We start from the raw sequence: 143,844 nt of genomic DNA, 5'->3' as shown, positions 1-143,844 counted from the left end.
TTAGACTAATTATGTTGGTGTTTTTACCACCTTTATTCTACTAATTGGCCTAAAAGCCAAACAGGGGCATCATTACGTTACACAAACAAGCAATTATTGGGCTATAAACACACCCTGATTTGTGTTCTCTTGGGGAGGAGGGAGCGCTCCCAAAGCGCTCTCTGTGGTGTCTGCCACAATAACACGCGTTACAGATGCACTTGACTTGAGCTCTGTTTACAAAGAGGTCTCAAAGCTCCTAATATGCTAGAGAAACTGGATATTTGTTACCTCCCTACAAATAGATTTTCAGGAAAATGGCATAACTCCAGCTTCAGTCCGCGCATCGCTCTTTCAGTGCCAGGGTAGCTTGGCTTCATTTTTGGTTGCGATTCCTCATGTATTTGCTTTCCTAGAAAGGGACAGCTTGGTAAATGTGGCCAGTATAATTTGTTTATGAAATGTCTATGAGAAAAGTTTTATTTCCAAGCAGTTTGGTCTCCTTGCAGGCTTCTGGGTGAAACATTAGTTATGACTTTCCAAGACTTGTCATTGCCTAGAGTCCTAAGAATATATCTGATTTGTCCAAAAATGCAGTGTCTTCCCAGGTTATACTCCCTGGCAATTCCACACCAGCTATTTCTCTCCCAGCTGGGCTGTTTCAGTAAATGCTTACAAAAAAACACAACTGTACTTTTTTCCTCCTTGCATTCCAGGGAAGGCCATATCTGTTGGCTACAATATCTTGTTCTAAGGCTTGATGCAGTTTATATATTTAAGCACTGCCTGTGTTTGAAATTAGAATTATTGGAGACCAAAAATTTGCAGGGTGAAAATGAGTCAGCATTTGAAAGAAGAGCTTGGGGATGTGTCATCTGGCAGCAGAGGGACTGCCAGATGTGTTAAAGACCTGGACTCCGTTCACAGCAGAGGTTTTCAGTCTAGGTCCTTTAAAAGATCTTGCAGCCTCCACATCTGGGTCTGCCAGGCACAAACCAGCTGATCAAATAGATGTTGCCTTTCCCAACAACCATTGCATCCATGAGAGGTGTCTGCTTCAACAAAACCACATATCTGATTCCTGTGAAAATGTCCAATTCAGTCTATTTAAAAACAGAATGCAACAGAGGCGAACATAGACTCCAGGGAGGATACTTCTGTCTTCACTTGCTGCTGCTCATGGAGTTTGTCTTTGCTTTTTAACCTGAAAAAAAAAAGAGAGAGAAGGCAGCAGAACTGGATTTGTCTATAAATTGGAGAGCATCCAGCTAAAACTATAGATGTAATTCCAGCTCTGAAGCCCCAGAAATATAAGAAATATGTCTTTCTGCTTCAGCTTTCTCTGTGCTAGAACTGGACAACTCCAGAAGTCCTGGACTGCAGCTCCACGCGGAAACTGTATCACACCTGGTGGCAGCAATCATGTGTGGAAGGGGATGGTCAGAGAGTTATGAAAAAACAAATGTAAAATCCCCCCCAGATATCCCCTGGCAATATCAGTAGCACCATGGTCTAATACTTTCATTTTATTTTACCTCTGGGGAATAGCTTCTCCTCAGGTAAGTTTCTTGGACTTATTTTGGATGAGACATAAAGCCCAAACATTCATCAATCATTGCCTTAAAAGAGGCCATAGCAATTTTCCGAAAGCACTGGGATATCAGAGAAAGATTAGGGCATTTTAGAAGGGGTAGGCTTATCTTAGACAAAGCAGGGAATTACATTACACCTCCTAAAATTCCTTTCCCAGTTTCCACTAGTGCAATAGGTCTCATTTCTGACATTAAATTGATATGCAGTGTCTTTGCAAACCATTAAATAATGGGTGTGTTTCGTGCGACAGACAGCTGCATTTTAATACTGGTTGAAATGATCTGTATCATTAGTCTGTTTTCGATGCTGAAAATGCCTGTAAGAGTTTTGTCCAAGTGCTCAGGACTGAGGCCTTTTAGGTTGCTGAGGGGCTCTGAAATCCTTGTGTCCTGACTGTGTCACTGTTTTTTTAAGCCCTTTCCCTGAAGACTTCATCAGGGACTCTCACTTTAAAACCGATGACACAGTATGGTCCATTAGAGTTAAATTACATGTGAAGTAAAAGTCAAATGCTCAGTGTTTAGCAAATGTTTTCTGCAGTGCAACTCTGGCTGCTGTGTTTACTGAACACATCAGATCTTTGACTCTACAGTTTCTTAAGCTAGCCAAGTTTTTGTTTTGTTTTGTTTATATTCCATAAATGCATTTGAACTGAGCTATAATGGTTATTTTTAAGCTATCCCTCAAATGTTTCTAAGTGACTTCTGTAATATCCAACAGAGCTGGCTCATCTCCTTTGGAAATAAGAAACTGCAGCTTCAGTGAGAAATGCTATCTGAACAATGTCTTCTTTAAACCACCCGGAGAAAGCAGTGAATTTCCAGCTCCAAAGGGAATTTACATGTGTTTGAGCATCAAAGGTTGATATGGCTGTATCATCTAGGGACTGTCATGTTATCTAAGGGCCCACATATCAGGACAGCGATAACATTGTGTGGTTCACAGCTGTTGCAGGAACTGCATATTTTCTGAATTAACCGAGGATCAGTTTTATATAAACTGTACCTGATAACATCTGCCCAGGACCCCTCTTTGAAAATGTGCAGAGATCTTGCCCAGCTCCAAGAGGGCTCGCTCCTGCAGCAAGTAGCCTGCAGAACAAAAACCAAATCAGAACCGAAAGAAGAGGCAAAATGCACATCTTGTGGGGCACTGGAAATTCAGTATTTGGTTTCATGATGCCCGTTCCGAGAAATGGTGCAAAAATGTTTCGCAGCGAAGGTAGAACAATGAAGATGTCAAGCGGCTTCTTGGGGGAGAGCTGCTGTGTCTTGTCATGCTTGGACATGAACGGGGAAAAAAATGTCTTTATTACCCAGAATGGTAACCTTGAAGTGCACTGGCTGCTTGATCCTATAACTTTCCCATTAGAAGAGGGTGCCCGCAATCCTAATGAGGCACAATAAGTAGATTATGAGACTCCCTTTGTTTTGCTAAACAGCAGCTTTTCTGCCCAGAGTATCACAAAGGTGTGCGGGGGCCTTGTGAATGGGGCTGCTGTGACTGATACGCCGATTTGTTCTGTAGGGCCGAGGAGAAGAATTGAAGAAGACAGCACTAATGTTCAGTAGAGCCGTAGGGGGTGGGTGCCGGAGCTGCCTAAATTAGACTCATCAGTATAGAGGCTCTGCCCATTGTATCTGGGCTATAAAGCTGTCAGAGAGGAGCCCATTTGAATGTTCCCTCATTCCTACCCTGGCGCTTCCTCCGCTCTCAGCAGAGAGCTAAGCCCCAGGATCTTTTGTTTGCATGAGAAACCACTGGCATCTTACATTTATAAGGACTTTCAAGGCTCTGGTATGAAAAATAACTTTGACTTGAAAAATACAGGGGGTTTTGTTGTTGTTGTTGTTGGGTTTCTTTTAATTGTATGCAAACCAGCCAGCGAATTTGTGTGCTCCTCTGAGAAGTTATTTTTACAGAGAGATCAGTGATCATTTAAGATGCAAACAAGAGCACATCGTTTTACCAGACTGCAATCTTTCCACCTTGCATATTCATTTCAATGCCTAGAGGAGGCAATTGCTCCAGGGGAAAAAATCAGGGACAGATTCCAGCCTCTGTAAAGGAGCTGGATCTGGTGGAAAGATAAGAGGGAATCAGTAGGAATAGCAAGTGGGCCCACCACAAGTGAATTAGTTTTCACAGCAGTGTTTCTGTAACCATTCCTGTGCTGGACAGGTGCTGAGAAAATATTAGCAGTGGTCTAGCCAACAGGTTAAGGCACAGCATTCAAAATTGCATTCTTACTTTCTGCTGTTTTTGATTAGGCTTCACAGCCTTTGAAGATTGAGGTTATGAAGCTCCAGGTCAAATGAGGACCCTATGAAAGTAAAAAGCCCGCACAGCCAGGCAGGAAGTTTCATCACAGTCTGCTCAGATGTTAGATGGCTGCTTGTCATCGCTCTGGTTGAACTGGAGATATATGGAGAACAGTCTGTCCTGTTTTACTTTGGCCTCTCCATGTGAATCTGGCAATACACAGGGAGAAAAATACAAATGTTGGGAAAACAATTAAAAATAGCCATTTGGGGGGATCTCTGGAAAGCTCTGCTTTGTGTTGGAACTGTGCTCCTGGTGCACCTTCAAGAGCAGGCTGCTCAGCCCCATGGGACTTGTCCACCTCTTTTCACCCATGCGTGGTGGCGCATGCTGGCAATTTCACCCTGGTATAAGCCTTACTGCACAATTGCTCATGGCCTCTGGCAAGTTCATCTTTGACTTCTCCAGAGCCTTAGGGCCTGCTCAAAAGGGTCTGTCAATGAAGAAAGTAAAGTCCTGACTGCTCCATGGGGATGGAGCATATTACGCTAGTACTCAGTAAACTGCACTGATTTCCTAGTCTCTGGACCTACCCACCCAGAAAGACAGGCCATGCGCATCTGTGCGAATCCTAATTTCACCTCCAATTCAGCCAAGAACCTGAGTGTCTGGATATCAGGCATATATAAGGATTTTCTCAAACTAGAATGAAACTTTCATGCATTTAATTCTTTCAGAGGATCTGGGATTATTTGCTAGGGAGTTTCACTGCCAGTCCTTGGCCTGGAATTGCATCTGAAATTTTACTTTGCTATTGATTTAATAGATTATGAGTTTTGTAATCCTCAAGAACCAGTGCAAGTGTTTCTATTGATCTGGGTGAGCAATACGGAGAGGAGAATATTCAGTCTGCAGTTTGTCTCTGGGCACTCCTTGTTGAGTGTTATTATCACTTACTATTTTAATGCTGGCATTAAACCATCATGGAGTGCTATCCCACTATGTGAGCTGCTGTATCAGAGCAGATCAGAATCAAAAACTTAACTCCTCTCCCAAAGAGACTAAACTGAGACACTGATGGCCTACACCTGAAGCCAAGTATCTAACTGTGCCATCCCCAAGAAGCAGAGGTTTTCATATCTAGCCATTTCTCACAACCCACAAAAGAAGACTTAATTGCTTGGTCACATCAGTCAACACTTGAATCAGTGGCTGGGGTCATCTCAGTCATTTGAAATAAAATACAGCATAAATTTAATGGAATTTATGAAATTTATACCAAAAATGATGCACACAGGTAAGTATATTAGGTGTCAGGTATCTTGAATCTTCTCTGTATTATCAAAAATAAAACAATCCTTTCATAACAAATCCAAGCAGGCAGTAATGCTTTTTATAACACTGAGATATATCATGGGAGTGTTGCTGGGCTCTGTGGTTCTACATTAATTTGCAACAGTCTTGGTCTGGACCGGAGCTATTTTGAGTGACGAACCTATAATAATGAGCAACTGAGCTCTTTTGGATGTGTCTTCTGAAAATGAACTCCATGTTTTTTCTCAGACTGCAACAATGAAGTTTGGAGGATTTTCCCAGACGATTTTCTCTTTGATCAGCAAAATCCCCCGTTGGTTTTACCTTTTTCCTCCCCAGCTCCCTTGCAGCGTTTCCCCAGGGAGGAGCGCTCTGCTCACCATCACTTTGCCAGCTGCCCCGAGAGCCCACTCGGGACACCTTGAGGAGAGCAAGAGCTACTGGGGATGAGAGCTACCAGCAGCGGCATCTCCTGACACACAAAACCACGGGTGAACCCAAGCAATGTTTCAGCCAGAGCGAGCCCACTGGAGAGAGCCACAACTGCTTGCAGGGGGAACGCAAAGCTTTTCAAGGCAAACAGGGCTGGAGACACATTTTGCCAAAAACTCAACAAGACAAAAACCCCAGCAGTCCAATTTGGGTAGATGCAACTGGCGAGGGGCTCCACAGGTGCTCGCGCCAGACGAAAGGAGTGATCAGCCGGGGTGAGAGCACAGTGAGGTGACCCTCTAGTACTGGGTTTGTTATATTTGTCCAAACACAGCCTCAGGCTGCCCAGTCACACCCTGCGTTTCTCTGTGGAGCATCTAGGGACGTGGACAGATAAAAGATATTGTTGAAAATAAATCTTGCTTTACAACCGTTTTTATTCTTGGCAACGAGTGGGCCGTTGAAAAAGGGACTGTTAGAAAACAAATCTCAGGCTGTATTGTTGGCCAAGGCATAAAATGATTGTCCAAAATAAAGCATAAAACTTGTTAACAAGCAAAGCACACTGTCAAATGCAATGGGAACAGGAGCTTGCAAAAAATTATGAAGACCTGCTCCAAGCACTCTGAATGCAGCCCTTATAAACCAGACCCTTTTAAGAGATGTCGTTTCATTTCTTTCCTTTTTTTAGGACTTTGTTTTATTTTTAGCAGCAATCGTGGGTTTTCTTCCCCTCTCTGATATTTTTCTGTAAATAATAATTGGTTCCTTTGTGGCAGCACTTCCATATTGGCAGTGGCATGTAGTGCTTTCTTGGAGGTGGCAAGAAAAAAGGGAGTGATTTGTTTCAATGGGTCATTGTTGAGTGAATGCAAATATCTGCAGCCACCGGAGCAAATAGGAGCAGGGGATTAGGCGCAGGAAGTTGGCTGAGTGGCATAGGCCATCTGTCCCGGGCCTGAGAAAAGAGGAATCTCGTTTGCAGTGTATGTTAATTAGTTAGTTGATTGGCTCAGCTGTCACCTTTGCAGAGTGAAAGCGCACGGGCACAATTAAATGCATGTCCATATATGTTTATCAAAGCACATGCTTTTAGTCTCGCTGGTTCGAGGTGTAATTTTGTCTTCTCAGGCACTGGGATGATTCTTTGCTATTGTGCCCACAAATGGAGGGGAGGAAAAAAAAAAGAAGAAAGAAAGACAGAATGAAGAAGAAAGAAAATACCTTAATTAAGACATGATCTGAATTGTTTGCTGAAGCGTTCTCTGGCAATTGCAGGCCACATTCTTTAATGCACTTGAAATTACCCATTTGCATCAATAGGCGTTAGCTGAATTTATTTCCATTCAGATGTATTCCCTTGATGTTTCTACAGAAGGTGGTAGGTTTGGAAATATATGTATGGCAAGTTTGGGCTCCTACGGTGCCCCCATTCAAACACAATGTCAATATCCTACACTTAAAAGGGATCCGTTAGTTAAAGTAAAACACTCCCTGGTTTGGGGTGGGTTTTGTTTTTGTTTTCATTACATTGACATCTCCAAGGCAGCATCCCCAGTAACTTTCCTTGGGAAGAAGTTGTCTGCTTGCAAGCCCCAGGGAGTTATTTCCCATGGTGTCATTTCAATTATTTTTGATTTATTTGTTTACTGTCTTCCAGTCCTTGTCAATGCACAATGGGCCCACGTCTCCCCCTCCGTGAGCGCACGGGGCCCTGCCTGCAGGGTTTCGGGGCTTTGCAGCACGCCGGAGGAGGAGGTAGGAACATCTGCCCAGCCGCTCGCGCCTTTTAGGGCTTTACACAGAGAGGGATGGTGGGGGGAGAGGGCAGGTCGGGGTCAAGGGAGACACTCCATGCGGGGACACCGACGTTGACCTTCACGCAGAGGCATGAAAGAGCTGTGATGGCTCCCCAGTCCTGGGGCTGGACGAAGAGCTGGGAAGCCCCTCTCCGGACACTGCTTTGCAGCCTGTGGTGGAAGATTTCTCCTGATTTGCCCTGGAGGAGAAACCTGTCAGCCAGCCCATTTGGCCCAGGCAAGCACTGGGATGAGGAGCTGCCTTCAAACGCTCCAGCCCAGTGCAGCCCGACTGCGTTCATTGCTCCGGCTCCCTGGAAAAGTCCCCGCAGGGGAGATGAGGTGACAAGGCAGAGCAGCCTGGCCTGCCCTTCCCATCCTCTGGCCTCATCTGCCAAAAGGTCCTCCGGATAGAAAACCAACCAAGGGCCGTGTCTGCCTTCTCCAGGGGATATGACCCTGTTGCTGCGCTGTGCCCATTGCCTGTGTGTCTTCAGGGACTCTCCAAAAGCCCCCAAGTTGATTCACAAGTCAGGAGGGAACATAAAATGCCAGGAACTCCCTCTATTGCATGAAAAAGAGCAAATGCATCCAAAGGTCCAACAGCCAGAAGCAGAGCAGGAGATCTTCTCATCCTACAACTGCAGCTCCCAGTTTTTTAGCCAGGTAAAAGGAATTTGCATCCAAGGCCCCTTGTCCTGTGCAGAGCAAATGCAGAGTGTTGGGCCCTGGGAAGTGAGGGAGAGGGGGTTGAGGGGGCTCTGCATGGTGATAGGGCTGTTTCCAACTGATAGACCATCTTAAAACACAGGTAGCTGCCTATGCTTATTTGAATGCTTATCTCTGCAGACTTCCCCATGGGTGCACAAATTGCTAAAACATGTAGTAACCTCCAGGAAAAAGTATATAATATCTTCTCTTCCCATTTCATAGGAACCACACTCTTGACCAGCTGTGGGTTGCCTTCCTCCTTCCCTCCCTCCTTCTTTCCTTCCTTACTTTCCTCCTTTCCTCCTTTCTTCTCTTCTTTATTTTTCTCCAGTTTTAAATCAAGTCAGTAATACTTTCCATCCAGAAATGACTTGTGTAATTCTGTGTTAGAAGCTAGTACAGAGCTAATGAGAGAAACAGCGAGCGTATTCAGGATTAAATGGAGTCAACATGGGGCATAGACCCTCCAGCCATATGGAGCCCTTCTGTCCCATTGAAAAGGTGAAAGCTGGGATGTACAAAACCACTTTCTCTTAGTTAGAAGTGTTGATTCTCCCTGGAGAGAGACCTAGGCAATATCACTGATGTGGTCTTTGATGGATGAGATGGGCTGTCTTGTAAGCACATTCAGTGCCTGGCCGAGTAAATTAAACACACACACATATATATCTAGCTGTACTCTTCCTTTTCTGCATGATTCATGGGTCCTAGCCAACTACGATACTCCCCAATACCTTTCATTGGCATCATACTCTGATCAGTCATGTGTGTATATGTGTGTCTTCTTCCTTTTTAAGACAAAGCACTAAATCAGCTATATTTATAAAGGATCAGCAGATGGCTAGCAGGCTGTGAAAAAGATAATAACTGTCAGACTTATAAATCTGAAAGGGGAGTTTAAGCAAAACTCCACAACACTTGGTGTGATTAATTCCTGGAATTATATTTTATCTCGGCAAAATTATCCATGGCCGTCTGTGCTCAGAGGGTTCAGTGGGTTACATGCGTGCCATAACGGTAGCATCCCAGCACGTCGGGGGTATGCTCGCAGCACCCACGCAAGGCACCGTGCTACCGTCCTCATGAAACACAGGGAGGGGAAGATGGCTGCCCAAGGTTGTGTTCAGGATCCCGCGGCAAAGAGAGGAGTTGAACACGGGCCAGGATTTGGCCAGCAAAGGAAGGGAGGCATAGGGTGTATGCAGTCCTGCCCCACACCCTGTCTCAGAAAAGGTCCTCTGTGGAGGACAACTCTTTTGGCAATCAGTGAAGGTCCCACGCCTCTGTAGGGGCTTTGGGGAAGCCCCATGGGAGCCCCAATGTGCGAATAAATGGAGGAGACCCCGACATCCTCGCAGAAACCCATGAGGCTCAGGTGGAGTGCAGGACAATGCAGGATGGTGCCCACCAGCAAGGGCAGGGGTCCTGGAGGAGCAATCAGGCATGCCCCCAGAGCGGTCCCAGAAATGGCGCAGCTAACGTGAGACCAGATCCCTCTTTTCTTTTACAGCTTTGCACAATATGTCCTGGCACAGGGCTTCATGTCATGGGGCTGTAGCGTGTCCTCTCTGGCCTATAGCCAGCTTTACTCTCCGAGAAACCAGCAACCTCTTCCATTACAGGAAACGTGAGGTCTGACTGAACCAGGCTCCAGCATCTGTCTAACGTGCTAGCAAAGGTCACCAAAAGCTCTGATTAGGACAGGTAGAAGCTGTATTTTAACATCAGCCGGTCACAGCAACCCCTGGGGGTAATGTAGCAGGTGCGAAAATATAACTCGTCCCCTCTTACAGGAGGCTTTAGGACGCGTTAGCTGAAATGTTTTAAAAATGCACTTTTCCTTCTAATTTAAACCAGCTTGCTGCATCAAAATACTTTGCTTTAGCGTCATAGTTTTTACAGGCAGAGAGTCCAAGACACTGTTTTATTAAGGGATTTAACTCACAGCAGAACGTCGAATGACGAATCTGCTCAGCCCTCAGCGCTCCGGGAGCACCGCTGTGCCAAGGAGATGAGCTGTGCTGGGAAGAGCTGAATTCCCAGCCTGGCACAGCCGGTTAACAGCCTCTAACTCCGCCTGGGTGACACCGACTGCCTTGCAGTAATTAGCTTTCCACTGAGCAGGGAGAGGAAGTGTATGTACAAAAAGGCCAGTCGTCATTACTCTTAATTGCACCACTACTTGATTCAGGACTGCCACAAAATTTTCCTGATTTGCCACTGCCTTACGTAGACATTTATATCAGCACAAATTGAGTGCTAAGTGGGTGTAAATCAATACCAACCCCTGAGCAGAGGTTTCTGGCTTTGTAGTGTTTTATATTCATTTTCTCTCACAGTAAAGGATACCGCAGAACAGTGGAAAATCAGCTCCTCCCTGGTTTTACCTGCGACACCTCTAACGTCAGTCCCTGTTTGCCAGCACTGTCCACAGAGACCGTTCCAAGCAGTGAATCCCATATGCCCACACACAACTTTCCTAGCAAATCCTTGTTGCATCATTTTTTAATACTCAGCCTGAGTGTTTCAAACACTGATAGTTCTGCATCTCCCAGGTCTCCCAGGCATCTTTCAGTTGGGATTGGCAAGGGTCTGTGTTTCATTTCAGAGCCCTCTTGCAACAGCCAGAGTTTTTCTCTGAAAAAATAAATAAAGATCCTCTCCCCACCCCTCAGAGAAAAACCCTTCCCAAAACCCAGTGAGAATCAAAGAGCTGAACTATCCGGGAAAGCTTATTTCTTAAAAAGGACCACTGAAGTTATTTTGGAAGACAACTGCCGGAGGTATTGAGAGAACGCTGATATCCAAAACTGTCATAATATTTGACCCTCAAAAAATAGGAACATCTATCCCTTGGGTAAGCTCATTGCAATAATATTAAACAGGGAAAGGAAAAGAAAACAGTTGTTGTCTTTCGGAAGAGGGAAGCGGCGCGCTACAGCAGAGATTCTCAGCAGAGCGTGCAGGCAACGGGGAGATCAAAAGCTGAGCTTCAAGTACTTCCAGTCAGGAGCCTTTCATCTGCAGCTCTGCAAGCATTTACAGATGAAAGTCCTAGAGTTTCACTGGGAGTGACGAAAAACATTCCTTAGGACCTCGCTTGAAAGCATGGCTGTCTGGAGAGCGGATTTATATTTTGATTTTGCTCTCTTTTTCTTCCCCTAGGACTTGAATTCTACACGTTGCGCCAAACACAGAGGTAGGTCAGCTACAGGCAGAGGCTCCATACTCCTCTCTGCAGTGGTGGGATGGTGGGCCCGCTTCCCCAGGTGAAAGCTGCAGTCCCCACTGCCAGCGGGGATAGGCACAGCCTCCGGGCTCCCCTTCCAGCCCCTTCAGCAGCAGGGAGAGGAAGAGCTTCTCTGCATGGTCCCATGAGGTCCTGGTCCACCAAGCAGCTGGGTGCCTGTAGGGCTCGAAGAGTCAAGGATCGCTCCTCAGACAAGAGGCAGCTGAAGAGCTGCCACATGTCATGCCGAAGATATCCCCCCAATGCATTTCAATAAAAAAGGGTCTGGCATTTAATCTTTGCCCTCTATTGCAGGTCTCCAGAGATACATGGTTGTTTCCAGGCGAGCACCCAGGTGAGCACCCAGGAAAGGAGGTGACCAGACTCTACAGCGTCAGCTATTCAACTATTCAGCGAATTCTCGCAAATGATGGCTCTGTTCTCAGAAATCAGGATCACTCAGCATATGCTTCACAAACAGGACAAAAAAAAAAAAAAAAGGAGGGGGGGATAAATTCATGGAATAATTTATTCACAATGAATAATTCAACCAGCAGAAGTGACTACTCCAAAGATCGGGTCAAAAGTTGAGTGCTTGAATAAATGAATTGCCCTTTCACAAATATAAAAAGCAGAAATCTCAATATTTATCATTTGCAGACACACAAATATTCCAGAACAACATTTTCTAATGAAGTGGGGAGGGGTGTTAATAATAAATTCTATTGATAACGGGAGTTAGAAAAGCAAATAATAACTGACTGGAACATGTTTATATATGAAAAGTGACTTTTCAAACAAACTGTCAACAGTGGGCTGCATTATAAGGCTATTAGGAAATAGGAACTCTGTAAATAACTTGCCTACCCCAGCAATTATTGAACCTACTGCCAGTAAATAAGCACTACCTTGGAACACAAACCAAGCTGTTGCAAGTTCAGAGACATATGGCAAAAGCACAAATGAAGAGGTTTGACATCCATAGTTGAGACCAGAAGCGCAGTCAACCAAAACACAAAAATGAAAACTATCAGAGACATCGCTGGGTGTTGCACTCCTCGAGGAGTCATATCAATGCACTGGCTTAATGCGAACTGTGTTTCGAAGCCGCTGCTGGCGAAAGCCGAGGGGCATTCGTGTGCAGCCCGGGTAGCACCCCTGCGCCGCTGCGTGCGTCCACACTGCCCAGAGACACCTCTCCTGGCTCCAGCCCAGCCAGCGCAGCCACCATGGCTCCACATTGCCCTCCTTTAGATCAAAGGAGGTCACGGCTAGACTGCTTCTGGCTGGGCAAACTCAGGTGAAACATTCAGATGTTTCCCTCCAACGTATCGTGTCAGGCCTCATCAGCCAGCCCTGGTAAGCTGCCGCCAGTAAGCTTGGTGCTCTCTCCTGCAAAGACGTTGCCTGCATTTCATTCAGGATTTAATGCCATGGTCTGGACCATGACTGCTGTCCCTAGCTGCCATCAGAACAAGAGTAGATGCTGGTGACCCCTTGCGTGCTATGAGAGGGTCTGTCTTCAGGGTGTTTAGTTTTCAGCCACCCAGCTACGCCATCATGGCCAACCTGCTTGCTCATGGCAATTTTAGGGGCAGATCAATATACAATATGCAGGTAGGAGCTGATCTGGGCTCGCCAGTTCATCTCACCCAGAGCACTGAGTTACTGTAGGTTATTCTGTCATGGCTGATCTAACATAGCTTTCTGCAATTATCAGCCTCCAGCACATGGGGATAGAAAAATGGTTTGAAGACCAAAAATCTCTGAAATACTGCCATTCCTCTACTGCCTTCCTACAATGCCCTTCATCTGCCCAGAAGAGGAGACATATTCTCCAGCCACTCACTGGAAAACATCTTGGTTTTACCAAACTACAAAGAACCCCATAAAACCAGTCCCGAGCGGTTTGACAATGCAGCAAGGGTTTATGGCCTCGAGCAGGACACAGAAATAGCTCTGTTGGGATGGGATGCCTGGGAAGGCAGCGCACTGATCACCACTTCACTCTGCTGTGAAGACCTGCCTTACGTGACAGTCGGCAGGCCATATAGCAGAGGCAGCAGCTTCACCCCGCTGCTTTGGGTCCCCATCCTCTCACTGCAGTCGCAGAGCAGCTGCTCTGTCAGATCGCAAACCCAGATTGCAAGAAAGTTGGCTTGACTGCTTTTTTTTCCCCTTTATTTTATTTTATTTCTTGAGGAGGGGAAAAAAGGTCGTTTCCAACTTGGCAACAGGAATAACATACACATGAGTAAGAAAGCTGACAGCCTTAATTTGTGGTTACATTTCTACTGCTTCATCTCAACAAGGATTCTGGACACAGGGGAGGCAAATAGTGCTCCTACCCCATAAAAGAGGTACAGGGGGGAAGAATGTGGTCCAGTAATTATAGCAATGGTCTGGAGTCAGAAGGACTCCACTACAAGCAATTAAAAAAAAAATACTATAAGAGAAGGTTTTTTTCAATTTTATAGCTGAACCCACAAATAGAAGAAATATTGTACACTTGAACTCCAACAAACAAGCATGCCTGAATTTAATGAGCAAAATTAAGGGCTTCCTTTATAGGATATGTAATATAATAGTCCCATGGTAAAGAAGCCTATTTCTCCTCCGCTCTGCACTGCAGGCAGTTATTCCAAGCTGTGCAAAGTGAGTGTAAAATGCTACCAAAACAGAATTTCTTCCTCATATCTGCCTGTGGTCATATTCTACACCCCTTGCACGCGTGTGTGAATGACTATTCTGGGGGCAAATCAGCAAATTAGGGAAAAAGGACTGGTACTGTAGTTAGGAAAGGAGGGGGAGGGAAGGAGAGAGGTTTCGGACTCAGCTCCTTGCCACGGCCTTCCTGCATGTCTCTAGTTGAGTCACTGAAGTCCCTGAAGGCGAGAAAAGGCCTGGTGTGCCCAGGGCTGCCACCGGCACCAAAAAGGGGTCAGCTGCCCTCTGGCCACACCTCCCCATTGCATGCACCACTGTTGTTTACAGAGCTCACGCTCACACCAAAGTCAAAAATTGTGATTACTGTGACACCCCTCGACACCCCTCACCGCCACCATCCTTTGTCCCACAGCCTAATCTGTTCTTACTTACTCAGACTTGGTGAAATAAAAAAGCAACTTTGGGATTATAAATGCAGAAGAAAAAACAATACTGGCTTGCCAGGGAAAAGGTCTTAGGGCTATACAACAAAATTTATTTCCAGTTGACTCCTTCCATCCCATCAGTTTCAAAGAGCCAATTTGTTGGCTACTTTGTTGCTTTATTCAAAGCAAAAATTTTTCTTTTTTAATTCCTTCTCTTATTTCTCATGTCATTCTTCTTGTGGGCCAGAACAGAGTGGGGCAATACCAGAGCAGAAAGAAAGAAAGGTCTGACTAACAGCTGGTTATGAATGAAAGCAGTAATTTTCAAAGCCAGCTGCCGTCTCTCACAGCCCGTATGATACAAGATGGTGATCTCATCCAGGATCTCATCTCTCCTCTCCTCTCCTCTCCTCTCCTCTCCTCTCCTCTCCTCTCCTCTCCTCTCCTCTCCTCTCCTCTCCTCTCCTCTCCTCTCCTCTCCCTCCCCTTCAATTTTGGGTGATGCCAAGAGAGGCTGCCATGGTTGGAAACACATAACCCACAGGTGGCATCCCTCAAGGTGTAACACACGCATGTCACATCCACGGGCCTTTACCCACAACGATGTATTTGGTCACATGTCACGGCAGCATATTGCCATGTCCCAGACCAGTCCAAGCAACTCGTATCAGTCTGCAGGGCACCACGGGCACCTTCTGCTGAGAAATAGCTGCTCTGCAGGCATGACCCAGAGGCCTGCAAACAGCCAACCAAACACGATAGGTAAATGCATTGCACCTACAAAACTGCTGCCCAGGGAGTTGCTACACCTAGGGAATTGTTCAGTGATACCAATGATCTCACTGACTGCATCACCCTTCTTACCCGCGTGGGAGCTCCTCGCTTTGAGCTACTGAGAGATTCTCCTTCCCCAGTGGGTTTGCTGGAGACTTGGGCTGCTGAGTGGAGGAACAGAAAGGCAACATCGATCTGGCACTCATGGCCAAGACTGGGAAAAAAACAACCTTAATGTAATGGCTGCAATGGAGGTTTTAATGGTAGGGTGTTCCTGCTGCCCATGCCCTGGCCTGGGAGAGAAAAGCCACCCCAGAGCTGCTCTACTTGCTCTTCCCTCCTTTATCCATACCATGGCAGCATGCAGATCTGTTTTACAAGGGTACCACAGGGCATTTCTTGTTTGTTCTTGGTTTTTATTTTCTGACTACCAGCAAGTTTGCCAGAAATTAAATATTTGGGATATGAAATTCTTTGCAAATTCAGCCTGATTGGAGCTAATAGTAGCAGCCAGAAGAAAAAGAAAAAAAAAAAAAAAGGAAAGAAAGAAAGAGAAAAGAGTGGGAGGGGAATTCTGAAAATGTTGAAATGCATTGTTTCAACATCTTTGGAAAAAAATGGGTTGGATTTTTCTGAAATACCAACATATTTCATTTTAACATTTTCACATTTGTGTCTCAGACCAATCTTTTTGTTTTAAAAAATGAATATAAATTAAAAGAAAACAAGGTTAAATGAAAAGATTAATAAATACAATAAAACATTCTGGGTTTGGATTGAAGAAGCTATTTGGGGTTAACCTAACAGGAATCTTTCCCTTTTTTTTTCAGTTTGCCAAAAAGCTCAAATAATTTGTTTTGGTTTGACCCAAAGCAATTTATTTATCATTTTTGGAACCTGAAATACCATTGTTACCTAGATCAGCTGTTGGCTCCCTGGAACCCTTTTCCTGAGGGAGTTAGGAAGATCAAGAGAAGTAAGAGATCACACTGAGTTGGCTAAGGAGAGGTTGCTGTGGGGTCTTTTGATTATAGTCGAGGTGGTTAGGTGCTAGGGTAGCCACAATTCCCTCCCGACATGGACTAGATGTGAGGAGCAGTGAGATATTTTATTAGACCAAAAGAAAAGGCATGATCTGAACCCACAAGATCTACCTTGTCTGGAGGATGAGGAAAGATCACTGTTACAGCACAGCTCTGCCCTAAAGATCACCAACAGATTGGTCACCCTGACCAGTAGATTTTGCACAGCCACAGAAAGGAAAACTGCAGGGCCAGGTTTCATCGCTCGCCCTCTGTCCAGGAGAATATGGAGCAAAATAAGTGCGTGTTGAGCCACGCAGAAGATGTGAGGCAGGAACAGGAACGACATGGGAGCCCCAGAAGCTGGGCCTGGTCCAAGGTTTTACTCCTTGTCAGTGACTCCTGGATGCATGCTATTCATTTCAGTTGCGTAATGCTAAGCTGTAAGACCTCATCAGCTGCTACTCATTACAAAGGCACAACCCTTTCTGAATAGAAACCATAGCAGAAAATAGATCTCGGGATGTAAAAACTGACATCTTGAATTCATAAACGGAGCGACAGCATTCTTGTTTAGAGTCTGAGGGTGGCCTGTTCTGAACTTGCCTTTTTTATACCAGATGAGTCTAACCTCAGAGTCAGGAAGACTCCAGCTAGTATCATTAACCTAAAACGAAGAAAAGAACATGACTCAAGTCTACATACTAGAGTCACAACAAAGTGCCTAAGCAGGGGACACTAAGTCTGATCCTGCCAGTCCATCCCAAACCAATGACTTTGTGAAGATCTCCTCAGACCCATTAGAAAGCAACAACAGCGACAGCAAAGGGTGTGATTCTGTGCTGCAGTTAGACAGCTTTGCTAACACATGGAGATTTTCTAACTAGGGAAGTGCTTATGAGAACCTCAGCCATTAGAGAAAAAGAAAAATAAACCAAGAAAACATCCTCCTCCACCCACTCCATTATCAAACCAGCTTCACAGCCCTGAAAGTAGGAAGGACTTGTTCCAAAGCATGTTCCCCCAGGGCCTCTCTGTTCAGCCAGGCTAAAGAAAGGCACAGCCTGAAAGGGTCTTCATCAGCAGGCCTAGAGACGCAAGACCTTTCGAAGTTCGAGTATCTCTCAGAAGTGCTGTGACAAAACTCCAGCCCCACCACAGAAGCCATATCCCCGTTTCTGCTCTGCTTTAACTCAGCTAAAGGAGATAAATAATTTCTCCTTAGATAGTTGGATGCTCAGCAACCGTTTTCAGAGCATTCCTGGCATACAGAAAGAAAGGTTGCAGGAATCAATACCCATTACCTTCCTCTACGTAGAGCTGTGTAAAGGCAAGAGGCAACCTAGACTATTTTGATTAAGCAATGGGGAGCTTGGGGCAAGAACTCTATGACCTCTGGAGGGCCTTTACAGCTTTACAATTTTATGAGCCTGTTTCGTTAAGACACTGGTTTTGGTGGGTTTGGGGAGATTTGGGATTTATGCCAGCCTTCCTGTATGAGCCCAGGCAAGACATCTAACCTCTCCATGCTTTCGCAGAACCAGTGTAAGGCATATTGACAGAACCATTTGCTGTTAGTGTGATACTTAGATAACAGTGCTGGAGACAATGAAGCATCTGGCTTGAGTGCAGGTATGGGCAATTTGCAGGAGTAACCTGAGGTGGCGTTAATGTGTCTGAGATATGCCTCACCACTGTCCCTAACCTGCCCATATCCAGTCTTCATCAGTGCATTTACTGATAACAGCAGGGTCCTTTTCTGCATCTCTTTTTGAAACCCTTCATGCTGCTCTGCTGAGTGATGGCACCATCCTTTCACAGCCACTTTCGGGGGTGGCTGGCAGTGCAAGTGCCTTTCTCACCTGCACAGTAGGAGGGAAAGGGTAATATACACGAGATAAAAATGCACCCTATGGAGCAGCCTGGCTTAAGTGTGCTGTCCCTGGGATTCTGTCTATTTATTTGTTGAGCCTTTCCACTTACTCCATCTTTCCTCACATACTCTAAATCTGCATTTAATTCGAGTATTAAATCCACTTATTTGCTTAATACTTTTATTCCCCTGAACCGTGTTTTTACGGTGGGTATCTGTTGTTGCAAGCACAGTGCTGAAATAATGCATATATTGGTTGCAGCTCCAGGGATTTTAACCGGATATCTGCCTCTGTTTAAATTAAGTAAATCAGGATGTTTCCCAAACACCATAAGGACAGAAGTTTAGACATCAAATGAAATCCACTTTTTGACCTAAAGCCAGCAATGTTTCAGTCAAGGACATTCCCTGAATGTATCCAAGGAATCTGAAAATCTGAAAATTACCTTCGGCAGGTCTCCATGAGCACTCTGACTCACCCCATCGGAGGCACTCTAGGGAGGAGACTGTCTGCCCCCATCGATGACAAAGTGACTAATTACACTGGAAGACTAACTTGTAGACACTCGTAATTGAGTGAGATACATCCCACCTTTTGTATATATTTTCTGATACAAGACTGTAGTTTATTTACTTAGAGACATACTCCTCCATATCTCCCAGAGGAAAACAAACTTGCAACTGTGATGGGATACGGCTTTAGAAATTGCTATGGACACTGGGTTGGACAGAGCTGTTGGCTGATTGATGTGTTCCTGAATACCATTTTCTACAGAAATGCTTTACCTTCAGTTTTTACTGGGTCAGGAGTTTCTAAAATGCTCAGAGCCAGACATGATAGTGAACTCAAAGTAAAACAGAGATTTCAGCACCATTTCTTATGCTGGCACCTTGCTGGGAGCCTAAAAGTTAGGTATACAACTTCCATAAACAAGGACAAATGGCAGATGGTCCTGAGGCCTCTGGAGACTGGCAAGTCCCAAAAGCCTTTAAATGGATCTGTGCACGCTGGGATATGTAGTTTTATTCTCTTCTGAAGAGGTAAACCGCAATGGCCCACATGTAGTCCATGGTTGCCCAAATGAATAGGAGATGAAGAGTTCCAGTTTACCCAAATGAAGTGGAGGCAGTTTCAAGTATTGATCAGAGAGGGAAGGGGAGGATGAATAATTTCCGCAAGAAATTGGTCAAAATGTAGAAATATTGGAAATACTGGTGAAAGCTAAATGCAAAATAGACTACTGTGGTGCCCAGCACCGACATGCTTTGAGCCAAGGGGGGCTTTGCAGCCCCTCAGCCACAGGCCATGGACAAAGAAAACAGAAACTGCTGATGAAATTGATCATTAATTGCCTTAATTAAATAACTGAGAAAGAGCTTTGCCATCAAATATCCTCCTTCCTCTTGTTAAGAAAGGTTAACACGTTTGCAACGCAGTTTGGAAAAGAACAACCTCTCAAGGTCAGGTTTTGACAGATTGATTAAATTGATTCCCATTTGAGTCTTCGAGGTGCTTAACTCCTGGTGGTTTCCAAGGGAGGGAGCTTTACCCTCAAACTGTTACCTGGGCTTCACTCTGCCAACAGCTTTCCTGCAAGTCAGCTGGTCTATTTAAGGAAAGAGGTGCTTCTGCGTCTGAATGATACTAGTAAAATATGACCACTTACTTTAGAGTACCTACAGAGGTCCCTTTGGCTTTGAAGGCCTTGTTAAATGCACTTTATTTATCTCAGCTAATATCAATGTAGTGATTCACCCTGGAAGATCTGGTAGTACTGCTCTATGCCAGCAAAATGAACGAACATCGTTAATGCTTTATATCAAGGTGCAGTGTGTGCTTAAACACGGACTGGGGTGAATGCTTTCACAGAGACACAGATGTCACATGAAGATGTTTTCCTTCACCTCTCCTCCTTGGCAGTGCCCAGGACTTCAGTATGAGAAAAAGTGTAGATAGATGCAACACAGGCCTCATGTGACTTAGCAGCAGTACCCTATATCACTTAGATTTTACTAGCAATGCATTTTTTTTAGATGAAAGCTGTTCTGATATACAAGCAGAGCTCAAAATGTTGTGCAGATCAGCAAAAAAGGAGTTTAAGTAATCAGCTATTAAAAAGCAAACCTAATGAGAACACAGGTAATGCCTAAGTCAATGTGATATTAGAAAGCAAAAGAATCTAAGCAAGGCAATTTACATATCTTGGCAGAAATGTGCAACTCAGTAGGAATGTCTGGAAGGAAATCACATCCACAGTCAGCACAGCAGTTTTAACCAAGATCTGAGTCTCAAAAATCTACGACTTAAAGTCCCATCACTCAGGCTCCAGTTTGTAAGTTATTTCCATGTTAACAAACAAGCAAACAAACAAACAAAAAACCCTACTGAAGTTCCAGAGAGCTAACCAAATGGCTTTGGATGCAAACATCTTAGGAAGAATGAAGTATCTGACAAAATGAATTTATTGCATAGAGTGCAGAATTTGATCAAAGGCTTGTCTACAGTGAAGGTGACCTGTAGACATACCTGAACCAGCTTTAAACTAACAAATTGTTGTATCAATGGCAATCTAGCCTGGCAACACAGAGGAGCAACTACCCCAAATACTTACCTTGTTCTTTGGGTGGGTTTTGCCACCATTTTGAACACTGCACCTGCTGCTGAAGATACCTGGTTTGAATCAAATGCAAACGTGTCTGCTCTGTGTTACAGCCACAATGGTGATGGTAGAGTAGATCCAGAGAGTTCATCACACCTGAGTCTCCCGTGTCACCCAGTAAGGGTCACATATCTGACAGGTGCTAAAAATGAAACCAAAGCATCTGCAGAGGCAGTTCTGCACCAGGCACCTGGAAGAAAACACAGATGGAGATGGCTACAAGCCACCCATCAAAGAAAGCTTGGAGGGAACATTCATGGGACTTAAGCAACACAAAGGACATGCAAAGCGTAGTTCAGGCTAGACAAGGATGACCAAGAAGTTGCCTTAAGCATCTGACAGTGAGGGAAGAATTCAAATTCAGATTCTTCAAAGTCTTGCAAGTGGGTAGGCATAAGCACTGAAGACAAAAGGAAATAATTCATTTTTCAGCTTGTTTCCACTACTGTTCCTCAGTGCCTCCTGAGCTAAAACTAAGTGACTGAAGCTCAGCTGGGTAAACACAAAGCAAACTAAAACCCAGCCTGCTTTTTGAAAATATCGCCACTAGCTGCTCATTTAGAGCTGCTTTGACGTGAGAGTCTATGCTGTGTGCGTTTATCACCCTTTTAAAACCTGTCGGACCCCGAGGACATGTCTGCATGGATGGAGCCAAGCCCCAGGCTGTCTGAGGCTGGCGCGGCGCTTGTCTGCAACCTGCCCCGTCACGCTCACTGTACACCACTCAGGGCAGGCATGGCTGCTCCGGTGCAGTGCTGTCGCGGGGCTGGGAGCGAGGGGTTTCCCGGACAGGAGCAGGAGCTGGCCCCGCAATCCATCGGAGGAGGATGGGGGCTTCAGTGACAGTGCTACTCTGTGCGGTGGCCCTTGAGCAAATGCGCTTTCAAGGGCAAATGCTGTATCTTTTCTTTCACCTCTTTAATCTTATCAGTACCGCCTAAACCTGGTCTAACAGGCCATCCAAGGGACAGCGATTGCCTCAGGGGTGGACATGTAACTGGAGAGATACTGCCAAGTATGCAGATGGTTGTTATCTGCAACAGCATTGCTGTGCAACAGGCTGAGCCCTCTCCGAAGGCAGAGGAAAGCATACCCCAAGGACGTGGCATGTTCATCCTCCAGCCTGTTGAATTCTGGCCTCTGCAGAGGCCACCTTTGATCAGAGCATCACCAAAGCCTTGCCAGACTCAGCTCCACCGAGCGGATGCTCAGCTGTGCCGAATCAGCACTGCTCCCCTGGGGTCGGCAGAGTTATGGCGTAACCCCCTGCTGAGCATCCAGCCCTGTCTTTCATCTGGCTCAAATATTAGTGATAAATGAAGCTCATTTCAAATGCCTTTGTCCCTTGTGCTGGAAGAATGCTGATTGTGAAATGGGAATTTGCAATGCTAACAAAATCCTGAGGAATAGCTGCAGAGAAAATAAAAAAAAGCTGCAAACAAACAAAGCCAAATCCTCTCCTCACTTGGAAAATTCACAGCATCCCAATGAAGTTAGAGCGTGGAGACAGAGACTGGTAGCATTAGAACCCTCCTCTTCACTTTTATGAGGAAGATCCATAGGCAAAGGGGATCTGGTGTTACAGAGGTGATAGCTGCCTGCTTTGCCCAATTGCTAACCATTGAATATGCAGGAAGAAGACACTGGGCTGTAACAGTTTGCTGTCTGTGCTGTCTTCTCCTCGCAATAGCACTGACTCTGGACACAGTGCTCCTTTCTGCTAAGCTCTGGTGTTCCCTTGACACACTCCACCGCTGGAGTGTTGCATTGCGTTGGTGGGTGGAAATGATCCCTGGTAAGGGATAAATAAGCAGAGATCGGTTTCTGCTGTCCTGTCTCCCTCTGCCCACTCAGCTTCTCACTGTTTTCTTATACCTCCTCTCATTTCTAAGAAACCCATCCAAGGCTCAGTTCCACTGTTTGCAATGGCTTTCAGCTGGAATTAAAAATAAGGTTGATGCAGGCAATTTCTAAACCCATTGTGAACATGAAGAGGCGAAAAGTGAAAACCAGCTTTCCACTGTTTCTGGCCTGGAGTGGATGGATCCCACTTCTTGTATTTTCTCCCTAAGTAAAAGGGCCATTCGCACAGCTTAGGTGAAGGGAAGGGGCTGGCTCTCATCACTTATTTACAGAGATGCAGTCCTCATGCTTTGCCCTTAAGGTTTTAGCCTCTTTGGGAAATAAAAATTATTATACAGACCACAGAGGGAAACAGAGAAAACACCAGACACCCACACCAGGCTATTTTAGCGAGTCAAGGCCTTTTTAGAGGCCACCTCCTCCTTCTGCTGACCTTGGCATGGTTCTCCTGGACCTCTTACGCCAGATCTGCTCCCATAACAGCCACTTCAAGACACCCCTGCCTTCCCAGGTGCCACAGGGCAGGTAACACCCACTGAAGCCCAGCATCTTTTTTCCCCAAACAGCACCATGTCTTTTGACTTGGATTTGCCAGGGGGGGCCCATGGTGTCAGCACACAACCAGCTCCCAAAATGCAGGGCCAGAGAGAGCTGCAGGAGTGAGGCACACCCATTTTTCCCTTTCATGTGGCACATCATTACAAACACCAGGTGAGTTTGAGGCATTTCAAATACAGGCTGAGAAAAAAACTAGCTGCAATAAAATAAAACTGTAGTAAGGATAGATGATTATTGCACACATAACCAACGGAGTAATAACATCAAGCATCAGCACAGCAACAATTAAAGTCCAAACTTTTCTCTTTCCCCCTCTAATAAGCATCACAGTCTCTCAGCAAAAAAAAAAAAAATTTGCTGACCCCATTCAGTTAAATTCACAGATCTTCTAAAGTTTCCCAACATCATTGAACAAAAAATAAACACTCACAATGTTAAAAGGGCTGCGAGAGACTGTTTGATTTGGGGGATTTTCCTTATTCATTCGCAGGGCCGAGCATATGGTTAGCATTTCGGCATTGGCCTGCAGTGGGGAACCAGCTGGAGGTGGAATTCACTGGCATTGCTCAACAGGCCCCAGCGACTGCTGAAGGTCCCCAGCTCCACAAACGAGGCAGCGGTTTCTCAAAGGACATGGAAACCCTTTCGCCTGCAAGGCCGACGTGCACAACCCATGCAACATCGCTAGAGGAAATACACTCTCTTAGCTTCATGCCGATTGGAGGGCGAGCCAGAGAATTGGAAGAAAATTAGCAAAAAAAGGGAAAGATCAAGGAATCCAGAGGGTAAATTATTATCGTTGCCTTTTAGACCACCTTTAGCCTGAGGTCATGGCCCTACATTGTGGTTTCCAATTGGATGAGCCATTGACGACACGGCCATGATATTTGCTTAGCGTTAGGCATTTATTTACAGCATTTACCCACATCCTGTTTCCCTGAGCAAGGTGGGCGCAGAGCAGTGCCCGGGCAGCTTTCATCCCTGGCGCATCTGAGCGGGTACCGTTCACTGAGGGGGACCATCCTCCGTGGATGGAAATTGGGCATCCCCTCATGATACACCATTTCCCTTAGACATAGCCTTTATTTTCACTTGCAGGTAGGCTTTTCTTTTGCTTTCGACTGGGTGGTTCATTATCATAAGCCACAACGTCTTATTTTGGAATGTGTTTATTACCAGTTTGACACTTTACACTAATCTGTGCTTTTCACATCATTCCATGAGCCCTTTACGGATATGGAAACTGGCATTCACTTAACAAGGCCAATATTTAGCAGGTTTCTAAAATCTGTCCAAGACTGTTTACAGAAGGAAAATATATTTTTCAAAGCTGCAGTAAGGAAGGAACAAATATAATATATTTCACACATTGTAAGAGACCAAGAGAAGGAGAATTTAAAGTTAGAACATGAGTCCATTTCCTAATACACAACTCTTGAACACTCTTCTCATTTCTCTGAACACAATATTCCTCCTGCAAATGATCCATAACCAGGCATTTGTCAGACTTCAGGCTTTTCAGTAATGCTTACAATTTCCTGAAAAGTCAACACTTATTTTCAAGTGGCTGAGTCAGGCTACAGGTAATTTATTGACTGAAATCAAAATATAAAGTCAGGTATTTTGAGAGCTACTGTAGAACACTGGATGAAATCCATAATGCCATCACGTGCTTTTAAATAGCAGTCATATTTATGACCAATGACTGTCATCCTTTTTTTGTTGTGCTTATCTCTCAGTTACCGTGTTATATCATATACTTCGGCATCATCAAAATCAGTGTTTTAATTTTAAAACTGCCTCACAGCACACCATGAAATAAATCTAAGAAATGTAAGTAGCATACTTTAGTTACCTAGCATGTCTCTCAGTTGACCTTATCTTTCTTATCTTTAAAGAACTTAAAAACTATAATTGGATAATCTTTACTTAATGTAAACTTCTAAAAGCTGGAACCCATTTCAAGATTGTTCAGATTAAGAGTGGGTACCTGTGGGAACATGCTTCAAAATTTCCATGAATTCAAGGTGGATAAAATCAAGCATCTCCAGTATTTCTGAAACTATTTTGGCAAAGATCTGATTGGAAATCTGTCATACAGCATTCAAGAGCAAATGATAGTCTCTGTAGTGTCCTCATCTTTCTTATCACCATATGAGCTGGTCAGTTAGCTGGAAGCAAATATTCATTGTCTTTTCTGTTGTTTTTTAAACAGTGCTGTCTGTCTCCAAGATTAACTTTAGCATTATCAGCTGCAGAAAAGAATACATTTTCAAAGTTCAGATCATGTGATTTTGGTATGCTTTTTACATTTACAAATATTCCTTGTAGTCTAGTGGCACAGCTGCCTGCAGATAAATCAAGCTGACAGTGGATTGTCCCCTTTCCACAGTGTAGTAAGATACAACTATTAAAAATATTTTCATATTTCTATGGTTTGAGGCATCAACAGCCACAGAGAAAATATGCCCTTTTTAACCAAGTTCTCATTTATATTCTCAACTGAAAGAGGAGCTAATATATTCTTGGCAATTTGCAACCCTTGTGTCTTACTGCGGTGTATTATTAATACTAGATCTGAATTTTGGAAAACAACGCTAATTTGCTGTCACAATCAAGTGACTAGTATAAGCCACAGTGGATACTGCAACTGCCTGTTTGTTGTTGTGTCTAAAGTGCTCAGCTTCTTGCTTTGTACATTTTTCACTTTTCCTCACAGAAAAAAAAAGGGGGGCTTGAAGACATTTGTGCTCCAGAGCTAGACTGGAGAAGTTTGTATGATGTGCACTGTTTGCATGCCGCCATTCATCTAACAGCCCACCACGGGCAATTAAGAAGCAATTTCTGTATAAACTACATTAAGTCTTTTGGCAATGATTGCTAGTTTCCCAATCCATTTAAACTCTTTTCTGCACTTGTTCCATCAAGTCCAGAAACGCTAAAGATTAAGAGAAGTAAGTTGTTTTGTCAATTAATGTTAGTTCCCAGTTAGTTGTAGCTGCAATCCACAGAGGGACATAACTCAATCAACTGAAAATACCTAAATAATATTTAGGTTCAGCCTTAGAGCAAACCTCTGTCCACCCTATACCAGGCCCACAGATTCCAGACACTATAGACACTGAAGTAGACAGTCTGTATAAATATATGGGGGAAAAAGTCATATTTAGTTACAAAAGACCGAGTATATAGTAGTTTTCAATCAGTTTCACTGTAGCCTGTGGGTCCCTTGGGTACCCTGACTTCTTCTGAATGGTCTACAAAAGTTAACAAGAAAAATAAGCCTATTGTCAGTAAGCTTCAATTTAACTATACAAGGGGCTGAACTTCTGCTGGAAAAAATGTGGATGTCTGCAAATGAAAAAGATTGAAAACCACTGATTGAAAACCACTGGTTATTCTGACTGCATTTTTTTAAGGAAGACTAGAGTTATGCTGTAAAAATTGCTTTCAAATGTATCTATTTGCCTCTCAGTGGTACTGAAGACCTATTTGGGTACATTTTGTAAAGAAATTAAGATCTTCTGGATTTAAAGGTGATGCACAAATGTGACATAGCATTGCGTGAAACAGGACGCAGAACCTGGTCTCAGATGAAGCGGTGGTTTGGAGAAACAAAGACTTTAGCAAAGAGTGCTCAGGCTCAGAAGGAACAAAGACGAAATTGCTCCCTGCCATTCCCGGCTCTTCCCCTTGCTCGAGGCCAGATTTTGCAGGGCTCAGGTTAGCAACAGCATGCACAGCTCCACCTGAGCTCTTCTACCTTGCTTGGATCTCCTCTGCTGTTTCCAATCATGCTTGCCAGCTCAGAGGGATCCTATTTCTCTTTCCAGCCCCTTAGTAGCAGTGCCTCGCTTCAGGGTCTGGTATCCCTCCGTAATCAACGCAGAGAGACAGGCACCACCAGAAGCAGGTTAAGTTCAAAACCTGAATCGTGTTTTGGAGGTATCTGGTTCTCTCCATTGACCATACAGACAACCCAGGTCAGTTAGGTTCCTAACTCAGGTGCTTTGCTAACTTCGCTTGTAGTTATATGGGTTTTTCAACCTAAAAAGCCAAGGGTGACAAAGTGTTGCAGAGGAAGGAGATGCTCAAAGAGGGTAGGGCGTTTCCAGCTTCACACAGTTAATGGCAAATCTGGGAGTAAACTTTAGGTCCTCTTCGTAAAAAACCTTTGACCGGTCTGTGAATCTTTTACAAGGTTCTCGAGATTAGCGGTACCTGGCATCCAGTGTTTTCAAATGCTCTTAAATGATTCATCTGATCTATTGACCTAAAGCAAAATTAGCTGTGAAAAGCATGGCAAAGTCATGTAGGCCTTGCAGAGCTGATTCTCAGCAATACATCCATCCCCCAGTGTTTTTCCCATCACTCTTTAAATGACTCAGGGTTTCCTTTCAGAAAAGGTAGAGCTGACCTGTGTCAGCAATTTATGCAAAAGATTGGGGCAAAATCCAGCAGATGAGGGAGACCAGCCACCAGGGCTCTTAGTTCTGGAAAAATGCATCATGCCCCATTTCTTGTTGTAAAAGGATAATCAAGAAGAGACAATTTCTTTCCCTGAAAGAGCTCCCAGCATTGAGTTCACCTCCCTTCTAAGAAGTCTGCAGGATGTTTGTCTGCTTTAGGAAGAAAGCACTCCCATTTTTTTTGAAAATCACAATCTGTCTGTATTCATCAGGGCCGTGAGGACAACCGTCCTTCCCCGCCGCAGCCTTTTATTTCGGCACACACTCGCAAGGCTGTTTACGCATTGCAAACTGTGCTATAACTTGAGCAATCAATTACCTCCCTAGGAAACATGTTGTTAGAGCATCTCAGTGTTCCTGGAATGTTTGGAAATACTTGTCAAAACACGACTCTGGTTTCATTGTTAGTTCTATTAACATTCAAACATTTCCCCTGTTGATTAAAGGCATTGGCTCCACGCAACGTTTTAAAGTCAATACCTACCTGCCTCCTATCCAATTTCTTATGTAACTACTGCTTTCCACACCACAAATGTTTTTCCCTTAATGATGAATGAAATGATTTATGCCACAATTACTATGCAGAGGCCTTGCAGAGCTGGCGGAGGCCAAACCTCCCTGACCACAGATTGCATTCTTCATTATGTTTGATCTGGACATCTAGCACGCTGCGTGAGGGGAATCACATTTCTGCAAAAGCACAAGAGCCCCGAGGTAGTTATCACTTTATTATGACAGTGCTGGATTTGGTCCCGCAATCAAAGCTGCAGACTGGGAGTTGGCATGTGGTAAGTCAGTTCACCTTCCTGGGCTTTGGAGTGACCATGTGTAACAGGGGGATAATAACGCTTAACTATCTCAGAGACCGGCTAGAAGAGTTATCTCTGTTTATAAAGTATTCTGAGACCCTCAATTGTTTTTCCACTGCAAAGCTGCTGGACATGAACATAGGATTTGGAAAGAGCATGCATACTGCTTTTTATTTCAAAGGCCAGAAAAAGCTATAGAGCCACTCAATTCTGTAACACATCCTGTATGTTTAATACACCGATATGCGTCTGATCCACCCACCCTATCTCTGTAGTGGAGCAGAGCTTGTACTGTGCTTTTTGGAAAAATAAAACTACCGCAGGAATTGCAAGGAGATAGACATACAAATCAGCCTCTAGATGTGGCTGGGCTGGAGTCAGATGCGGGACTGTGTCAGCACTGTCTTGTGGGAGCACACAGTCAGTATTAAAGCAGCGTTAAGAATGGCTGATTTGTCCCTGTATTCAAGCCTTCCCCTAAAGTAAGACAAACATGCCACTGAGAAAGAGCTTGACTGAAAACTGTAGTAATAATGCCTTAATATTGACTAAAATTCTGCACTCCCCAACAGACGAAAGACCTCAGCTGAATTATCCTTAACGCATTTTAGTTGGTGGCTCTTTATTCTGAAAGATCTCCTGCTGCTCATTACACATCCCTTTCCTGTGCCGCGGAGAGGGGCAGCTCCCCTGAAACGCCCCTGGAGAAAGAGGGATACGGATGCGAAAGCCAGGCCATACAGCCTGGCTGGGACTCACGAGCCAGGCTGGGCTTTTCCAAAGGGCTGGACACCAGAGAGGTTTTCATCCGGCGCACGCTGCTGCCGGGGCCAGCAGCAGTCATTAGTGAGGCCCGTGGGCTGGAGCTCGCCTCCGGACCGTGGTCAGGCACTGCAGATTCGCCGCTATGCAGTGAGGTCCCCGTTCTCATGGGTGTGTACCCAGAGTAAATCCTGGCTTCAGGACAGTTTCTTAAATATGGCTGTGGGGCTCCCAGAAAATTGCCTTGGCAGCGTGTGGTTTATTCTCATCATCATCAGTCTTCGCAGACCGGTGGGTGAATAAGCAGCGTGTGGTTTCATTTCAAATGCCCCTAAACTCACATGTCTTGCTACACCTGCAAGTGAAGTGCTCCAGCCAAGGTTTGTCTGAAATGCCATATACAGCGACCGTTTGAATGGGCCTGGCAGGTAGAAGTAACGTCTCCGTCTTCTCCCCTGCAGGCTCCAGGGGACTGTCTTGGTTTACTCCAAGGACTAGGACAACCAGACGTGCAGGAGAGGTGAACTGCACCTCCGAGACCCACTCACAGGAGGGCGCAGAGCCAGCCGGCGACCCAGGAACAGCTCCCACACTGCACACACAGTGGCTGTGCTGAATCCAGATTATTTCAAGATCTGGTTTTAAATCTTTGCTTCTCACACCCTCCACAGGCTCTCTCCAGTTTTTTTATACCTACTTCCTCAAACTGTCTAGTTTTCTCTCCAGGCTGCCAAATTATTTCACCTCTGCCAGAACCTCCCCATATGCAGCTCTTGCAGAAGAGACTTTGTGTGTCTCTCTCCAGCTCACTTATTCTTTCTCATTCCTCTTCAAATCAAACTACGTCTCCCTTTATTTCTCACATCCACGCTGTTCTGTGGGAAATAAACCCTACAGGATGAAGTTGTGCTGCAACCACCTTTCAAAGCGATATGCTTCCCATTTGCAAGCACAGAGAAAGCCTTCACATGGTGGCTTAACCTTTCGCAGTGTTTACCCTGACAATCATTTGGGTCCTTAATCTTAGCAACAATGACTATCAGCTTGAAATTCAATAAACCTGCTTGGAATCGCAGCCCTTTGGACTGGCTAGTTAATAAAAACTGGTTTAGCCATTCCAATGTGCCTTATTGATATAAATGGATAGTGACATGAGCTCTGGAAAATTTACTCCCATGTCTACATCCCTGATGCTATTTAACCCTTTGATTCTAAGGGATGGACAACCGGGTTTTCTGCGCATGCAAACAGACAACGATCTGAGGAGCAGTATTTCAGTCCAGTCTCAAATGCGCTTCTAACAGCCCGACAGGCTGAAGGAACAGGCTGGTAAAGCACCAGGGAGCTGCAATGCTCAATCTGGCTCTCGCGTCCCCATCCTGATAAGAAATATTTGGCGATATTTATTCTGTGTACCTAACCTGATATGATTCAGAGACTCATGTGACCACGTCTCCGTGTAAGGCTGCTGAATCTTGTTCAGCGTATTCACACTTGCGCTAAAGTTGCACCTGCTTCGCTGTTCTGCTCCATCTCAGGGTTGCTTCAGGAGCTCTTTGCTGCCCACTAAGGAAGCAAGTTGCACAAGGACCCATTGACGGGGACGTATGGTGTGGTGGGATGGTGTACCAGTCCCCCGGCATCATTTTACAAGATCTGTATTGAGCCCCATAACGTGTCAGCTCACGGCAGTCACCATGCTCTGCTCTCTGCTTGGTTAAATGCAACAACTCAGCTAATGGTTTAATCAATAACAACAAAAAAAAAAAAGAGCAAAGACATTATTTTGCCTCATTCTTTTCTGTGGCCAGATTTATGCTTAAATATATTTCTGCATGGAATAGTTCTAATGTGCAGGCCTACCACGAAAAATGTTGTTTCTAGCTTTCCTGCCCATTGCCTGAAGGGCATCAAGCTCTGGTGGAGAGGGCTGTCAGGAAGGCAGAGAGTGAGCTGTGGGGAAAGGGAAGAGAAGGGAAGCGAAGGGAAGGAGAAGGGGAAAGGGAAGAGAAAGGAAGGGAAGGGAAGGGAAGGAGAAGGGGAAAGGGAAGGGAAGGGAAGGGAAGAGGAAGGGGAAGGGAAGGGGAATTGGAAGGGAAGGGTAAGGGTAAGGGTAAGGGTTAGGGTAGGGAAGGGAAGGGAAGGGAAGGGAGGGGAAGGGAAGGGGAAGGGGAAGGCGCCTTGGTCCAAGGCCACTTGCCTTGGTCCCTGTGCTGGATTACCTGTCGGTGGGAGCAGGTAGGCAGGGAGAGCGGCGGCGCAGGGGAAAGGCACGAGGGGAGCAGGAACAGGGAGGGGGCACAGCCGCTCCGGGCGGCCGAGCACCACAACCAGGTGCAGGGCCAGGAACGTAGCAGCAACCGGCTCCGACACTACGGGCACTGCCGCCACATCGTATTTCAGCCGCTCGCTCAGAAAAAAGGGGCAGCCGCTCGCTGTCCCAGAGCTGCCGAAAGGGGGTTGATTTTCATCACTGATGGCTCTGGACATTAAGGGGCTAAACAAATATAAAGCTCTGGGAAGGGAAAGCGTATAAAGGGTAAGAGGAGGACAAACACTTGGGCGGTGAGTGCACCCCGGCGTAAGGGGGGACGCGCTCTCAGGTCGAGGTGAAAGGAATACTCTGGGGCTAGCATGCGTCTGACAGCATAGTAGTCCTAAAATAAATGCAATTGTGTTGAGCAGGGTTTACTAGCCTACATACACTGATTTTTTTATAGTAAGAATGTGGCTGAGACACAGTTCAGAAACACAGCTTTCGCTGCACAGCACTACCTCTCTGGCTATGTCGCAGTCGCCACCGCGGCGATGAACCAGCACCGAAAAATCTGCGCTTAATCGGGCCGGTGCTCCGCAGCCCCATGTGAATGGGCTGCACCAGAGGTTAATAAACGGGAAACCTAAAAATATCCCACCCTAGGGAAAACTGCCAACCTTGAAGTCCTTCATGCAGGACTATCTCAATACCTCTTTGATTTCCTGTTGCAAAGGGCTTCCAAATGTTATAAGCTTTTAGTTTCTCCCCAGATGAAAACCAGTTCGAAACCATTAAAGGGCTGGGTTTACCTGGTTTGAGACACAGACCTTTGCATCTCTCAGCAGCCTCTGGCAGCAGCTTTAAAACTCGCTCGCTTTGGATGGGACGTTTCTATGCTGTCGCCCTGCTCCGAGAGGGACACAGACGTGCGTGGCTTCGGCCGGCTCTGCAGTTTCACTTACGTTCTTACTTTAGCTGTGGACTTAGGAAAGCTCCCGACCTTCCTTTGCTGCTCTTTTGAAAAACAGGGCTAACAACAATAAAAATAACAGGGAAGATGGTGAGGATTCACTAATTAACTGTGGTGTTGCTCTTACCCTGCTGACTTTACATGAGATCAGAATTTGGCCCTACTTTTCCAAAAAGTCGTCATCAAAATAGTGATGGCAACAACTCCACATGCGGCGTTACTTTCTTCTCGCTATAATTACGTTGTTGTTGTTGTTGTTATTATTTTTATCGATTTTCTGGCACCTCTAACACAGCAGTTGTGAGACAAAACATCTTTCAGTTTGACATACTTCCCAGGCATATTTGTGACAGCGAAATAACTGCGTTTTATTTATATGTCTGCTTTTCCCTGCATTGTTTTCATTTAAACTGCCTGTGTCACTTGCAAGAGTCTCTGCTGACATGTGGGATTTCCTCGCCGCAGCCCCAGCTCAATGCTTGCCCACACAATGCCGTAGTATTGAGATGTCAGACCCTCCGCGCCTGATAAAGGTGTCAAGACGGACGCCGGGCTCCGCGACAACAGCCCCAACGCGGAGCCCCGCCACGGAGGTCGCGAGCAATTGCCGCCTTCCGCCACGCCGCTGAAAGCAAAACCTGCCCTGGCAGCAGGGATTTGGCTTGCAGAGAGCAAACCTCGAGGCCACCCGAGCTTTTTACACGTTCCTCGTGCCTGAACAATCTCAGCTTAGCTGTTAGCAAGTTGGGTTTTTTGGGGCCCCTTGCAGAGCATCTCCGGTTCTGGTAATATTTGCACCTCTCTGATTTCAGTGAGTGAATTGCTGTGTCACGGGGGTTAAAGCAGAGCTGTGACCTCTCCATATGAAGCAGCTCAGATCGCTTCTCAGCAATAAATGATGCACGTCACTTTGGCAAGTCAGCCGTGTCTGGGGGGGACTGAGATGATTGCATTACCCAAAACTGTAACAAGTGACATTTAATCAGATTTTACTGAAAGTAGCCAATGCAGCTAGCAGCAGTGAATGCGCAGAATCCAAGGAAGATACGATCACTCCTGTGCACACAACACTGGCACTGGGCGTCTGGCGGGCCAGAGCAAAGGAGTCCCTGAGGTAGCACAGCAATCCCGCCGCGGGAGCGGGCGCACGGCTCTATTGGCACACAGGCCCTTAGGCCGAGTCCAGGAACGGCTTGCACGCAGTTTCTGCCGTGTCCTGCCTGGATTGCCCACTGACCCAACGGAGCCGGCTGAAGCCGATTCAGAAAACCCGCGCTTGCTGTTGTAAGGCCAGGAAGAAGAAGCAACAACAAAAATCTGTGCGCGTTTCATGAAACACTGTGCCAGGGCACGAGGCCACTTTGCGTGGGCGCAGTCTTAGGGTTAGTACTTAGCACTGTGGGATTTTGGACCGCTTTTAATCTCACGGGTGCAGGGAAAAAAGGCTGTTTGTGACTTGGTGATTCCCGGAGTGAGGCAAACACCCTTTTTTTCCGCGCGCTTGCCGTCGGCGGGGAGGTCCGCGGCGGCCCCGGCGCGGCGCTCGCCCCGCACCGCCCCGCACCGCGCGCCCATCGCCGTCGCGCGGGGCGCGGAGCGGGGAGCGGCCCCCCGCGGCGGCGGCGGCGGCGGCGGCGGCGGCGGCGGCGGCGGCGGCGGCGGCGGCGCGGAGCGGAGCGGGGCGGGGCGGCGCCGCCCGCGGCTCGGCCCCGGCGGGCGGGGACAGCGCGGCCGCCCCGCTCCGCGCCCGCGCCCGCCAACCAGACGCAGAAGCGCCGCGGCGGCGGGCGGCGGCGGCTCCTCGGGCGCGCTCCCTCCATGAGCGGTGCGCGGCCGGCCGCGGGGCTTGCGCAGGTAGGCGGCCGCCGGCGCCGCTTTGTGCGCGCGTCCCCCCCTTTATTTTCTTCTCCCCGATCCCCCCCCCAGACACGCACGCTCCCCCCTCTTTCGGCACGCGGGGCGGCTGAGCGGCTCTCTCCTTCTCTCGGCAGCGCGGCGGCGGAGCGGAGCGCTGAGCGGCGGCAGCATGCGGCCGGAGGACGTCTGAGCCGGGCGGCGGCGGTGCGGCGGCTCCCCCGCGCCCGCGGCGCCGCGCCGGAGGCATGCTGGCGGCGTGGGGCTCCCTGTGGTGCCTGTGCCTGGCGGCGGCGGCCGGCGGGCTCCCGGCGGCCCGGCGGCCCGGCTCCCCCGCGGAGGAGAGGAGCGGCGGGCAGCCCGCAGGTGAGGCTGCCCGGCGGGGGACGCGGCGCGGCGCTGCGCTGCGCTGCGCGCGCGGGGGCGAGCGTGGGAACGCGCCGCGGCCGCGGGGGCTGCACTGCGCTGCGCGGCCCGGCCCGGCCGGCCCCGGCGCGGCTCGGCAGCCGGCGGGGCTTCGCGAGCGCGAGTTACCAGCGCGGCAGCGCGCCGCGCCCGCCGGACCGCGGGGGGTGCTCGCCGGCGCTGCCGGCGCCTCCTCGGGCGGCGCTGGTGGCTGGCGCAGGCGAGAGGGGCGCCCGGGAAAGGAAAATCGCTTTTCGGACAGCCTCTCTCCCTTAGAAGTTTCTTCTCCCCGTATCTTGGAAGCTGCTTCTCCCCGTATCTTGGAAGCTGCTTCCCTCGGTACCTGCAGTTGCAATGCCGATCCAGGGTTTGGCCCGTGGCTGCGCTTTCAGCTGAGCGGGGAAAAGCACAGACACCTCCGTGCGCTCGCATCCGAGCCGCTCCGGCCGTGCGCGCGTGTTTGGGGGGGAGCAGGGGGGAGACGTTTGTGCACGCGTGGTAGCAGCGAAACTGGGGTTGCCACAGCTCCGTTGACGCCGGCGCACGGCTTAGTAGTTGGGATTGTGTTGAGAAGGGAAAAACATTTATGGGAATGCAGTAAATATCTCCCCTCGAGTGGAAACATTGCAGTCGCCAGTGAGAAAAAAGTTAACGCGTTGGGCAAAAGCTGTTTAAAAACTGTACAGCGGTGTTTGAAATGTCGTGTCTCTCTGATACGCCTCAGCTGCTACCTGAGTCCCTGTTTATTTTTCAAAGCGCTTTAATGGAAGGTAGCCCCCTCCCAGCCCCCTGTCTTTAAGATTGCATGTACCCAACAGAAAGTTTCCATTGTTCACGAAAGGGTTTGAAGCATGTTTGCCAAAAAAGTGACAGGGGAATAAATGGGCTTCGTGGAGCCTGGGGGGTGGGGGCATTACTTTCATACCCCTTTTGGTTAAAGCTATAAATCACACTGGGGGTTGGTTTTGTTTTCAAGAAAGTACTAATAAAACACCAGATTCTTAGTGTAACTCGTTTGGCTCATTTTTCACAGCCAAAATAATTGATTTATGGGGCAACATCTCAGCTACTTTGTCAGAGCAGATGAGATTGGTGTTTAGGAGGAAAGAAGAGCAGCCTGTGCTAGTAACACCATTAGGAATCAACCAAAATTAAGTGTCAGAACTTTTCCCCATTTTAGCCTGAAATATGTATTTGCGCTGTCACTTATGGCAAAATTCTTTGGGAAGCCCCAAGGAAAGTGTGGAGCAACCTCAGTGGCTTCCTCGGAGGTCCTCTGGATTTACACTCGTGCAGGCTGAGCTCACAGCCAGGAACTGAGGTCGTGGGAAAAAAACGGTAAAAACCTTTCTGTTCTTTAAGACACCCACATTTGCGCATTAAGATCTTGGGGTGGTGTTTGAAATTTAGCAAGTGATGTGCCCTAAAGTCGTCCGGCGTGTGAAAATGTCCCTACGGTGATGTCTTTGAACTGAGCGACGCCTCGGGACTGCCAGGCGCTCTGGTGGGAATCCTGCGGGCAGCTTCTGGTTTCCCTGTGCCGGCTTCTCCGAGTAACGGCGCAGTTGTGTCCCGCTGTTGTCGCTGTCAGAACTCCCCCGCGCTTCGCGGGGAGCGGGACGGGGCCGCGGCGGAGGGCTCCCGACGGCGCGGACGCCGAGCGCCCTTGGCGAGCGTTCCTCCAGCGACGCGACGGCAGTCGTGCAGGCGGTGGGAGGCGCGGGGGTGGCGTGCGCGGGGCGGGCGGGCAGCGTGCTACGGAGACGGGACCGAGCTTTGTAGTGCCAGGCTCCTTTTTGAGCGACCACGTGCGCGAGGGAAGCGTGAAATATCGCTAGCGATACCCGGGCTGCTTGTCGTGATACCTAATTGACTCGTCAGGCGAGGGCAGAGGAGCCGTTGCCAGCGCGTAGGGCGCTCTTATCTGGGAGAGAAAAGGTTCTGCAAGAGAAACTGTAAAGAATATAAACCTTCAGAGCCAAGTAAAAACACATTTTACTTTTCAATCTTTCAATTGAATGGTAAAAAGCAAATTCTTTCTCCTAGTCAAATGGGCCATGGGGTATTGGCTCATTACTGAGGGTTGTTGTTCGCTAGGTTTTGCATTTACAGTCTAAGGCCTTATTTTCCATAAAGGGGCTTGGAAGGATTTTTCCCTAGTGATCTAATTCTCCACACGGGGCTGTGAAGGCTATAACAGCTACTGCTTTGTGCCTATACTCAGCTACATAAAACACACATTGAAGGGAGGCATTCTCGAGGTATGTGTATGTTTGCTAATATGAATACTAGCTATTAGTGGAGGTGGAGGGGGTGCAGGTTTTAACATCTCCGCAGGGAGGTGTTCGGCTGTTGGCAGGAAGGAGGCAGATGGCGGGGCTGTTGCTGAATAGAAGCTAAACTAAAAACACCAGGGGCCTCATCTGGGCTGAGTTTCTCTTCTCTCCCTTTCTCGGGGCTGCTGCAGGAAGAACAATGTCATTTTTTTTTTTTTTTTATGAATGAAAGTAGAGAGGCAAGGCAGGATTGAATGTGTATGTCATTCAGCGGCTATGACAGAGATGATTAGGGAGGTCAGTGAACTCCTTTGCAGCCTTGAGCATGCGGTCACTCTATTCAGCAGCCACAGAATAGACATCAATATAAAAAAGCCCTACCAATTTGCATTAGTATTCAGATAAAGATATTACTTCGTACGATTTGTGAATGTCAAGTAATGCTGGCTGTTTTCTTAGAGAGCAGACCAATGGAAACAGCAGCATTTCTCTTCTAAAAACTTCTAATAGGCTATCTTCCGTATCTTGCTTGTGCATGTGCATGCATGATATACGGGAAAAGTGAATTTCTGGACTTCTTAGGATTTTTACTATCCTAGTTAGCTGCTAAAGCTGTGTATATGCGTTGAAAATGTTGCATAGAAAGCCGTTAATATTTGAGAAAGTTTGTGTGGGAAGGGGGGAGCTATCCAAATATGTCAGAAGCAATAAGTAAAGTTTACTTACATGGTGCTGTAGTCCAGTTGTCACCCAGAGTTACTGTACTGGTCCCAGCAAGCAAGTCAAAAAAGCAGAAGAGGTGCCAATGTCAGGATTAAACTTAATTTGAATATTGGGCCACATATTCTTGTGACTTTTCTGCTTGGAAACAGTGGTGATGTGCCCGTTGACAAGTTTTTCTTTATACAGCTTACAGCAACTTTATACAGCTTATAGCAATTTTTTTCTAGCCTTTTCAGCTTCTGACTGGCTGAGAGTACAAGGTGTAGGATATTATCATCTGCGTCATTTTGCTTTGTGTATCTAAACGTTCCAAAGTTCATCATGAAATTATAATTGTATTTAAGTGAGTGCTGAATGGCACTGACCATTCCTGGAGTAGGTTTCTGGGTTTATACATTCTCATAAGAAAAGCATTTTAACGCCCTTTAAAAAGAGTCCCTTATTAAGTAATGTTTCTTTCTACTTTACGGCTGAGACCTGAAATCCTTTAGATTCAGTGGGCAGCTATGAGTGAGATAGTTTTGTTGAAGAAAGTTGATTCATTTATTGTCTTAACAGTAGTAGATTTCAGAATGTTAATTAAGTCTTTAATATTGAGACCAGCATATTTTACAGAGAAGTAAAATTAAAGGACACGAATAAAGGATGATGAAATATGGCTTTTTTTTGCTTTTTAGTCTGTTCTTTACCTAGCAAATAGTGACCTGGAAAATCTGTTCCAGTGCAGAGACCAGTTCATTAATATGTTTGATGCTAGATGTACAACATCGGCACCTTTTACACATACTGACAAGGGTCACTCCAATTAAATCCAGGATTTTTTTTCCTTTTAATTAAGACTTTATTAACAACCATTGAGCGGGGAATGGGATGAAAGTAAATCTTAAAATTGCATAGCCAAGTGTTGATCTGCTAATTAAATGATGCAATTAAATTAAGCCACTCTGACCGGCACGTTAACTTTTATGACTGCCTCTAACAAATCCTCACCGCTGTTTGGGGAAGCGTACCCGTTCGGGAGCCTTCCTGAACATCTTTTTTTGCAGTTAGATGAACACTAAAGAAGTCTTGACTGCGGCATCCCTGAACCAGGACCGTTTCCATCTGGAGGGATCCAGTCCGGCTGCCTGGACAGGGCTGAAACTTTTTAAAGCGAGCTGAAGGCTTTTTTCCCCTCTATATAACGCTGGGAAACAAAGTCTTCTCTTTATGTATGGTCTGTAAAAGTGAACTTTGATATCAAACTATATGTTTAAAAGCTGTCCGTCCAGAAAGCTTACTGCATCCATCTGCTGTTTCAGTTAGAGACCCTAAAAAGATACGGAATCACCCCAGTTTCCGGGCGGTTAATGAGATTTCCATTTTACAAAAGCAGCATTTAACCAACATGTTTCTGAGAGCGTTGTGTTAACTGGCCGGCAAAGCTTACGACTGGAGGCGTCCACTGGATCTTAACTTTGGTTAAGGTTAGGGCATGGCCTGCCAGTAAGTTTTTTCTGGCTGATCATTTAAACCTGTAGCCTCCAGCGCAGAAGTGCGATCACGAGCCCTGGGGCTGCAGGACAGGTGGAGGTGCGGCTGTCTTGTCCCCTGTCACAGTTTAGCTCCGGGCGAATTTTGATGTATGTAAAATAGGCCCGGGAGGAATGTTACAAATCCAGAAATTTCTATTAAAAATACAGGTGACATTCCCTCCCCCCCCCCCCCCGGCGTTTCCAGGCGGCTCGAGTCGTGCGTGAGCCGCTCAGGCTCCTGGAGCTGCTCTAAAAGGCACCGGGTTGATAGCAGAAGCTTCCTCTGTATCTCTAGGAATTGGGGTTGATGGGGCTGGTCCTTGGCTCCCCCCGTAGGTCCTGCAGACGCCCCTGATGAGCCTGCACATCCCTGTAAGAGCAAGCCCAGGCTTCCTCCTCTCTTTCTTGGCACACGGTGAATTCCCCGTTTCTTTCTGTGCTTTCTACTGGTCGGGTAATTGATGCTATAAAGTGTGGCGTATTTCAAGCATGGAAAAATATACAGCCATAAAATAGTATGAAAGTAGCCAATATCTGGCAGTTTGACAGCTTTTTCCCAGCTAGGTTGAACTTGATACACGGACAGTTGATTAAACCTGCTTTATTTTTTTTTTTTGCTCAGTTTTCCTGCCTGAACAGACTTACCTGTTGGGCTCTTCTTACAAGAGCGATATGTGCTTGTAACTCTTTCTGTGCCCTGGGAGCCCGTTTGTCTGGCTCGGCATACCTGTTTCTTCATTTCTCTGACTCTTAAAAAAAAAAAAATAATAATAATAATAATTAAAATTGCCTGCCGACTTCACACCCTCCAAGCCATTCAGTAGCCCGCTTAGATGGGACTTTTCCCGTGTTTTGCCTTTTCATCCCTTTTAACGGTGTCGAGTTTATAAACCTCACTCTCCCCTGTGCAGGCCGGATGCCAGAGAGGGGGGCGACTTCATAAAAATTCGGCGTACTCTCCTGCTTGCGGCAAACGGGGCTGCACAGATCTGTTCAGAGCCGGGGCAGGCGGTCGCGCCAGGCTGCCGGAGTGAGTAAATAAACCCCATAGCAGCCCTTGTGACAAGTCTGGCTTAAAACCGCGTCCGCCGGGAATGTACGTGCGGTGCTGAAAGCGCCTTTACCCTGCTGCCCCCGACTCTTCCTCCTGAGCCTCCTACAGCGCTTACCTGCCTGCCCCTCTTTCGGCTGCTTATCCAGCGATCCGGGAGAAATCTTGGCGTGTGTGTGTGTGTGTGTTTGTTTTTAAGCGAAGCTGGGCGAGCTTTCCCGTGCCCCCTCTCCGACAGCGGCCAGCCCGGAGCCGGGAGGTGTGATTTAAAGCTCGCTACGTGCGTGGGAAAAGGAGCTTTCCTTCCCGCCGCGCGCGCGGCCTTCCCGCCGCGCTTTCCCCCCAGGAATCTGCTCCTTGGCTGCGACGACCAGGAAGTTTCTGTAGTATCAAAAGCAAACACGGACCGCGAGATAGGAGCCGAGGAAAACCTTAGGTAAGCGCAGTAGTCAAAAACGCGGAAGGTGAGCAGGTGTAGACCTGCCCTGCTACGCCGGCGGGCTGCCGGAGGGGGCTGCCGCGTCGGAGGGGAGGGGGCGGCCAAGCTAGCGCCTCGGCTGCGGCGCTCAGGTTACGCGATCTAGCAGAGCCTTTTGAAGACGCGCAGCGTGGCAGAGGGGCAAAACGCTTCTCCAGCCACTGCTCTGCTTTCAGGCGTATTCATCTAAAAAAGGTGTGGTATTTATAGCAGAGGGAGAGTTAGCTTTTGTGTGCTGGCCTCGCTTTCTCAGAGCGGGAGAGGAGGGGAAGATAAGCAGGTTGTTAACTAAAAAGGTTATATTAAATCTTGGAACCGCATCGTAGTTTCTTTATCGCGCCGAGCTGTATGCAAAACAATTACCATGCGCTTACACGTTTAGCATCTGTGAGATTTTGGGGCTTTGCCATTTCTGCAGGTTGCTAGGGGTTAAAAGTATTAATGACTCAGAAGCGAAAAGGGTTCCAAGTTTTCGGGTAAAGAAAGGACGCCGTCGAGGATTGCTATCTGTGACTCTGTAAAATCTCACGGGCTGCAGTGTGCACTGGCAGAAATGTGCCCTGCAAACGCTTCAGTGCGTGGATTTGCACCCAGCAGTTGTGCCGTGAGCTATTTAACTGCATTAAAATCTAAAGCTGATTCATGCCAACATTTTTTTTTGTTTTTTTTTGGTTTTTTTTTTTTTGAGGCCAGCTATGCTCCTATAGTTTGAGTATAAGCTTTTTAGGGAAAGGAAATAATTAGCCGTCATGGCACGCCGTTGCGTGATGGAGACCCGCGGGGGAGCAGAGGGTGGATACCAAACTCGTGTTGTTTGATAACCAGGGTGAGAAGAAAGTACTTGTCAGCTTATCTTAATTCAGTGCTTTTGCCCCCCAAAGTGGCTCGCAGCGCGCCTTTATTACACCAAACAAGGCTGTGCAGTTCCAGCCCCGTAATCTCGCTAAATTATTCAGTCGCTGTAGTTAAATCAGTAAAGCTTTGGGGGCTAGGCCTCCGCTTAGGTTATACGGATTGGGCTAATACCCAGCTGTTACAGAGTAAAAGGGAGTTTTAGCATTTTGGACATGAGCTGAGGTGAACTGGGCGTGGGGGAGTCAGCAAAATGGCTGGGTGTTATTTTGGGGCCAAACCTTGTGGTTGTTTGTTATTTCTTTCTGTTTCTCACTTGATCCCTGCGTGGATGAATTCTCACCGATGCCGGAAAAGAGGAGTTACGGGACCGTAACGGAGGGAGAAAATGGAGAAATTGGTTGTCCACCCTGACCGAGGAGCTGCAAGGAGGGTGTTAAAGACGAGAGCGAGAGCGTCCCGGGAGGAGCAGCGCCCCGGTCCCAGGGTCCCTGCGGTGGCCGGGGCGGAGGAGAGCGTGGGCAGGGGGGCACACGGGGATGTTTCGGTGCTGAGCGCCACGGGGGAAAGCAAAATACGCATCCAGGGAGGCTTTTCTTTTGGGGGCAGGGGCATACGGGAGATGTTCCTGGGTCCAGGCGGGAAGACCAGCCCTCACCAACCTCACGCTTTCCCCGTCCAAGAAGCGAGAGCTGGATTTTTAACTTTACTTGGATGCGTGGCAGAGTTCCTGAAGATCCTTTCGGGGCAAGGTCGGCTCCCGGTTCGGAGGGCTGTTGCTTTGTTTGGGGGTTTTGACGTTCTCCACTGCTTGTAGTCCTGCAAAAACAGTAATGAGGGGCCGATCTTGTGCCTATTGAATCCTGCGCAAAAAGCCCCCATTGATTTCCACGGGAGCAGGCTGAGGCCCTCAGCAGATCCCGGTGGGAGCAACTGTTTAGCATAAGCCGGGATTGTCTGGGAAGGTTTCTAATGACCCAAACATTTTAACAAGCAGAGGGGACTCCGTCGGTAATAGGGACTCCCCGGTTTGGGGGGAGAAGTGCCTGGCCTGGTTCACTCGGGTGATCCTTGGCGTTCTCCGTGACCTCCCGTCCGCCTTGAAATGTGCCGTGATGCCCATCTCTACTTTTAACCTTGCGTTCGGCCGGCAGCTGCGTTTGCTCTGAGCGTCACGTGTTTTCATAACCGAGTTCGCTTTGATGCAACCAGCGGCAATACCAGCGGTCCGAATCCGCTAAAAGCGAGCACCGGGGGACGACGACGGACCCCCCCCGGCCCCCCGCGAGCCCGGCGCGGAGGAGCCTTTCCCGCGGCGGCGCCGTCCCGTAATATCGGTGTCGCCCGGTGTTAGCCCCCTCCGCCGCGACCCGCTGCTGGCGCAATGCGACGGGGAAAGTGTTAATGATGCCCGGCGGGGGTCCGCTGAGCGAGGTGGGCTGGGACGTGCCTCTGCGGCGCCAGCGGGAGCCGGAGAAACGCCGCCGCGATTTGCATGGGAAGAGGCGCCCGGGTTATTGCGGTGAACGCGGTGGCGCTCGGTGCCTCCCGCGCGAATCCGCCCGGGACGGCAGAGGAGCCCTGGTACACGGCGTACCCGGGAAGGAGCTTTCCCCGGAGCCTCGCCGACAGACGGAGCAGGGAAGGAAGAGATTTCTCAGAGAGTTTTTTTTTTTTTTTAATATCCCCCACCCCCCACCCAGCTTTCATATACAAGACTCAAGTACAAGCGATTCCCTCCCAGCAAAATATTTCCGCAGCTTATCTGGAGACTGTAGGTCTTGAAGTAGCCAGCGATTTGATTTTTTTTATTATTATTATTATTATTATTATTATCATCATCATTTTTTTAACTTCTCCCTATAGATTCCTAGGGCAAACGTGTTATTTCTAGCTGTTTGCAGTATTGCTGCAAAATGAGCACGCTGATTCCCCGTGCTGTGCCTTGGGGAATCGGGGTGTCGGAGTTAAAAATGAAGGGAGACAACCAGTTGCAACTGGGAGATCCGGGAGCTAAGAGTGTGTACTGACAACTAACATGTGCAGCTAAAGATAAATCCTCCATGAGCCTGTCTTCAATTAAAAGAATGACTGGAATTAAGCATACTGCCATCTCTCCTGATGTGTATCATGCGTATCTGTGCGAATAAAGCATTTTTGGGGAGGGAGAAGGAAAAAAACACCAGATTTTAATAGCCAGTATGTCTGCCTTTTGAAAGGGCATATTTCTCCCTGTCCTAGAGTAGCCAGGTTGTTGACAGTAAACAACTGTCACTTGGCAGTTTATGAAAGAAGAAGAATGTTTAAGAAAACATGTCCAGTTTAAATAGCTATGTTAATGGGCTGGGGATTCATGCAGGAGTTGGGGGGGGCTGGTAAATGGAGGTGCATAAATTAGCTGGTATTTACCATGTAAGAAATGAACTGCAAATGAACGCAGCTGGAGCAGGGGGAACACTCGCAAAATAAAATAAAACATGCATTCATTTTTATGGCTGGTGTGCTATGCATGATCTCGCAGCTTTTCATGAAAGCTTTTTCTTTTTTTTTTCCCAGGGAAAACTCAGAAAGCCTCTTTCTTGCAAAGTGTGGTCAGTCGGTTCCCAGGAGGCCGCGTGTGCCTGGGTGAGATGAGCCGCAGGGCCGGGAGCCCAGATCTCCCGCTAACCCGCCCTCATGGTGCTTCGCGCTCCGCGGGCGGCCCTTCGCCCTGCACAGCCCTCCGGCGCCCTTGCTCTGTGCTGCACAGCGGCGATCGGAAGAGGCGCCGGCAGAGAAACTCTGCCTCCCAATTCGCTAATTGATTAATTAAAAAAAGAAAAAGGGAAGAGAAAAGTAAGGAATGGCAGATGGTGTCCTCTCTGCATCCCTTCCCAAGCTTGCTACAAATCCGTCACCCACCTTCTTCTAAGTTCAGCGTGTGTGAAGTAGTGAGTGATGACTGGAGATGGAGCGCTCGTTCCAGCTCAGCCCAAAGGCATCTGGGTCAGAAACGTTACGGAGTGAGGGCTTCTTGTCAGGCACTCGAAATCAGTAATTAAGCATAAAGATAAGTTGCAGACTTCCCAGGCTCCTGATTTCGCTGGCTTGGGAACAAGGGCTATAAGCCGCTATGGGAAGAGTTATCCTTGAAGATACCTCATCAGACAGATACCTCATCTGTTGTCTCCTCCTCACCCTCCCGCAGCCCCTGTTCCCTGCCCAGCTGGGATACGCTGTAAATACTGTAGAGTTTCGATAAGTACAGTGTAGATGCTGAGCTTTTGTGGGGGCAGTTCCTGAGAGGGGACAAGCTAGACGGCTTTGTTGCGAGTGCGTCCCACTCGGCCTTTCTCTGGTTTAGCCTTGCGTGTCTCGGAGCGGGGCACGTCGGCAGCAGCGCCTTGCCTTGCCCTCACTGCAGGCAGCGAGACGCGGAGGGGAGAGAGCAACAGGAGCAAACGGGAACCCCCTGGGTATGGAAGAAAGGATCACGCTTAAGCTTCTTCTGGCCAGTGGTTCAATTAGTATTTAGACAAGGAGGTAAAGGAAACCCAAAGCTAAAACCTTCTGCCCCAGAAATGTTTTGATATCTGCCTCCTGCTTAACCACCCGCACGCAGCCCAGACAAAAAAGAAAGAAAGTCCTTGAAGGTGTTTATTGAGTTGTACGGTGACTCCAACGTGTATTATTTAGTGAAGAAACAGGATTTCTGCCTCATTTTTATTTATAGTTGTGCCGGCAGTTGTGGGATTTGAGGAGTCTGGATGAGAAGGTGGTGGGCTTCTTGATCGAGAAAGTCGGGCCAGAAAGTCTTCGTGGAGGGAGGTCCAGGCACTGTCGCGGGGCTCGTAATAACCTGGCCTACCAGTGTGATATTGGCTATTACCTCCCTGTGCAGTGGCAAAATGCAAATCCTTCCTGTGAGGGGCCATCTACACACTTTGCATAAGGGAATCTTGTAGCTGGAATGTGTTAGTCTTGGCATAAAGTTCCCGAAACCTTTTCAGGTACTTTCAAAATATGTGTAAATGTTTAAAGTAGAGGTTTTCTTCCCCTCCTGCTCCCCCGCCCCAGTGAATAGCAAATTAGGTTTAGACAAGCTGTGCAGTCTTTGCAGGGATGGCTTTTCCCGGCACGCGAACATGGCCTTTTCTGTGACGAGAAGGAGGTGCAGGGGCCGGGACCACACGGCCCCACCGACTGGCAGGGGGTCGGAGGGGGCAGCAGCGTCCTGCCATCGAGGTCTCCTGCGGCCAGTCGCAGCTGGCGGTGAGACACGTGGCCCTCCTAGAAACCTAGCAGTTGTCCATGCGAGGATCGCTCAGGAGTTGCTGCTTTTCTCATGGGAATAAGAAAGCAGGGATGAAAAGTGTCAACCCTTTTGCCTGGAACAAAATTTCCCCTGCCACCATGTTGGTGCTTCTCTCCGGTGGCCCTGGAGATATAACAGGCTCACGGCGCGGGTTGGAGGGTGATGCTGGGCAGATGCAGGATCTGAGCCAGGGACATGCACCTGGCCTAACATTGTCCTCGGTTGGGTGGGAGCCTCAGACGCCCCTGTCCAGTGGCTCTGTGGGGAGCAGGGTCTGAACTGCTCCATGATCTCACTGCTGTTCAGGGGGCAGCTCTTGCTCTGCTTACGTCTGTGCAAAGAAACAGGTCTGCGGAGAGAAAAATCTGCAGGGAGGTTGCACATCTTCACGGCTTCGCTCGTGGTGGTTCATCCCACCCATCCACCCCTCTCCCCGTCCCGGGAGCCCGACTGCGGTTCAGCCTCGGCACCTGACTTCCAGATGGGTCCAGCCCTTGCGTGGTGGCTCGGCTTGTTTTTCCGCATCTTCCAGCTGTGGAAGAGGAGTGACAAGCTCGTGAAGCAGGGAGCTGGGAGAGGCTCTTCTGCGCTTCATCGGCAGTTTGGGTAGCGGGGGCTGGAGAACAGGAGGTTGGAGAGGTTGGTCTGGCAGGGAAAGGAATGGCCAAGCTGGGACAGCCAGGAGACCGAGGAGGGTGGAGCAGGGGTGGGAAAGTGCATGCTCCACGGCCCCTGGGTTGCACAGGCAGAGCGAGCCCATGTTGGCTGCAGGACACGGGAAATGACCTGCCACAGAAAGTGCATTTCCTCATGGAAGTGCTCAAGTGGTTGGTATGGAGGTGTTCGACTTGATTCTGGCATTTCCATAGCCTGACGCGGTACTGTTGGAAGCATTAAAGCTGCTTTAAGGGAGTGGGAAGAGAGACACGCATGACTTCCTTGAACTCTCTCTTAATTTATTACGTGCAGTTAGAAACCCACTGTAATAGATACGGTTACACGAGACCATTAAAAGATCCGTTCTGTTGAACCTGATGCCCTGCTCTTGCCGCTGGAAATGATAAAATGCCACATTTGGATAGGATGGTATGTGAGTGTGTGTGTGTGTGTGCATGTAAGCCAGTAAGTCCTGCTGATTTAGAGATTGTTTTCCAAGTCTGTTTTCTATAACTCCGTAGACTTAGTACAAATAAAGAACTGACTAAGTTTCCTGTGAGAAGCATAGAACAAACGTTAGCATGGGATTTGCATGCAGAAAGGTGAAAATACGAATGTATACAGAAACAGCAAGTCAAACAAGCTGAAAAAATATTGTAAGGTTGATTTAACAGAGCAGTGAACTCAAAGCTGTGTCTAATCCCTTTAGCAATCCTTTTTTAAAGAAGAGAAATAAAAGAATTTTTGACATCCACTTTTCTTTTGCAGTCTCCCAAAACTCTTTCTATTAACGGTGAAGGATAAGAGAAGAGTTTAGCACGTGGACAAAATGTTGCAGCTTTAGTTAGATCTGCTTTCCAGTCAGTAAAATCTTCGATTGTGATTCGTGACTTCAGATTAAAACGGATCAGGCTTCACTAAAGGAGATTACTGTTAGACTTCGCAAGCTTGGGTACCTGGCGCCGAAATCTCACTTTAGGCATTCAAATAACAGGCCTGGTTTTGAAAGATGCTGAGCCAGTTCAGGCTCTGCATTTAAATCACTTAAGCACTCTTAAAATCTGTGGCCATTCATTTCGATGCCTAGATATGGATTTCTGGGCTTAATCACCGACCTTTGCATTTCAAACGTTTGGCCTTTGTTTGTTTTGCTGAGCAGGCAGACAGAGCGGCCCCCAAACTGTTACTTTTTTTCCTTTCACACTGTTGAAAACAGCTAGCAGAGAAGACTTGAAGCTCTGTACCTTTCTAGCGAGCAGTAAGAATCTGTGAAAAAGACCATTTTATGTAACTCTAGGGAAACTTACAGAAAGGAGAATATTTACTTATTTTTGTTCCCCTAAACATGATCTGTAATATATCTAAAGCCCGCAGTCAGCTGGGGAAAAAAATCCCAAACTACCCTAAACCTTTGCCCTCTCTTAATCCATACGAGAGAGGTTTTTTTAGATGTGCTTTTTTTCCCCCCTGAAATAGAGGCAATTGATAGGCTCATAAACAAATACCAAACATTAAGTCCTAATCTCCGTATAGAAGGGTTTGACCCTTTTTATGGAGAGAGAGGGTGGAGGGAGGAAGCAGGGCCAGGAGTTTGAGGTTTAATGCTTATTAAAGTTTTAGTGGGTGGGAAAATGCAATCAATAAATTTTGTTTAATGCCCTGAAACTGGTGTTGGTTTTCACTAGCGGCACTGGAGAGCAGTTTTCATTTTGAAACTAGGACACTCGTAGTTGGAATGACAATTAATGTTGAGTGAATATGGTCCCAGTTGGAAGCCGATTTTTGAATAGCATGAAAACTCCCCCCCCACCTCCCAACATTGGCTCCGGAGTATGGTAGCTTCCGTTTTTAATTAGCAGGCCAGGCAAAATTTAGCTCATTGTGTCTTTCTGCTCCTTTGGCCCAGTCGATAGCTTGGATTTCTCCATCTTGCTGTCATGAGGCTGTTCTTTTTATTTTTCTCCAGTTTTGGTGCAGGGAGGAAGGGGGCCTTCAGGATACTTAGGATTAAAGTCATTGTTCTGGGGTATTTACAGCCAGCTGCCTGCATTAAATGAAGATTAGAGGAGTGCACATTAAAAGTGCAAGGCAAATTCAGAGGAGCTGGGATTTGGTATCTGCATAGCTGTGAACCGAAGGGGAAAGGCTGGGGCTTGATGGCAAATTTTTTCTGCTGCCATGTGATCTCAAAGCCAACTTCAGAAAAGCATCACAAGTAACTGTGCGGACCAGGTCCGTCGGGGAGTTGTGAAGCAACTGTGAATCTTTGCATGCTTCAAAAAGTTCCTCTGAGGTAAACCTAAACTTCTGGCCTGATGAGCCATGGATTGTTTAAAAAATTCGTCTGCAAGGGTTCATTAAAAGGTGGTGAACATTTTGCTAGTATTCACTAAGTAGCTGAAAACACTCCTCTGTGGCTGAGAACTCCTAATGTAATGAAATTTTCAAGGATTTTAGGAAGGAAATGAGGGTAGAGAGAGGGATCCCAACAAAAATAATTCGAAACAATTATTCAACAACACATGCTTGTTCTTCTAATGATTTTATAACAGAGCTTAAAAACATTTACAAAGATTCAGTTTCTCTCCTTTCTTTAAGCTTTATAGACCACTTATTCCTTTATTGTCTAGGCCTCATTGCAAGCTTTCCTAACTGGTTGGTGCACATCACCTACAAAGCCTGGCCAGGTAGCCTGGCCCAACGAAAGCAGGAGGGACAGCAAGGTGGTCGAAGAGTGTAGGTTCAGTCAGTACTTCCACACTGTGTTTTTTTCGTGTGCGTCAGCATGTTATTACTCCGATAAAGGCTGGGGACAAGCTTTGCCTAGCCCATTGAAAAGCCTCTGGCCCCCAATCTAGCAAAGCTGTGGTGGTGGTTGGCTTGCTAGCTGCAGTGATGAGTTTTTGGAGATCCTTGGACAGGAGGAGCAGAAATGCAAAACCCTCACTGTGCAGTAGGATCTCACAGCTTTCAGTGCCAAGGCAGGATGCCAGCTGCTGCGTTTCATGATCGTTGTGCAGCTCAGCCTGCCAGGCAGTTGCCTTTCTCAAGTGCAGCAAGACGTTTGGCCTCATTTTTCCCTTAGCAGTTTGCAGTGGACCCACTCCTGTCGCTCTGCATATCTAACTGCTGGTGGCAAGTTGGCCACCTCTCTTTGGAGGCGATGGGAAACCGCCACCAACAGGCTGACCATCGGCCCTGTCTGATGTGCTCCTCCTAGGAGGAGCCCAACAGACCTCCTGCCGCTCTCTCTTGAGTAGGAAGTTGTCTGGGTTGGCCACTTCAGGCCAACCCTATTGGGTGAGGACCGTGCACGCAGCAAGCAGCACGTGTGGGCAAACGGTCTGGTTTCCCCGCCTGCCAGGCTCGGACCAGTGTCACTGTCAAGGCAAGTGTGGGCTGCTGAGCTCTCAGATACAGCTCGTTGCTGCCCTCCTCTTGAATAAAGCAGGACCATCATGAACGCTACGACACTCGGGAGAGCACAAGCCATCTCTCTGGGTCTCCTCACGTTGCTTCACGAGGTGCCAGGACTTCCAGGTCCCATGTGACCTGTCAAGCAACGCGGCCTTCCTCTGGGCATCCCAGAGCATCCCAAACATTGCGGTGCAGCTCACCAAGGTGCCTCTGCTCCCTCCTTTCCTGTCTTCCCGGGCTGTTGACAAATAAGTGGAGGGCAGTTTTTTAAAACTTATTTCTGTAAAGCAAATGAGAGAGGAGTACAGAGCTGTAAGATAAATAGATAAGGATGGTAGTCACTTTGTTCTTTTTTATTTTGCTTGGGGAACCATGGAAAGTGTTTGGATTGTGTAGTCTGGCCAGATTTTAAGGAAAACATCCCGTTGGTGTCTGTTCCCTTAAGCAAGCACCCAGCTAACTGCTATCCTTAGGATAGTCATCTCCTCTCTGAACTCCCAGCAGCTACCAAAGCTTTGTGTTTCAGGGGGCTTTACATTCCCTTTTTTCTTAGGTGTAGCCAGGGGACGCATTTGATTTGCTCTCTGTTTTTTTGCTCCTCAGGGCCCAGTGAGGCAGGGAAATCCTTCTGGCCAAAGTGTTTTTGTAACTATTTTAGCTCTGTGTCTATTTATTTCTTATTCTAACTCTCAGCATCTGAATTGGGTTATTTGAGAAAACAGTCCATTAAAAGGAGGATACTGTAGAATCCTGATGAATCCTGTTTTCTACTTGGCCGATGGAACAGAAAGCTAATTGCCAGGAGTAAATCCATTCAAAGGAGGGCTGGAGGGAGGGAAAAAAGCTAATATTCCTCCTTGAATGCCATTTAATCTCTGAAACCTTTCATGCAGATGTAAATTAGGATTTGCACAACAGAGTCAACAGTTGCTCCGTAGATAAGGCAGATTTGTAACATCTGCTTTTCCATTCTAGAAGCCCTTCCAAAGTCATTATTGGGTATAGCCAAGCTAAACACTAGAGATTTTTTTTCTTCTCATAAACTCTTGTTTGTGAAGAAAGAGGTATATGACTGAGAGAAATAAACCTGGTTATCATTCTGATCAGATTATGATATCATATCTATCTATCAGTCATTTCTCTAGGAAAAAACTCTGTTTTCCTCCTGGTGCAAAAATCTAAAAAACACTCCGTGATAGTGCAGTGCAGCATGCTTGTTAATGTCTTCGGAAGAAATGTTGTCTGGTAACAGCTGCATAGGCCACTGCAGTGATAATACAGTATAAACAGTTTACCTTTCGTTATTATGATGAACGCTGTTTTAAGCTTTTCCAAGAGAATTCCCCAACAAGCGCACAATAGGTGAAAGATAAAATGACCTCTTCAAATGGCTACAGCAAACCATTTGCAAACAGGGTTTCCTAAAATCTAGTTCATAAATCACAGTTTCGGCTCCTACAGGAGTGGCCAGATTTCTTTTTTTTTTTTTCCCCTGCAGTCTGAGCGCTCAGGAGCCCTGTTGCGTGGAGGGAGGTAGCCTGGCTGCCTGTCGCTTCTGAAAATGGTGTTGCTTCGGCAAAGCATCCCAGGCTCCAGGGATTGACAGCTCCCCGTCTTCCCGGGAGAGCTCCAGCCAGACCCTGGAAAATGTGGTCCGAGGGGGATCTCGACACCGTGGGGAGAGAAAGGGGGAGGAACAGGGGAGGTGGGACGAGGGATTATATTTTGCTTTGCCCGGGATGGGCTCTCATGTGCGGACAGTGCTGGTGTTGGGAAAGATGTGACCTTGCGCAGAAAGTTGCTGCCCCGCTCGGGGTAGTAAGACTGATTTAAGCCTCACAGTGTGACTTGCTGTGTTACACGGGGAATAAATTAGGCTCCGCATAGGTCACTTCCTCGCCATGACATGAAGACTTTCCAGCCCACACAGTGAGGGAAAGGGAAAGAAATGGTATAGGTTTGCCTTACCTCTTATTTGGTTGGGTTTTTTTTTTCCAATTTGTGCTTTCTGGGGAAAAAGAAAATATTCTTTGCTCTGATTTTACAACTGGGCTAGTGAAATGAAGGCTGAAAGTGCTTTGTGCTATTCCTGTGTGTTTTTCCGGCAGACTGTTGTGGGGAGTGAATGATACTATGTCCTCCTATTAACGCTGGTAGGGGGCTGTTTAGAGAAGGGGGAACTGGGACTGAGCCTGCTTAAAGGATATGGAAGTGGTCTGAGCCTGAAGATAACCTAAGTCCTCTTTCCTGTCGTACCACTTCAGTAATGTAATTTCCATTTCTTCTGCAATGTAGAGCCATTTCCTCGGTGTCTCTGGTTGTGCCCTCTGCTGTTGTGGGATCACAGGGTCAGGGCGAGCGGGTCGGAGATGCTGGCAACTTGTGCTCCGTTCACCTCCATTACTAGCAGGAAGGGTCCTGTTAGGGGGTGCCTGCACATTTTGCTCTGGGTTGTTCTGTGCAGCATCCCAAAGGGGCCTGGCATCGGTCCAAGGAGGTATGGGTTGTGTAGGGGTCTTGACTGCATGGACATGGCCTTGGCCTTGTTCATCTTCCAGGTGTTAGGGGTCAGGGAAGGTTTCCTTTGCTAAGGACCATTAGCTAAGGACTCTGTGTGATCATCTATCCTTGGAAAGAGGGTACCAAACGCAACAGGAGAATGTTCCAGCGTGGTTGTTTCTCCGTGATCCTATAATATATTCTGTCATGGTGGATTTGGTGCAATAAGATACGTAGAACGAGGAATATTTTAGGATTAATCTGAAGTAAGGCCTGAATAGAGTGCTGCTATCTTTCTGCTCATTAACATGCCAAATATATCTTGTCCAGCTTGAAGAGGGTAAAATATGATCTGCTTATAAATAAGCCACCAAAGTCACTTAGTTCATTTCACCAATGAGCTGTGAAGCACTCAAGAAAATACCTGCCTGGGATTTAGAGGGTTCAGTTTGGGGGTGAGGAATATTTCAGTCAAGGTCACGTGCATCAAGTCCTCTGTCATGTGAATCCTGGTGGGGCTAGGGCCATCTGCTTTTCAGATACGTGACAGATGTTCCCCAGTTGTGAGATGCTCCCTTGAGGAGGAGGATGGTGGGAGAGGCAGTCCCTCACCTCTGCTTTATACCTGCGCTGTTGATATGAGGCTCCCAAACACTTAGACTTTGGAAAAACAGAATCTTGTTCAAGGAGAGAAAACACAGGTAAAGAGAAATAACCGGGTGGAATCGCTCTCGTGGAGCCAGGATGATTCCTGGCGCCGTGCGGGGTGGCGTGGGAAGGCTGGGCTTCCCCATCCCGCTCCGCACTGAGTGGTGATGCATGGGGCAGAGGCATTGCCAGCATCACCAGGGCCAAGCAACCGTCCTGGATGATGGGAGGGCTCTAGGTTGGCTCGAAGTGTTCGGGGGACTGGAGGCAGCCCAGGAATCCCCCACTCCCCTTCGCTTCCCCGGCCTTTTGTGCCTGCGAAATAAATCACTAAACATCCTGCTGCAGTCCTTGAGAGCTGCCGACATTAAAAACAAAATAAAACGTTTCCAGGCTCAGCCTGAAGCAAGTATTGATGTCTAAGAGGAGCAGACATCTGATGGAAATGCTGACACACTTAAGCACTTGGAACGACAAACCACACAGAAAGTGAATTATCTCTCGGGATGAGCCAAGCAGCTAAGGAGATGGAGTATCTTATCCTTATAAGTGAATACACACAAAAGTGTTTTAGCATTGCTGGGCCAGCTGCTCCTCGTTGTGGAAGGTGTCTTTCTGGCTAGTTCCTACCACATGCCTTTTTCCTCTGCTAAACTGACTGAAAATTGCCTCTTCCTCTGTTAAATATTTGCTACAAGCAGCAGTGATAATGCTGCAAGAGCTGATCTTCATTAAAAGTGTCTCTTGGTAATTTTCTACCAATTACTGCTTTGGCTAAACTAATAAATGGTTGAATTTTAGTCATATCTTGGGAGCCCACAACCTAAATTACCTCCTCCTGTCTAAGAACCCATTAAAGCTGCAAACTCATTAATTCCAGCACCGCTGGCAAGTGGCAGAGTGGACTCCCATAACCCTTACACTAGTTAATTCCACAGTAATTTGTACCTATGAAAGTATGTGTTTATAACTGTCTAATGTGGATTTTGAAAAGACACTGTTAAGGTCAGTTAGATCCCAGATGGGAGTTTCCTTTGGGAGAGGAGAGGGTGGACTTTGTAACCACACTTGCAATAGAAACGTTTTATGAAAGTTTTCAAGGAAGCGTGGGGAAGCATTGGAGATAGCTGTTTGCCAGCACTGAGGATGGTCTTGTTGGGACGCAGGACTGAGATTCAGGAGATGTGTGTTTGTAGCCCCAGTAAATGCGAACACCAGCTGGGAAGCTGTGCTGTTCTGCCCTGAAATTTTCTGAATGCCTAAATCAGAGGTGTGCATCCAGATGCAAGAAGCAGCCATGCCTGGAGAGCTCAGCGCCTGCTCCCCTGTATTGGTTTCCTTAGGATTTGGCAATGAAAGATCCAAGACGAAGAAGAAGGTCTAGCCCTTACCCAGGTTCCCAGAAGAGCTCAGTCCCCGTGGTCTGTTTTGAACACACCTACCAAGCGTGGGCTGCACTGAGTTACTCACAGAGCTCTTGCAGGCACTTAATTCACAAAATGTGATTTCCAGCCTTTTGCATGACACTGTGATGGCTGGAGAGTTGTCCTCGGGGGGACAACTTCATGTCCCCAGCAGAGGGGACACGTCATTGCTGGCTGCAGAAGACCAGGGGTGGGAGAGGAGCCGTCCTTCTTGTTGGAAACGAGTTGGAAACACAAGGCACCTGCAGCTGGAAAGCAGGCAAGGAGGAGCCGGACTCTGTGCATTGCCGTTTGGGCACCGGTGAGGATACGAGAGGTCTGGATCCCTGCTGAAAATGCCAGTTGTTCTCAGTGCAGAAGTGAGACTGTCTCTGCTTTAGGATTTAGCATTCTATTGGAAAGCTGCATGAGAAATAATAATAGTAAACTCTCATTCTCCAAGGTCCCAGTTAGGCAAAGTGCTTAAACACATGCCTGAACTTAAGCGCACTTTTAAGTACTTTGTTGAGGTCTTTGATTTGGTCGTGTTTATTGTTTAAGCCATTTAAACTGAAATTTGAAAAACTATTTTAAAAGGTCAGATAGATTAAAACCACTAGTAATGTTCTCCTTCTAACTGCCACTACATGTTCCAGGTCCTACTCCCAGTCAGTAGGAATAAAGTCACTAGGAGTAAAGTGTGCATTTAATGGGCATCAGGGTAACTGTCGGAGACCAACTGGGGAGATTGAGGGCAGAGATGTCAAAATAAAGTTGTCAGAAATGAGGTGATAGTCCTTTCCATGGAAGATGCTTCAGACCCCAGTTGTTCTGCTCTGATTCTAAAGAAAATTTGTTCTTTGTTTCACTATTCCCTAATTATGTTTTATAAAAATAGTTTGTTGCTTTTACATTAACACAGGTTCGTTATGGCTTTAAAAAAGAGTGACTTCTTTTTAGATGGTTGATCAGTACAGTTTGGTTTGTGCTTAGTCTGGGGTTGTTCCTGTTTGGTAGGCTTATGATATAAAAGCCAAAATATACAAGTCTTGATCATTTGGCAAACAGCTTGGATAAAACTGCGTGTTTTGTATGGAGGGATTTTGCAGCTGCATGGGGTTTGTTTTCCAGTAGATTAAATTAGCAGGAACTTCCATCAAGTTCAACAAACAAAGAGCAGTACCCAATCCTGCAAGTGTGAAGCTGTATCCAGGGCCTTTTAACTGGAAGCCAGAGTTGGTACCATTGAAAAAATCCTTACAGTCCAAAGGAAGGATGAAAGCCCATTGAAATGAATGGTTAAAACAGAATATTCCTCTTTACCTGGTGCCCCAGGTTTCTTTTTCTCAGCTGTGTTTCACCCAAGGATCTCCCAGTTTGGAAGACTCTGTGAGCAAACACATAGCATCAGAGCAGGGGCTGGTGTGGAAGGAAGGAGATCCTGGAGTTCTGTCTTCCTTTTCTTTTGACTAAAAGTATATACTTTCAGGGAAAATTCTTTCTTCATTAAAAAAAAAAAAAAAAAAAAAGCAAACCCTTGACTGTACACCAGAACATTTGGCCAAAACCTAAAATATTTGAATTGGGATTTCTGCCAGGGTATCTCAGGAAAGGTGCTTTGTGACTCCAATGTGTGTGGGCTTTGCCTACTGCTAGATGATACCTCCCATGGTTTAACACATTTTAAGGTCCCTAGAATGCATCATTTTTACCCTGTAAGATTATTGGCTAAAAATGTTTTTATAGTTTTAAATTTCCACAAGAATAAAAACTTGCATGACAGGATGAAAAAGGAATCATTTTATATTTTAAAACCTGCTGCAAACCTTTCACTTAATTGCAAAAGAGCAATTTAAAGACGGTGCCACATCCTCAGATAATCTAAACTGGTGAAATCCCTTTGATTTCACAGTTAAATTCTAATCTGTGAATATACTTGGCCTGCAAAATTGGGATCTCTATCCACATCTGATAATAATCAAAGATAAAGTTGGGTCTGTTGAGTCTGGGTCATGGGATTAGGTTCAGACTGGTCTGGTTTGAATTATTATTTACTTGTTAATTGTATAATCGTAGGAGCAAATAGTCTTCATCATGGAACAGGATCTGCTTGTGATACATGTTGTACAAAACCAAAGAGATTCTTATGCCCAGAGGAGCCTGCAGTCTAAGAGCTGGTGTAAGCCGGAGGACACGCACAGAGCATTGTCAAATGGAAATGTTGGTCAGCATAAACAAGGCGGGGGACATGGCAGTCTTGCTGTTGATGTAATTGGGTTGACAGCAGAGTCGTCTTTTTCAAACTGGTGTGAAGGAAGAATAATCCATTAGACATCAAAAGTCAGTTTAGGTATCACTATGAAATGAGTCTGAGGACAGTCAGACCCTAGAATCACGCTCTTGGGATGTCCTGCATTCCTGCATGGGGAGACTTCTGAGCTTCAACCTTTCCTTTTGTCAGGATCCTACTGTAAAACAAAACGCTCCAGTTCATGGCAGTATTAACTGTTATCACCAGTGTGGCAAGCTGCCACGGTTGGTAGAAAGACTGAAAAGAGAGATTTCAAAGCTTCATGTTGAGTCTTGGGGTTTGCATTTCTTTGTTGCTTGAAGAGTGAACAACTCCTACTGGCAGAGAGCTATCGGGTAGGTTAATTTATTGCAGCCTGTGACTTCCATCCAGCCTTTTCCTTGGTTTCCTCCACCCTGTAGAGGTTGTCTTTGGGCCATCCAGGGTCTCTGAGACAACCTTCCCAAGACTTAAGTCTGGAATGGGGGAACTTTGGGCACATGGAAGCATCAGTAGGACAAATATGTTTCTTTTTGAAATGCTCTCGTTCTCTGACACCTGCTCTTACTTACTCATTTCTGTTTCTTTTTCCCTTTGCAGAATACTTGAGGAGTGAGACCGCCTTTCTGGAAGAGTTGGTGTTTGGAAGTGGAGATACCATTGAACTTTCCTGTAACACTCAAGGCTCTTCTATGTCTGTTTTCTGGTTTAAAGATGGTATTGGGATTGCACCTACCAACAGAACTCATATTGGACAAAAACTGTTGAAGATAATCAATGTGTCTTATGATGACTCGGGGCTGTACAGTTGCAAGCCGAGGCATTCCAATGAGGTCCTGGGGAACTTTACAGTCAGAGTAACAGGTACGTGCAGGAATACAGCTATTTCTCTCCTTTTTTTTTGTAATTTTGCCCCTTTATATGATCAGCACTGGTGGTGCTTTGCACTCTTCCTCCAGTGAGGTTTCTACCTCATTAGCAATTCCTAGCAGTTGCTAGACTGGCAAAACAAAAAACAATCGATCAAAAAATGGTGCATGTCTGTACCACATGTTAAAGCTTGGATGCTAAGACTGAGAGAGACTTAGAAATGGTGCTAATAAGACTAAACCCCAAATCCCCCTGAAGGCTCAAATAGATGCAATGCTACATTTTCCTTTGAAGTCTTTTATGAGCGAGTGAACTGCGGCTCAGCGAGGTTGAGTGGCTTCTTCCAGTTTGTGGGGCAAATCAGTGGCAAAATTGGATATAGAAGCTGGGGGTTCCTAAAAGCTATTTCTGTTGTAGCTGATAAATGTGGCTTCCTTCTGTCCCAGTTATCACAGATGACTTGTTTGTTTCAGAAGTAGCTCATCTGTAAACTGTGTATATCTGGGATCTGTGCGCAATCAAAGGCACTTGAAGGGAACCACATATTGCAGACAAATGGCGTGTTAGCAAAGCACCTACTGTCGTTTGCCTGACTATTTTCCGTGATTAGGACAGTAGGACAGAACAGCTGCAAGCTAGTCCAAGCATGGATTACTAAACAGAGAGTGCCAGAAAATCTGTTCTTCACAAATAGTTAGCAAAACATGCTAAGATCATCCTCATTATTTCAGACTGCCACATAGGTAGCTGGATAGTCAGCGTAAGCTGATAGAAATCCTCCTGATGACACAGATTAAAGGCCTGAATTTTCAGAAGAACTAACTCCCTGTGGATCTAAGGTTTTGAAATCTTTCCTTTCCCTTGCACTATTGGAGCTTTATCAAGCATCCCCAAATGGTAGGCCCTTGCCTACTGTGCCCTTGAAAAGTTGAGTTCCCTTAAAAAGTAAAGAGCTCCATCTGAAAACTAAACAAGAGATATACGTGATAGCAAGTCTGGGGTGTACTTGAGATATTATATCCATTCCTTAAGGGGCTTTTGCTTGCCAGAAATAGGATTTTGTGCTAGACTCAAACCTTCTTGAGAATAGATGCTCGTTTCAGCAAGCCTTCACCAACATCTGCTTTTCATTGAACATTACTGGAGATTGCTGTGAATGCTTCAAGGTCATATCAATTAAATGGTTAAAGAAGTATTTGGCCCTTGAAAGGCTTTCTTTAACTAGGTACAATTTTGGGGAATATCCAAGGAACTACAGGTTCTTAGAAATGTTACTCTCTTTTTTTTTAAGTGACATTAAAACGCTTTGGAGTTCAAGGGGCAGCAGGGTGGCAGAAGAGGGCAGCCAGCTCCACGTTCAAATGAAACAGCTGCCAGCCCCCAAAGTTTGTAAAGTGAGAAATTGTTTTTAATAGTGGAAAGACTGATAATCCTGTGCTTTTAAAAAGTTTAAGCCCCTGTGTTTTTCCTCTTCACTAATAATAGCTAATAACAGCTTAGGAACAAGCGCGTAACCCGAACCTACGCTCTGACAGCATTATGAGCCTTTGATTCTATTAGCCTGCTGTCATTACCACCAAAGTGCTGGTAATGTGGGAGTCTTGGTTTTAGCTGTCAGCTGCACTTGTTTGAAACTTTGAAGCCCTGCTTTATGTGGCAATAGTGGCGCCTCTTGTATGCTCCGATATTTCTCCATAATTATTATTGATTGCTCAGTATTTCGCTCCAGAGACGAGATTGTTATCTGAGATTCGTGGTGTATGTTCCCACTTCCTAAAGGTAACATCAGTGATTAGCTGTGATTTCTCCTTGAATATTTACATGGATATCTAATGTTAGGGGCCAGAGTTGTGTTAAATTGATTTAAATCGGTGCTAACAAACTGGAGTTGTACTGATCTGTGCTCTAAGTGAGCAAAACTGGACCATATTGAAAAGAGGCATATTCAAAAGAGGTGATATACATGGAAGTGCCATTTAAATCGATGCTTCCAGGTTCTAGCACCGTATCAGGATTCTCCTGCATGGGGCTGTGAGTTTTGAGCTTGCAACATGTGCTGAAGGCAGATCCCGTAAATGCTTTGGTTGGCATTTTGGTGACTTTCCCCATGTGGGCGCATCATGTCACCACACTGGGAGGACTCGCAGACGAGCTGAACATGCTTCCCATCTCACCAAACCCTTTGCGGGGTGTTGAGGCCTCCCCGTTGACTGTTATAAACCAAAATTGGTGTCTATGTTAGGAACCGTCAGATACTTGAGCAGATCGAAGCTGGTCCTCTAAACTGAGAAACAGATTGATTATTAACAGGGGCCGATTGCTTAAAAATGCCACTATTGACACACGTGGGCTTGAGCATTTTATTGGTTTACAAGAAAAAAAAGTACCGTCCGCTTGAAACACAAACACATTACATGAATCACAAATAAAAACTCTATGCCCAAATTGATCTCCAGGGCTGTTTACAGAAGCTCTATTTCTGCAACCATTTCGTGCACAAAACAGCCTTCAGATTTACTGGCCTATGCAGAAAGAGCAAGAGCCCGGACCCCTGTGACTAGCACTGATGGTAGGTTGGTACCAAGCAAAAAGAGCTTTCAAAATACCCAAGACCAAGCTCTTCAAAACAGGTAGCTAATGAAATTAAGCCCCGTCATGGTGCATAATTAAAGCCCTTTCAGAAACAGTGTCTAGCAGTTCTTGTGGATGCCAGTTCTCACTGTCTTCTGGAAACTATTTCAGTAAATAGTTAACAAATAGCTTAGCAAATTTTTAGTCACCTTCTGAAAAAGGTGACTATTTGAGTACCCTTAACAGGAATGTAGTTCCGAATGTGGGATATCTGCTCTTAAAACCTAAGCTGCAGCTTCCCTGGAAAGTTTTCATCTGAAACACAGACAAGGTCGAAAACTCCCCCTTGGTCCTGCGGATTTCTGCTCCTCCCATTATGATTGGTACATTTGAAAACAGAAGGAAACTATAATCACATGCTAATATATGGGTAACCAAGTCTCATGGTGCAGGGCTGAGAATTTGCTCATTTAGCTGTTGATGCTGGTGGGTATTTGGCTAGGTTTCTGCCTTCGCTGGGACTTGAGTAAACCTGCTGGTTCAGCTGAAACACCTAAACATGCCTTTGGCTTTCAGCAAGCCCTGTGGCATTTCCCTGGTTCTGCTGCCAGCAGGACCTTAACCGTGAATTTGCAGTTATATACGTGCTTAACATCTTTCTTGAGACAATGCCAAAGAGAAGGTGCAAAGCACGACGTGCGACTGTAATCTAAGGTAGGGAGATGGTTCCTGTGTTACTTGCTGCTATGTACAGTGAATGTCTCTGTAAATTCTTCCCGGATTCTGCAGAAAAGTAATGCTTGTTATCTTTCCCCTCCCTTTTTTTTTTTTAACCTCCATGCTTTTTATCATTGAGTTGCTTAGAGAACGATAGAAAACTTGAGAGCACATCTTGGAATGAAGGAGGTTCTGCCTGACTCGATCTAAACTGGTGCATTACATTTCTGGCCACATGTTGAACCCTCATAAAGTTTCCTATTTTCTAGTATTTAATGCTGAATTCTTCTACTGCTGTATCAGAACATAAAGGCTGCTGCATTCTTATCATTTTGCCTTTATTTAAAAAAGAAATTCCTGGAGATTATGTAAAGTGAGAGATGGCTGAATCTTCAGGGCACTGAATTGCACAAAATCTTTTAAACAGCCAGCTGCTATTTTATTATGGGCTTTACATTTACGGTAGTCATTTGAGGGGAAAAAAGGACTGAGACTTTATTGTGGACAACTCAGGAAAGGAAAGATGTTAGACCACATTAAGAAAATGGATTCAGGAAGTTTTCGAGCTTTGTGAGATACTGATGGAAACTTCCCACCTGCTAACCTGTATTCAGTTTCAGCCTTGAGGTGCCTCTGTAGATGGAATATAACCAGAGTGAGCTGGTTCGAGGAGTTGCCACGAAAATGTCTATCTAGAGGGAGGTTTGATGATGAAGGGAAGTTTTCAAAGCTTTGGTCTGTGCAGTTTAGCAAGGAATCAACACGGGAAGATATGGCAGAGGTGTTTTGAGTTAAAAGAACAGCACAGAGAAAGCGAATGAGAAATGCTGACTTGTCACTTTGAGACTCGATGAAATGAAAAGTCTACAGAGTGAATGCTAGCAAAACAAAAAGTGGGGGAGAATTTATTCTTTAAAAAGAAATTTCCCTGTTTGGAATTGCCTGTTTGCTTGCAAAGAGAAAAAGCATTTCACACACGGAGAAGCATTTGGCATTGGTCACCAGCTCTCTGATGGCAGAGCACTGGTAAACTCGCTACATTTCTGTCCCAGTTCAGAAAGCTTCTGGCCAATAGTAGCTGCAGATGCAAACGCACTGGGCCCAGCAGCATGGGAGGGATGAGCCGGTGGGTCTGTGCGAACGGGGCATGCGAAGCACGCACGCTTGTCTCCAGGGGATAGCTTGCGCCTGTTGCCCAGGCGCAGGGGTGTCGGGCTGTTTGGGGATTACTCTGTTTATTCTCTGGTCTCCTCTCACGTCACCTGAGGCAATTCACACCTCTGCGGCTTCCGAGGCGGCTTTCTGCCCTGGAAACTTGGCAGTGACGGAGATGAAGTGGAACTGCTGAAAGAGGGCACGTCCTCGGTGGAGGAGGATCAGGTTGGGGAACACTTGCACAAGCTGGACACACACAAGTCCAGGGGTCCTGCCGGGACGCACCCGCATGTGCTGAGGGAGCTGGCCTGTGTCACTGCGAGGCCACTCTCGATTATCTTTGAACGGTCATGGTGATCGGGAGAGGCTTCTGAGGACTGGAAGAAAGCAAATGTCACCCCTGTCCCCTATCTTTAAGAAGGGAACTACAGGCTGTTCATACTCACTGGGACAGTGACATCACCCTGGGAAGGTGATGGAGCAACTAATCCTGAATACCTTTTCAAGGCACATGAAGGACAGAAGGGTGATTGGGAGTAGTCAGCATGGATTTACAAAGGAGAAATTGCGCTTAATGAACCTGATAGCCTTCTATAATGAGATGACTGGCTTGGTGGATGAGAGGAGAGCAGTGGATGTTGTCTACCTTGACTTCAGTAAGGCTTTTGACACTGTCTCCTGTAACATCCCCATAAACAAGCTGATGAAGTATGAGCTAGATAAGAGGACAGTGAGGTGGACTGAAAACTGGCTGAACTGCTGGGCTCAGAGGGTTCACTCTTTAAGCAGCAAAGAAATGCAACTCAACAAGTTGGATATGAGCCAGCAATGTGCCCTTGTGCCAGACAAGGCTGAAAGCATCCCGGGCTGCGTTAGGTGGCTTGTTGCCAGCAGGTAAAGGGAGGTCCTTCCACTCCACTCAGCACTGGTGAGACACACCTGGAGTGCTGGGTCCAGTGCTGGGCTCCCCAGTACAAGACAGACGTGGACATACTGCAGCAAGTCCAGCAAAGGACTACAAAGATGAGTAAGAGACTGGAACATCTCTCATACAAGGAGAGGCTGAGAGAGCTGAGACTGTTCAGCCTGGAGAAGAGAGGGCTCAGGGAGGATCTAGTCAGTGTGGATAAATATCTGATGGGAGGATTTACAGAGCCAGACTCTTTTCAGTGGTGCCAAGGGACAGGACAAGAGGCAGTGGGTACAGACCGAAACACAGAAAATTCCACTTGAACATAAGAAACCACTTCTTCACTGTGAGGGTGGTTGAACACTGGAACAAGTTGCCCGAAGAGGGTGTGAAATCTCCGTCCTTGGAGGTATTTAAAACCCAACTGGACATGGCCCTGGGCAGCCCACTCTAGGTGACACAGCTTGAGCAGGGAGGGTTGGACCAGATGATCTCCAGAGGTCCCTTCCAACCCCAACTATTCTGTGATTCTGTGAAACCTACTGTGGTTTCTTGGTTTAGATGATGCCTTTCGTTCTGCAGAAAACTGCAGGAACTGGAAGTCCAGATGCAGCAAAGGCTGGAGAGTAGCTGTGCCCTCCTTGTTGAATACATCTCCCGGGGGGTGCTCTGACTCTGCACACACACCACAGGGCTGGATATAGAAACACCCATGGCACAGGGCATAACTCCTTGCTTTTCTTTTTCTCCTTCTTGTTCTAGATTCTCCTTCGTCAGGTGATGATGAAGATGATGATGATGAATCAGAAGATACAGGTAATTAATTTTCCTGGGGTACAAAATCTTCTTTAAAAGAGATGTGGCTCCCAAATGGAGTGGCTCCTAAAGCCTTGGTATTAAGGGGAAATATAGCACTTTATTTATTCCGCCTCCCCCCATCCCCTCCCCCAAAAGCAGATTTTCAGAGATCAGGCTGGTTGCACATGAGAAAGTCTGATGTAATGGACTTGGGGGAACAGCGATGTGTTCCTGGCCATGCCATGGATCCGTTCTGAGGCTTGGATAACTGTGTAGCAGCTCTGAAAAAACAGCAGTAACACTTCTACTTGTCTTTTGAAGTCTTCCAAAAATATTATCTGACTGTGAGCCTGGTCAAACTGGAACTCTTAGTCCATGTTAAAATCAGTGGGCCTTGCAACTGGTAATAAAACTCTCAGGACCTGGCAGCATGATGATATTTATCTAGAAATTCAGAAATAGTTGCTAAAGTGGTATGGCTCCTATAATATCTAACAGCAGCAGTAGCTTAATTTTTTTTTGCAGACTTGATTCTGTGAATCCGACTTTATGAGCTGCAGTTATAAATTCTCCCTGTATTTAAAATCCAGAGAAACCCACTCTATCATCGTTTTTTTACTGCAGTGAAGTTATACCAGTTTTACATGCTCCGCATATCTTGGCCTGCTTTATTTTTAGCCATTTTAATTCTGGTCCTTACCAGCATCTTGGCTGGAGGCAGAGGCAGCTTGGAGAATAAAATTCACACTAGCCAAGGGCCAAATTTACTGATGCCATTAGCAGGAGCAACTCCTTTGGCTTTACTGGCGCGCTCAGGTTACTCGTGGGGAAGTGAGCCCCAGCACTGAGCCTCTCAGTGCTTTTACACTGAATCTCTTTCAATCCCAGCGCTTGTTGCTTTAAGTGTGATACCATTAATCAGGACCATTACATGCTTCATAGGCGTTAGTGTTGTGTTTTATTATGCTCTTTATATTTCTGCAAAGCGAGCTGCCTGTGTGTATGTGTTTTTAATAAATAAATGTCTTGCATTTGAACTCCAAATCAGCTATGTACATTGGCAGGAATTCAACATGACTGGAAAATTTCTCCTACCCATAAGCATTGGACATGTAGGACTCTTTAAAACAGGTCTTCCACTGTAATAAATTTGTGCCACTGTGTCTTGCAGTATGTGGACAGTAATTGTGAGTTACGGAGCCAGGCGACCCGTCAGCAGCAGTTAGTGGTTTTCTGATAGCTTCTAATTAAGGGCTGAATCCTGCAAGGTGACAAGCACCTTTGAAAACACTCTCAGCACTCCTACTGCCTGGCAAAGCCCGTCGGAGCCATGGAAAGGGTCGGGTTTGGTCAGGATTTGCTCCCACTGGAGACTGACTTCTGATTTACACAATTAATCATTCTGTAATTTTTTTTATGTGGTTTGTAGTAAACTTCATCTCTTAGCAACAGGTATCACAAAACATGAGCTGTTTTATGGTACAGAAAGGCACGTTTTTCTTCACTGAAAAAGAAAACACACGCTTTGCTGCATGTATTTATAGCCTGTATTCTGGGTCTTCTTGACTTTGAGGCTGTCTCTTTTTTTAGACCCAGAGGTAACCACTGGCTTTGCTTAAAGGTCTTGCTATAAAAAGTTGGATTCTCTTCTGCTTTAAACATGGTTGAGTAGCTCAGCATGCCAGAGCAGCAAACCCTCGTGGCGTGTAGTGCCGTGAGCGTGCTTTAATGTGTTTGGTTGGGTATCAGACCCTCCCGTTAATCCCGACAGTTCTTCTGTTGAAACTCGGGAGCCGCTTTGTTAACCCCGCTGTGGTGGATCACCCTGGGTGGGCAGATGCGCAACGGACAACCCGCGGACCTGCACCCGCCAACACCTCGTGGCACAGAGATACCCTACTAATGAGGTGCAGAAGCCATCACTTGGCCATCAGACATGACCATGGTCAGCAAAGGATTGGAGGCGATAAACACACCTTTCTCATACAAAAAGAAAAATATAACCAAGAGATACCACCCACGATGGGTCACAAACCTGAGGTGGGAAGGAGGTGTATCCACGCAGGTCTGCACCAGGTCTCAAAGGACTGTAAGGAGCTGATGTAGTCTAGGAGTATTTCCTCGAAGAAGTCCTCAACAGGAGTCCTGTGGAGTGCTTTTACCCCTGCCTCAGTCCTGCTTGGCCCAATCTTAGTTGCCTTTCACAGGATGTAACCTTTCCTTCTTGAAGCTCAGCAGGTAGTCTTTTTCCCCCATCCTTAAAACCCTGTCTCCTGCAATGATAGAGGAATTTTCTGTCTTGCTTGTGTTGTTTAAGAGAGTATCTTGTTCTCCTATTTGTCAAGAGAAGCTTGGAGAGATGATTCTAGTGGTGTCATGAGTTTGAAGCCAGTCTCATGAACTTTGGGGATGTGACCCAAGAGTGTTGAATGATGGTGCTGGAAAGAGCAGAGCTAGAGAAGAAGAGGAAATCTCTGATAAAGGAATGAGTATTTGGTGCAAAAACCCTTGGAGAACGTGGAGGCAGGGCCTCTGCATGGCGTTCCCCGCTCTGCTCGTGCTCCTTTGATCAGCTTCTCCTAGCAGCAGCGCAGAAAGGGAGCGTCCCTTAGGGACAGAAGGTGAAGAAGAAGAAAGAAGAGCTTCAGTGACTTCAAATCGTCTGTGCATTTGTTGCAGCCTTGTCACAAACTGCGATCCGCTTTGCAAAGGAAGGCTTCCCAGTACCTATGTTCTCCACAGCTGTTTTTCCTGGCTTGGAAACAAAAACAAAACTCCCTTTTCACACACCGCTCTTCTGCCCCAGTGCTCCCTAACCCTCTGTATCTGTTTGTTTGGAGCCCCTGCTGGGTTGCCGGAGCACCTTCAAAGAGCCCCTGTAATCTCCAATTAAAGCTGGCTGTGTACTCCGAGGCGTCAGCTGGGGAAATTACACAATTAAGAGTTGATTCTGTCTGCTGCAGAATTTTGTGGCAGCTCCTAATTGCTAAATGAGCGCTTGGGCTGTATTAATTATTCCAAGTATCGCTCGAGTTTTTTTAATTGGTCATTCAAGTTGGATGGGTGGCCGGTGTCTCTGATGAACAAAACGGACCGTTGGGCTCAGTGTTTGATGATGGGAAAGGATCAGTGATAGTGTTTGCAGTTCCCATTTTTCACGCCTGTGCATGCAGAATCATTGCTCCTAATTAAGCTAGAGTTGGTCTAAAATTTTTGGCTGTCTCTCATCCCTCCTCATTCCTCTTTCCCAAAACTCTCTGGAGCTTTGCAAACTTCGTTTGGAAAGAAGAGTTAGCCGAATCTTCACCCCTTTAAAAATAAGTAGTGAAAGGGTTCTAGGGACACAGTAAACTACAAACGCTGATGTTTTGTGAGCTGCTCCTGAGAGCCATTTCTGAATGCAAGCTGGGTCACTCATTTGCAGTTTCAATTTTACTTGCACGATGTCCTGGTTGTGCAAAGCTTGGCGCATGAGCCCGGGCGTTCCCAGCATGGGCGAGACCCTTATCGCATGGAGGAGTGCTCCCACAAGGGGAGTGCAGGGAGGCAGGGAAAAGGCAGTGTCTGCCAGGACAAGGGAGCCGATCCTGCAGTTACTCCATATGGAGAAAATCCCACAGCTGGAAACTTTCCTGGGCCCTGTCCTGCTCCTCACTGACAGCCGACAGCAAAATCCTCCTTGCCTTTGGTGCGAAAATTTGCAGGTGATGGGTCTCTGGGGAAATTCAAACTCATCTTTGAGCAAGTTCCTGCTCTGCTGAGAAAACCTGAGCAAGTTGACCAGCAAACAGCAGATTATTCAGCTGCCCTTCTTAGCAGGGGCAAACGGGGACTTTTCCTGAAGGGTCTTTCCCGAACTCTCCCCGGTAGCCCTGCTAACCTCTGCAAAGCCAGTGTGACAATACGCCCATGAAAATGGGATATGTTGCCAAAAGGAAGTGTTCGGACAGAAAATAGCAGGACTCTGCCTCCCGAGGAAGGACTGAGATGGGACTTGGCTGTCCCCAACTGCGTTTGCAGTGAAGCTGTCAGGCTTCCTCCGCGCCGGCCGTGCTCGCCCTGAAGGCAGAGGCGTTTCTCAGCGGCACGGCCATGCAAAACACCAGGAACAGCAAAAGCCTCGCGCAGGGCAGCAGCGAGGTCAGATGGTGAAGCTCGTGGATAACGTGGCTTCGCAGGATGATTTCTAAGTACATCAAAACTGAAAATTCAGGAAGCATGGGCCAGGTGTTGAAATAAAGCAACCTGCCAGCTTTTGGCTGTGTTTTCACCCAATTTGTAGCCTTTTCTTGGGTTCCCTCCTTCCCAATGCGTGCAATAACAGCATCTTCCTTTAACATCAAGAACTGTTCTTCCTTGGAGAGCTGCTTCTGCTGTGCTAACGTTTCGGAGTATTCCCTCTTTTTTGCTGCATAGGCAAAACTTTGCAGTTTTTCTAAGCTCAGATATTCACAGCTGCCTCATGTCCTGCCTTAGCCCATGCCATCTTGTAGCGTTTGAGGCTTTTTCTGGCTGTGCCGTCCTGCGTCCAGGATTTTGCGTCCAGCAGCCTGGCTGCGGAAGAGTTAAAGCAGGTTTTATTTGAGGGCCAGGCGCACCGTGGAGCGGTCCCCAGCCAACGGAGGGACATGCATGCTGTGTGGCGCAGCTTGCATCCGGGTTCCCGGTGGCCAGGCAGGCTTCTCACAGAGTCGTGGGAAACCGTCCTGCGTGTCGGGTGTTAGCAGACGCTAAAATTGCTGGGTGCATGGATTGTCTCACCTGGGCTATATGAGCCTGCAAAATCCTTGGAGCTAAAACGCAGCATGCAGCCTGCAAAGCCATGCCGCGTAGGAGATGCTGGGAAAAACAGTGTGTTAATGAAAGAGCTCTGGAGTCGTTTGACCTAGGGAGGTGTGCTTCGCTTCAGGGAACTTATCCACCGAACTGTGAGAGATTTCATCGCAGCAGAAACAGCCTCCTCTGCATTCCCTCTCCCCAAAGACCATAGGGAAAGAGCCCCTGCTTATGCTCGTGGAGCCAAGCCAGAATTTTACTCCGTGTTTTCAGTATTTGCCCTCGTAATCCTTGCGGCGCTGCAGAGCTGGGGTTTTCAGGAGCTGCTGAGATGGTGAGATGCCCCTGCTCGCCTTCACGCTCTTTTCTAAAAACACCGGGTTCGCATTGCGAGAACTGACTCAAATCCTGGGTGTGTGGGAGCAAGCAGCCGAACGCCCGCTGGTTTCCACCAGTCTGGGTTGTGTCCAGCCAAGCTGAAATTAAAACTAAATATTGAATTAACAGTCGGGAAAGGATGAGGCCACTCCGGGCTGAAGGCAGACACTGTAAAGCTCTCCATCAGGCCTGCTTAAGTAAGTTGGTTGTGCTTGTCAAATACTTCCAAAACTAATCCACACACACAGTCCCCAGAAATAGTGTCAGACTGTGTTGGTCTATCCAAACAGCATTTGTGTTGCACTTCTTCTCAGGTCTGCTTTTTTTAGACCAAGGTGATACCATCACTGATTTAAGTGGAATTGCAACAGAATGGGTCTCAGGAAGCCAAACACGAGGGGGTTAACTAAACTGGGGAGTGCTGGAGAGAGGGGACAGCAGGTTGTAGAGAAGTCAGAGTAGCACCGGGGCAGCTGCGATACCTGGTGGCATTTTGAAGCATCTTTGCTGCTGCGTGAGAGCCCAACGGGGACGTTCTCCCGGCGGTGCTGGTGGCCCTTCTCCAAAGCAGTTCTTGCAGGACCGACCCCTTTGGTTGGTCTCCGCCGGGAGCACTCAGGTCTCTGCAGCCGGTGGGTTCGGATGGTCTTTCCATCCATGGGTACGTCCTTCCTATCCGGAAGAGGTGGCCGGTTAAGCTTCCTGCCTTCCTCTTTGCTGTTTTGCAGGCACAATGCTGTGTGCACACATCTCCCTTTGGTCCTGGTGTCAACCACGAGCTGAATGTGGCCCCCAGAAAAGTACCCCAAGTGCAGCACTACAATGTTCCCTTAAGTAGAAAAGAAAGCTTAGGAGACTTTTTTTTTTTTAACTTTCTTTCTTTGCAGTATAATGAGTTTGCTGCCGCTGCTGCCTTAATTTGGAGTTAATATGTAATGTTCGTAGCAATGCCAAGAAACATTGCTGTACTTGAGGCAGATTATAAAAAGTATCTCGTGCTAACACTGGTATTTTAAAACTTATCCCTGTTCAAAGGTAACATGAATCTTTAAAACTAAAATCACTTGTACTTTAAGAACATAAACATGATAAACCAGTTTGGCATTACCTTTTTTTTCTTTCCTTCCCTTAAGGAGGCTACAGTACATTTCTGCTCACTGAGAAGCAAAACTTTCCAGTACTTTCAGCTCACACTTTTTCTTTGCTCCCTTGCTGGCCTATCAACACTTTTTTACTGTTCCAACATCTTTCTGCTCTTCATGCTTCTTGGCTACTGTTGTCCTGAAGGTACATCTGTATCTTTTTACGCACCAAGGCCAGATTCTCACCCTAATCTGGAATAACTCTCACGCTTGATTTAAAAACAGCTACTCTAGATTTATACTGGCATTACTGAAACAAGAACCTGGTCGTGAACCTTTCATCACAAACCTAAAATGGAAACACCCTGTCTCTGTCTATGAGAATCATTTAGCTGGAAAGTATTTCTGTGTCATTTATCTTAACTGCAGCAGGTAGCAATTTAACTGTCACTCCACGCCTGCCAAAGCCTCATCAGATGCATCTGCTCACCAGCTGATATCCTCCTCTGCAGGATGGGCCTGTGCAACTTGTCTTCTCTTTTGCAGGTGTCCCCTTCTGGACCCGGCCAGATAAGATGGAGAAGAAGCTGCTAGCAGTTCCCGCGGCCAACACAGTTCGCTTCCGTTGCCCGGCGGGCGGAAACCCAACTCCGTCTATATACTGGCTGAAAAATGGCAAAGAGTTCAAGGGAGAGCACAGGATTGGGGGCATAAAAGTAAGGCACTGGTTTTGTTCTCTGTGTAACAGGTTTTGAGATTTTCTACTGACTGTTTTTCTCAGATGAGTAAAAAACTGTGTTTCGTGGTATTTAATTAACATTGTTACATGTAAGAGAAAAGTACAGTGCTGCCTGCTGGATGGGCATGGTTTTGGTAGTCTTAGCAATAGCTTGACACCAAAGTGTTAAAAAGCGCTGCTGCCTGTTGGGATCGAAGGCTGATTCCCTGTGAGTTTGTCTGCATCGGTCATGCAGAAATTAGGTAAAATGAGACTGGGTTAATGGATGCGTTTTGGACGGTGACGGGAAGGCTTCCCTCCCGATGGCCGGAGGCTAGGACGCTGGGGACCGCGCGCTGCTTTGAGACTCGGTGGCAGAGCCATGGCGAGTCCCTGCCAGCCCCTCGTCTTTTGGAGTCTAGGAAGGACCTCGCCAAAGAACAGGTCTGTCATGTTGGTGGTCATGAGCATTCTCGTGGTGTAAATGACCAAGCTTGGTCAAGTGGTGGAGTTCCTTTTACCCACAGTAATAGCATCCACTCCTCTCTTTCTTCCTCCCCCCTTCCCTTTCCACCAGAAGGTGTTTTGGAAAATATCTAGCTCATGTTTATAGATAGAGCTAAGGGACAGCAAAACTCAGTGTGCTCCAATGATTTAATTAGCCAGAAGTTTCTGTACTGGTCTATATAACAAATTATGACAGGAATTTAAGAGGAAAATCAGTTGCTCTGATTCATTATTATTGTTATTATTTTGTCCCTTTGAGCTCATAACCAGGCTCCTTCGTATTTTTATTTGGGGGGAATGAAAATAACAGTAGCAGATTATAACAATATCAGAGTAGCAGAAAAGACTCCAGAACGGTGATTTTCAGCCTGTACTGTGCCAGCTCTGGCATATCCCTGGGCCACTACTGAGGAAAGAAGGTGACTTTTAGAAAGGCATTTCCATCAGTGCCATAAATAGCTCTATGCTAATGCTCACCGCATCTGTAGCACTTTGGAAGAGGGCTATGCATCCAAAGTGTACAGGGCTCCAGAAACCAAAAAAGGATTCAAAAAAGTCTTCTCTCTCCCCCCAGCTTTGGGCTGTTTCTTTCCTGCTAGCTCAGGCCCATTCCTGCAAGAGCCTGATGTGATTGTTTCAATGAAACTTTTGAAGCTCTCTCATCAGCCCTGTTCCCCTTCCAGCCTGTTGACAAGGCTGAGGACACACTCAGTTTTAGATCTTCTGAAAAGTTTAGGAGAGAAAAGGAGTGGGGAAGCAACAGCTGTCTGTGAGCAGTCTTACAGCCAATAACGTTTACAAAGCACAAGCATCTTTTACTAATTGCATGCTGCAAGGATCATCATGAACTGCTTTCAGGCTTGCGTGCGCTGTTTAAACGGCTTTTTTGCAAAACTATGTGACATCAGCTGCACTAAATTATGCTTGCAGAATAAAATCTAAAGCTGAAAGCAATTCCCCTACCCACTTCCCAGTGGTTTTAATCTATCCTTGAGTTTAAATGGACATGTTTCATCCTCTGCAGCATGGTAGCGTGTCTTTGGCATTGCTGTGCTTTGTTTCTCTAGGGGCACCTTCCAGCAACGAGCCAATGCTTAAAGAACTATTGAAGGCAATGTCAGGCCAATTACAGCAAGACTGGTTTAAGCTCTCTATCTGTCTAGTTATAGTTCTTTGTCCCTTTCTTGATATAAAGACATCTTTTGCTCTCTGTAATTCTCTTTCTCTTATTTGCTTGCTTTCACTGTAGAGCCATAGTTAGATATAAATAGTGTAGTGTAGATCTCTTCTAGCATAAATATACTGATAGATATCAACTATAATTTGAACCAGAAAAAGAAATTGAAAACCTGTTCAATATCTCATGTATTTAAGAGTTAAATTCACAGTTACAACTTAGCTTCATAACAGAATTAGGCAGCTTGAAAAGATTGGGCAAGATCCAGATCTGGCAGAGTTTGGTTGGCTTGCTCCGTCTCCCGAGCTGGTCTTAACCCAGAAATCCTTGAGCTGGGAATTTTCTCATTTGTTGTCATTGTTTGGAAGAGTTTAAAAGTTGGTTGTGAAAGGTCTGCGGTCAGCAGATGGAGGCTGACCACTGCTCCACTCCTGCCCCTTGTAATTGGCATTTAGATGCTCTCCGATCATTGGACCCCATTGTAAAGTCTGCAAGAGACAAGAGGAAGTGTTGAAAACATGAAATCCAGGCTAACCTAGTTTTGTTACAGTTCATCCGTAACTGGAGAAAAGAAATTCATATGACTTACCATATGAAATTTCCCAAAGAGCATTAATGGTTAAATCCTTGTTGGAATCTCTAATATCGTAAGCCTGTGTGTGTTAAATGACCCTAGAAGGGAGGACTGAGGGGGTGGGGAGATAGAGGATTATCCCTTCCCCAGACCATTGCACTGACTCACATACCAGTCTGGCAAACATGGGCTGAGTTTCCAAGTGTGTCTGAAAATGTTTGTTTCACAAGGAGCCAAGACTGACAACACCAAATAAAACAGAGGGATTTCCAGTATCTCACCAACTTGTTAAATATCTGCACTAAATCACTTCATGTTTCTAGTGTTTTATCAAGTGCAGCAACTATCCTAAATTGGGAACATCCCTTTTTATTATCCTTTCAATCTAGACTTTAGTCTCAGCCTAAAAATAATGGCTGCTTCTAGAAATTTCCAAACAAGTTCTGCCTCCTGAGTTTGAGCCTTCAGGTTTGCATCTCTGTTCAGACTCCAAAGTCCATACCACAAACACAAGGATGAGAAGTTCTCTGAAAGCGTCATAACACATCCTAAGTAAAGCACCTGATTTGGACCCAGTTTTGTAATATAGTTCAGATTAGGGATCTGGCCACATATGTGGAGTCCCATTTCCTTGGAGTAGCTCCTAAGCGTTCCAGAGGCAAATGTTTTGCAGTGCTGAAAAGTGGATTAAAAAGAGTCTTCAGACATAACTATGAGACAATTCAGTGTGGAGATGAGCCACTAACCAGCCAAAAATTTACATTCAAACTTCCTTGACTTTCTGGTATGTTCAGATCTGAACTCATGGTTCAGGCTCTCAGTTCTCAGAACTTCTATTATCCTGTAATTACAGCACTGTTACAGAGATGCATCAAGTGGCATGGTGCTTTACAAAGGGTGAAATGTTGCTTCTGCATTCAGCTCCATCTCTGCATTCCTGAGCGGGCAGATGTCTGGTCAGGCCAGACCAGACACGTTCAACACAAAACTTTTCTAAAGACAATTTAGCCACAGCCTCCTACCACACATAGCCTGGAATGGAATGATATATTCAGCCAAGTCAGAAAGGTGGGACACTCAGCAGTGTTGTTGCTGGGGACGCTGAGGTCTACAGAGCAAGGGGCTTTTTTAAAATGACTTGGTGGCTTGTGTTGAAACTAAGCTATCTAGTCCTATGACTTTAAACCTTCCATTTCCAAAAATCTGGCTTTAATTGAAACTTGGCCCTTTAAAGAAAAGCATGTGGATGCAATTTACATGTAGCTGAAGAGGTTAAATGGCTTCATATTTGACTTCACCTGCTGCAGCTAGAAACCAAGGAGCACTTATGCCCTTGTTTTTTCCATCAGCCCTTGACATTATGTAGTGCAGCGTTACCGTAATCTCCTGCTTCTGTGTTCTTGGAGTCAACTTCAAAATGTTTAATAAAGTTAAATATTCTGCTTTGGGTGACAGAAAGCATCAAATTAATAAATATCCAGAGATTTGGAGAGCTTTTATGAGCTGTGCATCCTGAAGACATCTCTGTTTGTGTTGGTTGCTTTCAATATTAGTTCAAGATTTGCTTTCCATATCCATTATTTCCTTTATACTCATTAGAAAGAAACCTTCTAGGGGAGCACATGGCCAGCAAATCAGGCTGGACCTGCTCGTTCTGCTTTCCATTCTGCTGCTGAAAACCCAGCAACTCTGGACATGAGTCACATCCAGAGACACAGCTGGTGTGAAACCTAGTGCAGAAAGAGAAGGACTGACCAGGCATCCTAGGGACCAGACTTGAGTCTGGGCATGTTTTCTCCTCTGTTTTGACTGATTTGGTTCTTCTGTCTTGACAAGGAAGATAAAAGCCGAGTGGGAGACTCATAACTGAAAGCAATAGCGAAGACAAAATCCCACATTTGCCCCGCTTAGTGAAGCAAAGTCTGTAAGTTAGGGACATCGTCCAGGTTTCTGCTGTAGTCAGTGGCAAGGGATGAGATGTCCTAAAGGGTGAATCGCATGACAGCTGAATCACCTCTGGAGATTTCCATTGCTTGCTCCTGTGACTAAATAGGAAGCCCTAAATAGGGAACTAACTCCATTTTAGACATTCATTTCTGATCAGATTAATGCCATGCTAGGTGGTCTCGTAGCACAAATCTTTAAAATACATTATAGACGGGCTAAAAAAAAATCTCTACTGTTTCTAGTCATCTTATGGGTTATACATAATAACGGTAGGTGAAGAGCTGCAGACAAGAGTATGCTTTCTTTGAGCTGATGGACTTGCTGGCCCAGAATGGTCTGGCTCATGACTCTTGAAATGGGTTCATGCCTGAAGTCCATCCATGGTGGCCAAGCATGCAGAAGACACAGGCAAGAGCACACCTGTTATTTTCTGATTTGAGTGTTCTGGTGATGATGGTCCTTTACCATGGGCTTGTTGGTTTGATTTCTTCTTCTAGTTGCGACACCAGCAGTGGAGCTTGGTGATGGAGAGTGTTGTCCCATCAGACCGAGGAAACTACACCTGTGTTGTGGAGAACAAATACGGCAACATTAGGCACACATACCAGCTGGATGTATTAGGTGAGATTTCACTGCTTTCCATTAACATCTGATCTCTAATGATGTTGAACAGGCATGTGATGGGATATGAAAGCAGGAGTTTGGTTTCCTTCCCAAAAGGCTTGATCACGTATCTTCTAAAGCCAACAAGAAACCTCCTGTTGACTCCACAATTCAGCCTCAAATCCGCAATCAGTAAATTAGTTTGCTGCTCTACAAAGGGTCCAGAGAAAGATTGGTGTTAGTGGGACTGAGACGCCTCCCCTGTTCCTGGTGGTTCTTCCTCCTTGGGCTTGAGAAGCGGTGGCCAGAGCAGTGGCCTGGCTCCCAGGGGGCCAATCCCCAGTCTGTACCCCTCCTGTGGAAAAGTGAAGAGACTCACTGACACAAATCCTGCCAGAGCACCCTGAGCTGCTACCACTGAGCAGGCTTTGTCCATTCCTGATGACAGCCCCAAAGGGAGTAGAGGGGAATCCTCACTGGAGAAAGGACGGGTAAATTTGGATTTCCCTCCATTTTCCTTTCAGAACGGTCACCCCACCGACCCATCCTGCAAGCGGGGCTTCCCGCCAACCAGACTGTGGTGGTCGGCAGCAATGTGGAGTTTCACTGCAAGGTCTACAGCGATGCCCAGCCTCACATCCAGTGGCTGAAACATGTGGAAGTCAACGGCAGCAAGTACGGACCTGATGGGACGCCCTACGTCACGGTGCTGAAGGTTGGTACTCGCTCCTCCTTCTTGCACCTCCGGGCCATCCTTTCTCTGCCTTGGTCTCAGTCCTGCAGAGATGGCATCTGCCTTGTGCAGATATTTTTCAGAAAAACTTGCTGTCTGTGGTTAGACTGTACTCATGGCAGAAGAGATCAGCACCAAATAATTGGTGCTCTCTCTCAGTGGAGGCCATCAACTTTATTTACATGTCTATAAATGAGCCTTGAACTAGATCTACAATGGGAACCTGAAACTCCTGACAAAATATGCTCAATGCCACAGTTCCTAGAAGTGTAATTACTATTTAAATCAGATTTTTGGGAGCTCCAAGATTCACTTTATATAATAGTTTCATGTTTATAAGGAAAAATTTTGAGTATAAGCGAAGGACAATTGTTGGGAATGCTTTCTTGTAAGCCTGCGCAGTAGACTACTATGCTTTTTGGAGGGGTACAGCAAAAATGTCCTAAAGTCAATGTTCCAAACTCTTTTGTTTGCCAGAGATAACACAACTACTGTAGTGGCACAGATAAGCAAAGTAGTTGAAAGAGCTGAGGCAACTGTGAGAAATGCAGTATAATAACAGGGCAACTGTCAGATTGCATTTGACCTAGAAGTGTAAAAATAAATTTTTTTTGCAGCATCAAGAGAGGTATTTTCAAGGCTTGTTAAAATAAAAGGCTCCCAACTAAAACACATTCTTTCCTTTTCCAAGTAAACATTCTGCAGCACACGTACCAAATAACGTTGCACTATCAGCACACGAGAGATGAGATAGTCTTGTTGCTCCAGCCACTAATGTTTGTGAGCATTGCTATTACCCATGCTCAGGAAGGCTTTTTTTAACTGAGCAAAAGCTCGTGTAGCAAACTCAGTGTGTTTAGGTGCTTTGCTAAAATGCTTTCTTGAAGGGCAGTTTCCAGACTACAGCCAGAACAAAGCTGACTGGTCTGGTTTCTTCTCCTGAACCAGTGCAGATATAAAAGGTAGACGATACAGAGTAAAAAGCATATTAGACTTTTAAAATAGTCCCTTTTTGAGTAACCCGGTGTTTCTATTTATTAAAATATATAGGGCCAGTTTTTCTGCATCTGCAGTTATAGCTGAAAACAGAATTTGTCCCTTCCATTTCAAGCTGAGGCTGTCCTCTGCACAGACATTCACTGTGCCTATCCTGCTCCACACACCCTTTTTCTCTTTGTATGAAGTTAAAAAAAATAAACTTATCAGACAGCATCTACAAAACTGTAACTCAGCCAGATACATGATAATAAAAGCCAGAGACCCTGGAAATAATTACACAGATTGAAATAACAGATTGGTTGGAAGAAATGGCTGGAGACAGTCTTCAGGATTGGCAGCCCGCACTTCTTGCAAGTTGATAAAACTTTCTAGTTTCTGTCTCTGTCTCAAAATGTGTTTGAATTAAGCATATTTGAATTTCCCCCTGGTTTTACAGCACAGTACCAAGCTTTGAATAGCTGGCTGTGTCACATGCCATCTCGTATAGTCTCCTAACTCCGTGTGTGGTCCTCATGGGATAAAGTGCTACCTTTTGGAAGTGTTCAGAGCTGCTGCGAACAGCGGATTGTGTCACAAGCACAAGCTCCCATTTTGCTGTGGCAAAGAACATAAATAGTCCGTATAAATAGTGTTTTAAAATTAAGTTTGAGCAGCACCGGGGTGGCTAGGTAATTAGAATTGCCAAATACCTTCTCTTCTGTGAACAGCAAAGGCTCTGCATTCCTCGAAGGGGAGCACAGGCAGGCGCTTGAAAGCACAAGTTTTGTTTGGTTTTATTTTTGCTGAATAGGACCAGCACACGTCTATTTACTACTTCTGGTTAATCAGGAATGCTTTGAATTGTATTAATGCCGGCATCAGCACTGGGGCACGGAGCATTTCCATTTTGGGATGCATCTTTTGTGTGCCAGTACTGGGCCTCTGTTGAGCTGTATCAGGCCCAGCTTTGCAGGGATTTTTTTTTCCCCTTGCTTTTCTCTTTTTTGTGTGCTTGTTTTTTAATTGTAAAGATAAGATAAAATGATCTCTCACTCATTTTGGAGCCAGTTCCTCAGCTTTTTAGGGTCTTTCCCCCTTGCTCCGTGAGACACTGCTGCTTTGATGCAGGTTCCTCAGGGTGCAGCTGGAGCAGGGTCCTGTCCACAGGCTCTTCCCTGGCCACAGCTGCTTTGAAAAGGGCTCTCTGCTTCCCGGTGTTGTGGTGCCTGGAGGGAGATAAGGCTTTTTATCAGCCTGCCCTTCCCCCTTGCCTTCAGGAAACCTTTGCAGAGCTGCTGTGGGCCACTTTGGGCGCAGAGAGTATCGCAGTCTCTGCTGGAGTGAGATCCCCCCTCACACCTAAACTGGTGGCGGGGGGGGGGTGGGGGGCAAAACCCACTCCTGATCCAGATGATTAAATTGAATGCTATACTTCCAACCCATTTTTTTAAACGGCCTGTCAAAACCGAGCCATCGCCTGGATCGGTTCCTGAAAGCCTGGGCTATTTTGCAGTCAAAGAAAAACCCTCTGCAGAGCACTAAATGCAACCCGGCTATGGACTGGGGGCTGGCGCACCGCACCCGGGCTTTGGGCAAGGCGGACTTGCGTGTTCGGCATGGAAACGTGCAGGGTGTCATTACAAACGAGGCAGCAGCAGCAGGCAAGCACCTTTCCTCGCTAGGCAGGCCAGACAAACTTGCCAGCGTGCAAGAGTTGGAGACGAGATCAAGTCAAAGCCTGCAGGGTTTGCAGTGAGACGTGGACACTGGGGCTCTTTCTGATGCCACCTCTGGGCTCAGTTTCTAATGCCCTATCAGATCTGATTGAGGTTGATTTTAATGGGCTGTGACTCATGTTGGCAGGAGCAGGCCCTGAAACTGGAGGCATTGAGATTGGACGGGAAAGCCTAACAACAAAATCGGGAAATGCAAGCATTTTATTTGCTTTTCCAGAGCCGAAGCTGATATTTTTCTAGACTTTCCCTAGGCTACTTCTGAGGCCACCCAAAACAGTTGTGCGTTTTCAACCAAAATAAAAACAACTGTTTAGGAACAAACTGATGTGCTGTTGTGGCAGCTTGGAAGAAGAGAAATAAAACCCTGCTTAGCAGTCTGAAGTTTGATTTATATGCACCACTTTATTTAGTAAAGAAGAGGCTCCTATAAGCAGTGGAAAAAATTACAGCTAATTTCTGAAAGGCAAAGTCAGCAGCGAGTTTCAGACCGCCACTGCTTATATTTTGTTTCCAAATGCTATTTTGGAATCTGATAATTGAAACAGTATTTGCTGAGCTGGGTTGCAAACACAAATCTCTGCTTAAGCCCTTTCTCTGGTGCTCCTGTCTGCAGAGTTATTAAGAAACCATCGGGTCTGTGACTGCTGTCAGATGGAGAAGTGGGAAACTGTTATGTTTTAAAAAAAGAACTCTTGTGTGTACCTCTAGCACGAGAAACACCCGGGAAGGGAAAGGAAGGGAGTTAATTTACATGTGGTTTGGGGGCCAAATGCAACTTCTCTTCTTCGCCCAGGTCTTTGGTAGGTCTCTCACCGCAGGGTGAGCAGGGGATGTTTCCACAGCCAAAAGTAAAAGTCATGAACAGTCAATCCTAGCTGATATAGGTTCGATGGAGGTATTGTTTGGTTTACTGAAGTTCAGGTTTCTGTCTATTCCTGCAGTCTTGGATCAGTAAAAACGCTGAAGCCGATGCTAACCTAAATCTGTTCAATGTGACAGAACAAGATGAAGGAGAATATCTGTGTAGAGCCAACAATTTCGTAGGCATAGCCGAAAAACCATTTTGGCTCCACATTCGCAAACCAAAACCAGGTAAACCACAGACTCTGTCCCAAAGCCCTGGCAACTGCAAGAATGAGCTATAACATTTTAAGAAGCTAGTGATTAAAATTACTATTCATTTTGTATTATACCCTGTCAACTGACGCTGAATGGCTTTATCTTATTTTCTTGCTAATTTTTTTTACAAGAATGTAACGCCTATACAGCAATTGCCATAGAAAAATTCCCACAATAAAATGACTGTCAAATTTTGCTATCAACTCTTCATGCTTTTATTCCTTTCCCTTCCTTACAATTGAGTGCTGATAACAGAATTGCATGCTAATGACATATGACGCTCAAAGCTCTGGAAAACCAAGCCGTTTAAAGAGTTTTGCCCATAAAGCTGATCTAATCAGTACACAGACTTCAGTCCTTTTGAGTAGCAATTGAGAAATAAGTATCAACATTGACTCATGCAATCAAACATGCAAAGTGGAGAGCAGCAGCGATGCAGGGAGCTCCCGCGGTGCAGCTCCCGCGGTCGCACACCTGGAGGCTCTGGCTGGTGCACGGCTCGGTGACGCTGAAGGAAAGCCCCTCGTGGGGCACCTTCCTGTAACCAGCCCACACCACAGCACCAAGAGCTATACAGTGAATATGTGGCTTCAAAATGCCCATTCTGAAAATAATTCCAAAAAGTCCTTCAGTACATGATGAACTGATAAAATATTCAGATGTTCATCTGGTCAGCACTTGAATCTTTCCCCACTACATCTCCCCTCCTTTCTTGTTTCTTTCTGTCTTTCTTTTTCTCTTTACACACCTTTTTCCCCCCTGTACTCACCCTACTAACCAAAAGTCAGTCATATTGTGGGGGCAATTTTTCATTTGGATGCTTTTGCTTGCATGCTTCTTTAGTGGGACAGAGTAAGAACCTGGTGAAGGGAACTTTTTTTTTTGCTTTTGACTACAGGTTGCAGAGGGGAATGAATAAATAAATGTGGAAGATGGGCCATTGGAAAAAAAAATCTTAATCTGCTTTTGAAATTTGCCTGTGGTGTCCTCACACTTGCTGGGAATGTGGCTTGTTCTCTGTTTTCCCTCTTTCTATATGTGTGTGTTTTTTTTCCCCTGTAGACGGCAGGTGTTAACACAACGGATAAGGAGCTAGAGATTCTGTACTTGCGAAATGTTACTTTTGAGGATGCTGGGGAATATACTTGTCTCGCAGGGAATTCTATTGGGTTCTCACATCACTCTGCTTGGCTGACGGTTCTACCAGGTATTTCCTTCTGCGCTGTCCTCTTCCTTTCCTCTCGAGGATGCCTTGATGTTTAACTTAGAAATGCCAAGTTCCTGCAAAAGCTCCCTTGCTTGGAAGAGGACACGTGGGCCGTTGTGCAGCCTGTGCGCAAGGGAGAGTTCTCCTCTGGGCTAATCTGTGCTGCAGGTAGCCCTGTTGCATATTAATAGCTGACATATTAATTTTGCAATTCATCTCAGGATTTAAATTCATTTTCTAGATTGCAATAATGATACAAAATGCCCTGTAACTTTTTTGATTCAGATACCAGGGAGGTGTTCACAGCATCTACGTTAGGAGTCTGTCTTTAGGTGCCAGAATTAAGAGCTTTGTCTTCTTACACTGCCTGTATACTCAATGGGAGAAGGAAACTCTCCCATCAGATGATCCAGGGCACCTAAATTGGACCCTGACTGTGGATCATCTTATGGAGGAACCTTTCTGTGTAACCTCATATCTTGCCTAAAATTAGATGCATAAGTAGTTGGTGTGAGTACACCCTTCCCTGCCTGTAGCATTATTTCCACTTCACGGATGAACAGGCCGAGATAGCTATCTTAAACAGAAGGCCGGCAAAAGTCATCTGCAGGACAAACCCAGGAGTCCTGGCTCCCAGAGGCATTGCATACTGGTTGCTCCAGCTGAAATCAATGAAAGCTGCAGTGGACTTAAAAGCCGAAGCCAGAGTGACCTCAGTTTTGTGCACTTTTCATGTGCACAGCTCTGGTTGACAATGAAGCCAGCGCAGAATATGCAACAGTAGGATCTGCCCTCCCAGAGAAGGGGAAGAGGCTTTGCTGTCCCTTCACCTGCACAATTGGCCTCCTGGTGAAGGGAAGTCATCAGCACAGTCCAGGGAGGCATCTCAGGCAATATTCACGTTGAAGCCAGTGGGTGTTGTGCCTGCAGAAACTGCAGGAACAGACCTGGAGTAAAAGCAGCGGGCATGTAAAATCCTGTACATCTCACTTTGACTTCCCAGCCATAGACCACATTTGGATCTATCTAGCAAACACATCTGTTTCCAGATGTGTTTTGGAACTGGAAACTTTGGCATTTCTAATCTTGACTTCAACTCTGTCGGTGGTTCGGTCATAATCCCTTTTACTGGGGCTCAAGAGGGTTTCCTCCATACCTGCCCCTGCGCAGGTGGGATCTGCTGGTCTTATCTCTGTTTATTTGCCAGCTCTAAAATAGCTTGGTGTCTGATTCTGTTCCTGCTTCTGCCGTCCCCTGGATGAGAAATCATTCCCTTTGGTTAGAGCGCTAACATTTCTGTTATTTTAAGGATTTCCTGATATTGTATCATTCAACTTTTACACTGTTTTCAAAATGTATGAACTCACATGTCCTATTTAAGCAAAGAATGAAAAGAAAGAGCCTAAAGTGGAACTTTATAGTGAAGTCAGATGTAGCAAAGGGCAGCTCTCAAGGCAGCAGCGCTGCCAGCATGACTCCATTATAAAGCGTTCCACTGCTGGCCATTCCTCAAGCGCCGGCCCACCTTTGGGGAACAGAAAACCGGCCTCACCATGGCCCTTCTGCAGTGGAAGAGCCTGTCCTGAAAGGAACAAGGGGAGACTCACAACTGAGCTTTGCGTGTCCCAGAAAGGCCTTAATAGCTGGTAGCCATCGGCTGTAGTGCTGATGGGGTCACGCCGTTTCCTCCCTGCTCGGCGATCTTCCTGAGCCAGCCCTTCTGGCCTCTTTCCCAAAGAATTGAATTATCGTGAAATAATTATGTAGATTTCTCTCAGGAGACTTTTTCTCCAGTTTGACGCCTTACCCCTGGATGCCCTTTGAGCCCCTTGGTCCTTCAAGGCAGGCACTGGTCTGGTGGAAATCTTTGCTTGAGCCCTGTGTCCGCACAGCATCTCTTGTCAGTGTGGCCTGATAGGCAAAGTAGAGCGAAACCCCATCCTGCAGTCTTTGCACATCCGAGACATCCAGGTTTTTTCAGTGTGGATGTGTGGAGAAAGCAAGATCTGGTTCAAAGGGACTACGCAGACGCGTGAAGATGCATTCAGTCTAGAGCAGTGGTTTTCAACCAGTGGTCTGAAGGCCTGGAGGAGCCCAAAAATTACATCAAAGGGCAGTAGAATTACCCAAAAAAAGGCAAAAAAAGGAAGCCAAACTAATGTCAACAGGCTTCAGTTTGCTACAGCAAAACCTGCTGCACTGGAAAGCACCAAAGGCGGAAAACCACTGGCCTAGGAGAGTCACCTCACTGCAGTTAGTCCGAGAAGTGGCTTAGATGAGCAAGTCCTCCCCAAATTGTGGGTGTTGCGTGTGTGTAGCGGTGTGAGGGCAGCCGCCCACCTCCTCCTGACTCCCGTTTCTTGTCACCCTGCAGCAGAGGAGCTGATGGAAATGGATGATTCGGGCTCAGTGTACGCTGGCATTCTCAGTTATGGCACTGGCTTTGTTCTCTTCATCCTGGTGCTGGTCATTGTGATTATCTGCAGGATGAAAATGCCAAACAAAAAAGCCATGAACACACCCACTGTACAGAAAGTCTCCAAATTTCCACTCAAGAGACAGGTAACAGAAAGTAGATACAAGATTCCTATTCCTCGCTATGGTCACTCCTCTTTTTTTCTTCTTTCATTGAGCTTTTCTTTCCAGGTGAGAAACTCCGCCAAAAAGACATTGCCCAAGAGGGGTATAAGTGGGCTGCAATTTAGCAGTAGAACGTTCTTTTATTCATTTGTTTCTGTTGCAGTGGAGTTGTAGGTGCTGACAGCTGACTCTGGTTCACAGGCAGTGCCCAAGCACCGCGTTTATGTAGCTCTTGTCAAAGAGACACTTGCAACGCAGTCGCGGGTGCCACGGAAAATGGACGTTGCAGGCTCCCTAGTGGGGTGGCAGCTCAGGGAGCAGGAGCATATTTAATTGCGCTTCTTCCTGCTTTCCTTGAGGTCCTGGCAAACTCGTAGCGATGCTCCTGGAGGTGGGAAAGGGTCCCCTTTCTCCATGCAGGGTGAAAGTGCTCTGCTGCTTGTAATTACAGAAGGGCATGAGCAAAAGGTGCTGTGTAAAACCAGACATTGAGGTTTATACGGGTTTCGTGGCTTTGGCTGCAAGCTCCTGGTGGGCATTTACAGTGCCAGCACGCACGGAGCAGAGGAATGGTTATACGTGGCTGCTGGGAGTCCCCCCACTGGACTACGCTGCCTTAGGCTGCCGAGCTGTCCCTCGTGGAGATGTGACCGTGTATGCCGAGCTCATGCATTCCTGCAAGGATGGGGGGAAGCAAGGGAAAAGGGTGACATTTCTAATGCAGAAATTACAGAATGGCATCAGTGCACAGAGGCAGTTCAAAACCCCAAAGTGATGTCTCTCAGGCACGAGCCTTCTCCACTTACATGTGCTGAGAGTACAGTTGGCAATAACACTTCATTTGCTCTACCCAAGCAGGTGTCACTGGAGTCCAACTCTTCCATGAACTCCAATACGCCCCTGGTCAGGATCACACGTCTCTCCTCCAGCGACGGGCCGATGCTGGCTAATGTCTCCGAGCTGGAGCTGCCTCCTGATCCCAAGTGGGAGCTGGCACGATCTCGGTCAGTCAAGCCCATGGGCCGGGTCCCTGTTCTCCCCAGGAGCCTCACCTCCCTGGTACCCACTAACACGCGTGCTTCTTCCTCCCTTCAGCCTGACCTTGGGGAAGCCGCTCGGCGAAGGGTGTTTTGGCCAAGTGGTGATGGCAGAAGCGATTGGGATTGATAAGGACAAGCCAAACAAAGCCATCACGGTGGCTGTCAAGATGTTAAAAGGTATGGGGACTCCACGGAGGGCAGAATGACATATTGCAGTGAGGTTTCCTCTCCTTTTTCTCTCTCTTTCTCAAAGCAGTTTTACGTGTTTTACACAAACAGATCCAGTAGAAGAAACCAAGAACGACCTTTCTTCCACTCCACCCCTATAGCCTGGGGTAGAGGATGTAAAGCTGTAAATCCTGGAAGGGAAAGAGAATGGGAATAGACCCAGGTCTCTGCTAAGGGGCACTGAGGAGAAGGGCAACCACCTTCACTTCTAGCCAGCTCTACAAATCAGTCCCAGATCCCCAAACTGCCTTTTAATAGGTATCAAAATGAAACAGAAGATGAAAGGTTTCATTTATTTATATATTAATATTTCTCTCCATTTATTCAGATTTTCTTTTTGATCAAAGATTTCCTTTTTGACCAAATATTTTCTTATTTTGTGGCAGTTTTTTATTTTTATTTTGACTCTTCTCCCCAAAGTGGAAGAAAAGCAAATACTGAAATTTTTAGAGCACTTCTTCCCAATTGAAGCCCTGCATGGCTACACAGCAGTTGTATAAACTGCTTCACAAAACACATGTTTTCTCCCTGACATCTTCTTTCTCCTCCTCTCTTGCTTTCTCCAGATGATGCTACTGACAAGGACCTGTCCGACCTGGTCTCTGAGATGGAAATGATGAAAATGATTGGGAAACACAAAAACATCATTAACCTCCTTGGTGCCTGCACGCAGGATGGTATGTCTTGATGTCTGGCAGGCACTCATGGGGCGGCGGGAGCCCCAGGGTGCTGCCAGCCTCCATCTCGCAGGTCACTGCCGCATGCGCAGCTTTGCTCTTAGCAACCCTGCGTGGCCACTTCCGCAGCAGGTCCCCCTTGGAATAGGTGCTGGTGGCTGGAGCCGCTTTGTCTGATCTGTGCTGGGGGGCTTTTCCTCCTTACTCCACGTTGCTGACAAATGAACTGCGCGACGCTTGTCTGTGCCCCGCTGATGGCCAAATAGCTGACGTTGGTGGCAGGTCCCTACCCGTTCCTGATGCTGTGCTTTGAATTGGGTTGCAGCTTTCCCTAAGGTCCTCCCCATTGTCCTCCTTGCTTTTCTCATCAGTATGAAATGATGTATTGGAGAGAGGCAGGGTTTGGCTATCGCTTCTATTTAGTTACTCATTGGCTGCCCAAAACGTCCGCAACCAGATTTCAGAGTTTAGACACTGGAGTTGTGCCAACTCTTTGGAACTGAGAAAGTCAAGCCAAGGCCTCAGGATCTCATTTTCCTGTCCCTCAAAAGGTCTGACCACGCTCTCCTGGGCTGTCAATGGCAGGAAAACTCTCTGGAGGGAGGTCTGCTTCCCAGAGGCGGCACCACACGCTGTCCAGGAGATCTGGCCAGCTGTCAGATACCTCTCCTGGTCTCCTAGTTTCATCGATAGCTTTCCTCCTGCCACAGCTGAAGACAGTCTTCAGTGTATTTAGCCTCAGGCTATCGCCCCGGTGCATATAGGTAGTGAAGCTTAGGCTGACTGCATGACTTCCCAAGGCATGGAGAAATGAGGTCCTAACTCGCCTGGCCCCCTTGTGGTGCTTGCTTTTGCTCTGCCAGCTGCTGACCATGCTGTTGCTTGCAGGACCGCTCTATGTGTTGGTGGAGTACGCATCGAAAGGGAACTTGCGGGAATACCTCAGGGCACGTCGCCCACCCGGCATGGACTATTCTTTCGATACCTGCAAGTTGCCGGAGGAACAGTTAACATTTAAGGACCTGGTTTCCTGCGCCTACCAGGTGGCCCGTGGCATGGAGTACTTGGCGTCTCAGAAAGTGAGTTGAGAAACCCCATTCAGTAAAAGTGTCAGTCAGTCCCATGTCTTCAAGGAGATGCAGTGCAGTGTGTGTGCAGGACAATCCACAGGCCAAATATTGCATGCTTTTCTCTGTAGAGGGCAAGTTTTTTCAGCATGAAATGCCTTGTATTTTTTGCAGAAGACTTAAGCCCTAGAAGGCTGTTGCTGTGTTCAGGCTGCATCTGTGAGCTGCATCTGAGCAGCTACACAGCCCTGGCTGTCACCCACAGGCCCACTAGCATCTCCAAGAGCCACAGCTGTGAAAACACAAGCAACCCCAACCTCAGCACCCGTCCTCAGCAATTTAACCTCTACCACTCGTAGGAGTAATTGACTTTCCACTGGGCAATCCTCAACCTTGATCAGCAGTGGTCAGGTTGTAAGCCTCCCATCTCCCTGGTGTCAGCACAAGCGGGGGTCACCTTGGGAGGGATTACTTTAGACAACAGAGTCAGGAGCTGCATGTAGCACACGTTTGTGGCTGTTGCAAGCATGCGTAGGCTGGGTTGGAACGGAGCTGCTGGTGGATTTGGCTTGATACATGGCCAGGCCCAGGATGCTCATTGGGGAGTACTTGTTGGCGTTGAGCTGGCTGCTGCATTGGCTCACGTCATGCCCCTGGGATTACTTCTGATTTACCCTGACATCAGCAAGCGGAGGATCCAGCTTGGGGGTTTACTAGGCTGTGTGCCAGCTGGTGTGACATCTTTTTGGGGTAGGGAGAACTAAGGCAAGAGCGAGTTCAGCTTCAGGTTTAAGGTATATTGGCCCTGTAACTGCAGATCAGAGTGGTTGGTTTATGGTGGCTTTAAACTCCCTACCTGCACAGCGCAGACTAATTTAGCTCTTTTCTCAGATAACAACCTCAGTGAAGATGTATTGGGGATGTCTTAATTTGAGGGGTTTTTTTTTTTACTCCAAACATCAACCTGCACTCTCCTTCTGGGAGGAAGCAGGGCAGTGAGGCAGCTTCATGTCATGGTAGATGCCCCGCAGAAGAGGAGGGTTTGATTCCCATCTGTGCAGCCCCTTTGGCAAGAGGAGCCGTGTGGCCGTGGCAGTGCTGAAGCTGTCGATTAGGTGTTGCTAAGAGGTGGCTCCCATTGAGCATGCATGATGCAGCAATGACACAGAAAGTGAGGAATTAAGCAGTGCCCACAGCTTTATGAGCTCGGGAGTCAATGAAACGGCAGTTCATAAACTTCCCGTTACTGGTGGTTCCAGGAGCAAGCTGCTAACAAGCCCAAATTTATTTACTTGCTCACCTTTCACAGTGCATTCATCGCGACTTGGCAGCCAGGAACGTGTTAGTCACTGAAGACAATGTGATGAAAATAGCCGATTTTGGCCTCGCTAGAGATGTTCACAACATCGACTATTACAAGAAAACCACCAATGTAAGTACTGAGCTGCCAAGCATATGCAGTTTTCCTTCTGGCAGGGAAATAGGCCATCGCTGCAGCAAATGGCCCGAATTCCACATTTCCCTTTTTAAAGGGGCTTGGGAGGAAGAAATCTGCTGATGGCCTGACCTGTAGACAGGCTGGCCCCAGGAGTCTATCCACCATCCATTTTCTCACTGACAGATACTGCTGGCGCTAGCAGCTGTCTGAAAGGACTTGGCTCTGCCAAGGACACTCTAGACTAAGAGAAACTTAGACTAAGACTTAGACTAAGAGATTTTTATCAAAGGGGAAAGCATCAACAGAGCAAAAGCTGCAACTATAATGTAGCATGGAGATGGCGGTGGGAGAGGTGGAGGGTATGCAGAACCCAAGAACCTTGCAACTGCAAGGAGTTTCAATGCACAGGCAGTCCTAGGAAGCCCACCTTGCCCTTGCCCTTGCTGCAGCAACAACCAGACAAACCCAACCCAGAATCCTACTGATCCCTTCCAACATCATCTGGGAGAAACCTCCCTTAATTGCCAGTCTTTATCTTTGGAATTGTAATTTTGGCTCCAATAGATTTACCCCCCTTGGAGAGCTGAGAATGTAATGTCATTTGTGCAGCCCACCTACATCCCATCTCTAGCTGTGTTCCCCAGTGAGATAGTGCTTGAGAAGACGACAAAGCCCTCCCTAAGCCAGATTATGGCTCAGACAAGAAATAATCTGCTCTGGCCCCTCCAGGGACCAAGCAGAGCATCCTGATATAGGATGGTCCCACTGAAACCTGGCATCAGCCCTCCCTCCTTTGGACTCCGTTAGGATCAAGATTGGGTTCATAGCGGATCTGGCCCTTGAATTCACTCTGGGAAGTTTTCCCTCTCATTCAGCAGAAGCAGCACTTGGACTGTGAGCCACACTGCTTCTTCAAAGCACAGAGATGGAAAGTGTTGCCCCATGTACTGCTTCGGAGCTAGCTGCATTTATGAGCAATAGACCCTGTTCCCATGCAAAGATTTTGATGCTCTGATACGTTAAACCTGCCTTGGCCGTGACATACAGTCCACTACAGAGAGTGTGTTTACCGCTAAAATAGCCAGGGAAGATCCAGGGATCAAATGCTCTAATCTTTTTACAAGTGGCCACTCCTGCTTTGCCCAGTGACTGGGAAGGCAGATGTGGTTGTTAATGAAAATGTTTCAAACTGGATTAGAAAAGAAGATTCAGATGGTGCCGTTGTGGCTGAGCGAATATGCTGATGGGACATTGCCTTTGTCTTCCTAATTACAGGGTCGGCTGCCTGTGAAATGGATGGCTCCAGAAGCGTTGTTCGACCGGGTCTACACTCACCAGAGCGATGTGTAAGCATTACCCACACTTAAACAAAAAAATAAAATAAAAGCAAAATAAACACCCTGGCATCCCAAAGGCAAACGCCATGCTAAACACAAACAGGGCTCGTGCACCGCTGGCGGGGTGTGGGGACACAGGGGCGGAGGGAGCAGTTCTGAGCTGTAGCTTTGCACATGTGGTTTGGCTTTACCCTTATCTAGTTGCTTTCATCCAAGGATCTCCAGGAGCTTCTGAAACACTGTAGGAAGGCAGGCAGGTATTTTTCATCTGGTTTATAGATGAGGAAATTCATCCTGCGGTCAAAAAGATTCATGCAAAAAAAAAGCTTTGTGCAAAAAAAGTTACCCTTGACTTCCTCCACACTTCTTTGACCCAGATGGTTACACGTCACTGGAGTACGTGGGATGAGCTTGAAATATTCTGCCAGTGTTAGTAGAGGTGATCAGAGAGTATTCAACACATGCATTCTCCGGTTAATTTTGCTGCTTCATTTAATTTGCCCTTCTTTTTCTAATCCTGTCTTGTCCATTTTAGTGCCTCCGCACCGTAAGGAAACAGAGTCTGCAAGAGATGATAAATCTATCAAACTGCTGTCTTAAAGATTGCTCTTTCTTTTTCCTGACTTGAATGGAAAGTAGAGCAGTCTAGGAAAAAGTTTGAGATAGCATTTGGACTTTACTAGGACTGAAGTAGCTCAATATGCACACTGGCTTTTTTATTTCAATATTTGGTTGATAATGGCATTTTTACACTAATTTAGCAGGCCGCCTGCCCACTCCCCAGGGTTCACCATTTAAAATCAGACAAATTTATCTTTTCTATTTCTGTAAATTTTACATGCTTTGGCTTTATTGATCTTAAATCATAGTTTCCGTGTTTAGGTAATGCTGCAGTGGGCACGATAGTTAAATCAAAGCTGGGGAAAGAGGGAGCGAGTGTGCACGAAAGAGAAACAGAGACAGATAATCCCCGTCTTTAAAAAGAAAACTAAGAAGGCAAAAGATATTTTTGAAAAGAGGACTTTTAACCAGAGCACAGCTGCAGGACTGGAGTGTGTAACATTAGTGCTGCGCTGATTTTTGCTGGGGTATTTTTCTCCCAGCTTGGCCAGTGAAATGAGTGTTGTAACAAGCAAGTTTTGGTATCGGCTTGCACAATTAGTGGCCTGTGGTTCCAAGGCTGCGATTCAGTGAAGCTGTGCATGAATAATTTGATTTGTTCCATTCAGTGGAGCTGGTGGAAGACCTAACAAAGAGCTGGGGGTAATAGATGGGCTGTCACCTATCTGATTAAATGCTCATTTCAATTTCAGACTTGGTGCCTGGGATTTCTTTGCTATTGAGTTGGATCAGCAGAGATCTCCAAGTAACTAGTAAAAATGGCCTAGGCAATTAGTCATGCTATTGATGACTTTGTTAGCTATGCATGGCTGCACAGAAAGAAAGCGGAGCGGGGGGCAGGGAGGCGGGCAGAGAAAACCTCATTGAATTTTAAAGATCTTTCTTTGGTTTCCAGCTGGTCTTTTGGAGTGCTACTATGGGAGATCTTTACGCTGGGAGGGTCTCCGTACCCGGGAATTCCCGTTGAGGAACTCTTCAAGCTCTTGAAAGAAGGCCATCGGATGGACAAACCTGCCAACTGCACTCACGACCTGTAAGTAACCTGCCACCGTGTACCCTTCGATGCCCGACGGCGCTCCGCTCACCCTCTCCCCAGCCTCCCCGTAGCCCGAGGAAGCGTCACAAACACAGATCGCCTGCCACCGTCTTTTCCCACCCAACGCTCAGTCACCTGAGGTTCCTCCAGGGAACTCTGGCCACCAGCTCCACCACTGTGCCGCGTGGTGGAGTCGAGGGAGGCGTAAGCCAGGAGCGGATATGGCCCCGTTGGCAGATGAGAGCGATGCTGAGCTCTTCCGTCTGCTCCTGGCGCTGCACATTCAGGGACGCCTCCTCTGGGACGGAAACCGTTGCTCGGAGGCCCGTTTGGTGTCCCAGAAAATGTCATAATTCCAGTTGGCTCCTTCCTTGGTACTTCGGCTCCAGTAACTTCCCAAGCGAGTGTGACTTAAGGATCATCTCGTTGCCCATGTCTGACTCCCCGTGGGGACCCAAGCAGGGAAAAGCAGCGGTTCCTCGTGCGTGGGTCGCGTTGCCGGCCCTTCCCGGGCTCACTGGCCCCGCAAGCACTGCGGGATGAGCAGGACCTGCCTGGTGCCTCGTGCCGGTCCCTCCTGGAAATAGCGCTGCCCATAGCGTTTTGCTCAGATTGGAGAGATTTCAGGAGCCCCCTGATTTCAGGAACCACCTAAAGAGATTTCAGGTCCCTCTGCCACCCGCCTTGGTCCTGGCGGAGCAGCAGGCATGGAAGGGGCTCTGAGAGGTGCCCCATGGGCCCCTGGGTGACGACATCTCCCCCTGCCCCGCAGGTACATGATCATGAGGGAGTGCTGGCACGCGGTCCCGTCGCAACGGCCGACCTTCAAGCAGCTGGTGGAAGACCTGGACAGGGTCCTCACCGTGACATCCACCGACGTGAGTGTGGCTCTGCCACCGGCGCAGGGCACGGGGAGGGATGGATGCTCCTCCAAGGTTTTGCGCCTCATCCCCGGGGTAACGTCTCCTGGGTTTGTCCCCTCGCAGGAGTACCTGGACCTGTCGGTGCCCTTCGAGCAGTATTCGCCGGCTTGCCAGGACACCCACAGTACCTGCTCCTCGGGTGACGACTCCGTTTTTGCACATGACCTTCTGCCAGATGAGCCGTGTCTCCCCAAGCACCAGCAGTGCAATGGCGTCGTCAGGACGTGATGGCCCACCACCCGGACGGACGGATGGACGGACACGTGGAGGCGCGGGTGTGGGGGAGGCCGAGGACAAACCGTAGTGAAGGATCTTTCAATGAAACTGCTTGGTAATTCCAGAAGATTTTTGTTGTTGTCGAGCTGTTCAGGGTAATTTTTTTTTTTTCCCATTTGCTGTATAAAAAGTCAAGAAGCACTGTTTGGCCTGAAGGAACTAATCTCTTGCCAAGATTATATATCATATATAATTTTTTTTTTTTTTTTCTGAACAGAATGTTAAATCTGGGGGGGGTGCTGACCTCTCCACCTCCGGTATTGTATTATCGAGTGCCAGAGTAGCCGTTCTGTGCCTGCAATACAAAGAAGAGAAAAAAAATCTTCCTTTAAAAAAAAAAATGTGTAAAGAATGTAGAAATTCTTTGCTTATGCAATCTGTACATGAACCTTTTTGGTGGAGCTGAAAAGCCACGTTGCCTGCAGGGATTCATATATTTATAAAGAATATCTATATTTTTGTTGTTGTTTTTATAGCTTCGTGATCTACTACCCAGCTACTTAGAAGGAATCTTTTTTTTTTCTTTTTTTTTGGAAGAAGAAGAAAAAATAAACGAATAAGACGCAAATAATAATAATTAAAAAAAAAAAAAAAAGAAAGACGGTGAAGTCATCTTAAAGAGCGAACAGCAGCGCTTTGGCCCCGCTGGGTGACGACCTGCCCTTGCACCAGGGGCAGGGGCGTGCGAGGCGCCGGCGGCAGCGGGGTCCGCGCGGCCCCCGAGGGCGGAAAGCCGGCGTCCCCGCGGGACACGTCGCTCCGGCCGGGCGAGACGCGGCGGACCGGCTCCTCTGCCCTCCCGCGCGGGCGACGCGGCTCCGTCTCCGCGCGGTGGCTTGGAGAGAGAAGTTACGGGTACCTGTAGGCAAGAGCCTTTAACTTATATCAAAAAGGTTTATTCCAGAGAATCTGTGTATATATCTATAAATATAGCCTGTATATATATAAATAAATATATTAAAAAATAAAGAATGTATAATACTAATGCAACATAAAGCCGTACTGGGAGAGAGTCTTGGAATATGAGCATTGCAATCTAGGATATACTGATCTGGGCGAAAGAAGAGTTTTTTTTGTTTTGTATCTTCACAGTTTTGTTTTAAAAATTGTACCTTAACGTGTATATTTGTAAAGTTATTTATAGACGTTAACGTATCTGTTCATTGGTTTAAATAGCGTAGCGTTACTGTAAACTTTAAATTTCACCGAGCTTAAGGGTTTTTTTTTAACTTATTAAAAATGGAGAAAAAATATATTAATCAAGTTTTTCTTTTGTGTTTATGGGAAATATTGAAAGAATGTATAGATGTACAGTCCTTTAACAAATTACATTTAATGTTATAAATATATATATATATATGTGTATTCATTAAAAAAAATGTTAGTTTATCCTGGATTGCAGTGAGCAAAGGTAAGTTTATTTTTCAATACATCACCAGTGGTTAAAACCAAACAAATAGCAGCAGAGAGATGATTTTTACATATTTCAGAAAAACAGGGCCAAGAATTCTTCCATCAGTTTAACCACTGTGCATTAAGGGGGCGTGGGTGTTTATTTTTCTATTTTCGAATGAAGGTATTCTTTGTGGTCGACTTAATAACGAGTATGCAGCAAGGCTAAATGTTGACTTTGGATGATGCGCGTTAATTTTTTTTCCTCCCTTTGCCGGTACCGTTGTATTTTGGGTTTGCGAAATAACATGTGGGCAAAATAGAGGAGTGACGCTGTTTGTAGGGGAGATGCAATGACTGCATATTTCTTTTGCGTTTAACACGTTGAAAAAAGCCCAGGATGCCTAGTCTGCTGGGTGGAAAATGCTGTGCTGTTTTGTTCCTCTATGGCAGATAAAGCTGTTTAAAAGCACACAACTGAACAGGGAAATTTTAGTATGGCTCAAGCTGACCAGGGGGGAGGTTTGGGTGTTTTTTGTTTTGGGGTTTTTTTTTTTGGTCCAGAAGACTTTATGTACTATCACAAAGAGGCAAGGATAAGTGCATCCTGAATTCTTGCTTTCCATTTTTCTCTGGTGCGTATTACATATCAATGTTTCAGAATAACAGGATGACAGCATCTCATTTTAAGATTTTTTTTTTTTTCTTCTTAGAGCCACAAAATCCTTATCCTAAAATAAATAATTTATAGTTTGAGGTTACTTCAGTGGAAGTTTGAGAAGGTAGATTTCTCTAGTTTTTTTGTTTTGTTTTTTTGGAATAAAAAGAATTTTTTGGTATTTTCTTACAAATGTCTGCTAATTGTGTACATTCCAAGTACTCGAAGCATTGAGTTTCCTGTACTGAAAAAAAGAAAATGTACAAACTGTGCATGATTTCAAATGTTACTAGATATTATAAATATATATATAATTTATTGAGTTTTTACAAGATGTATCTGTTGTAGACTTGTTGACTTAACATTTCTTATTCAATGCTTATATAGTTTTATAGCCTGGACTATTATCTTTAAAAGCTTAAAAAAATTAAAAATTCCAATTTTGTTACATTTTATACTGTTGATGTTACAATCCACAGGTTTGCATAGTGTGATTTTTCAATGAGCAACTCTGTTCAGTTTATTTTAATACTGTACTTCTGTGCCTGACAGCTGCAGCTGTCGCAGGTGTGTGATGAACACTAAATAAAACTATTCTGCTTTTGTTAACATGGCAAACTTACTTTTACCGAAAAAATAAAAAACACGCTGTTAAATTTTGGGGGGTTTCCCAGTTGTGAGGGTCCTTTGCAAACGCAAATCTTGTATTTTCCAGGATCTGCAGCAACCAAACCTGTGCGAGAGGGATGTATTTTAAAGCGCTGCTGTGTGTCCTGGCTGGCACAGCTTTTATATTCTGGATGATTTTGGAGGAGCAGGGCGACATTATTTCTTTATTATTCAGCATATTAATACGCGCCCAAGGTGGATAGGTGCAGGTGGGTGGGTAGGAGGTGTAATTTTCCCCCTTCCCACGCGGGATGGCAACGCCAGCGCTTTTTCTGGCGCTCATCAGTCACCACCACCGATTTCGGTCAGACCGGGGCTTCTCCCAGCCTGCCTGTGTCGGAGCAGAGGACGTTGCATTCGTGACGGCGATGCCGGCAGCAGCCGGGGAGGGAAGGGGGCTGCGTCCAGCTGGGCGCGGAGCAGGTACCCAGCTCGGGGTGGGCGGACGCGGGGCCCCATCCTGCCTGGCCCCACCGGCGAGGATAACCCCGGGGAGGCCTGGGGGCTTTGCCGTGCCGAGAGCACGAGGGACCGATCCCCCTGCGGCAGCCTGCGGCGCGCAAAACACCCACGAACGGGCAGAAAAAAGGTCCCTTAAGCACGTGTGGATGCAGACAGCAAAGCCACGGCGAGGCACAGCTCCGTCCCGGCGCAGACGCTGACCTGCGCCGGTGAGCTGGTGCAATACTTGCTTTCCCTCTTGGGCGTCATGATGTCGCCCTTCGCTAGCAGCAGTATTTGCTTGCGGGTGAGGCAGCGGGGGGGTGTTTTATTTTAATCGCCCTGCCATAGGGCCAGTTCTTCACCTAGGATGACGATTTGTCTTTGGCTGCAGAGCGTGATGCGCATTTAGGAACGTGCAAAAAACAGTCCCGAAGAGCATTTGCGATGCTGCTCAGGTGGGATGAGTCGCGGCACGTGTCCCACCACATCCAGCGCCGCTCGTCCTCCCCTTCGGTGTCTGCAGCCTCCCACCCAAATGGTGTGCCCTTTCCGCATGAAAGAGGCATTTTTCAGAAGAAATTTATTTTTCCTGTGTGGGTAACTGCATAAACAGGGCCTTGCGCCGGCCCCGTGACCTGTTCCGTGGCAACGTTCAAACAAATTACTAACGTGGTAACTTTGTATGTGTTCCCATTGGCCGCCGCTCCGTGGCGAGCCAGCGAGGGGCTGGCCAAAAGAAAAGTCCCAAGCCCTGCAGGTGTCAGTAACAGATGGAAGCGACAAGAACTAAAAAAGCAAGGTCTCCTGCTGCCGTTCAAAACTCTTGCAGGGCTTGTCTTCTGCTGGTGGTCTCCTCTGAGCACGTTAGTCTCTCCTTGGGGCTGCACAACCCACCAAAAGGGCAGATGGAGACACGGGTTGCATTGACACGAAAAAGGATGGGGCAGGTCAGTGATGGATGCACTCAGCTCCACAGAGCTACTAGCAATGGGAGGACACAAGGACATGCCCAGAGGAGATGCCAGGAGCTGAAGTGCTTTCTAGACCTGCTGGCAAATTGTCAGAGCTGGGCCTAGGGAAACAGCCCAGAAAAGAGATCTTATGGGACAGCAGTTCTGGGCTGCAGACTCACCAAGAGACGGTTTCAGGCAAGGAACTTGTCACACTGTCCTGAACGCTCATCTAACTATGCATTCTCAGCCCCCCTCTTTCTGATCATACTTTAACTTACTCATGCCTCTGTTTTTTTCCTCCATTTCATCATCGTGAGGTTGTTTTTTCCACATGCAGCATCTCAGGTGTAGGCAACCCTTTAAGCAGAACAAGCGTTGCGCCCTGCCCCAACATGATGATTATCTAAGCCCAGGAGAGAAGTTGGTGTCCCAGCGCGTGGCAATGCAATCCCTGCAGGTATGGCTGCACCCACACACCCCACCACAAGTGAGCAGCTGGCCAGGCTGGCATCCGCTGGAGACCAGGCCACGGCCTCTGCTCCTATCTCAGGTGCTTTTTGGGGGGCTAGCAGCATGCAGGAGATGGGAAAAGAAAGCATGAAAGGCGAAAGACCTCTTACAAAATGCAGAGGTGGCACTGACCCAGGAATGATTTTGCTGAAGGCCAAAGCATGTCTGCTTGCATCACCCTCCAACCACTGCTTGCTCAAGTTATCTTAGCAATGCAGACAGAAGTGATTTTTGCCACCCAAGGATGAAGAACTTGAGCTGGGAAGAGAGAGGAGGGAGAAGAGGCAGAGTCCTAGGAGAGCAGCGTTTGCTGCTGCTGGTGCCATGGGGAGGTGGGAGTGGATGGAGGGCAATGACCGGTATTTTGGGGATGGATCTTCCTTGCCTTTTCTCTGCTCCTCCAGGCCTCTGGCATAGGCAAAGCAGGCAAAAAAATCATGGATATTTTTGTCAGTCCCAGCAGCAGTCCTCTGCCCATTAGATACACCACTATTTGGCTCATGGCTTGGGCAGTAATTCAGGTGTGACTGAAAACAAAATGATGGGTTTTGTGCCCCTTCCTCAGCGCCTCTCCCCAGCACAAGGAAGAAGGACCAAAGTGTCATCACTTCACAGATGGAAAACCATCTGGCTGCTGGAGCCACGACCACCTCTGCTTTCTGCTGGGCTTCTCACCATGTGTTACACCAATGCAAAGAGCTAGAAGAAACCTCTGGGGTGAGGGGGGCCTGGCTTCTCCACAGCATGCAGGGAGGTGCTGACCTACACACCTTTATGGCTCTGGGATGCACTCCCCAGGAACATGAAGGTACAGGGCAGTAAATCAGGCAACACAAACTAAACCAGTGCTGAACAGCCCAAGATGCACCATGGATAATCAACAGCTTTAGAGGCTGTGAGCAGCAGTGGTAAAACTTGTTACCTTTTGACTCATGCTGACAAGGCATCTTCATAGGAGAGGAGCAGAACCTGCAGTGCTGATGGCAGAAAATCAAGGCTGATAAAGGCAATATAAATCAGAGCAAATGCCCCCAAAACTCTGCTAGACTTGCAGTACTGGGTTAAAAAAACCCAGCTATCTTCCTACAAGCCTTCACTGAAGCTACCCCAAAGAACTAACCAGTTTAGAGAGTAACTTTGCAAATCCAAGGTGATTACTGCCTGCACAGACTTAATCTCTAAACTTGGTGAAGAACTGTTGTTGTGCGCTCCTGACATGCTCACACACACACACACACACACACACACACACGGAAAAGCATCCCAGACCACCGGGATCTGGCCAGCAGTTTGACACTTTCCCAGGAGTCAACACATTTGTACTACCAGAAAGCCCTGGTCATCCAGAGAAGTCTGAACCCAATCCAAGGGAAATCACCCTTTGCCCTTTCTGGGCAGCACACCAGTATATTTTTGCCCAATACATCCAATAACTTGTTCAGGAAAGGATTCTCTGTGCTGGCCTTCCATCAGACACTCATCTAGCCTGCTGAACAGGGCAAAAACCCCCATTTATTGCTTCCAACCAACCAGTCAATATTGATTTTTCCACTCCCAAACCAGTAATACAGAGGAGGCAGTCAAAAGCCAACTACAATTTTCTCCAAAAGCAAAAATTGTCTAGTCTTTGCAGAACTTGGTTTCAAGCAGGCCTTGAAATTAAACCTGTCTTAATAATCTCCTGTTATTAATGGATGCAGGAGAGAGAGAGATGTGTTTGCATCTTCTTGTGCCTCCCTTCAGCTTTTAGGTCCTTCAGCCATTTCTTTCCTGAAGGAGATGGTAGACTTGCAGGTTACAGTGTTTGAGGTCTTTCTGGAGGAACAAACTCAATGAGTAGTGTTGGGGGAGGTCACACCTTTCCATTACACACCTCACTTACAGGGTCTCAAAACAATCAATCATCTTACCATCCCAGTGTAACATGTACATACATCTTCTACGTGGAAAACACATGCACTCAAGTACCAACATGATGTGGCTGATGCTCACCACACCTTCACTGTGTGCCACCACCAGCGAGCAGCTGGACAGGATCAGCTGCTGAACGCATACAACTAATTCAGTTTGGCAAGTCATTTTGGAGGACTCTCCATTCTCTGCCGGTCTAACTTTCTGCCTGAGACAGTCTCCTAGGGATGTCTTCTACCACTTGAGGCCAGTGAGGAGACTGTCTTGTCTTAGCAGACGGTAATTCAGTCTCCACTGCACCCAACCTTGTCCTGCTAAGGAAACTACCACAGAGCATTAATTACGTGACCGTGAACCTCGAACCCTTAGGAAACACCACTGACTAAGCACTGCTGAGTGTGTCAGCAGAAAGGCACTCAGGCATTTTGCTGATGAGGGCAGTGCAGAAACCTAAGCAGAAGCGAAGAGACCGGAGCCTCTGCGAGCACAAAGGGCACACGGATGGCAAAAGCCAACCCATCTTCACAAAGGGAGGGGAAGGACCAACCTGCCAGATGGTTTTCCAACAAAGATGTGATACCTTTCTAAATACTTATGAGTCCACATGCTGGGAATGTGCAGCTGCTGGAAAGGAGCATTCATTTATAACCTGCATGTGAAAAGTTCGAAGTTATGGCAGTCTTTGAATGGCACCTCAGAGCTCCTGTTATACAAGTAATCCGGATCTCTGGTGCTTACTCTTCCTTGGAAAGAGACCATGCCACCAACTCTACCTCACAAAAGAGATGGAGGAGGTGAATTTTTGGGCTGATTGATCTGGTCATTATGAAATGCGTTTGTGGAAATGCCCTTTTCAGTATATACATTCCTACCTAATGCTTCTGTTGGAGGTTTACAGCTTGGACATGAAAAACTTATGCAAATGTCTCCCACAGCCATTTATGGTCAAACTGTTGGAAAACACAGGGAAAATACAGAGCTGGACCGGCTTAATGAGATCCTGCACAGTCTCCTTTGTAGAAAAGCTGTTCCACTCAGAATAACCCTCATCATCTCAGCCTGGGGTGTACAAACACCTAACTAGTAAAAATCTCCTGCCAAGCAGTCCTTCAAACTACCCACGGAAATATTCTTACCCCAACAGGACAAATGACCGAAAGTCCAGAAAGTTAGGTAGTGCCTTTGCAAGCATTACCACCTTCCAAATATTGCAGGAGAGAAAAAGACAGCCTGTGCAATATACCCCTAATGACCAGAGAATTTTATCTGGTGAGGTCTGAAACCGTCATGCTTGGCGCCTGAGCAGCATCATGACTGCTAGATGAAATATGCAGATAAATACTACACACATGGTGAGGCAAACACTAAACAAACAGTGAGATCCAGCCTGGGATGGAGGTCCCTGGCTGCAAGGGAGGAATGTGAGAAGGAGCTTTCGGCTCCCCTTGTACCGGCTAGGCAAAGGCATTTATGCTCTTGGAGCCTTCCAGGGTGGACACTCACTCACCTTGCCTCTGCAACAGTAAAGTTTGCTGCTAGTTAATAAATATGTAGTTATAAAGTTGTATCTATATGTTTTCTAGTTACAATTTAAGCATATAGAATAATTTTGCCAGTAAGTAAATATACTGATAAAATTCATGCTTTTAATATTTTCTACCAGTTTTACTGCCGTGTACTACTAAGATCAGAATTATGGGCTGAAACATTTCAGACACAGCTCTTCCACTTCTTCTTATGCCCCTTCAATTAACTTGAAATGAGAATTTTCATTGTAATGTTCTCAGAGTGTAGGGGATATATGCACACTTGCATCACATTTTTCATTTTATTCTGAATTATTATTTATTTGTGAGGATCACAGTTTGTTTCTCTTTTTAAAAAACAAAGAAGAGGTCAGAAATCTGAGCCAGCGGCAGCCTTCAGATACCAATTCCATTTCACGCCATGCCATACTATCAGCTTTCACTCTCTGAGAGCAATTTTAATGACATTTTCAGGAATTAGGATTGCAAAAGCAAAGCTGTTATTGGATATCCAGAAAACAGAAAGGTAAGTGCTGTATTCATTACAACAGTACAATGTCATGTTGGCACAGAAATACTCTTGACTTTTCCATCAGCCTTGCACTTAAATATAGAATTCAAGAAATTTTTACAAGGTAGAGGAAGGGCAAAAAATTATTGGCAAAGGGGGTAGTTTTGAGGTTACAAAATCCAAAATAGTTTTGGTTGGCTGACCAAAAGCTAGTTAATTTTTCTGAATGCACTGCAATTTTCATGTAGGTGGTACTAACTTGTATTTGCTTTGCCTAGGTTGCTATGTCATGTAGATATTATGAACAGGAAGAACTTAAGTGCAGTATGACCCCAAGGAGAGTGGGCAGATCTCTAGAAGGGAGACACCGATCTTCATCATTAAAGTCAGTCCTAAGAAATCACGTAAAGACCATCATTTTAGTTATTAGGCAAAGTCTCCAGCAAAGCCAAGGGAGGTTTGCTTGTGTGGGAGGGACCAGAGAAATAGGACCTCAGTGCATGTGTTAGCACGTAGCACAGGGAAGAAAAACACTTGTTTATGCAACACTGAAGTTGAGAAATGAAGCAGTCAAGAAATGCAGTGTTAGGGTTGAGTGCTCCGCTGTAATGTTGCCTCCCAGTATTCAAGGTTCAGCAGTGGTGCTTTTGCACATCCTTATGAATCAATGCAACAGGCAGTCTTCCCAAGGCAGGGAAAGATCTGCAAAATATGCCAGCCGAGGTTGTTCAGTGACAAGACAACCTTTGATTATCATTCCAAAGAAAAAAGAAAAAGACTTTAATTGGAGCCACCACCATCCTTATGGTCTCAGCTGGGAAGACTCTGGCCTCGATCTCCTGATCTGCGTGAGCTGTGCCTTGGCATGGGGCCTGGGGGGGTCACTTCACACCCTCAGTAGCAAAGAGTTATGCTAAAATAAGAGGACTATCGCTTGGCTGGCTGATGAGTGTTTCAGTCTCAATGCCAGTATCAAGATAAGAGCTGAAAACTGTCACCACTGATATGGGCTCCTGCCCCCTTGACAGACGCACCAGGAGCAGAGAAGCAACAGGACTGAGCGCTCTGCAAAGCCATGGCGAAGCAGCCCTTGCCCCTGCACCCTGCACAGAGCCCATTGCTGGACCACTGCCTCCTCCCTTTCCATCCAGCATCTCCTCAGGAACCTACGTCCTGCTCTGTAGTACCTGATTTTTCATTATCCACTCCATCATTAGCAGATTTCTGGCTCTGCATCCAGGATGCTCTTCTCAGCTGACACATTTCAAGCCAACTGCCCCTGCTCACAGGGACAGGAGCACTTGAAAAGGCTGCTGCGAGCTAAAAGTAGATACTTCCTTACAAAGCTCATGTCATCTTTCAATATTTGACTATGCAAGAGAGCCAAGGCAAGCGCAGTCCCATCATTTATGGTGAGAGCTTTTTTTCCCCTTTGAGAAATGAGAATCTGTAGCTACAAAGGGACTTATCTTCCAAGTTCATATATATGACTTTCAAATTTCCCAGCATATTTTGCATTTAATTCCAAATGATCAAATCAAATGCTGATCTGACCTTTGTTTATTTTTGTTTCCTCGATGTCTGAGTGATTAGTTTGGCTCAGAAAATGGATTTAACTATCAGTTCCAACAACCGCTAATTACAGTGACTGAAACCTAACACTTAATTCCAGCCTCAAAGGAGCCAATGGTTCGCATCAAATATCAGATAAGGCAAAACATCTCAATTTAGTCTGGCTATACATTTGTCAGAGTTCTGTGCAGAATTCAAGCATGAGCAAGATACAACCAAGGCAGTGGAAATCAGATATTGACAAGCTCTCTGTAGCACTCAAGGAATGTAACCCATCCCATTTGTTTTAGGTACCTTGAATTTCAGGCACGTACAAAAAAGATTTTGAGTGGGAGATCTAATGCATGGACAGCACACATTTCAGCTGCAAAATAATGTATTAGCTATCAATCTCTGTCTAATTTCACATCTTAAAGCCCCAAGGTGCTAAAGCAACCTAAGCTTGACTAAGTTTTTGTAAATTTAGTCAAGCAAGAGCAACGCAAGCTAGAAGAGCTGGATGAGTTGGCGGCACGTTTCCCAGGTATGCAGAAGTAGATAGGGTCAAATGACAAGTGGGGGCACAAGAAGGGCTTTTCACATCTCTGCATATTCTTTAGAATGGCGCCAGGGCTGCCAATCTTGAGCGTTGAATTTCTGCATCTAGCTATCACCATTCACAAATATTGAACCAAAGGGGGACATTTTTAGAAGGACTGAGAGCTTAGGCTCCCAATATGGTGCAAATTAAAGCTTTAGCACTGTTAGCTCTCTGGTCATATATGCAAATCACATTGCAACGGTAACCCTAGGAGTCAGGACATGAAACCACTGGCATTCAGCGGAGAATTAACTTCTGGAGTCCTCAACCTTAGCCTTTCCTGGGTAAAATGACAAGAGGATTTCATATCTTTCTACCACTCCCTTAAAGCATATGACTTTAAAGCCAAAAAAAGAGTATTTTACTGTTGGAAATTATCCCCTTATTTATGTGCCAATTAACATGAGGATTTAGCTGTCTAACCTTCAGATGCTCAAGTCTGAAAGTTCTCTCCTTTTCTTTTTCCAAGCATTCTTCTGCATGACATTAAACTGCACATTTTTCAGTATTTGCCTGAGAAAGCCAAGCACTGTTGTTTGAGGAAGGCCATGAACTGGGCACAGATTATTCCAGTAATCCCCCGCACAACTTTCCCAAGGGGCTCCCACGGCAGGAAACCCCCACAAACAGCCTTTCAAGGATTCTGGCACATCCCAGTAGTTATTTTTCCTGCTGCTGCATCAGTGACTCTTACTCTGGAGTAAGCCTAACACATCCATTTGCCCCGGAGCCAGGGCTTTACCTGTGCTCATTTACCATAAAAACTCTGTTGTTCTGTGGGAACATCTGCTCGTTTGTGCTCCACCCAAACACCCCACACATTCTTCAGAAATTTCTCTTTCTACAGGTCTTGCTGCTTTTTGCCAACAGCAATATACACACTTGACATGCTAAGAAAAAGTATTTATTGGGAGGGAAAACATGTTCCTCATAAATTATTTTCGGTGCAGGACGAAGAGCACCAAACTAACGCTCCTGTACTTTAGGAAACCTGCTTGCAAAAGAAAAGGAGATTGAATGAGTCAGTTAAGGTGAAATGCCTGCCATTCCCTCTCTATAATTCACTTCGAAAAGCACTGAGGGTAATTTACCTAGGTACTGTAGTAAACACGAGTCACTACTGGACAAAGCGTGACAGAGCAGCTGCATAAAAACTCAGGAACCGCATTCTTCCTGGCTGAATCCATGCTACATGAGAGAACAGGGAAAGGGATTTCTACCCCGTGCTTCCCCTTTGGCATGCATGAAAGGAGCTTGTATCTGACCACCTAGAGTTGCTCCTGAGCTCCCTGGTGACCATCCATACCAGGCGCAAAAGATTGGACATGTATGGAAGAGGAAAAGCCCTGCCCTGGTGGATGTGGAAGACACTGCTGTGCCAGACAAATCCAGGCTATGGGGCTTGTCACAGTTTTCTGTATGGCTACGTCCCCACATTCACAATTCCAGCCCAAAGAACCAGGACTTTTGGTTCTTTTCACTTTTCAGTCTCAGTTGGAGCTCTTTTTATTTGTCTTCCTGTGGTTGAATTTGGAGGGTATGTTCCAAGGACCTTTTATAGCTTTTCTTTGCAACTCTAAAGTCTGAATGTCATTCACTATCATGACTCCAGCATCCAAGGTTTCAGAAAGCAGAAGCACAGTTGCCAGCTCTGCTTTTCACTTTCCTTTAAGATCACTTAAATCTTTTTTTTTTTTTTAAGAAAAATTACTATTTTTGATCCTGAAAATATATGGAAGTTTTGTAAATCTAGCTGATGGTTCAGTCCTGACTACACTTCCTGCCTTTCTTTCACTCTGACTCTGATGTAGTTTAGATGAGAACAACCTTTTAAATTTGGGGGGGTGACGGGCTATTAAAACCCTCTGTGTGAGCTGGTATTTCAGTCATTCCTGTGCTTTACACTTGATCTTCAGCCATATGAAAGCAAATGAGTAATACTTTAATATTTCATGGCTAGTCATGCTGGAATGGTTGCTACAAATTTTTCTTCTCTCGGATGACCCAGTGCTCTTCTTTATTCCTGTTCAGAGATTCATTTTGAAATTGCAGTTTCTATGTGTTTTCCCCATCCAAAGGCAAACAACAATCCCTGTTTAAGTAGATATGGGCAGAAAACCTTTCTTGAGCCTCTTATTTGCAGTCTCATTACTTTATTTAAGTATTGCAGGTTCCTACCAAGACTGAGATCTCTTTGTATTGAGCAGTGCACAAATGCAGGCCCAGCAACAACCAAAAGGGCCAGCTCTGATCTCCATGCCCCTCCAGTACAGTATCTGTAAAGCCAATGCAAAACAAATACCACTTTACATAGTCCTTTGCAGCGTTATGTGATTGGCCCCAATGTTAAGCAAAAGGGATCATTTTTAGGAGCTGCCTTCAAAACAGCTGGTTACCTAAGAGTTGCCTCTGGTTGGATGCTCGTTCCAGCGCGCAATGCAGGCAGGCTTGGTGGACAGAGTTTCTGTAAAACCTGTTCAAACTGCAGTTGTGTGCTTCTTCACTTTGCTCCTGGTTTCAATTAATCTGACTTGATTTAATCTCCTGTAATTGTGCAGTGTGTTTTTATTTAAATATGCCTCCAGTCTCTTAACAATTAGTACATCCATGCATAAGTGATGCCGGTACCTCAGATCTTGTCAAACTGCTTCGCTCACTGTTTCATTATCTTCAGCTCCAGAAACTCCCCTGGTGACTGCCAGGAGCTGAGCGAGGGCATTTCTCCCTCAGGTTCCAGATCATCTTGTGAAAGGCCTTTTGTGATCATGAGGACTATACTGAAACAGCTGCTGGTGCTGGGAAAGCCCTATTAAATCATCCACATATCCATGCTTCTTATCAGCCATGCTTTACCTCTGTGACTCTTAGAAGTGGTTGTGCTAAGAAGCCATGTGCTAATTTTGGCTTGCAGGAGAAAATTAAGACTGAACAACTGTTACCAAGAGGTATGGACCAGGTTCCAGGCCCATCTCTGCCATGGTTAGTAACCGCTGCAACTTGTTTAATTCCTCTGTAAAATTAGATGGAAGGTTATGGTTGGCTATCTCTGGCTTCCCTTGCAGCGGAGTGGTAACCTTGGATTTTCAGCCATGAGCTGGGATAACTGGCTGATAATTTGTGCGGCTACAGCCATAGATGCGTGCACAGGCCATTGTACATCTATTGTCTGGTTAGGGAAAGAGTCTGACAAAACCGTCTTCAGACCCAGTTTTCTGACTCAAGATAGACAGAAGATTTACCAACTCCCTCAGAAGTGTGTATTGCACAAACTCAGGCCAGTAAAAGCAAGAAATGGGAGGCCAAGCACATGCTTCTCAAATGTCCACTTTGTGTCCAGGACATCCTTCACCACCTGCTTAATGTCCACCTTCCACCGGTCCTGCTGTTGGAAGAGAAACAGGGAGTAGCAAGTTTCTCTCCAAGTTCCCCTGCTGTTCTCACTGAACAAAGTTGTTCAGATGATGGGTTAATGCTATCCTTTCTAACAAATTCTCCATAAAAGGGCTGGTAATTGCAACTATGACGAGCAGACACCAACCAGGGATGAATCAGTTAAGTCCTCCTTTCTTGTCTAGAGCTACAGATTATGTCTACAGTGGAAAAGTTCATCTTTTAGAAAATATATTCGTTGGCATGATTAGATCAACACCATCAAAATATTCAATATTACTTTGCCTTTGGCAGCAGCAAGGACAGCTGGGCAAAGCAGCATTTACCATTATGCTAGTTAAGGCATGTCAGATAATAATACACTTTCTAACTTCAGGCAGTCTCCCACAACAGACAAGCCATTGCAAAGGAACCACTTTCAGTGGTCACTGAATAAAAGAAAATCTTTTTGAGGTTATATGTATGGGATGGGTCAACACTCATCCTAGTAGAAGCCTCTCAGTGGAGGGGGAGTAGCATGCTACGGCAGCTTGCAGGAACAAACCCAAGAGCACCATGCCACCAACATTAACAGGAGCTCTGCACACTCCCACCAAAGTCTGAAATGCAGCACTGGGCAGTGCTGAGAGCTCTAGAAGGTCTTGGGAGCTCTTAAAGGGTGGTTTCCAGCTGAAATAACAACTTGCACCCACTACAAAACACTTCTTGGACAGCAAATCAGTCTGTGTCCATGCACGATACAGCCACACTCATGAGCACAACTCTTCTGGGCCTGCCCCCTTCTCTGTGCAATTCACTGGACTTGGGTGGCACTGTCTGCACCCCACTTTCCATCAAACTTTGCTCCTTCAACTCTGACCATGCCTTCTCAGAGCTGATGTTGTGAAGGTTTCTGTTGCAAATGCTGTCTCATATTATTCACTTTAAAATCACTCTTGCTTTCAGACTCTCCCTCCTAGTACTTATAGGCAGTCCACCTGTGCAAACAGATAATAGATGAGGTGCAAATGGTCTAGTAGAATAACCTACATACTCAGATATAGTTTCTTGGTCTGACAAGACTAATGAACCTTGCTGCACCTGTAAGAGGTTTCCTCATACCCTAAACACACAGACAAGTGAAAGGTGCTTCTTTAGGTCAAAAATACACACATGCACTGTAAGCCATTCAGGAGATCTAGAGAGCCATAGGAGCTCACAAAAGTGAGTTATCACAGCAAAGAAAACTATGCTGCAGCCATGGCAGAGATCAGCACAGGTCAGTCAGCACAGCAGCAGTGGAGCAGCACTGGAGCCCCAACCTGCAGGCATCACAGCCCTTGAGGCTTCTCCCGATGAGCTAGGGACTACACAAGGCGAACTCCATCAATGCGTAGGCCACCATCTGAGAGCAGCCTTCATCATCTGAACAACACCTTCACAGCGCAGGATGCGAGCACAGCTGGCACTTTCCCCAGCTGTAATCTAGCCCAGGCGCCAGCAGTAGGAATTGTCCTGTGCTGCCTCTGCCCTGCTGGAGGACTCCCCGGTCCATGGGAACTCTTTCCCTTGGCAGTTCAGCAAGTTTTTCTGGTTTGCTTTGTATTGCCATAGTAGAACGGAGTAGCTGGTATGGCTACTCTGACTGACTGACTCCTACCCAGCTGCCTAGGAAAACTGCCATAGGAGGAGATGTGAAATTCAATGTTTCAGAAGGATCTGCCCTGGCTTGAGAAAAGCCATGGAGCTGATGTGCCAAAAAGCCTGGGCCAACAAACTAAAAAGTCCATACGGCAGAAGTTACCTTCCCCTTGCAGTCAGAGAGATTTCTAATGAGCATTTCGACTTTTGCCTTCTCTGACAGTCTAGCAGTTTGTATGGGTTCCTTCCCCGGAAGATGTGCACGCTTCATAGATACACCTGGGTTAGCGCTTTTTCTTGCCCTCATTTAAAAGATGGCAAATTAAAGAACAGGTTAGACTAGGTAAAGGCAGAAAGACTCCAAAAGAGCCTGCAGAAAGCAAAGACTGGAACTCATCCGAGCAGCACTTCTGGATCCCCACAAAAATCTGTCTTTTGTCCACTGCAGACTGCCTGGGCACACTCCAGCTGAATGCCTACAGCCACAGGACATCTGCTGCAATTCTGCACATGCTCCTCCTTCTCTCTGCTCTCCCCACAGAGCAGCATCCCAGCTGTAGACACAACAGGAAAGTCTTCTACAAATCTTTGTGAACTCTTTCTGCTTATAAAAACAAGTAAAACCAACATTTCTTGCAATTAACAGGCAAGACTTGGTTGGTTATCTACATGGATACAGCCCCATAGGCAACCGTCTCTCTTTCTGCAGCAGTTCTCCAGTTTCATGAAACTCATAGACTCAGTCACAGCCTGCCCTGGGGGCTGTACCCCCAAACCAGGGTTGTCCGAAGCAGGGCTCTTCCCTCCCTCCTCTTGAACGCATGGGCTGAATTTAATGTCCCACCCTGCCAGCCTCGGGCCAGGGCTGAGGATTTCCCCCTCCAGCTGGAGACAGAAAGGGGGACAAGAAGCCCCATGCTCCAGGAGGGGTTTGCAGCCTGAATCTGATATGCAAAGTGTCCCTGGCAGAGCTGTAAGCTGTACCAAGGCAGATCCCCCACACCATCAGAAACGGCAGTCCCACAAGAGAAATGCCTCTCCAGTCACCAGTTTTAAAACGATTTCTATTTGCATTGCAATGAATTTGCCACTGGCAGGGGTTGAAACTCAGGAGTTAATGTACTGCAGGTTTATGGTAAACAAATGCTTCTGGAGCCATAATTCATGTTAATTGACAAAAGCTGTCTACAAGGCTATGAAATATGCACAGCATAGCTGCAAAACAGGAATCCCTGGGTGCATCGGAAAATAAACAGTGTCTTTGCTTCCAAGCGCCATGATTACTTCTCTTTTTCACATCGGATAAAAACAGCTAGTTACGTCCACATCTGAAATGAGGTCTGAACAGTCACAGGCATATCTGCAGCAAACTAGCCAAACACAAGAACTGGAAGAGGAGCTTACCTGAGAAACAGGGGACCATTCCCATCCACTCCACGCTTTGATCACAAAATGCACTAACAACCCAGCCTGCTCAGGGCGATGAAAATCATCAGGCAATTACCATTTGTGTGACCCATTTTCATCACTTCATTAAAAACAAGGGGCCAACTGGGGCAAATTGGCTTAGTTCCATTGACTAGAGCGCAGTCTGGCCCCTAAGATTTATCTGCTTGGAAAATAGATGTATTTTTTGAGTAGATCCATTTTTAACCACTGAACTGCATTAGCAGCCTTACAGATACGTTTAGAAGCAGAAGTTTGGTTACCAGTGAGGAAATTAGTGCAAAAGCGAGGAGGAGATGTAGCCAAAGATCTCTACCACGAGCACTGAGCCAGGGTTTAGTCTGTTAGAAATAGAGTTTTGAAGTGAGATTGCAAATGTTGAGCGTAGAAGATCCTTCAAGGCAGCAAGGGCAACTTCCTGAAAGTTTCCATTTTGTCAAAGTATGCCATCACATCAAAGCACAACCACTCTGCAGAGTCATTTGGGTTTGACAATGAATTTGGGGAAGAGAGAGCTGAGAGAGGCACTATATTGTGGTGTGATTATTTTTTTTTTAAATGACCTTTTGGACCTAAAAACAGTAATATTAAGAAATTGCATTTTAGGAAACCATTCAAAGATTTTCTGTATTGTTTCTATGAAAAACTAGCTTTGAAACCATGAAAGCTGTCACAAACTAAATTGTCTGTTTATGCCGGTAGCTCTGGAGGACATTGTTTAGTATTATAAAACCCATCCTAGACCAACCAGTCCAGTTTTTCCCCCCTTTCCTGTCCCTATTAATATTATTGAACATTTAGAAGGGAAAAAAGAAATTCAAGGGAATGTCCTGGGAAGCAAAGTCCTCTTTCTAGATTACACAGAAAGGAGGGGTTTTGCCACCACTGAGGACACTTCCTGGCGTGGAAGGGGAGAGGGTAAGAGCCAGCACTGCTCAAGCTGGGAGACCACACAGTTTGAGAGGTGATGTGACATGAAGGCAATTGGACTAAGTTCTACCAGATTTTGCCCTGAAATAACTTTTGCCATAGTCCTGGCTGAATTGTTCTTGGTTTACCTGTCTTACACTTTGCTAAGCCCCAGGGTCCAGCCTTATATCTTACCTTCCTTATGTGTTGGAAGTGGTAATAACGGATGTCTCATCATCCATTCCCCACCTCATGGCAAGATTTTGCCAATCTTGTTGACACTGGGTTGTTCCTTACTCCTAAGAGGGGTCCTGGTGCATTCGACGTTCAACACGAGCACTCAAAGATGGAGGTGTTGCTAGGGAGCACACAGCTGGCGGGATTCGGCATAGGCAGGACAGCAGCGCTGAGCCCCAATTGGCCCCCTTTTTTAGTGGGGCCATTCTGCTGATTCACTCCCACATAACTAGTAAAAGAGTACGGTGAACGATTCCTGCTTCAAAAGGCCTAAAACCCCTGAGCCCAGCCCTGCTGTCATCACTCCCACAGCTCATCCTTTACTTTCTCAAGTCGTTCCACGTGTGCATGAGGTCAGCCCTGCAAGGATTTTGGGGATCAGACTTCAGGTGATCCTGACCTGTCCTCACTCACAGGAGGGGAGGAAAGATCTCTCTCCAGCTGGTCTTGAAGGTGTTTTTTCTTGCCAGAGGTACCTGATGATGGTTCCTCTTAAAATAAAACATTAGTAATCTTTCTGATTACATTCAGGTGCTCTTAGATGGGCAAGGAGAAATGAGTCAAGGCTGAAGACACTGTCAAAAAGAGTGGAAGAGGAATGTTAGGTGGCAGGGCAAATTGTTCTCATTCAGAAGCTCAGCTTAAAAGAAGTGTTAAATTGCGGGAGGTCAGTGCTTGTAACTAACAGCCTGCCCTGGGAAGCCCTCCTCTCCCTCCCAAACCCAGGCACTTTGTGAGGGCAAACAGGGTTTCTCACACATTTTGAACCTGACCCTGCATCACTGAAAGCAGTCAAGCTTTGCTCCAGCGAGTGCCAAGTTCACAGGTGAGGAGGGAACGCAGCCCCTGTGCATCCAGCCTAGCCCGACTACAGTGAAAAGAGCATTTCTGAAACATGTCAGCTGAAATATTTGAACCAGCAGGTTTTCAAATCCCTGTGTGGACAGAATGAGTTGCTTTTTAGCAGGTGTTAGCAGGAAAAGATAAAGCTGCTCATTTGAAAATATGTCATCGTTCATTTGGAAATGTGTCAGTACGAGTGTGTTAGCACCTTCTTGCCAGGCCTGGACAAGCTCTGGAGGAGGAGAACGGCTGAGCCAGCGAGGAACGTGAGAGGCAACTCGTGGTGGGGGCAACCCAGCGCCACGGCCCAGAAAGCAGCTCCCCTCCAACAGGAGCGTTTTCAAGCCAAGGGAGTTAGAAAGGAGTCTGCAGCTGCCAGCATTTTACACCTGCTCCAGGCAATGCTGAGGACAGCATCTGGAGCAGCTGCGGCCACATGGAGTCCTTTCAGCACTACGCTTTCCAAGGCTGATACTGTTGTGAGAGCTAAACCGAGTTCAGCAGTAATGGGACCATTACAGGAACCAGAGCAGGAGCGGAAAGGGGTCAGCTCTCCAGAGCTCAAGCTGCTCTTGTGCTTGCCCTGCTGCCAGGGCTGCTTTGGCATCTCAGCCAGCATTTCGGATACTGTTCACTCAGAGCAAAACCTGGCCAAGGCACCTTCATGTCGCTCCATCCATATCCATAGCAGAGCTTCAGGCACAGGGTTTGTCTGGCTTGTATTTCTCCGTGCAGAGCATCTGCACAGTCCCATTGACTTGGCATTTACCCAAGCAGCTGCTGATACAGTCCTGAAGAGACACAATAAAAAGGCTGGAGGAATGTACAAGTCCACTTTAATGAGGAATGAGGGACCAGTGAATCTGGCCCCTGAGGACCACAGATATTTATTTTCATGATAGTGTTCTAGCCCAAGACAAGAACAGCCCTCGTCCCTTGGATCCAAATTCCCTATTTACAGACATCCCCAAAGGGCAAGTTTTGAAGCCAGCTCCCAACTCACTGCTTACAACCAGATTTTGTATTTTGAGCCATATCTCTCTTTGGCACAAACAAGTGGGTATAAACCTAAGCCACGGGGACATTGAACAGCAGCAAAGATGATGTGAACTGGGATGTTCAAACCTCCATCCTGTTTCCTGGCACACAGTGGTTCCCCTTCCATCCGAACAAATCCACAGTGACACATCAAATGTCTTAAAACCCCTTAAATGGCTCTGACGGATTATTAAATATGCTCATGAGGTCTGAATGGAGTACAAAAACACAAATGGCCAGTGCCAATGCCTCAGTATTAAGGACAGACTCCTAGAACTGTGTCCCGGTTCACAGGTTGCAGGAAGAAATACTTAACCTATGTACAGGGAGAACAGAACTACATGAATGTTACCTGATGGTCCACTGACTATTAATGTTAACACTAATTACCATCATCACAGCTTTCACTCCAGGCTGTTCCTCCAGCTCTTTACATTAGCTCACAGGTTTCTCACCAAGAGCATTACAGCATTCCCAGCCTTGCCAGATAGCCTCAATTTCCTCTCCTCACTTTGTACCCTAGATATCTGGATCCTGCTGTGCTCACCCCACAATGAGACAGCTGTAATTGTGTTGCCACAGTATTGGTTTAACAACACGGAGAATCTGAATGTACATCAGGGTTTCTGGGTTTTTTTCCTATTTGCTGAAAAAATAGTTTATTGGTAGCCCTGTTACAAAGCAACAGTGAACGTTCCCACCAAATACTCCAGGGCAGAGAATTCAATAGCACAATAATAATAAGGATGCACTGCTGTATCAGTAATGCATTCATGCGACACTGTAAAATAGTTTGAAGGGAATCATTGCAATTTACAGTTAATTTGAACTGAATCTTGTAGCAGAAGTTAAGGCTCTATCTTCTGGTAGCAGACAGCAGCACAGCAAATCCCTCCAGAAACCACTGCAGCCAGAGTTAGAGCCAGGAGAGCGCTTAGGCACTCAGCGTGCAAAGACAGAATGGAAATGGCTATATGTCAGTGACCAGCCAAAATGATTTCCACTTAACTCAGAGCAGCACCTGAAATCACCTACACTTGTAGCACCAAATTCAAGTGGGTGCCCAAAGTTCCTTTACTGTGAATGACTAGAAGTACCTCCTCCCTGGATAAAACAAAAAAAGACCCCCATTTCCTGCCCAAATCCAGTTGGGATTTCCAAATAAGGTAAACCTGGGCAGGGACTCCCACCATCAAGCATTGTCAGGGCAAATCTAGTATGTTGTACCTGCATAAATCACAGCAGCCACAGCACTTCCACCAAAAACACAGCCTGAGGGGGAGGTGGAAGCTCTCAGCTCTTATGCTGGTAACTACAGCACCAGCAAGATCAAAATCATTTAAAAATCAGTCCTTTAAGAAATATATGACAGCCTCAGTTCTTTACCTCCAGTGATTTTAATGGAATGATTCAGGTGCTTCAAATGTCTCAGGCACCAGAATCCACTGAAATATTATATAAAGGTGAGGTGTGAAGAGGCAGTTTTCTAAGAGTAGGCAGTGACTATGATGTGCATTTAACCCTTTCCAACAGTTTTGATTTCCACTCCTTTGGGGAGCTAGAAGCAGTTTATAGAGACAAATGAAATCATCTCCTTGGTATTTAGAGTCTTCCTATCCCTACTTAGCTCTCACGCAAACAGCCATGAAGCGCTGGCATTGTCATTTCAGAGGCAGGTTTTTCCTCTCCGCACAGTCCACACCTGGCAATGGGATTCCCTGATATCTTTGGGCACAGGAGAGATCTGAGCCTGAGCACAGATACCACCTCATCATTACATCCATGCAGATGGATGAAATATGGGCAAGGACGACAACGCCATACCCCATCCCTACAAGCTTCACAAGCTCGGCTCTTTTTGAGCACAGCGTGAATGCTTTGATGGTGGTTGTCTGCTCTCACCTCCTGCACTAGTTCAGCATGGCCTGGCAGCTTGAAACGTGCTGACTGTATTCTCAGTAAGAGATAGACCCTGTTTCCAAGGAGTTTATAGCCCAGATGTACCATACAAAGGGTGAACTTCACACCAGCAAGTCCATGGTGGGAGGCCATGTTAGTCAGGCCAAACACCAGACTCCATCCTTGAGGTCATGTTGGTCCTCCAGAAGTGCAATAACTCAAGCAGATGAGATCTTCATCCCCTGGGCCAAATCATTCTTCTGAGCCATCTGGGGACAGATTTAGATACATGGAGGATGCAAGGTCAAAGTCAAAGTACCATTTGTGTGCCTGTCACTCAAGGCAAAGCAGCTTGTTCTCAAAGCTGGGATATGCGAAGTGACAAACCTGCTGCTATACTCAGCTATCCCAGGTGTGGGATGAGCCCCACGTATGGTATTACTGAGCAAGCCCTTCAGACACCATGCGCTGCATGTGGCTTAGTCCTCTGCAGTCTCTTTGTGCTGGAACCCCTGCAGGTATGTTGAGGAAGTAGCTACCAAGGAAGCAAAGGAAACTCTGGTGGGGGATTAATGAGAAAAGCAACAGAGTATGAGTTGTTTATAGCAAGGATCAGATTTTTCCTTTGTATTTGTACAGAATGGGAGACCCTGATTCCTGACTGGCAAATGTAACCATTTGTACAATGGAATGAGTGTAATAACAGCAGGTATAGCCATTTTAAGGAAACTGAATGAAATTTAGTACATTTAGGTTGAAAATCAGACCCGGTTTCTAGAGTTCCATTAATAATGGAATAATTTGTCAAATGAAATGTGAAAACAAATTTCAGAAGTTTTTGTGGGACACTGGATGAAAGAGGACAAAATATATTCTTAGAGGCAATCCTACATTAATAGGAGAGAGTGGATAAGTTATTTTCTCATCTTTAGTTTCTGTGCATGCTCAGCCTTGAGCAGGTGGATCCAGGTGGAGTCTCTCTCTCTTAACATGTTCACATTAAGACTGCAAACTTCTCTGAAATACACAGTTCAGTCAAAAACAACATATTGAGCTTAATATAAAAGTAAATGGGTGAAATTGTGTGACCTCTGTATTTTACAAGGGGTGAGACTGGATGACCTAATGGACCTTTCCACTCTTACTGTCTGGAACTCCACCAATGAATGACTTTTTGGAAGTGTTTTTTGGTTTGGGATCTTATGCAATTGTTTTTGCATCTTCACAAGGAGATGCAGAGGTTTATGGAGATCAAACTGAATTAAAGATCCATATAACAACAAATAAATAAATATGTAGTGTTTTTCCTGACAAATTGAGGGTATCATGGATCAGCAGTTTTATTATAGTCTCATAGAGAAAAGATCAAAAGGCAGATCAATGCATAAGCTTTTAGTTGCTTTTGGATGGCATGCTAAGGGATTAAAAACTCAAAGGATTTCCCTTCAATCTCAGAGAGTTTCCAGAACATGTAACAGTTTTAGGTCAAATTATAATAATTAACTTGAGATAGCGTGTTGACTGGAGAGGAACTTTGCCAAAAATAATTTTGCACATCACTAAATACTGACATTTGAATCCAGAAAGGAAACTTGCTTTAGCTCACCCACAAGTTTATACAGGTTCAACTATTAAAAGGGAGGTTGGTCTTTGCAAAAAACAAGAGCTAAAAGTTGTAACATTTTCCAAATCAGATGGGGAGTGGTCCCAAGAGCAAGATGTATAATGCAACAGAAAGAATGTTTAAACATACATGAGATTATGCTGCCGTGCAGATGGACATGGCCTCTTAAAACTTTTGTAATTAATCAGCAACAGAATCATTAATCAGCACTTCTAAGTTGTTAAGAGATCCTTTAGAAAATGGTAAATATAAATGCCAGGGCTTATTTTCAGTAGGCAACTCATCTATGATAATGAATGGATGGACACTTGGCAAGAAAAGAAAATACAGTCCCAGTACAAAGTTGAAATTTTACATTTTCATTAAACAGCTGCTGTATCTCAGCTAGGTATGACGGTCTTGCTGCAGAAACCCTTGTGTGATACCACACAGCCTGCATTAGATAATGAGCAAAGCTATGTTAAGAGAAGAAATACTTGGTTTTAAGACCATGAGTAGATGTTTTTTAAACAGAAATTGTCCATCCCCTGTCATTTCATATCCAAATGAGCTAACAGAGGTGAACTCAAATATCTACACTGGACAAAAGTAAGTTGTATTCAATTTTATTTCAACCCACATTCCTCTAACTTCAAACTGTCATTACTTTCTATCATCCCTGCAGGCTGCTTTCCCCCTTTAGAGAAGATGAGGCAGCTGGAGAAGTCATTTCATTAAAAAAAAAAAAAGCAGGCATCTAGGCTCCGGCTTGAAGAATTAGACAGTCTAACAATTGCTGGATCAATTCACATTAAGCTGAACAAAGAGCAGACTGCAACAAGAAGATGAACTAAATGACTTGGTAGCTCCTGCCTATTCCTAATTCTCTGTTGACTTTAGGGAGAGCCTTGTCAGAGAAGGACGGTAGCATTTGACCCTCTGTTTCCAGGCACAGGGAGGGAGCTGGGGACACATGCAGCAGCATTAAATAAGCAACTTCTTTCCCGCGTGCCCCAGCCCTGCCATGGGTGACTGATCTTCCAAGTTAGCCTATCAGGGATTTATTGCCTCTTCTCCATTACCCGGCAAAGAAACTGTCACACAGATGTTGGCATTGTAACTCATTCAGTGTCACCGTGGGGTTCTCCTCCATTGTGTCCCCGCACAATGGGGCGGCATTCAGCGAAGGGCACGGCGGGGTTGTAAAGGTAGCCCAGGGCCGAGGCCATGCTGACTCGCTCTTTGTTACGGCCCCTTCTCCGAGGGTATCAACTGCCCTTGTCCTCCCGTGCACCGGAGGGAAGGGCTGGAGAGGAGCTGGCAGGAAGGAAGGATTTTCTGCCTTTTGTGGGCTCTTTCTGTGTTATTTTTGTTCTCCAGGCCCGCTTTTGTTGCCCAAGGTAATGATCCTTGGCCCTTATTCATATCTCCGCTTTTGTCCCGGGGCCTTCCTCGGCGATGCATGGCGGGTGAAAGCCGCCCGAGGCAGACAAGGGCCGGCCCCTCTGACGAGCTAGATCATACGAAATAATCGTCGCCAGAGCACCAGCAACAGCTGTCAGCACGGCTGCAAAATACCAGGGGAGCCTCAAGGAAACAGCCCTGCTGACATCCTCGTGGAGGACTTGGCTCCGCACAAGCACAAGGAGGAGACGTGCCCAGGGCATCTCAGCAAGGTGAAACAGCCTCGGGCTCCCGGGAGAGGAGCTGACGCGGACCGCTGCACACCTGATGAGCCCTGCAGTTTGGGCAAAGGATATCTTGGACACCTGGTGGCCATGTCCCTGAGATGCCCGCGCTGAGGTGTCCCCAGGTAATGCACCCTGCAGAGGCTCAGGGTGACCAGGAGCATCCGAAAGCCTGGTGAGCACAGCCTTGCATTTTCACAGGCCATCCCACAGCCACGTATTGTGGTTCCCGGCGGTTTTCTTTTGAAGCGTGCACACACACACACTTACTCGTAGGCACTGCCAAGAAAATGGGCTTCCAGGAGTGATGTAAAGCAAAGCCAGACTTTCTCCTTTGACTCTCTGCCTAAGCTCCCGGGATGATCCTCTTGCCCTGCTGCGTGCTGCTGGCACCAGCGAGGAGACACGCCAACAGGGAACATGGGGCACGCTGCTTTTCAGACGCACGCATGGATATAAAACACAGCTGCTGCCCATAAGAGAAGGGCATGCTCCAAGGCAACGTCTTTCCTTCCCACTGGCTCTGCCTCCCTGCCAATATGGCAAGTGCCGGCGCCATCCTCGCCCCACTCAGGTCAGAAAAGCCAAACCTGGGTCCCTTGGACAGGAGCAGCCCGCGCTGGCACTGCATCACATTTAAGCTTCCCCCCGAAGCTCCATGCAAGCCTTACTCCAGCTCCACGTGCCGAGCTGCGCCCCTAGGCTCCAGACCGGCAAACGGCTCTGCAGGTTCTCACATGCATCATATTAAGCATATTTGTTTTTGTTTGCTCAGGTTCAAGGCCTCAGAGTGTAAGCTCCGGAGGGTAAGGAGGCTCTGCTGTTCAGACATCTAAGGCACCACACCCAGTCATGAGGAGGAGGATTTTTTTTTTTTTAATATATACATATATATATTTTTTTTAACTCCCATCCATCAGCTCAGCAGCAACAATGGTGCCAAACGAAGTCTTTCCACTCGTGCAATCTTTGCGGTCTAAAATTCACCACGTGTTTAACCACGACTCCTTGGCCGGTTCCTGCAGCACCCAGATTCCCAGGTGGTCCCCTACCCCAGCACCAGCCAAGCCTGCAACTGTTTAGTTTCTAAGCTCAGGGCAGTCAGGCCAGTGTGGATATAGGCCAAATATAATAAAGACACACACAAGCCTATATTATATAAAACGCACACACACTTACACATATTTTATACGTGTGTATATATATATATATATATATATATATACACACACATATAAAAATATATAAACTCACACACAATGTGTGTGTTTAAAATAGAACACCCCCCAACCAGAAAATAAAATATTTTACTGCAAAACGAAAGGATTTTTTTTAATGCTTAGAAAAACTTATTAAAATAAAACTAGAGCATTGATGAATCCTTATTCAAATGCTGATGAAATACAGTGCTTCACACTGACTGTACAGGATTTTTTTAGTGTTTATTTATATCACTGCTAATAGGAAAATCTCATTCTGAGTGAAATATTACACTTGGTACAGAAAGGGCCTAAGTCTTCATGTCTCACCAAGCTGTCCTCAGCAGCAAACCCATGGTGCACAGGGTCTGAAAAAAACATGGTCTTGCTGAAACAAGCTCAAAAATCAAAACTGAAATGCTGAACATAAAGTCCACCCTCCTGGTGGGGTCCTTTTGCCCTCAGCAGACAGAGATTGCCCTCATGAAACTCCTGAGCTTCCGTTTCCTCTGAGTTTCAGCTGGGGGAAAGATTGCCGGCCGCTCCAGCCCTGTTGTAGCTTTCCACTCAAATGGGAGCCTGCTGCTGCAGACAGCTTCCCGGTGTCCCCAGGGGCAAGGTGGCCTCCCTGAATAAAGCAGGTCTCTGCTGGACCTTATGTACTATTGGTGAAGCTTGTGTTTGAAGAGAGGAGATCTCCACTTAACGCACCCCCAGGTGGGGTCTCAGCCAGCCAGGAGAGGGTTTCGTGGTGGAGCTACGCTTTGAGCGTTCATACCTTCAAACAGAAGCCATGAACTGTGTGGGCAGGTTTTCCAAATCATTACACCCTGTTATTAGGGCATTCAGCAGGGAAGGGGAGAGACCTGGACTGCTCCAATGGCAATTTAATTATTTTATACAAATGGGAACATCTTTAAAAGTTTTAGAGCCTGGGAGAGGCTTTGAGAGCTGGGTTTGGACATTTCTTTGAGGAAAGTGAGTTCAAGTCCCATCAAGCAGAGGAAAATCACTCACATGGGAGTCTCCCATATCCCAGATGAATACTTTAATTATTGGCCTGGGTGCGGGGAGGAGGGAGAAGAAGCACAGCAATACCTCTTTCTCTAGTTCTTCTACTGAAAGAAGTGATTAACCCTTCTTGGGCACAAACTAAGTCCAAGCTTTTGGCCTTCAATCATAAGAGGCACCTCTAGTCCCTGCAGAGTTAACGTGCAAAGCCAATCTGAGATGCTTATCTGAGGCAGTGAGACTGGGATAAGAGTCACATTAAGCCACCCCTGTGGTCAGCGGACAGAGACGGGCTTCTCCAGAAGGCAAACACAACCACTAAAGATGCCAATTCCCCCCAGAGGGGTCTGTCTCTGCTGAAGGAAGAAGGGGTCTCAGGCAACCAGGGTCCTAATGCAAGCACCTTCTCTGGTGCTGAAAGGAGGTGGGATGAAGCCAGGCCCAAAACCTCAGTGTTTCCTCAGCAGTTCCCCTCCTGGAATGCATTAATCCTGTCCTGATGTGCTGCATGGATGCTCGGTTATCCTTCATGAAGATTATTCCTGCAGGGGCCTATAACTTTGGCTAGATGAGAGCACTAACACCTATATATGCCTGAGCCAAGCTCTTAGAAGCTAATGGGAAAGAAAAAGAACTAATGTGCTGACATGGCATACCATAATATGCAACAATCAGGAATAAAAGCAACACTATCATAACTTAACCAATATGTTAATTAACATAATACTAATGTTGAAATACCCTGAAAAATTGTGGGAGGAATCCCTTTTCCTCTCAGCTGAGAAGGAACCAGAACATGGTGTCCTGGACTAGCTCAAAGCAGCAACATGCCAGGACAGGACAACAGACCCCTTCCAAAACTAACGAGTAGCTGTTTTTCACTGGGTTTAACAATGAAAGTTTTTATCATGTAGATATAATGATGGCACAAACCAAGAAGATAAAAGGACAGGGCCAAGACAGGCTAGTCTGAATCAGTTGTTTATGGTGGATGTATCTGTGCTCAATCAAATATGATTTTGAGATTCTTCAACTAATCCTATGCTAAGCATCAGCAAACCTACCCAATGGTCGTACTCTCTTTTTGTGTAAAGTGTAGTTCATAATCACCATTTTATCTTGAGGAAAAAAACATTAAAACTCATTTTGCTTTGTACATGCTGGTTTAAAACAATGGGAATACTAAGGGTGCTCAGGGAAAAGCAAAATTGCTGAACACAGCTTGCATTGATTAAGTACCTCTAAACCTCCAATAGGAGATCTAGAGGCCTAACTCAGGACTGTAGGTACCACTGCTTCCTACCAACAGCTCTTACCCAGAACTGTCATGCAACCAAGGTTGGCTTGGGGTGTAAGGAGAGCAACAGATGCCTAACCATAGCGTGAGTGACAGTCCTCCTGAAACCCTCCATCCATGACCAGATCAAGTACCGACTGAGCTGGTGGAAAGAATCTCACTCCCTGCAGTGGTCTTTGGATCCTGTCCCAAAGGGGAAAGCAATTTCCGTCACAGAAATATGTCTGCCACCTTTTCCATTTATTGCTGCTTTGTTAAATGTACTATAAAGAATCCCACAATAAAATTGCAGAAATCATCCAATATCAACAGGTTTCAGCTGGAGTGATTAACCAAAGCCCAGAAACTTGGAGAGCAAGCATATTAATGTCTCCTGGCCACTAAATCTTTCTTGCCAAGCAATAAAAAAGCCAAAAAAAGCTAAGCAATTAGGAAGTTAGCACAATAACTCCAAATCCCAAAGTGGGTTCACTAACTGTTTACAGAAGATAGACTGCAACGAAGGGATGATTAGAAATATGTCAGCTGCAGGACTTTGATAGCAGCAAATCTGTCTTGGGGGAGGGATGGGAGGAACAGACTACCTAGAGCAATTGCAGTCAAACAACAGAGTGCAAACTACTAGCAGCTTGGCCTCAGATATTTCTCAGTTCTGCAAATGTATAGTAGATCAGTCTAAATGTAGTATGACCTTGAACATCATGCAGGGTTGTCATTTTGCAAAACGGGAACAAATTCAGCAGCTGGGGCGCTTGCTCAGCATCATCTGTGAATACACAGTGAAGCGAATTCCTGCATATAACCATTTCCTTATGTTTGCACCTGGGCAATATATCCAGACTGAAGCTTCACAGCCCTGCCTCTTGCATGGCTGCAACCCACTGGTAAGTGCATATTAATGCCTACAGTTTTGTGCCGAATTGTATGAACTGAAGCACAGGAGAGGCCTACAGGAGTGGATGGAGAATTCAGGGCCGCTTCACCTATACATGCAAGGCAAAGAAAAGCCAAGGCCAGTGGTCATTAGTCACCCGTGCGCCTCTTGACCATTTGGTCTCATTGGCCGACTGTCCCTGGTCCCTGCATAGGGTTGCTCTAGGAGTCTGTCCATTTGCACAGCCGAGCAACAGCACACGCAAACTTCCCTGCATGGAGAGGCGGATAAAGCTCCCTGTTTATCTCCCTTCCACAGCCTCCAGATCAGATTGGCTCTGTTCCTGTGAGATATTTCATTTTTCTAATTGTCGACACTGCAAACTCCACCTGGAGCCCATTAAACTGTGTTCTTACACCGCTGGACTCAGGGCCATTCCTAGCAGTAATGCACGGACTCTCAAGGGAGGAAGGAAATGGGGATCAGTTGTAATGAACACTAACACAACACTTTATTGAGGCCCCTGGGCACAAGTCACTGAAGCACTCTACAACTCAGCCAGATTGACAGTTTGTGTCTCCTGGATCGAGCAGTCCCAGGACCTCCAGTAAACCATCGGACTGGGCAGCTGAACACAGGAAACTTTGCTTTTCTGTAGCTCCTTCAGACACACAGAGCTCATGCTGGTACCTGGAATTTCTGCCAATGACTTCAAAGAGGGCAGGATTCAACTCATCGTTTGAAGCCCGGCCCCATTCCCTGTCCTTAGGCAAGCAGAGCCATGAGAACAGCTCAGAAACCTCAGCTTCTTCAAAGTGCTTCTGCCTCCCTTGGGAATCAAGAAGTGCCCTAAAAACCCACCTTCCCTATGCACCTGCAAAACGCTGGTTAGCAGCTCTCACTGACTGAGAGGAGATGAACTCCTCTGCCCTAATTACTAACTGCACAGTCCTAAAATGTCTAAGTCCCCTTTACTTCAGATCACATTCCAGGTCTTCCCACTATGCACTGCCACAAAAGCTGGGCTAGCCCAAAGCCTTTACCTGAGTCGAAAACCCCTTCACGAACAAGTAAAGACAGACTTCTGTCTCGGATGAGTGGCTCAAGAGTTCAGCTCCCCTGACAGCAGTCGTGCAAAAACAGCATAGATATTTTTTGTAGCGTTATGGCAATCTCATTCTTAATTAATACTTTATTGCACTAAGCCATCCAGCTTTGCTGCTTAGACATCATGAGTATGAAATCACTCATTCTCAAAGGTATGCATTATTCAGATGTTTTCCCACGGTGCCACAATCCCCCTCACCCTGTCCCACCTCAGCGTGAGGACAAGCAGAGCGCCCATCTCCCCGGGAAGCCCACGTGGGCACTTCGCAAATGGAGCGATGCGATGCCTGGACGGCCAAATGCAACAGGGCAAGGGGCCATTCCCCAGCACTGAGGCATGCAGATCAGGCTGGCCGAGCACACGCTCTCCCCATCCCAAAAGGATGAGCTATTGGGAACAGTCCCAGGCTCACGTGTTCCCCTGAACGGTGCCAGAACGTCAGCCGGGAGAGTGCAATTAGCGCGATCCAAATCAGTACCAAAGAGTCTGCTAAAAATTAAACTCTGTATATGATCAAAGACTGTGCCCTGGCCATGTGTGTTTAGTAAAGGCCATGGAGCCCAGAAGATCGGAGCCCTGCCCACACTGACCTTGTGCTGCCAGGTCAGTGCACGACCTCATTTAGAAAAGCAAAAGCACCAAATTCGCTCTATAAAAAAGCTCAAGGGAAAATTTAGTTCTGAAGGAAGCTTGAGACACTTCATCACTCCTTAGAAGAGCTGTGCTCAAGACGACACCACATGACAAAGCACATAATCTTGGGAAAATTACCTTTTTCTCTGGGCCTCGGTTACCTGTCTACCAAATGGAAATAACAGGATGTTCTTTTCTCACGGGGCTGTTGTTAGAGTTCGTACATCAAAGACTACAGGGTGCCCAGATACTGTGGGGATGGGAACCACAGGAACACTCAAGTTGAGATGAAAACAAAAAGAAAAGCATTTTCAAACAGAAGTAATGTAAGTAATGCAATTTTGTCATCTCCAGCTTCAAAGGTACATGCTCTATTATTTTCACCGCTCAGGAAATCTTCTTGTCCAATACAGATTTGTGCTGACAGCAGGCAAAATTTTGGCCTATTGAATTAATTAACATTGTTTTTAATCAGGGTTCCAGATTTCACCCAGCCTGGCTTAGGGCATGTCTACGCAGATGGGCACAGACACATGCAGGCTTCTCTGTCTGCATTTCAAGCCAGCTTGACTCAAGCTGGCTTCAGCATCGTGCCGTGCTCGCATGAGCTATCTGGCTACTTGACGGGAGCTAATATGCGCTCCTAAGAGACAACATGTATTTTCAACCCCAGCACAGCATGAACATAGCTTCATGGCTTCTGGATGAAGCTGGCTTGTGCCCAGTTGGCTTGGCATGCAAGAGAGGAGCTCGCATCTGGTGTATCCATCCATGCAGACATGCCCTTATATGCCTGTTTTCATGTTTACTAAATATCTTTTTATTTGGCCACCCACTAATAGAAGTATTTTCATGACAGCTTTTAGAAGCTATACAGCTTTCACTTTTACTATTTCCTCATACTGTGCAAAGCCAAAATGTTGTGGCGTTCATAACAATCAGCAAAATTGGGAATAGAAACATACATGCTTATGACAGCATTAAATAGCAACAAATTAATTACATTTGTAAAATGTTTTTGTTTCTGACAATCACAGGTGCTGTTTGCAACAGGTTTTATTTTGTATGTGGGTGTGTACAGTGATCTATTATTTTGGCAGATTCTTTGAAAAAACACATTCATCAGTTCTTACTTCAATAAAATGCTCAACTAGAGTAAAATCTACTAGACATGGAAGTACCCATGGAACGGATGCAGTCACAGGAAAACAAATCATCCCCATTTCATCTGTCTTAAGGTTCAGCTAAGCTCAGAATAAATACACACACAGAGCCACAGCTGAAACAATCTCAGAGTATTTATAATAATCAGTTTTCATCATATGTCGCAGATACATTTTGACTGAGCCCAGTCACTGGAAAGAAATTCTCTGGAAATGGAATAATAGGAAGTTTCACTGAGTGTACAGAGGAAAATCTTTTTCACAGGAACACAAATAATTCAGAATGCACAGGGACATAATTTACAATGAACGCAGCAATTTACCTGGGGAAGGGGGGAATTTGCAATAATTCATTTGAAATGGCTTTCTTTGTATAAATATTGACCAAGATAAAGCTTATCAAAGCCATTCCTATAGCTGTTGTATGCAATTGTAGTGGTCCATGGAGTATTAGTTATTTGGCAGTTAACGTGTGTTATTCAACTATAAAACACACACAAGCCAATTAAGAATATTTAATCATTTACTGTCCACTGCTGGAAAAAATGTCAACCCTCAAACAAAGTCTTTGCTCATGACATTGGTATCATTACCATGCTGCCAAGAAATGGAACAAGGGAGGTTCCTAAAAAGGAAAGTTCCTTGTTGGAAGGTTGCAAAAATATATAATCATTGCAGAAATAAATCTACTGTGAGACTTGCAGAATTTCACCTATTGAAAAAAGGCCAGGAACAAAAAGAGAGCACTAAGAGTTTCTTCTGAACAGCAGAAGGTTTCATCCCCTGAAGCACAGAGAAGCTCTACGTGGAGGCAGGAGGTGTTTCTGCTGTGCCCAGCCCTGCCATGGAGCCCAGCCTTTGCAAGACAGGGAGCAGAAGAGCACCATGTTTGCTCTTCTTACATATTTGTTATGGGCCACGTTCACTCCAGAACAGAACCAGCCAAGATTTTGGGCATCCCATCATCTCCCTGCCCCCAACAGATCCTTGGTTGTGTGGGATTGAATTGCTCCCTCCGTGCTTTCTCCAGCAAGGTGAGGGAGTCTCTCTCACTCAGAAGACCACCACATACACTGCAATCCCAGCCACAGTTGTCCTGAGTGAAAATAGTAAAAGCTGACCTGGGTCATATGAGCAGCTATCAGGCTGGTGATGTTGAGTCTGTAACGGCAACACATGTGGCTATATGTGAGATGGAAATGTCGGAGATGTATATCCAGACCACTTCTTCGCATTTAATCAAAGCTCTTCAAAGCCCAGAAAGAAATAAACTAACAAGATTGGATGCTGCAGCTGCCCAGCTAAAAGATTATTCTATAGTCATGAGAGTTAAGCTTAGCCAAAATGAATTGAGCTTAGCCAAAATGTCTTTTAAGGGGCACAAATTTTCTGAGCATCTTTCAGAGAAGAAAATACCCCATTCTCACTGTTAATTGCTTGCTACTGATTGTTATAAAAGGGTAGAGAAAGATCATAAGTCCAGGAAATAGAGGGCTGTAGTTAACCAGGGATTCAGGTTTGGCTTAAAGGATTTAGCCTGAAGGGATTATTGATTCCTTGTCTGTAATAAATGTGCCTTGCAAGACTGAGGGTTTGAAGAGCTATGGGGCAATGTAGGCAAGGAAACTGTGAGACAGTTAAACCAACAAGATGACTGTGGGAACAGTTTTCCTCTCTGAAGAAAGTTTAAGGTAAAGTATTGCCTTTAACTGCCATGGGATATCTGGTAGATCTGATGAATTTTGACTTCTGACCTTAGGCCCAGAATGGTGGAGTTTACATGCGAGACGAACGAGGAGACATTTATTTAAACTTCTCCTTTGAGGTCCTATCCCATTGGCCTTTCCCAAGGACACTGGTGTCAGTGGTATCTTGTCCACGGTTAGTTCAACTGACCCTTTAGTCAGGTCCCGCATCTATGTTTCGGCTGGATATCAAGCAACAGCTGAAGCCCATGCAAGCCCAAGCTCCTACTTGTCTTCATTTCACTGACTCCAGCTCACTTTCAGGTTCGAGATAGGCTTGGCAAGATGAGGCTCCAGCTTGCAACCACCATGTGAACAGACTGGCCGCAGTGTGTTGTACTGCCCCTGCGGTGAGGTCATTTGGCCTCAAGGGTCTCCACGTTACCTGCTTCTCAGGAAACTGAAAAATGTAAGTTGTTCTGCCGTTATAAAGCGTGAGTGCTCACATTCACACTGCAGGTCCTGTAGCTGCAATATGGAGGTGCACAATCAGGTGAAAAAAAAATCCAGGCTGTGCTCATAATTTCGTCCTTTCTCAAAAGGATAGTATGGCCTGTCCTGCCTGCTGACGGACCACAAACTCATTGAGGTTATCTGCAGTGCTGGCAGATGTTTCGCACTACATCAACTTTGCTACTGGGGCATAAGCAAGAGAGACTGATGCAAATGGGCACATCCTCTGGACTCCTTTGCTGCATGAAGGGAGACAAAAAAAGAAAAACAGATAACGCTGTCAATACAGCATTCCCACATGCTTGTGCAACAAAATGCTATAAGTGACTGTTAGTTTGGATTAATTCTTCAAATAAACCTTTGCGAAATGAAGACTCTTTGCATGTCAATAGCGAGGGGCAAGAGTAAGATTATTTGGATGTTGCATTTCTCTTTGAGCTTGATATTTATCACGTATGAATACCTAAGGATGGCGTGAGCTGTACCAGGTTCTACAGGTTTTCCCGCTCAATAGGTGGGTAAGAAGATAGATGATGTCCACACCCAACCCACAATTGCCTTACTTTGCTGTCTTGCAATAAAAAATAGCCATGCCTTGTCTCCCAAAGGATCTTACAGGAGTATATCTGACATGCATAAGTTATTACACTGTAGAAATAACTCCCTCCTTTCTGGGACTGAATACAACTCTACATTCCCTGTCAGAGCCTACCCAAATCTTCGCTGGGATTAATTCCACTTACAAAAACTGGTCTGCAATTTTCTATCTGCTTTCAAACTGGACTGCACATCTAAGAAAGTTTTCCCTTGGTTTTAGCGGGAAAAATCTCATCCTTCCTTCTATGGATTCCATCCATGGCTTTCACCAAACAGAAGGAAAAGGCCTGGACTGAGTTCTTAGGAAAATGTTCCTGTACTGTTCCATCCAGGCAGCTCTCTCCAGATCAGGAAAGATATGCAATACTTACAACTGGAACATTCGTTTTCTCTTCACACTCCACAGTTGCCAAAATAAACTCTCCAGGAGATAGAGGCAAAAAAAGTTACTAACAGAGTGAGCTTATGCCCTGATTGCTGCATTCCTCGCAGCATTCCCTGGGGGCTTGCTAGCTGCACAGCCCTGCTAGGAAGTGTGCTGCATGCTGGGTTTGTTTGTATATCCCTTTCAGGATTTAACTCTATCAACACCTTCAGGCAGTTCATGAGTGAATGAGTGAATTAATGAATACAAAACATGAGCCACCAAAGCGCACTCAGTCCAGCTCCTGCCCTGCTTTATCCTGCACTCACTGGGCGATACTGAGAGGCAGATGTATTTATGATGCATCCAAGCATCCCGGCCCCTATTTGTTCAGGGATCCCTCCTCACTTGTACTACCCCCTTGCTCCCTCCTGGAGGGACCAGGTTGTTGAGAGAGATGGTGCAGACCTGAAGTCTTGTGGTAACGTGCAGTCTGGATGCATCCAGGGCACTCATGCACAGACCAAGGCTGAGGGAGCCAGAGATGCCTGCCCTGAGGTCTACAGTCAGCCTCACCCTTCCCACCCGGGCCCAAGGTTGTTCAGCTGCATTTCTTATCTGTGACACCTCCAGGCAAGAGAGGAAGCAGGGAACACCCCTGAGCACAGAGTCAGGTACAAGAGTCCTCTTGCCTGCAACTGCGCCAGTTCCTCGACATGAGCCGGAAGGACTTTCCAGTACACAGCAATGGACAACCTGCCTCTCACATTATAACTCACCACATCTCAAGTAGTTAGACTGACCTCAGCCCTGAGGCAGGGGATTTAATGTTCCTTCTCCCCAGTTATATCCCTTCCAAATGTCCCTTCCAAATCAATTATATCAACTATGGAAATTTTTTTTAAATGAAAATCTGATCCTTTTTTGAAGCAGAATCAACTCTTGGCCATGCCAGGGCTGTGACTTCACAGTCTTTGTCTGTGCTGCACAAAACTTCCCCCTTCCTGTTGGTTTTGAATGCCTCACTGTTTAATTTTACTAAATCCATCCTTATTTCTCTTTGCCTGCACCAAAAGGAAAAACAAAAGCTCTCTCATGGCCATGAGGCACCCAAACACCTTCCCTTTTCTCCTTCTTCTTACAAGGGTAGCTTAACTCGGTCTTCTCTCTGAGATGCACGGCCAGCACCACAGGCTGTGCATCAGGTGAGGCCATGCCGTTCATTGTAACAAGCAATGTATATTCTCCCTGTTTAGTCTCCACCTTGTTCCTTTATGTCTCTTCTGTTTGTTTTCTCAACAGAGGAAATGCATGGAGCAAAGTTTTTCCTTGCCTGCAACCCCTTCCCAGTCAAAGCAGTTCATTTAAAACACTTTTTATGACCTACACTAACCAGACCTTCTCATATCATCATATTCAGCTGTTTCATTACTGTATCTTTACGCGCTTTTTCAATTTTGCTATTTTGCCACTTTGCATGTGCAGAGACATGGCTAACTGGTTCGTATATTCCCAAACCATCTTTATGATCTTTTTACACAGCAGTATAATTTGGGCCACACATCAGTCCTCTGGGATGGCATGTTTAAGGACCACAGCAGCGTAGCTGTTGGCATCTCATTCTCAGCTGCCCTGAAAGCTTCCAGCTGCCCGGGAACTTTTTGGTTAATCAATTTAACTGCAACAGCTCAAAAGGCTACTCAGATACTTGCGGGATATCAACACGCAGAGATGTCCCAGGTATATCTCTCTTCCAGTGACCAAACCTTCTGCTCTGGACAAATCTTCTTATGTTCAGATTCACTGTATTTTATGGAATCTCCTCCTAAGAGCATGATTCAGAGCCTCTAAAGACCTAATCCCTACACCGATCACTCCCCTGTGATGAGCAAGTTCACTGCACATTCAAAATTTCAAAGACCAATACAGACAATTCGCTAATATCAAGCAAATACTAAAATCTACTTAATACTGGGCAAGAATAGAGTCCTACCACATGGATGTGACAATCAGTCCCTTGCCAGGGTGACATAATATCTTTGGCACGCTCATGACTACACCTATAAATAACACAATTCTTTCACAGACAGCTGCAAGAAACCAAACAGAAAAGCACATGCTTTGCACTCCCCTTCTGCTCTGTTGTCATTTCTCCACACTGCACAACCCAGCCCTGGTTGTTGTCACAAGGTGACAGTTTGGGACTGATTGAAGCAGAGATGGGAAACTGGGAGGCCTTTAACTGAACTGCAGAGGTGATGGCTTGGGAATACTCACGCCAGGTGCTTCTCAGCACTGCTGACTGCAAGGAAGTTATTTCCGATCTCTTGTACTGTGAAAACTTGCACCCCTCCATCAGTTGACCACATCCCCTCCCTCTCACTCTTGCTTCCAGCTACTTATTCACCCCAGGTAACTTCGACGGGTGGCAGGGAGAAGGCAGCCTGCTGTGGAAAGCAAATCACCCTGTGCACGCTGGGTGCTGGGTGCAGGTCACCCCTGAAGCACTCACTGCAGCGAGTGGCTGGAGAAAGCCGGGCAGAGGCACAGGGACCAGCCATTGGGAGAAAGGCCCCAACCCCTCAGAGTCACGCTCAGCTTCAGAGTGGGTCTGCAGGGCACACACATGGGACGCGGTCTGGTGTGTGCTCCCTGCCCAAAGCCTGCCCGTGTTTAACCAAAATCTGTGCTCTCTGGAAAGTGCTTGCTTCCCAGTCGCCGTGTCCGACCCACGCGAGCACCCCGCTGCCCTGCTCCCCGCAGAGCCAGGCTCTGACGCCTGCCAGGACAGGCGAGCTGCATCCTTGATCATTTGACCTCTGCTAAGAATGAGATTGTGGCTCATGCAAATGTCTTCAGGGATGTTTTTAAGGGACAAATTCTCCTTCCCATGTGAAATATATATACATTGAATAGAGGTTCACTTGCTTTAATAGGGAAAATGGTTGCTTGCTTTTAACTTTGCATGAAAACAGTTTGTTTCCTCTATAGTACTATTATAGCTGTGACCTTCCAGAACAATGTATTAGATTTTTATTTGATAAATTTAAGGTAATTTTAAGGAATGGATGGCACAATCTGTATAAAATCTTAAATTGCATCAATATTAAGTTCCAGGGTGGGAAGGGGGCAAGTTTTTGAGCTGGCACAAAACAGCAGAACTCTCTTGAATGAAACAAAAAGTCATCAGAACATACAAGCACATGGAGATACCCCTGCTATTCAAGATATTCCTTGATGTTATGTCACCCCAATGTAGATACAAATTGGAACCAAATCAGTTTCATCCAGTCTATAAAGATCCATCATACAAATTCCTCTGGTAATTCTGGGTTTTGAACAGAATACACTTATAGCAGAAGCCAACATTTTATTTCTCAAGGCTCATTTTCTTCTGCCAACAGAGCTTCTAAGTGCAGGCATACGACTGCACCTGCAATGTGTCAATGGCTTCACTGATAGATTATGACATGATGAATGGGGTTAAGAATCCATTTCTAGAGCAAACAGAAGAAAAATGAAGCTGTTAAAAAGTTTCTGCTTCTAAAAAAAATACCTTCGATAGTAGCAAAAGAAGTGCTGAAGAATAGTAGTTGTAATTTTACAGTAATTGTACAGTAGTAGTGCTAGTAGGAGGAGGAGGAGTTCTAACAGTATAATTGGTGCTGAAGCAGGAGCTTTTTGTGTCTTCCAAGGATTTCAAGAGTTTTGCAAGGCTGAGCTAAATGAGATATTTCACCGTGTGCAGAGGCAAATCACTGTCTTTCTAAATGGGCATAGGGAGGATATGTGAAACTCCTGCAACAGTCGCTGGCAGAGGCAAGACTGCAGTTTCTAGTGCTGGGTTTTCTACTCAAGCCATTAACAGAGCATTCAGGCTATTACCCCTGTTCTATCTGCTGTGATAGCTGGGCTGTGATAGTTGCTAGCTGATCTGATTTCTAGACGAGAAAATAGCCTGAGCTTCCAGTGAAGACAACTGTTGAAAACTTCCATGTCTGGGATCTGTGCGGGTCCAGTTTAGAGAAGCATCCTCCTACAAGCCAAGCGCAGACAAAAAAGTTCCCACCAAGTATGTTTAATCAGTATGCACAGACTGTATAAAGGAAAAACTGGAAACTTAACCAAGGCAAACAAAATGGATGGGAGATAGCAAATCCAGCAAGTACAAAGATCGATTTTATATGTCACTGGAAAATTCTACCAGCTCAGATGTCAGGATCCACATTTAAATGCAATTTAAGCAAAAAGGACCCAATTTTCAAACCTGCATTCACTGCTTTTACCAACACCATTTGAACATTTCACTGGGTTTTAAATTATGTCACTAAGAGCAGAATAAGGCCCGTGAAATAAATTCTAACTGGTTTTGATATACTAGAAAAACCACCTAGTGCACAAGTAAGTCTATTGCACTGTAGCAGAATAACAGCATTAACTTTATATTAATGCAGCACACCTCCTCAGTGCCTGGCTGAGCCGCAGTGCAGGAGATCACTGTTAATGACGGTTCAGCTGCACCTAGGGACACCAGCCATCCAGAAATGCAGTCTGATCGCTTGGTTGGGAGGCGGCGGGGTGGGTCCCAAAACTGTCAGATGAGAGATTAACTCACAAAGCAATTTCTTACAAAAATTATGTGTTTAAAATAAAACGCAAAATGAGGGGCTCGTTATTAGCAACAGGCCTCTGTGGAGGGTGTAGCACAGAAGGCCATGATAAGTCATTGAGCACTAGTCACCCCCCAGACCCTATTCCATAGCAATTAATAAAATAAATCTTCCATATGAAATCAGCAGATGATCCCAGAAAAGGTCTAAATGTTCCAAAATTCAGCTTTGCAGACCTGCAAAAAGAAAAAAAGGAATCCAAAAACGCCAACAAAGAATCCTCAAACCAAAAACAGCAGCAGCGTCTTGTGCAAAAGCAGCATCTGTGAGCAGGATGTGCTTGGCCAGGCTGCTGGAACAGCCCCTCCACACACGGGTTACCTCATACGGCAGTGAACGACCCTCTCGAGACAGTTTTGGGGGATGAGATAATGCTCTCCTTATCTTGCAGGCTGCGGAAGGCACCTGATGCAGAGGCTCGTGCGAGGCCCTTGTCGCTGCCCCGAGATACCCGATAGAAAGCCAAAGTCCCTGCATGAGCTGAAGACTTCACAGACACAGCCCAAACCAAGTTCTTGCTTACTTGTGCTCTGCACAGAGTTATTTTGCACACACCGTTAAGGAGGGAGCTGTACTCCAGAAGTCATTTGTGGCTCAGCTCAGTAACTTTCCTACGCCTGCAAACTTACAATGTTATAACAGATTCACAGCACTCTTCTCACAAAAAAAGCCGCTTCTTTGCAAGGGCTATTCCCAGACCATGTTTCAACTTGTGAAACCAGCTGTTTCTGCCTCAAAGAAGGAATTCTAAAAAATAATAGAAGAAATATTTCCTATCTCTCCTTAGATGCAAAGACAACCTAGTACATTTTGGCTTAAATAAACACACATACATATGCTTTCTTCCAGGTGGAAAACAAGCACAAGAAATTTCAGACTAAAAGCTGAAAATTTCAACAAATTACTCACTGAAAATGAATTAGAATGGAAACCATTATGCAACTTTATCTTTGTTATGCTAATTTATAGCTACTATTCCCTTAGGCCTAGAATAATGCCAAACTCTAGTTTCTTATCAATCTTTCCCTAGGACAAGAGAATCATGTGGGCTCTCATATTAAAATATTATGCAAATAAGGTGCTGCGCATTTTAGTTCAATTTTGTAACCCTGTGTCTTCTACTTCTGTTTCTGTACTGTGTTTTCAAAGAGCAAGAGACCGAGCTGGGAATGATCTTCCACAATAATTGTCTTTCCCTGAATTCATGAGCCTTGAATAAATGCACAGGCACACTTGGGTATAGTATGTGGGTCTGCATACAGAGAGGAAATATTATAAAGGTCAGGAGCATACAGCATGCCACATTCTTACTATATATTTTGTATTAACATTTTGGTAGCTCATTCTCGTGACAAAAATTGCAATGAGGGGGAGAGGAGCAAGTGGAAGTCCCCCAAGATGCCACATGCAGAGAAACTGGAAGAAAACGAATCCTGTTTCATTGCAGCTCTGCTGGTGCCAATCCAAAGGCCCATCCATGGTGCCCTCCCAGAGGACCTTCCCCCCAGCCGGCCGGCGGGACTCCTTTCCTGCTGGCCCAGCATGGCAGATGCACAACGCCTCTCTCGTCATCCATCCCTCTGTTCCCTTGCGCGGGCAGGAGCACTCTGCATCAAAGCGAGCGCTATTTGCTCTGGGTGGACGAGTTAATGGGACACGGAGCACCCAACACAGCTCTAAGCCAGCTAGCTGCTCTTGGTATGCGATGGGGCAGAAGATGCTCCAAGCTGAGCTTCTTGAAGGGGTTCCTACCATGACAGTAACCATCAGGTTTTTCTAAACTCTGTCTTCTCTTGCCAAATATACACTCGTGTGCATGCCATTGCATCTATGAAAAATGAGTGAAAGGCGCAGCATCCGTATCAAGCCCAGGAGAGGTGAGGCGGCTGGAAGGGTTTGGAGTAACGCACTGGCAGCCTCACCATCCAAGGGGGCAGACAGCGAGTGCGAACGTGAACATCTGCTATTCGGCAGCGTGGCTTCCTCCTTAATCAGCGAGTTTGCCTGACGATCTGTGGGAATGCCCACAGGACACGGTTTGGAAGGGCTGGTTAACAAGCGTGAGCAGCTGTACACGCTCGCCTCGAAAGCACAGCCTTTCCTTTCCAGGACTTTATACATATCAAGATTTAGCTCCATCTCACAATCCACTTATGGCTCTGAGGACATCCCTCACTGGCCTTTAAAATAACCATTTGCCATTATGTAAACACCATGTTGACTCTTTGCAAGTAATTTGACTTGTTTTCCAGCCTTTTTTCTGCCTGTTGAGCACAGGAGAGTTATTTCCTACGCATAGCTGTGCAGCTGGTGAGTTATCAGCGATGTCTGACCCCATCTATTTGGAAACCCACGTGCATAAAATCCAGCTCACGTGCATCCAGCACAGCTCCAGTCAACAGCTCCCTCCCCGCGTATGCTGAATATGCCTTCCAGAAGCTCATCTCTTCCCCTAGCTGAAGGGCTTTTTTCTTTTTTTTGCCCTCACATGTGCACTTCAGACCTACACTGGCTCATTACACATCTGATTATTCTTGCTAGGGGTTGCCACTAGATAATCCTACTGCCAAAATTGCTGCCCACTGTTGCTTGTCCATGCCACATCTCCCTAATTAAATCACTTGAGTATATAGACGCCTGTGAAAGGCCTTTAAATAAACTTCCTTCACTCAGTATTGAGTTCCTGACCAACTCTAACTCTCTCCAGTCACTCTACTCCACTTATTTCCTCTTTAAAGCCATCTGCATGTGCGTTAACAAAAAACATAGCACTATGCTACCGGCTATAACACCATCTTGCTGATACTTCACAGCCATGCCCAGCTCCATAGCAATCTTCACTGCTGGAGCATGCTCTGTGCCCGCAGGGGGCTAGATTTCTATATTTAAGCCTCTGAAGACAGAGAGCTGGTCACAAATTGTCTCCTACAGGACCCCAGCCTGCCTGAGTGTTATTCAAAACACTGACAGCGCTGAGCTCGTCTCATGGGGCCCAGCAGTCACTTGTGTCTATAGATCTTCTCTGCAATCGTTACCCCAGCGCGGGTGGAAATTGCAAATTTTGGCTATAGGAAAGGCTGGTGCAACAACTATTTTTCACCGGGAACATGAAGAGTGGTGTCAGATTGGGCTCTGTGTTGTGCTTGTGGACCAGCAAGGGGCACATGTGTAACTCGGAGGGCAAGTCATAAACTGAAGGACATCTCTCCAGACTTGGCTGGGCACCATGTGGAGGTGAAACGCTGCAGCACGAGGACCTGCGTCGCATGTCCACACTCACATACAAGCCCTCCTGCTTGCCTGGGGCATGGAGAGCGACGCGTTGCCCGGAGAACATCCCGTTCCCGCACTGCTCCTGGGAGCGCTGGACGCCGAGGACTTCCGACATGGCACAGCTGTTTGAGCAGCCGGGGCTGGGGAACCGTCTGCGCCTGCAACCCATTATGTAATGTGATATAAACAGGTTGTAATCGCAATAATCCTGGGAATTGATATTGATTTATTCACATGGATGATCCTGCTGCACTTCCACGCAGGCAGCTGCTCCCTGTGATTCCCCGTAACTGCCAAGGATTTGTCGCACACCAGAATTTGAACTCTTTTAACAAGACGGACTCCAAACCCAACTGCAAACGACGCTACTTGTTAGTCTTTAACTAACTTACACATGACCCACCACCATGTAGCACAAGGAGGGAACTGAATCAGAGAAGCTGCCTGACCTTGTGGGAAAGATTTACCTTGACTGCCAGAGATAAGTCTGGTATCCTCCCCTTTTTAATCCCCCCTTTTTTTTAATTTGATGTGATCAGAGAGGCCTCTCTGAATAACCTTGAATTTCAAAATAAACCAATCCCATCTCCCTCCCACAAACCTCTTATCACTGCCTAATTTTTGCAATTGTTTTCTCCCCCAGAAAGTCAAATCAGACAAGAAAGTTATAGAAAGATAGAGGGTTTCTTTCTTAAGAAACCAATTCTGCATCATTTCCTAACTTATATTCTTTCCTTTCTCTCTCACATTTCAGAAAAAGCCACTTTCTAATCCCTGCTGCTGCCAACCTCCTACTTACAAGAGAATGAATCCAAAATAAGCTCATTATTTTCAACAACGATGCTTTGGAATTATTTCATTATAACTCCAAGTATAATTTTTCCCCAGTCTCTTCAACCACTGTGCAGATTCCTTTCATGCACTCAGATTTCATTCTGTGTCTAGCACTCTTAATAATTCAATTAACATCACAAAAACACAATTAGACTAGAATTTAAGGCAGAAACAGAGGCATTGCCGTGTCTGGTCAGGCCAGAGGTACTTATCTTGGCTCAGGTAACAGCTGGTATTCAATTGGAGGAAGGTGCAAGACCTCTTTTTTTTTTCTTTTTAGAGGCACTTATGAAATAACTCATCTAAAGAAAAGAAGAAGATTCTGCACAACTGCCCTTAGATCTGAGTTTTTTCCCTGAATCATGACAGGGTGACCTGGGGAGACGCAGACAGACAGGCAGACCGTCCTGAAGTCAGGTCCATATTAGTGGGAGAAATGTTACCCTTTGGAGGTGTGGGCTGCACATTTCTCCATCCCAGTTCTGGAAATATAGCTAGCAAATGGAAATATTTAAATATTACTCCAATCACCAGTCAAGGGGATTTTAATTAGAGGATTTTATTTGCTGGTTTTACTTTTATTGTGAAAAGTTGTTAAAAAATCAGGCAAAAGTAACAATCTATATAGCCTTTCAATTCAAAGTATTTAATTTATACTGTCCTGAAATTTTTTCTAAGAAGAGCCAGACACATTATTCGTTCCTATATTGGCACAGGGCTCTGAAACTCTCATTTAGTTCTGTTGCGTAAAATGATTAGGAGCTGAAATTTGTCTTACTTTCCTTTGTGAGCCCAATATACTGCAATCCTTGCAGAATACCCAATAGCTACTGCTCTCCAGCTGCATGTGATCTCTGCAGAAAATGGGATTGCTTAAAAGAAGGACATGTACGAACATAAAGACAACAGGATTTTTTCTACTTAATTATACACCCGTATGCAGGGTGTGTATATCAGTATATCTCTTAAGTTTGGGGAAGAGGTAATACCCAGGATTAAAATTGTTATAGGCACGTTATTTCTTGCCATACAACATGGAAATATCAAAGCTCACACCCAGTTATTCTGAAGGATCAAACCAAGTGCGGATGGCAGAACCTGTCGGGCTAAAAAGAGCGCCGGCCCATCGAAGGCTCGCGCTAACTGTTCTGAAGCACCTGGATGGTTTTTTACCCAATTTTTGTTCTTTGAACTTATATCTATCATGTGCACTAAAATGAAAGAAACTGCAAGGTATGCAACTGCAGCCTATAACTCAGTCTCAAGGTCACACTCTTAATTCAATTTTTATAGCTAGTTGCCCTTTGCAGGCTCAGAGGCCCCACTCAGCCTGCCCGGAGCGACATTCCCGACGTCTCCCGTGCAGACGCAGTGGGAACGCCAGCCCGCGGCTCGTGCCAGCACCGTGCCCAGGGCTCCTGCCCGCTTCGCTCATGGCCGTGCTTAGGGGAAAGGCCAGCGGGGGAGAGCTCGATAGCCTTTGCTCTGTGCTGCTCGTGCTGAGGGACTCCTGGAAAACAAATCTAAAACAACAGAAAAGCAGGAGGAAGCAAGGGTGACGAATGCACACGTCTGGGGAAAGTCAAACGCGGTGCATGGCATTTCTGTTTGACACTGCGCAACCCATCCACAACTTCGGGAAGAGTTTTATTGCCTCCTTGCAGGCTCTCCTTTCCCACCGAGAGCAGGTCCGACCTCCTCTCCCCTTCCTCGCTGCTCGGGTGATTGAGACCAGCTGCGCTCGCCTCAGCTGCTCAGCGCCTTCCCGCTCCTAAGCAATAACATCCTCTCGAATTCCCCCGTGCTGATCTTCCCGTGGGCCCTGCAGCTTCTGTGCGCTTGTCCAAAAGCAGCCAGATAATAAGAGTGAATCGCTCTCTCTGGCAGAGAGCGAGGGATGAGTCTTTTTCCTCGTGCTCCTTCCTTAACAGATTATTTAAATCATCCTAATCAAGCGATGGCAAGTCTTCACTCATTGAGAGCAATTTTCCAGCTTCCCATTTTCCCTGCTTCCACTTTCTGAAGCTCAGCACATTCTGCAAGAGGGTTCAAAAGGGTTTGTGTGTCAGTGCTTGCTTCCCTGCCATGCAGCAGGCAAGAGAGACACCCATATGGCCAAGTTAAACATAATTAGTGACTCCTACAGTGCAAGTGCCAGCGCTCTACACGTGCTCTATTTCCGGCACCTAACAGGGAGAACATCTCTTCTACTCAAACAGCAATTTTTCCTGTCAATTATGATAAAAGTTCAAGTTGGAAACAAGCTACAAAGATTGGGCTGGGAGGTTCAAGGGCTGATAGTCAGATTGGTGGAGATAGATACTTCTTTGGGAGGAACCTGGGAGAAACCTCTGCAGATAGACTGTATCAGCAACAATAACCATCCTCTGGTGCCTTCTTGGTAGTTTTGCTCTCATTTCTCCCAATGCAACATCTGTGTCTCTACCTGGATTCACTCCAGCAGGAGAAAGAGATGGATCTGAGGAGAGAAGCCACAGAAACACCTGTGGACATCATATGTTTCCCAGTGCTGCCAGCTAGAAAAGCAGTTTCTAGCCTTTTTTGGTTTATTGACGCTGACCGGGTTTACACTGAAGTTTGGAGTCCTGCAGAGAAAAATGAAGCCTCGGGAGCCTTCAGAAATAACCCATGGATGCGCTGATGGCCACACACCAGCTCTGAAGGATAAGCTGTAGCTCCAGCAGCAGTTGTGGCTGCAGGCAAGGCTTTTCACCAGCATCAGGCTTGTTGCAACAGTCTTTTCTGCTCCTTTCCTCCTTTTGCATTCCTCCCAAAACAGGGTCTTAACAGGTGTTACCTGTCAGACCCTTGCAAGCATCCAGCCAGGCTGCTGAGCCCGTCTGTCCCACAGTGACCACAGCCATGCTCCTTCCCCTCGAACTGAGGAAACTTCCCTGAGCAGCCCCCAGGGACGTCTCCAAGCAGCACTTTGCAATTTAGGAAAGAATCAGTGCTTTTCAGAAGCAAACAAGAGGCACCCTGAGAGGTGCCCAAGTGGAGTAGGTTGGCCAGACCAGCAGTGAGCCAGCCTCTGAGAGCTGCCTCCCCTTCCCGTCCCTCATCCACAGGCCCTCCAAGAAACTTTCCAAACTGGGGCATGGCCTGCCCTGCCAGGGACTGCAGGAGAAATGCTCTTGCAGGTGGAGGCATGTCAGGAAAACTGCCAGGCAAGGTGTTAAACACAAAATTACAAGCAAACTAGAGCCCAGCGTGCCCACCGGCTGCAGGCATGAGTGGTGCCAAGTAGCTAGTGGTGCTCTGCTCTCCCCTGCGCATCTCTCTGACCCATCCGTTGAGTCGCATCTTGGATTTTGGTATCCTATAGGCAGGATGACCATCTTGTTTTGTCCTGGTGTGGTATCCCAATGTCCTGGGAGCATTAGAGAGCAAATGACAGCCGATTCCCCTCATCCCAGCCGAACACATGGCTTGCAGACAGCGTGACGGCATGCAGGCTGGAAGGGAGCGGCTGTGATGTCTGCGATGAGGATCCCCATCCAAATCAAATAATCCTGAGAAACAAATTGTTTTAATTAGGAGAAGCTTATCATGTCTGTAAGAGCTTTCCATAAGGCGCAAAAAGGAAACCGCTACCAGCTCCTCTCCTTCCTGGGGAGACACCCGGCGCGGAAGCACAGTGCGGAGGGTGGCTTCTCCCCAGGCATCCAAGCAGGGAAGGGAACCACAAAGGAAGAGGTGCTAGGATTTTCATGGGACATATACAAACACAGTTACCGATGCCTTATCACAGCCTCTTCCTTTAGCCAAAATCCCAGCGCAGACAAAACTATGGGCAGAGAGCAAGGCACTGCGTCTCGAACACCAGCTGTGAGGCCAGGCAGCCCTTTTGCACCCCTCGGTGGATGAAAGGCCGCTGGCTGCCCCAGGCAGGCCTGACAGCGTAGCAGCAACGCCACTTTGCTCCCCAAATCCCCCGTTGCACCATGACCCTCAAGGAGCACCAGCTAGGCTAACCTGAAGTAGAGCAGCCAGGAGGCCGCTCCAATCTGTGCTCAGCGCTGTAGTGAGGACTGAGCGAGATTCGGTTGCTCCTGCCAGCTCTCTTCAACCCTTGTGTTTGTAGCCAGCTGGCCCACTCCAGGGGTAGAAGGGGAAGGGGAGCCCAATTTCATCCCGACCTGCAGATGCAGTAACTCACAGCTGGCCCTGCTTTGAGCGGCAGGTTGGACACTAACCTCCCGAGGTCCCTTCCTACCTGAATTTCCTCATGCTCCTATGAGCTCCCTTATAGGCTTTCCACCCTCTGCTGCAACCTCCAGCATGAAAAGCCCACCCAAACGAGGATGGGGGCACTCGAGACCCTTTTCTCTACACCTTCAGCAGGTACAGTAGCGCCCTTATCTGACCCCCTGATTTTTAGAAGCCTTATACATTTCTATTAAAAACTAATGATTTAATCCCTGCTCATATGTGGTGAAATTTTGCCATTAGTCTGAGCTTTTGGGGAGGGGCTGTTTTGTTTCTTTTTAATTTTACAAGGACTTTAATTTTATATGTTCACAAATCAACTCTTCTTTCTCGTTCTGCCCCATGCCTCATGTCTGGGAGTGGCTATAAGCAAATGAGACCACTGAATGAAAAAATAACTTTTTTATTTTTTTTCCTGCAGAATTGCTCATGTCTCCTCACAGCCTCAAATATTTCATGCAGGTTGTGCCATGTATTTCACAAGCTACGCCAAGCAAAACACCGCCTTCCATATACACGGCAAAAAATGTTTTCCAGGGCTCAAAGCATTTCTGTCTTTGGCAGAATCTTTTCTCAAAGCGTACTGAGGGGAAAGTATGGAAATGAAATACAAAGAGTGGTTAAAATAATATTTTGGGTAGAGATGAGCCCAAACCAAACCTTGGATTAGAAGGCCAGATACCCCCATAGATACTGTTCCCACATGAGGAGGGTTTGTTATGATACTTTGAGAACTAGCGGGAAACTTCGTAGGTCTCCCACCAAGTTTAATTTATTAATTGAACTCATAAATTTTAACCCCTACCTGTACCTTCAGTTAACATGAACGGCCGGGGAGCCCAAGGGCCTGGAGGGACCTCACTAGCCACCATGGACAAAAATCGCCTGCAGCGCCAGCCCTGTGCCCGAGAGGGAGGGCGGGGGGAAGATGAGATGCTCCTCCTTTTCTGGCTTCAGGTATTCGGATTGTATTCGGCCAGACTGACATCCCAGTGGGTTAAGCCGGGGTCCCGCGCGGGGCCGTTTCTCACGGGCAAGCACAGCCCACCAGCACTTGGCATCGGGGCAGGAGAGCCGGAGTCCCTCCAGGTTTCGGTGCGGTTGTATTTGTCGTTCGGATCCAGCCCATCATTGAAATGGGCTCCAACTGTGGTATAATTTGGGTTTTCAGATCCAGTGTTTAGGACTGGCTCCAAACTCGAATGGAAGAAATTTGGGAAAGAGAGTTTTGGGTTTAATCTGAAACAGAGAGCCTGTGAATCTATTTTTGCCCTGGTCTTTAATTGAACTTTTTTTTTTTTAATCCTCTAGTATGCCTGGGCTGTTCAATCATCCAACAGCAACTTCTCCATATTAAATAGGAGGCTTTATACTGTATGAATGGTGAGCGTATGACAGACTTGGCTCTGTGCGTACCCACTGCTAACAAACAGCATGTTACGGCTTGGTGCATTTACTCAACAGCAGCCAAAAGGAAAGCTAACATTAAACAAAGCACATCCTGACAACAGATTTCAAGAGGATAATTGCACCTACTAGTTCATAAGTACTCTCAGGTATTGCAACTCTAAGTCTTGGACTTAGAGGTGTCTTTACTTCTTGTATCCCAGTAAAGAGTCTCTGTGTGCAACTCTGCAAAATGAAGATAGTTTAAGCATGTAAAGTATATTTTACTCTCTAGCTTAATGTTTTTTATAAACCTTAAAATAACCTTAAAAATACTCATCCAAGCACTTGACAGGATTTGGGTTTGTTTTTCCATTGACTTAGTGGTTGTAATGCAGGTCTAGAAATAGAGTACCTGGGGGAGGGAGGGTGATTTTTTGCTTCAGAAGCAGAGTAATTATGTAAATACCCGGCGACTTAGCGTGTGCCCAACCCAGTGGTGCAGTTTGTGCAGTACCTATCATGGCTCGGGCAGAGCTCGCCCTGCTCCCTGCCGGGAAGGGCAGAGGTGCCCTGGGCTCCAGGACCGTCTGCTCCATCCTGCTGCTGCATCGCCTCGTTGGTGCCCCCAAAGCAAACCGGAACGGGGCCAAAGCTCCTTGGTGCTTGAACAGGGCAATTAGCCACCCCTCCACTTCCCCACCTGGAAAACAAGGGCAAGGCTTCGCTGAAGAGCTAGGTCTTTGGCAAAGCACGCTAAATAAGGGGAAGCCACTCACTATTATGCAAAATTAAATGTTTCAAGCATGAAGGGTTTACACAGCAGAAGAGCTAACTCCTTAAAAATCCTTCTTTTCATGAGAAGCGGCATGCTTTTTTAATGTTTCAGTTTATTAATTCCCAGTCCATCATGGCTGGACATGCAACCGGACACTTTTCTGCCTGCGGGAGTCATGCCTCCCCTTTGACCCGAATGGCTCTGCAGTGCCACACACAGGCGACCGCAGCCTTCTGCCAGCGCCCTCCCGCCGCTGTCCCCA

The 143,844-nt window shown here is 46.3% G+C and overlaps 1 protein-coding gene across 3 annotated transcripts; it reads left to right on the top strand.

Moving 5' to 3' along the window:
* Positions 1-34,357: 34,357 nt before the first annotated feature.
* FGFR3 (fibroblast growth factor receptor 3) lies at positions 34,358-95,227 on the top strand. Of its 3 annotated transcripts, XR_010884472.1 has the most exons (18): positions 34,358-34,648; positions 57,390-57,653; positions 63,775-63,828; positions 70,593-70,762; positions 75,467-75,590; positions 76,097-76,287; positions 79,961-80,111; positions 83,720-83,907; positions 84,781-84,929; positions 85,021-85,142; positions 85,760-85,870; positions 86,759-86,949; positions 88,247-88,369; positions 89,651-89,721; positions 91,229-91,366; positions 92,142-92,247; positions 92,356-92,623; positions 93,045-95,227. XR_010884472.1 is itself a non-coding variant. In XM_067298319.1 (17 exons), exons 1-17 carry the CDS (start codon positions 34,531-34,533, stop codon positions 92,518-92,520), a joined length of 2,433 nt encoding a protein of 810 aa, XP_067154420.1. In that variant the 5' UTR covers positions 34,358-34,530; the 3' UTR covers positions 92,521-95,227. The 3 variants fall into 3 exon arrangements, 2 of the variants coding, with proteins under 2 accessions (XP_067154420.1, XP_067154419.1); XM_067298319.1 differs by having other exon boundaries at positions 84,784-84,929; positions 92,356-95,227; XM_067298318.1 differs by having other exon boundaries at positions 92,356-95,227.
* Positions 95,228-143,844: the final 48,617 nt, after the last annotated feature.

This window comes from Apteryx mantelli, chromosome 5, assembly GCF_036417845.1.
Source record: "Apteryx mantelli isolate bAptMan1 chromosome 5, bAptMan1.hap1, whole genome shotgun sequence".
NCBI classification, from domain to species: Eukaryota; Metazoa; Chordata; class Aves; order Apterygiformes; family Apterygidae; genus Apteryx; species Apteryx mantelli.
This window is presented reverse-complemented; position numbering and strand designations above follow the sequence as displayed.

Excerpts from the sequence above, each read along its gene's own strand:
- FGFR3 (XM_067298318.1), top strand. The coding sequence starts at position 34,531 with ATGCTGGCGGCGTGGGGCTCCCTGTGGTGCCTGTGCCTGGCGGCGGCG. Across the intron at positions 57,654-63,774 it reads CTTTACAGTCAGAGTAACAG|ATTCTCCTTCGTCAGGTGAT; the intron begins GTACGTGCAGGA and ends TTCTTGTTCTAG. Across the intron at positions 91,367-92,141 it reads GCCAACTGCACTCACGACCT|GTACATGATCATGAGGGAGT; the intron begins GTAAGTAACCTG and ends CCTGCCCCGCAG.